General features: G+C 43.2%; 3 protein-coding genes across 12 annotated transcripts in view; all 3 read right to left on the bottom strand.

Annotated features, from left to right (window-relative positions):
• Positions 1 to 232: 232 nt before the first annotated feature.
• Positions 233 to 84955, bottom strand: LOC311226210 (MAP/microtubule affinity-regulating kinase 3-like). Of its 9 annotated transcripts, none has more exons than XM_084311588.1 (18): positions 84339 to 84955; positions 80741 to 80935; positions 75319 to 75372; positions 60169 to 60217; positions 57923 to 57988; positions 50889 to 50959; positions 47495 to 47551; positions 43880 to 44116; positions 40988 to 41128; positions 33849 to 33948; positions 27378 to 27490; positions 20853 to 20997; positions 19544 to 19761; positions 19098 to 19204; positions 15398 to 15667; positions 14540 to 14566; positions 2480 to 2524; positions 233 to 1755 (listed from the first exon to the last, which is right to left on the bottom strand). In XM_084311588.1, exons 1-18 carry the CDS (start codon positions 84387 to 84389, stop codon positions 1410 to 1412), a joined length of 2292 nt encoding a protein of 763 aa, XP_084167714.1. In that variant the 5' UTR covers positions 84390 to 84955; the 3' UTR covers positions 233 to 1409. The 9 variants fall into 9 exon arrangements, with proteins under 9 accessions (XP_084167714.1, XP_084167716.1, XP_084167715.1 ...); XM_084311590.1 differs by having other exon boundaries at positions 41009 to 41128; XM_084311589.1 differs by lacking the exon at positions 84339 to 84955 and adding an exon at positions 83641 to 83755.
• Positions 84956 to 85732: 777 nt separating this feature from the next.
• Positions 85733 to 96037, bottom strand: eif5 (eukaryotic translation initiation factor 5). 2 transcript variants are annotated; one of them, XM_084309411.1, is made up of 12 exons: positions 95972 to 96037; positions 95282 to 95515; positions 93908 to 94190; positions 93461 to 93542; positions 92704 to 92876; positions 91093 to 91204; positions 90708 to 90829; positions 89148 to 89309; positions 88612 to 88773; positions 88159 to 88323; positions 86800 to 86934; positions 85733 to 86157 (listed from the first exon to the last, which is right to left on the bottom strand). In XM_084309411.1, the coding sequence occupies exons 3-12, from the start codon at positions 93977 to 93979 to the stop codon at positions 86053 to 86055; spliced, it is 1290 nt and encodes a 429-aa protein (XP_084165537.1). In that variant the 5' UTR covers positions 93980 to 94190; positions 95282 to 95515; positions 95972 to 96037; the 3' UTR covers positions 85733 to 86052. The 2 variants fall into 2 exon arrangements, with proteins under 2 accessions (XP_084165537.1, XP_084165538.1); XM_084309412.1 differs by having other exon boundaries at positions 95977 to 96036.
• Positions 96038 to 111540: 15503 nt separating this feature from the next.
• Positions 111541 to 121896, bottom strand: part of tnfaip2b (tumor necrosis factor, alpha-induced protein 2b) — a 15286-nt gene continuing 4930 nt past the window's right edge. The window contains exons 8-12 of the mRNA XM_084310569.1: positions 116122 to 116248; positions 114440 to 114562; positions 113450 to 113605; positions 112540 to 112661; positions 111541 to 112186 (exon numbers count right to left, since the gene is read on the bottom strand). Coding sequence (XP_084166695.1) covers positions 112009 to 112186; positions 112540 to 112661; positions 113450 to 113605; positions 114440 to 114562; positions 116122 to 116248 — 706 coding nt within the window. The 3' untranslated portion in view covers positions 111541 to 112008. The remainder of the gene's footprint in view (positions 112187 to 112539; positions 112662 to 113449; positions 113606 to 114439; positions 114563 to 116121; positions 116249 to 121896) is intronic.

The following is a 121896-nucleotide window of genomic DNA, read 5'->3' as shown; positions in this document are numbered from 1 at the left end:
CCAACACAACTGTTATTATATAAATACAATTGCCATTTTACTTTGCATAGATCTACTCACGTTCACTATTAATAGGAAAAAGGAAATAAACAAGCGTTTCTTTTGTGCTTTTATAAGGTCAAATGGAATAAGCTGGAACTTGTGTGCAGACGGAGCTGTGATGATGACAGACAGACAGGTCATCGTGTCTCCTGTGGGGGAGCGGGGGGCTGCAATAATTCCTTGGGACATAGGGGAGGCCTGGGGAGGCCTGGGGAGGCCTGGGGTGCACAATGGTTGCAAATCGCTGACCTAGATGACTTTGCATTCACTAATGAATACATGCAGGCCATTGTGACTGGCCGACATACAAGTCAAACACTTAAATGTTTTTAATCAAAACTAAATATGTAAAATAGATCAAATACATTACATCTCTACACGCCAACATGTGACTACAGTCTTCTCCAGAGTCAGACAAGAAGATCGATACCAATTTCCTCCCTGTGTGTTCAGTAGAACGCTATTCAGCTGCAAGTTAGCCCATCTTAGCACAAATGAATGGACGCGGATACGGACCATCTAGCATCATTGTTGGCAAAAAAAACACCTCTCCCCGAGTTTTAAGCTAGGCTAGTGGTCCGTATCCACTTCCATTAATTTGTGCTAGGCTAGCTTGCAGACAAATAACTCTACAAAACGCACAGCGAGGAAATTGGCATCCATATTCTTGTCCGACTCTGGAGAAGACTGTAAGCGCATTTCCCATGTTGGCGTGCTCCTTTTAACCATTGCTGGCATGAATGACACCCATCACATGTGGATAACACTCGATTTCAAATCTTTGGCACCACACACTTGCAGCAATACAGAGATAATTTGAGCATAACAATAGTTTTCCATTTGAGGTCATAAATTACTAGCATGAGACAAAGCATCAAGTTTACAGACACTTTAATTGAGACATGAGTGAACCTTAACCATGTGAGCATTTACATGGACCCCCCCCAATAATCTACTTTAAAACAATACAAAAGAAAAATGGAGTATTGCAGTGAAGCTGTCTTGAAAGATACATTATTTACACTGAAAACAAACGCTACGTTAATTCTTTTCAGGAGAAAAACATGATGAAATAAATAAGACTAGAAATGCTCTTTGTCCACATTCACAGCATGACAAATCATATTCAACTCGTTAATGTTGGCCCCATATGGCCAGAATAGACTGTAGATATTAGTAAGTAATTCAGTGATTATTGCCAAAAGCCTTACTCTATACATTATAATATTCAATACATACTCTGTATTTTGTTAAAAAAAAAAAAAAAAAGAAAAAAAAAAAAAGACATTTGGAAACTGCTACTTGGATGATTGTACAGCTTAAATACTTCTAGATATATATATATATAATTTTTTTTACCCTTTTGTTCATAGCTTTAACTCATTGGCAACTTTGGAAGCAATGTTTTTGAAAGCGATGGATGATCCGGATATCCTCTTGAAGCGCACGCCGTTGAGGGAGAGCCGCGGCAGCTTGCACACCTCCATCTCCCACTGCACCAGGTTCTCCGCGTGCCCGTCCCCGTGGACGCAGAGGAGCAGGAAGCTCTCCTGCTGTTCATAGTCGCAGTTGTTGGCGTCGAGCACCTTGCGAATCTCCCGCATGATGTCACAGGGCTCCATGGAGCTGGTGGTCCTCATACTCCAAGTGAATCTGAGGGAGCGGGGCTTACTGTCTTTATTTTCCCCCTTTTGATCCACAGGTACATGGCGACTGTCGGGGAGGAGGATGAGACAAGCGGTTATAAAAGTTCTGTATACTGTCCATGTATATATGTATGCGTGTATATATGTTTAGGTTGACAATGAAGCAGAAAGGACATGCAATGGTAAGTTAATAGAGCAGCACACACAAGTACAGCACCATGCAAACTAGAAAAGACCACAGTTATGGTGAAGGCACATCACAAAGTAAAAAAGAAAAATAAGAAGAAACCTGACCCAATCTTTCACATTCAAGCATACATTTACAAAAAGAGAAGCGGACAGAAGATGGTTCTATGCTTTTTAGAACAAGGCAACGTGCGGTTGACCCCCCCCGACTGACTGGTACATGTGTTCAAATGTACTGGTAGATGTGTTCACCTTATCACCAACTTTACTCACGTTAGACACTTTATATTTAGTAGCAAAGAGATTTGCACTACAATTCATACCTCATTGCACCTTACCCTAAGTTTGTACCTCATCCCATTTCTGCATTGTACCTCACCGTTACTCTTTTTACTCTGTATTGTATATACTATGTATATTGACTGAACACTTTTTTTTTTTTTACGTACTTTAGACTTTTTCTATTTTATACTTTTTATCTATTACTGTATGGAGCACACTCCCAGGGGCTCATACAGAAAAAAGCATTTCATGATAAAGTATTCTGTATTTTACTATGAAAATTAATAGTGTCTGGAACTGCCGAGCAGCGCGGTGTTCCTCACCTTGAGCCCTCAAGTCTCCCGTTTCTCTCAAACTCGGTTGAGACTCTGGGAGCGTGAGGAAATGAGGGGACAAAAGAAGAAACAGATGTGGATTGTGCACGACAGCCATGGTTTTTATATAGAGGTACAAGTGAATAGGAATAAAACATTTAAAAAAGGGAAATTGTGTGATTATGAGTTGTAGGAACAATACGCCAACGAAAAAAAAAAAAAAAAAAAAACACCACCTCTCTAAAATAGGAGGATTTCCCTCCTTTAGGCATCAATGGTTATGAGAAAAACCAAACTCCTTGGGTGATTATTCGTCACCAATGTCCACGATTTCAAGTATTTGTGAACCAACAATCAGGAAATGGAATAAAATTGTACACAGAATAAAAATCTAAATGGAAATAAGACATGATGACATGATGCTAACTTAAAACAGTAGCATAATGACAGATTGATCAGAGCACCTCCACATGCACCGTACTGAATGTTACTGCCACGGCGTGCACACAGACGGCATATATATGAGGATGATGATGATGGTGGAGGTGCTGTGAGGGGACACATGCAGGCTACTCTGGTCTGAGGGGAAGGTGAAAGAAAGCAGTCGTGTGCCTTTAACCCTTTCACCGCCGCACTACCAAAACGGTTAACCCCATTCACTGCGACAATACACGGAAGGTTAACCCTTTCACTGCCACACGACAGCCGGCGACCGTCGGTTTGTGTGATAGCAAAGGGTTAACCTTCCGTCGTGTGGCGGTGAACGGGTTAAAAGGGGGGAACGCCACCATCGTGTGGCAGTGAAAGGGTTAAGAATTCACAAATGTTCCCCCCGTTGCCCCAGGAGTACAGTTCAGTATGTGTGAACACGCACCACTCTCTCCTAAAGCTAGAGATCAGAGAGAGAGAGAACCCTCCATTTCGGTGATGTGACGAACGGCCCATAACATGTGAGCTCTTGCACACTCGGATTAGGTTTTTAATTCTGGTTCAGACCTAGCAATGCTAGAATACAAATTGTAGCATTTGGGTGCAAGAGCTCACACAATGTAGCCTCATAATGTCAGAGCCACAAAGCCCCATTCATTGTCTATAGACCTGTTCGCCGCTTAAACATACCGCGTTCGAGCCAATCAGCAATACCAACTGAGTCACATGACTACGTTCCCCTGGACCTGCGTGAGCTGCTGCGCCAAAAGAAGTACAATGGGGCTCTATGGAGAAACCATGGCACTCCCCTGACTAAAAGTGGTTTCAAACTAAAACGTCTGGATGTCATTTTGCCAAATCAGCATGGCTGTGAGTGTGAGTCTTTCACCTTTTACATATCTAGCTTTGGCATGGAGTGATTGTTTCGATCGCTAGTATGGCTAACAAATGCAAATATAATGTAGTCTGCCCCGTTGTTCTGACCAGGATTACGTTCCTTTTTGCCTCTGTGAACAGGTCTATGGAGCAGCCCGAGATTGGAGGGTTCTCTCCGCTCTCTAGCTTTGTGCCACGAATACTGACTGAGCTGTCCTGAGGCACAGTCAGAACATTATGTGCATTTTTAAGATGGGTGGCATTCCCCTTTACGGGGCAGATTTGGCATCTTCTGTCCTCCGTTACTTCCCCCTGCTGGCACTTAGTACTAAGTTTGTTACCAACACGGTGGAGCACTTAGTACTGGGTGATATAAGGAACTAAGTTTGTTACTAACATGGCTGCTGGCACTTAGTACTGGGTGATATAAGGAACTAAGTTTGTTACTAACATGGCTGCTGGCACTTAGTACTGGGTGATATAAGGAACTAAGTTTGTTACTAACATGGTGGAGCACTTAGTACTGGGTGATATAAGGAACTAAGTTTGTTACTAACACAGTGGAGCACTTAGTACTGGGTGATATAAGGAACTAAGTTTGTTACTAACACGGCTGCTGGCACTTATTACTGAGTGATATAAGGAACTAAGTTTGTTACTAACACGGCTGCTGGCACTTATTACTGAGTGATATAAGGAACTAAGTTTGTTACTAACACGGCTGCTGGCACTTATTACTGAGTGATATAAGGAACTAAGTTTGTTACTAACACGGCTGCTGGCACTTATTACTGAGTGATATAAGGAACTAAGTTTGTTACTAACACGGCTGCTGGCACTTATTACTGAGTGATATAAGGAACTAAGTTTGTTACTAACACGGCTGCTGGCACTTATTACTGAGTGATATAAGGAACTAAGTTTGTTACTAACACGGCTGCTGGCACTTATTACTGAGTGATATAAGGAACTAAGTTTGTTACTAACACGGCTGCTGGCACTTATTACTGAGTGATATAAGGAACTAAGTTTGTTACTAACACGGCTGCTGGCACTTATTACTGAGTGATATAAGGAACTAAGTTTGTTACTAACACGGCTGCTGGCACTTATTACTGAGTGATATAAGGAACTAAGTTTGTTACTAACACGGCTGCTGGCACTTATTACTGAGTGATATAAGGAACTAAGTTTGTTACTACCAGGGTGGAGCACTTAGTACTGGGTGATATAAGGAACTAAGTTTGTTACTAACACAGTGGAGCACTTAGTACAGGGTGATAGGGCTGTCCTATCGTCAGGGTTTTTCAAACGGACGTTCGAACCTTCGTTTTTAATTTAAAAAAAATTGAAAACAAAGAAAAAATTCAATTTTTTTTTTTATTATTTATACTCCAACTAAATCCTCAATTTGAATACGAAAGTGATGGTGACGTCTTGATGGAGTGCCGAGTGCCAAGCGGATGCAGATAGGCTACATCATTTATGATAAATGTTTTATAATTTGTTTTATAACGAGTCATATACTATAATATTAATGTAGCCTAATCTTTATCTGCAACTGTGAAGAAAAACCCCATTGGTTTAAACAGAATGAATACACACAAAAATAAAATATATATAAAAAAAATTTAAACATTTATTATTATTTTTTTTAAATAAAAAATGTAAATGTTGATTTAGAATTCAAATGCCAACGTAACAAACGAAGGTCCGAACGTTTGGGCTCAGCCCTACTGGGTGATATAAGGAACTAAGTTTGTTACTAACATGGTGGAGCACTTAGTACTGGGTGATATAAGGAACTAAGTTTGTTACTAACACGGCTGCTGCCACTTAGTACTGGGTGATATCAGGAACCAAGTTTGTTACTACCAGGGTGGAGCACTATTAGTGTGTTTACATGCACATTGATATTCCGATATTATTCAGGATACTCCAGTACTCAGTCTACGAGTTGGCTACATGTACATGCCATAATATATCCTGTTAATAACAGCAAGGATAAGCTCATAACTTAACTAGAGATGCAGAGTTTTCAGTTCCGATACGCTACCTGAATTTGGATATCTGCCGATACAGATACTGAACCGATACTAGAGCTCTTTTTTCTTGAACCACAAATCAATAAGTCTCGTCCTGATTGTCGTAATTTTGGGACTACCGTCTCTGGCACAGAAAGACCCGATATACATTTTCTTTGGAAAAAGGAACAATATGTTTTAATGCCACTACAAGCGCAGCAAGGGCATACATTGAAGAGACACACACACACACTGGAGAGAGAGAGACACGCACATACACTGGAGAGAGAGACACACACACACACTGGAGAGAGAGACAGACACACGCTAGAGAGAGAGAGACACGCACATACACTGGAGAGAGAGACACACACACACTGGAGAGAGAGACAGACACACGCTAGAGAGAGAGAGAGAGAGAGAGAGAGAGACACATACTGGAGAGAGAGACACACACACACTGGAGAGAGAGACAGACACACGCTAGAGAGAGAGAGAGAGAGAGAGAGAGAGAGAGAGAGAGACACATACTGGAGAGAGAGACACGCACATACACTGGAGAGAGAGACACACACACACACTGGAGAGAGAGACAGACACACGCTAGAGAGAGAGAGACACACATACTGGAGAGAGAGACACACATACTGGAGAGAGAGACACACACACTGGAGAGAGAGACACACGCTAGAGAGAGAGAGACACACATACTGGAGAGAGAGACACACATACTGGAGAGAGAGACACACACACTGGAGAGAGAGACACACACACTGGAGAGAGAGACACACATACTGGAGAGAGAGACACACACACTGGAGAGAGAGACAGACACACGCTAGAGAGAGACACACGCTAGAGAGAGAGACACACATACTGGAGAGAGAGACACACATACTGGAGAGAGAGACAGACACACTGGAGAGAGAGACACACACACTGGAGAGAGAGACAGACACACGCTAGAGAGAGACACACATACTGGAGAGAGAGACACACACACTGGAGAGAGAGACACACATACTGGAGAGAGAGACACACATACTGGAGAGAGAGACACACACTGGAGAGAGAGACACACACTGGAGAGAGAGACACACATACTGGAGAGAGAGACAGACACACGCTAGAGAGAGAGACAGACACACGCTAGAGAGAGACACACGCTAGAGAGAGAGAGACACACATACTGGAGAGAGAGACACACACACTGGAGAGAGAGACACACACACTGGAGAGAGAGACACACATACTGGAGAGAGAGACACACACACTGGAGAGAGAGACACACACACTGGAGAGAGAGAGACACACACACTGGAGAGAGAGACACACACACTGGAGAGAGAGACACACATACTGGAGAGAGAGACAGACACACTGGAGAGAGAGACACACATACTGGAGAGAGAGACACACACACTGGAGAGAGAGACACACACACTGGAGAGAGAGACACACATACTGGAGAGAGAGACACACACACTGGAGAGAGAGACACACACACTGGAGAGAGAGACACATACTGGAGAGAGAGACAGACACACTGGAGAGAGAGACACACATACTGGAGAGAGAGACACACACACTGGAGAGAGAGAGAGAGACACACGCTAGAGAGAGACAGCGACGCACTGGACAGAGACACACACACGCTAGAGAGAGACACACGCTAGAGAGAGAGAGACACACACTGGAGAGAGAGACAGACACACTGGAGAGAGAGACAGACACACTGGAGAGAGAGACACACACACTGGAGAGAGAGACAGACACACGCTAGAGAGAGAGACACACATACTGGAGAGAGAGACACACATACTGGAGAGAGAGACAGACACACGCTAGAGAGAGAGAGACACACATACTGGAGAGAGAGACACACATACTGGAGAGAGAGACACACACACTGGAGAGAGAGACAGACACACTGGAGAGAGAGACAGACACACTGGAGAGAGACACACGCTAGAGAGAGACACACGCTAGAGAGAGAGAGACACACATACTGGAGAGAGAGACACACATACTGGAGAGAGAGACACACACACTGGAGAGAGAGACAGACACACTGGAGAGAGAGACAGACACACTGGAGAGAGACACACGCTAGAGAGAGAGACACACATACTGGAGAGAGAGACACACACTGGAGAGAGAGACAGACACACTGGAGAGAGAGACAGACACACTGGAGAGAGACACACGCTAGAGAGAGAGACACACATACTGGAGAGAGAGACACACATACTGGAGAGAGAGACACACACACTGGAGAGAGAGACAGACACACGCTAGAGAGAGAGACACACATACTGGAGAGAGAGACAGACACACGCTAGAGAGAGAGACACACATACTGGAGAGAGAGACACACATACTGGAGAGAGAGAGAGACACACGCTAGAGAGAGACAACGACGCACTGGACAGAGACACACACACACAAAGGAGAGATGCACACACTAGAGCAGGGGTGGCCAACCAGTCAGAGACTAAGAGCCACAAAAAAATGACTGTGGTACCACAAAGAGCCACACCATATACCAGCGTTTCTCAACCTTTTTTTTCAGTCACGGCACCCTTCATGTGTTTATAGGTCTCACCCTCTGGCCTCTGAAGTTGCTAATGTCTTTTTTATTTGGGCCTCACAGGGTTAAAAGTACCCTGTGAGACCCACGGTTGCAAAATTACAAAATCACTTTTAGCCATTTAAAAAAATAATGTTTATTTAAAAAATGTTAAAGGGAACTATTTTACTATTTCTTTCACTATTTGGGCACTTTCTACCTCAAGATCTTAAGCCGTTTTGAGGCTGGGCTCCAACCACTGTGTGGCCTGGTGCCAACTGCCACATCAACTGCCACATTATTATGCAGCTGAGAAATCTCTGACATCACAGATATGCACATTTTCAGATGACTCAGTTCAGTGAGGGTGAATATTGTGAGAGGAGAATTGGAAGAATTCGCCAATATGAGAATTAGAGACATATATCCTATTAATATAAGTCCACATAGCTAAGAAACAATGGTAAACACTGAAAAAAGCCATTTATAAGATAGTTCCCCTTTAAGCACATGTATAGTCAATTGGTCCTGTTGTTCAGCCTCACAATGCTATTTGATAGTAAATGTGTTTATATGTCCCACCCTCTGGCCTCTGAAGTTGCTAATTTCTTTTTAATTTGGGCCTCACAGGGTTAACCTCTTAAGCCCGAGATATACAGTAAAAGTGTATATTTTCAGCATTATGTTTGTTTACCAATTATTTTAACTGTTATTAGTGAAATATAAGATTATAGAAATCTCAGGGCATTGAGTCGGAAACCGGCGCATATTGACAGGAGGAAGTGGCACAGCCAAAAGTGAGTGGTCTTTTGAAGGAAGAGACTCAGGGCTTTCAAATTTCGAAAAACTACCCTACCCAGCTCACACCAGCCCCTGTCAATCATCTGACTTCTGGATTTACTTTTTAATTTCTCTTATTTTTTGGGATTATCTCCCACAAACCTGAACGTTATTGCCATAAAACAGAATGCAGTTAGTTTCTCTACCTTTCTGTGAACGTCTTGCAAAAAACGGTGTTGCAATATGATGAAGAATGGTGGAGAAATTTACATTATAAAAAAGATGGCAGAATTCAGTACTATCTACAAAACTTCTGTTTAATCAGCTTCCCTTTATTCATTCGCTTAGATTTTTCAGGTCTGGTCAATTTTAGCATGGTGTTATTTACAGTCAAAGATAATTTTCTTTTTAAATAGAATTGATATTCTCCTTTGGTTCATTACAATTTACTCAAGCCTAGTAACAGACACACTATTTCTGACACTGATCCATATATGTCCCTAGATTCAGATACCAAGAACATGCAAATGGACCATTTAAAAAAAATTTGTAAATGTGTATTCTACGTCCTTATGGAATGAGTAATTTTTTTTTATGGGTGGAAGAGCCGCACATTGACGGGCAAAGAGCCGCATGCGGCTCGCGAGCCGCGGGTTGGCCACCCCTGCACTAGAGAGAGAGAGACTGAGAGAGAGACACACTGGAGAGAGACACACTGGAGAGACACACACTGGAAAGAGAGAGAGAGAGAGAGAGACACACACACTGGAGAGAGAGAGAGAGAGAGAGAGAGAGAGAGAGAGAGAGAGAGGTGGAGAGACACTGGAGAGAGAGACACACACACACTAGAGAGAGAGACACACACACACTGGAGAGAGAGATAGAGAGAGAGACACTGGAGAGAGAGACACACACTGGAGAGAGAGAGAGAGAGAGAGAGACACACACACAGGAGCCCATTTACCTCTGTGTTTTAAGGTATTTTGATTCCAAATTTCCATGGACATATTACATTTGCTCATATACAGGCAGGGATTCGGAGAGAGAGAGACACACTGGAGACACACACTGGAGAGAGACACACACTGGAGAGAGAGAGAGAGAGAGAGAGACACACACACACACACACACTGGAGAGAGAGAGAGAGACACACTGGAGAGAGACACACTGACACACTGGAGAGAGACACACACTGGAGAGAGAGAGAGAGACACACACACACACTGGAGAGAGAGAGGTGGAGAGAGACACTGGCGAGAGAGACACACACACACACACTAGAGAGAGAGACACACACACACTGGAGAGAGAGATAGAGAGAGAGACACTGGAGAGAGACACACACACACACACACACACAGGAGCCCATTTACCTCTGTGTTTTAAGGTATTTTGATTCCAAATTTCCATGGAAATATTACATTTGCTCATATACAGGCAGGGATTTCCCCAAACAATGGTATAGGGGCACATCCCCACTATGACAACGCACCAGCACCACCATGTGGTTTAAAAATAAAAATAATATTATTATTTTAAGTGAAAGCTTGGGGCCAGCTTAGAAACGGACACATTATTGTCTAATATGTCCTCTATATTCCACTGTGTGCTTGTGTGAGTGTGTTCGTGTTCAATGTCAAACTATTGGTTAACCTTATACACTTATAATAACCTATGTTTGATATTTTATTGAAATTGTGTTTTCAAGTTGCAGGAAATTCCAGCCCCCTAGTTGAGACTCAGCACCATCTTGCGTTTAGAATGCCCCTTTTTCCTCCATGTTGGAGGGGACGACCGTTTGAAACTATGTTTGCCATGTGTCGATATACGTGAGAAATACACGAACAAAAATGTTATCATTTCATGTCGTCTCATCACTGGCACGCTGCAGTGGAGTGGTAATATCTTGTTTTTTTCTTTTTTGCCTTTCTACCTTTTTCTCCCATCCCCCAATTTAATCGTTATGCCAATTCTCTCCCTGGCAGTTGCGTGCACTGCCCTACCGTTGGTCTGGGGAGGGTGTGTAGACGATCACATGCCTCCTCCGCTACATCGCCAGCCGCTTCTTTTCACTCGACAGTGAGGAGTTTCACTGGACTCACACCCTCACCGGCTTCCCACCAGCTAACACTGCCAATTGGGTTCATAGGGACGACTGACCAAGCCGCTGTACCGCTGACCGCTGGATTCGAGCCCAGAGTATCTGCGGTGGTAGGAGAGTGCAAAGACCTCTATGCCACCCAGCCGCCATGCTTTTCTAATGTTTTACCATGTTTTACCATTTCTCTGCAACGAGATTAGCAATTTTCTTTCAAATGTGGTTACAGCCAGCCATGTTGAAAGAAAGACAACTACACAAACATTCTGTGCAAACCCTCCGTGGATTAGTATCCAGAATATTAATGTGCGTATAAACGGACTCACTAAGGCACTGCAGAGTGCTGCCAGGCTAGCCTGTAAACAGCCATGGATTTGCTAACCATGGCCGTTTAAATCCTTAGGGGACACCTGAGCAGGTCCCATGGTAGCCAAGAAACACCTGCACACTTGCACTCTTTTACTTGCAAGAAAAAAAATGTCTAGAATCATCGGATATGGTTTCAACTTTCTCATGACCTCAGTAAAAATCGCTAGCTTGCAAAATCTCCCAAAATGAGCAGAGCAGAGAAACGCAAACAAACTTTGTAACAAGGTTAACAATCTAAAATCGAATCTAGCGCATTGCCTGGATAACCGCGACGAATGGAGAATCGATTGAAATCTAAGCTCGACCCCCAACAGTCTAAATCTAATCGCCTCGTGAGATTCCCAAAGATTGCCACCCCGACTGACAAACACAACATCTTTCAGTCATGCAAACCTCCTCAACAACTCAACGCTCAGTTCAAGACGAGCTTGGGGCTAAGCTTCAGAGAGTCCTCGGGTCTCTGATGAGTGTGTTGAGGTCAGTTCAGGGGATCAGCATAGCGCGCATGCGGACTAGCATCGGGGGAGAAAGGAGGGGTGGGAGGAAGGGGACCGTGAAGGTTTGTGTTCTAAAGCGTTCACAACAACAGAGGGTTAAGACAAGCCCTGGGCGGGGGGGCGGAGTCTCGGGACAGGAAGGGGGACCGTGGATGTGGAAACGCTCGCACACACACACACACAGAAGGACAAAGGGTACCCAGAAGGGGCGTGTGTGTGTGGCCTGGGGGCGGAGTCCCGGGACAGGAAGGAGGACTGTGGATGCAGACACGCACATAGGAGGACAAAGGGTACTCAGAAGGGCGTGTGTGTCGTGAGGTCATTTCCTCCACTGACAGAGTTCTCCGACTCTGGGACGGGGACGGGGGGGGGGGGGGTGAAATGATCCCTTACTCTAGATCTCCATCTGCGCCTTCCTACAATTCCCTATATCTTCTGCTCTTGCATCTGGAAGAAAAGATGGATTCTGAAAACAAGCTTGTATTTTAAAAACATGATAAGAGAGCGAGAGATACAGAAAGAAAGAAAGAAAGAAACTCCAATGTAAATATATGATCGTAGGCCGTAAATGGAAGGATGACGAAGAGGAGGAGGAAGGGGTGGGGGAGAAGAGAGGAGAAGAGCGGACTGAAGACTTACTAAGAGTCTTTGCTCCCTGGACAGAAGGGACGGCAGGCCCTGATTTGGCTGTCTGCCGTTTGGCGGGGTCAATACTGACCCTGAGGAGGAGGAAGAGCAGTGAGAGGGTCAAAGGTTAAAGGGCACAGAAAGGTCAGGGGGGCACACACACACACACAGAGACACATTCACGCAGAAGAACTGAAGAGCGGAAGGAGTGGAGATGGGGAGAGTGAACCTAACTGCCTGAGAGAAGGGTAGAGACGACGGGGGGGGGGGGGGGGGGGGGGTCAGAGAGTTTCTCGGTGAGCAGACAGACTGCAGGATGTGATCACATTTAGTGGAAAGTAGAACCAACAGATGAATGGGGTGAGGGAGACTGGATGAGGGGGGGGGGGGGGGGGGTGGGGGGGGGGGGGTGAAATTTCAAAAGGTGGAAGGGATCACGGGGACGATGGCCTTACCGACGGTTGATCTAGAATTGTTGCGAGGGAACAGTTTGGACCCGTCAACTACCGCATTAGCAAACACCGCAACAGGAGGTAAAAACATGGGCCCTTTTAGAACGCCATCGTTGTCACTTTGAAAACCGACTATAGGTGGCAGCGCAGCGGCCTGCCTGGGACAGAGGACGGATGGAAGGGGTTTGTATGTCCACTCCCACATGAAGACCAGCCGGCCGAGCCGCCACTAGATGGCGACGCTGCGTGTGAAGACGAGACCTTGTAAACACCTTGTACTATAATGTCCTGTGTAAGGCCTCTCTCCCCGAGGTGAAGTTGTCCTTGAGAGCCGATTACAGATCAACCTCCCCCATTTCCTTTCATAGCATTAACCCTTCAGTGGGGAAAACGGCAAAAACAGACCACTGTGTATATGAGCGACTTCGTGTGGTCGAGCACCCACAGAGAACCGTGACCAGAGGTGTGCGTCGGCTAATTGATGAATGGTTGAGTACGATGAGGAATCATTGTAAATGATGCAATGCATATTAAAAAAAGGTTCAGGAACATGAATAGCTCCTAAAAAAAGAAAATACAAAACCCAGTAATCTAGCGCTACTACATGACAGAAAAGAAAAACAAATGTATCATGACTAGACAGGTCATTCTCAGTCTACCAAAATACATAACAGAGAACGTTTCCACTGTTAAGGCACATATTTAAGGCACATATTTTAGTGCACAATTAGAACGACAAAGTTACTTGAGTTCAATAGTAATCAACAATTATGTGGTGAATAACAAAGAACAGTCGATAGCAGCGACTGCAGAAGTGTCCCCACCCCCCAAGCATGCATTGGTGATTGATTAGTGGAAAAGCTTATTTTTTTTTGACTGTTCAAAAAAAAAGTTCAGCCGATTGTTGTTGAAGGTGCTGTATGTGGTATTTTCTTTGTTAAAATAAGTGGTCTACATGTTAATAGCTCTAGATTCTGATAGCAATCACTCATATAGTGTCAGTAACATGGGTCTCCCAGTCCCTCTGCGCTCTGCAGTAAACACAAAATAATAATAATCTTTACCGGCAGGGCGGAGGGACTGGGAGACCCATGTTATCAGGGATGGCCGTCAGAATGTAGAGCTATTTAACACTTATTTTAAAAAGAATATCACTTACATCATCTTTAAGAAGAAGGAGCCAACCCGTCTCTTCACTCAATCCGAATCATAGCCACACGGTGACACAAATCTCTGCAAAGCGGTGTGTTAGTGAAGCACCAGCAGCCCACTTTACAGTTCAGAAGAATTGAGTTAGAGGTTGTTTCTGTTATTTTATATAGAGCAGAGGGCAGTACAGAGTCCTACCTTTTGGCAAACCTGAATGACATGTTTCTACAACAGAATCAGACAAAGAAACAATGAGAATGATGAAGGGAGAGGGGGGGGGGGGGGTATTATGAGGAATCTGAACCATCAAACAAAAATGGGGTGATTGGAATCGGCAACAGTGAAGAGGGGGGAGATTCACAATTAAGAAAAGATAGTGATTTCAATTCCTCATTTCAGATCAGTCATTCCAGAAGTGGCCATCGGTAGCGTGGATGCCTGCCAAGACCTTCTATCGCTGCCAACGTCTATTTCCATATAGCGGTCCGGGACCGGGGTGATTAATACTTCATAAAGGCCACTGCATTGCTTTATAGACTCGATGCATTAATAATAACAACCATTATCTAAAAAGGGGTCATGGTAAGGTCAGAAAACACAAGTGATCGATGTTTATTTATTTCGCTGGCATCCATCCAGACTGCGACAGATCCACACTTGGGGAATGAATCATCTTCTACAGAACAGCGGGTTCCCCAGAATGTAATTAATCATGCTAGATCTACACGGCACCGGCTTGATTGGCTTCTAATTTGAACTGTCATAGGGGACTACACAGTACAGTACAGGGCACGAGTTAATTCACCCTTTATTCACTCAGTTCAGGGGTGGATCTTCTTAAAAAAGTAAAACTTTTTATTTATTATTCTTATGTTAAATATCTTTTTTTAATCCAATCTATAATGAAAATCAGAAATTAACGCTCCGTCGTTTGCAAAGAAACTAGATTTTGATTCATGTTCTGAACTGGTTGAATAAAATGTTTACCTCAAACCAACCAATGGACACGAGACGCAGTACTTAAAGACCAGGAACGGTAGCTAGCACTCCACCTACCTGCGGGTGAGTTTGGAGGTGAGTTTGGAGAAGAGGTTGCTGGTTCCGCGGCTGCGCGTCTGGGAGAGGGGCGCGGCGTCGTGCGAGAGGGTGGGAGACGCCGGGGGTCCGTTGTAGGTGGCCGTGCGCCGGTCCCTCAACTGGCCCCCGTGGAAGGTGCTGCGGCTGGCCGTGCCTCTGGGGAAGCGTAGTCTGTCGGGCGTGGTGGCGTTGGCCACGCTGTGGGTGGAGGCCACCGGGTTCCTCTCACTGCCGGGGGACACGGCCACACTGCGGGTGGGGGGGGGGGGGGACACACGGGAAGAGATCAGCCGGGGGGAGGTTACCGACAACATCGTGGGACGGGGTGAAGAGAGGGCAGGCTGTGGTCATACTGTGTGGTTATCTTAAAAAAAAAAAAAAAAAAGCCCGACAGCCATAGTTATTTTTCCACATTTCTGGCAGCTCTCGGTTCTAATGGCGACTGGCGTCTAGGTTAAATGAGCCTAGTCTGTTAGATGGTAAGCTGGTGTATTGACCAGGGTGAGTGAGGCTCCTAGTCGGTTAGAAACTACAAAAAAAGAGGCAGGATGGTCCGTTGGGAGCTCGACGGTAGGAGAACAGGGGGTGAGTGAATGACAGCCGTCGACTGCCGTCGGGGGGGGGGGGTCAAGGTTCACAGCAGGAGATGGAGAGACTGCGTGCAGAGCATGTGTGAGGTCGTCACCCCCGTCACCTCTTTGTATGATCCTACTTGTTTCTTTATTTTTCTAATATATTCAAATGTTTTAATAACTCAAAATTAAAGTTGTATTACTATTTTATATAATAGATGTGTTTTTTTTTTGTCTTTCCTGTGTGAGCAAGCACCGAGCAAAACTCATTCTCTCTGTATATTTGTACTTGGACAGAAACAGAGAGAGAAAGAGAGATGGAGAAAGAGAGAGAAAGAGAAAGGGAAACAGAGAATTTTGAGGTGTCCTACGTTTTGTTTTTATATGAAAATTCGACATTGTAATATGTTGTAAACTGCTTTGGCAATACGGTTACTTTTTTTTAGATTCATGCCAATAAAGCATCTTTGAATTGAATTGAGAGACAGAGAGGAGGTTAAAGCGAGACGTCGTCTCTATGGTAGAGTTAGCGGGTTAAAGGGATATCCGACGTTTTAAAAAATCTGTATTATTTTTCTTCACCAGACGCTTGTCAAAGGGAGGGGAACACATTTCTTTAATTAATGAACCAAAAACAATGTTGTTGTTACTTTAGGAGGCGTTCCTCTTTCGAAACAATCCTTTGCTTTTATGATGATGGTGTCACAATTCCCATCAGTATCCACTTCAAGGAAGCCGCTTGTCCCGAATCAACCATTCGGTTCAATTAAGTTGGGGACAAGCATTTGTGAAAGTAACCTATACATTTGGCTAGCCACAACCTTGCAGTTAACCGTACCCCTTGGTTACAATGAGTAATGTTAAACATTTTGCTACCTTTAAAAAAGGTAGAATCTATAATGTTGTCAAACAGCAAAGTCCAGGCAAAACAACTCCTCTTGGTATTGAGTTTGTTTAAAGGAACACGCCAACATTTTGGGAAATTAGCTCATCTTCTCCAGAGAGAGAGAGACGAGAAGATAGATACCAGTTTCCTCTCTGTGCGTTCATTAGAAAGCTATCTGGCTGCATGTTAGCCTAGCTAAGCACAATGAATGGAAGCGGACATGACCGGTTAGCCTAGCCTTGTCCAACTAACACCTATCCCGAAGGCTAACCAGTCAAGGTACGCTTCCATTCATTGTGCTAAGCTAACATGCAGCCAGATAGCTTTCTATTGAACGCACAGAGAGGAAACTGGTATCTACCTTCTTGTCTCTCTAAGCTAATTTCCCAAAATGTTAGCGCGTTCCTTTAACTTTCGTTTCGGTCTGATGTGTGGGTTGGATTTCAGTGGGTATGGGGGAGGGTTTGCTACAGCTGGCCAAACCTCAGGCTCAATACCAAGTGGGACTATTTTGCCTAAAAGGTCACTCCCACAATGTGCCAAGTGGCTGGTGAAGAAAAACAAACAACTAAAATCCTAAATGGCAAAAGTTTACCTCTTGAGAGTGTTAAGCGTGGGGGGTGGGGTGGATGTCGGGGGTTTGGCTGTGTGGGTTAGTTAGCGAGAGCCAGAGAAACGGGGTTTGGAGACACGAGAAAGGAACGAGAGACAGACGGGGGTAGGTCTTGGAGGCCCGGCCGTCTTACTTGGGCGTGTAGTAGTCCAGAGCGTAGTAGGAGCGGGGTAGAGCGGCCCAGCCTGCCTGGCAGGCGTACAAGGGGCCGGCGGTCTGATGCCTCAGCTGCACGGAGCTGGACGAGGCCCCGAGCGCGGGCTCAAAGTCAGGGCTAGCGGGCACACAAGCCATCTCAGTCATGCTGTCGACGTCACACACCGACAAGCACCCCACACGACGATGACAACAACGACGACAGGTAGAAATGAAAGGAAGTGAGCGACAAGAAAAAGAAGAGAAGAAAAGGAAACAGAAGAAGAGAAAACAAAACCACAGAAGAAGGACGCAGAGAAGAGAAGCGGATGCAACACAGGATATTTCCTTCCCAGGTGCCCCGTCTGGGGGTTTCCTTCCGGCTACCCGCTCTAAGCGAGAACACGCCGCGCTGAGTCTCTTCACTCGGGAGACGGGCGGCCACCCGGCGGCATCCGAACTCTGCGTTTGATTCACCGTCGAGGCGCTGGACGTCAAATCATTTGTGATGAAACCAGTCGAGGCAAGCGCTACCGGAGTCTCATGGCCAGTACAGAGAGACTCGGAAGGAGCTTCTATCCCCAGGCCATCAGGATGCTCAATGACAATGACACTATGTAACATCCCATCATCTACACTCAGATCCACATGTACACACTCACTTTAAACAAACACTCACTTTAAATGTATCTATTATTAAAGATATTTGCACTACATTCATACCTCATTTGCACCCTACCCTAAGTTTTGTACCTCATCCAATTTCTGCATTGTACCTCACTGTTACTAATTTTTCTCTGACTGAACATTCATTTTTTTTAATCTACTTTTTCTCCCCATTTTTCTATTTTTCTCCCATCCCAATTTCGTATTATCCAATTCTTCCCTCCCCTGTCTTGAACGTTGCTAGACCATGCCTCCCACTGGTCGGCTGCAATGTGGACGAAGCCTTGAATCACGTGTCCCCTCCGGTACACGAGGAGGCAGCCGTCGCATCTTTTCACCTGCGCAGCTCGATCTCTCAGTGGTGAGGAGTAACGCGTGGGAGGCTCACGCTGCCCCCGATACTTCCTGATTCTACTGCGCAGGCGCACCAACCGACCTGTAGGAGTCGCTGTCCACACTGTCCGATCCCCACCCACCGGCTTTCCCACCCCCTAACACTTGCCAATTGTATTAGTATGAACGACCAGCCAAGCCGGAAGCAACGGCGAGAGCTGGGCTCGAACCCAGCGTCTCCTGCGTTAGTGGCGAGTGCCTTGCCCACTGCGCCTTGACTGAACATTCCTTTACTTACTTTTTACTTACTTTTTTTTACTGTATGTAGCACACTCAGTCATACAGAAACAAGCATTTCATCATAAAGTATTCTGTATTTTATTATAACAAATAATAAACAAATTTGAATTTGAAACTCGAGGGGGAAACGAGGGGTTATTATAAAAAAATAAATAAGTGCATCCTCTTCCTCACCTGTTCTCCTTCCCTCCGTTGGGGATGACAGAGAGGCGGTCCGTGTTGTTCCTGTCGCTGCAGACGTACGTGTTCCTCCGGGTCATGCCCGCCGACGCCGTGTTATTCTGCAAGAGGGGGGGGGGTCAAGAGGAGGGAAAGCAGAGGGGAAATCACATATAAACAATGGAATGTTTCATCTCCGCTTCGTGTGCTATGCAGTGGCGCAGACCTGGCCAAAACAGCTACACAATTCATTTCCTACGACGAGTGTAAAACAACAAGAGAGCAAAGCTTCTCTTCTCATCCCCGCTTTCGCCGCAGTTTTGAGTGAGCGGTGAGTCGCTTCAATGCATTTCAAAACATTTGAAATAAATTTCTAAAATAATTTTGGTTTGTGTCTGGCTGGCTGGTTAGTGTGTATAAATCACCAACGATGAACATTCATGACAATAACTACTACTCACGCTGGGGCCAGTGGTGGCGCCTTTCTTGCGGTCGGGGATATCGGCCTTGTTGGGGTTGTTGGCGTTGCCCAGTAAGGGGCTGGCTGGGGGCACGCCGCGGCCTCCCGGGGTGCTGGGCTTGCGGAGCTGCACCCCCCCTGTTTCCTCCTTGACGTGGTTCTCCGCTGTGCCGGTCTGGCTCTTCTTGGGTTGGCCCGCGCCCGGAGCGTTCTGTCCCACTGGAGACGAGAGGAGGAGGGGAAGCGGCTCAGGGAGAGAGTATTGACCGTATTCACATGGTGGCCATTTTGCTCTTATGTCATGCTCAGGTTGGGATTCCTTTCCACCCTGTTCCCACCCGGACATGAGATGAGCAATATGGTCGATATAGGCCATTCATGGAATGTTTTCCTCCATATTGGAAAAGACAACGGTTGCCATGTGTTTATAATGGGAAATACATTAACAAAATGTGACTACATTTATGTCATATTACAGCATTTTGTAAACAAGTCAGTGGAACAGTAATATCATGATTTTCCAGCGTTTTACCTACTCTAGCACTGCGCATAAATTAGGTATTTTCTTTCAAAAGTTGTTAAACAGGAATGGTTACAGGAAGCCATGTTGGAGGAAAGAGAACTACCCAAACATTATGTGCCTCTTTTGACAAGACCAGACCACATCAAGCTGTGAAAGACACAGGAGAGAGTATCGATGCATCGTCTATTGTTAAGTGCCGATGCTATCCGCTTCACTAGTCTTGCTTCAGTAACATAACGTTACGTTATGGAACGTCTCTGCCGATTTGAACGGAGACAGGCCATTAAAAAAACATTATTGACAAACCATTACATCACCCTAGGCAGCACGGAGCTGTTCAAACAAGCCAAAGGGTCAACGAGGCTTCCGTCGATGACGGGGTTTGGACTATACCACTCTGACAGACTAAAATCAGGCTTTCTCTGGGAGCTGAGACGGGGGAACACTGGGGCCAACTGTACAGTACAACTGTAGCCTTGAGTGCAAAGGAAATATATACAACACGGGGAGAGACAGTGGCTCGGGAGGCAGAGCAGTCGTCTGGTAATCCGGAGGTTCCCGGTTAGATTCCCACTCTTCTCGGACAGCGTGACGAAGTGTCCTTGAGCAAGACACTTAACCCCTAATTGCTCCTGATGAGCAGCTTGGCACTTTGCATGGTTGCCTCCGCCGTCAGTGTGTGAATGTGTGAGTGAATTGTGAGGAACAAATTGTAAGGTGATTTGGATAAAAGCGCTATATATATAATGCAGCCATTTAACACGGAGTTAATGCGAGGCTGCCTCACCCTGCTCGCTGTAGCGCCTCTGTTTCTGGTTGGAAACACTCCGCTGGGCTTTGAGGTGGGAGGGCGACTGACCGTTGACCTCGCTGTTGGGCCGTGGCTTGGCCAGGGACACGTTACTACTGGAGGCTGACTCACTGGGCTCCAGCTGGGGGATTCAAGGACAGTCGGGGACACACACACAGACAGACACACAGACGGACACACTCCATTAGATTGATAACCAGGGGTAGTGCTTTAAAGATTTCACATACTAGCCTGATGGGGGCATTTGGCTCCAATTTCTGTATCCCAATAAGCCCCCCACGAAAACTCCAATCCGTAAGGACTATTTTACCACAAGTACATTTTCCACACTTGAAAAAACAGCAGTTACACGACACAACATTAATTTGCAGTTACTCGTTTTTTTATTTTAATTTTTCTCATTATCTTTTCCCACCCTCCTTTTTTCCGATTTTTTCTCCCATCCCACTGTTAGTCGTTATGCCAATTCCCAACCCCCTTCCTGGTTGTTGCGCACTCCCCCCTACTGTTGGTCCGAGAGGCCGGAGACTGTCACATGCTTTCCTCAGACGCATGTGCAGCCAGCCGGCAGCCAGCCTGGCAGCGCAGATTCTCACCGGGAGAGTGTAACGTGTGGAAGGTCACACTACCTCCCTCCAGATCCTACCCTCGCTGTGCAGGCGCCCCGACAGAACTGTAGGGGTCGCTGTCCACAACGCCCAGGACCCACCCATCAGCTTTCCCACCCCTAACACTGCCAATTGTGTTAGTGTGAACGACCAGCCAAGCTGATAGCAACGCAGAGAGCTGGATTCGAACCCAGCGTCTCCAGCGTTGATGGCGAGCGCCTTGCCCACTACACCACCTAGCCGCCCCTCAGTTACGCGTTAATAGGTCGGACAGCATCTTCTCCCAGGGACGGGGGTCGCTAATTAGCCTTGGCTAGAAATCCTACATGCAATACATCTGTATCTTGTGACAAAAAAATATAAGCTTTTTAACATTTGAATTTAGAAGAAAATGTAATCGAATTGTGTTGAATTGAAGGTGAACCGAGCCCAGCCCTGTAAGCCACCACGCTCTCGTGTCTCAGGCCTGACCCTCTGTATTAACAGCTACCTTCCTGTGTTGTTCCAAAGGTTCTGCTTATATAACAATGCCTTGGTCACCGTTGTGGAAGTAAACAACTACTAGAGCCCTGACTGGACCATTGTTGTTAAGGAAACATGGTCAATGTCTAGACCTTTTTTTCCCTATACACCTTGTGATGTTCTAAATAACCATGTGCGTGTCATCTATACGAGTCATCTGAATCGAGGGACCAATCCTGGAGCACACGGTCAATTTAGCTATTTTAAATCGGTGTAAAAACAGACTAACGTTTCGAATTAATGCACCCAACCTCAAGCCGACTCTGAAGAAGACAACACAATGGCAAGAACGGAGCTCAACACAATTATGATAACTAAGTGTATTATCTAACCTTGCTATTATCTAACCAGCTGTCATCATACTGCCCCCGCCCCCCCAATATAGATTTTGCTGTGGGATACCATGGCAGCGAATGAAGCTTCGAAGCAATCCGGTCAGCCCTATTGAAGCTTCGAAGAATTCCGGTCAGCCCTATTGAAGCTTCGAAGAATTCCGGTCAGCCCTGTTGAAGCTTTGAAGCATTCCAGTCAACCCTATTAAAGCTTTGAAGCATTCCAGTCAACCCTATTGAAGCTTTGAAGCATTCCAGTGAGCCCTATTGAAGCATTCCGGTCAGCCCTGTTGAAGCTTTGAAGCATTCCAGTCAACCCTATTGAAGCATTCCGGTCAGCCCTATTGAAGCTTCGACGCATTCCAGTCAGCCCTATTGAAGCATTCCGGTCAGCCCTATTGAAGCTTCGACGCATTCCAGTCAGCCCTATTGAAGCTTCGACGCATTCCAGTCAGCCCTATTGAAGCTTCGACGCATTCCAGTCAGCCCTATTGACCACTTGCACAATGTGGGGGCGTCATATCCGGTTACGTCTCTAGCCCAGCAGACTTCTTCCGGTCCCATCACAACACATTGAGTTTAGCAACTTTTCTCCCGTCAATTAATAGTCACTTTTTTCTTTTTGAATTACTTTTAAAAATGATTTAATAAGCAAACGTTTGTAGAGTGTGGGGGTATTTTGCTAAAAAGAGGAGCTAAATGCTAATGTGGCTAACTAACAGTGGAGCCACATTAGCATTTAGCTCCGTAAATCCAATACATTAATCCGTTAGATATGGGGCATGAAATGAGAAACTCAATTAGTATCGACGTGACATCTGTTAGACCCACGTTTGATATTCTGGAAAGTTGTGAATGTTTTCTGTTAAGCTGGTAAACTGTTGGTTGTATTGGATTTTGGCAGAGCTAAATGCTAATGTGGCTAACTAACAGTAAACTTTTGTACACGACATAGAGCCCAAAAACCTTAAAAGACCCTGCTGACAAACACTCTTTGAACTGCTGCCGTCAGGCAAGCGATACCGGAGTCTTATGGCGAGCACAGAAAGACTCAGAAGGAGCTTCTATCCCCAGGCCATCAGGCTGCTAAACGAACAATAATCGCTAAACGAACAATAATCACTATGCAACAACCATCAAATGCACACAGCACACACACCCACACGCACACACACACCCACTCAAACAAACAACACACTGCAGCACCCACTCTCCACACTTAGATCACACAAACACACTTACACTTTATATTTATTGATAAAGGATTTGCACTACAACTCGTACACCTACTGTGAATTGTACCTAAACTGCACCTCGTCCATTTATGCCTTGCACTATATAGTATTGTATATTAGTACACTGCACAGTATTGTATATTGTATGGTAACTACGTCTACGAACATTGTACATATGTCTAAACTGAACATTGTACATATGTCTAAACTGAACACTGTGACCTCTTTTTTTTCTTCTAATTTTTACTATGTTTTTATTTCATACTTATCTTGTCATGCACAGTCTCTGGAGCGCAACAGTAAGAAGCATTTTGTACAAAAGTATTCTGTACTTCTGTATGACAACTATTAAAGAAACTTTACAAACGTTTGCTTATTAAATAATTTTCTTAAGTAATTAAAAAAGAAAAAAAGTGACGATAAAGTTGTTTAATTGACGGGAGAAAAGTTGCTAAACTGAATGTGTTGTGATGGGACAGGAAGAAGTCTGCTGGGCTGGAGACGTAACCGGATATGATGCCTTCACATTGTGCAAGTGGTCAATTGAAGCTTCAAAGCATTACAGTCAGTCCTTTTGCTCATTCCCGGTTCTGAGAGGTACCGCTTTTGCAACGTTCCACCAGCTAAAGCACAGATATGACTTATCTTTGTTTTACAGCAGGGAGAGGCAACTGGTGGCCCACGGGCCGCATGCGGCCCTCACCGACGCTCCATACGGCACCAGGCCAATATCCGAATATTGATAAATTATTATTGTTTTCAGCTGTTAAATACACGCAACTTTCCATGGTCGCGATAAATCATTTCCTCGGAATAAACATGAAACGTGGTCGCAAATCTTCGACATATCTATTTTCCATGCTTGGATATCATGCACACGCACTAACAACCAATCAGGAATAGAGCTACGTTACGTGATGATGCGCTCACGCACCACAGCAGTCCATGTGCTACCGTTTTGTTTCGTTATCAGATTAGCTTAGTTAATGAACGGAAATTCAAGCGACAGCGAAGGAGACAACAACCCTACGGCCACCGCAAGCCTTAGCTCAAATGAAATTGTAAATAAGAAAGGTGTTTCAACGTCGGCAGTATGGACACATTTTGGGTTTCTAAAGTCGGACAAGAATCAGAGCAGCGTTCGTTGCAAAATATGTCTAATTAACTAAAATGTGATCTCATTGGATGTGCACTGACAACTAATGCTTGTATATCTTATCGTGTGTTGTCATGTTTGTTTATGTGTTTGTTTAAAAAATAATAAAATACAAAAAAAAAAGAATCAGAGCAGCATTCGTTGCAAAATATGTCGAAGACCGGTGCCAACCAAAACGGGTAACACAACAAACATGTTCCATCACCTGAAACAGCATCACCCGTTAGAGTACACTGAATGCAAGTGAATTCAGTCGGGAAGGAGTGGTGGCGTTAGCCGACAGCCAAGAAGAACCAGTGAAGCTTGTGCTGCAACTGCAATTAAGTACCTCCGTAGCGGCGCAGCGACAAACGCTAGTGTCTGCTTTTACAATCTTTTACGACAAAGAAACATTCAGACAGTGTTGGATATAACTAAAAGGATTTATATGGACACATTCATGGAGAATTCACGCCGGGACCACAAAGCGTCTCAAAGGGTCGGCTCGACACGCGACGGCTCTCCAACTCGTAGTGACGTCGAGTTCTACTTCGTTCTACCGCAGCAAAAAAGTTACGTCTATTAATAGCCCGCCGGGCATAGGAAGTTAATTAAACTTGACAGAAATAATTATTTTATGTACATCGATAATTATCGATATCGAGTGATATGAAAATTATTTTATTATTTTATCGTGATACAGTTTTTGGCCATATCGCCCCCCAGCCCTAGCGGCACGCCGGGTCTCTGACGCGTCCCGACTGCGTGTTTCCCAGCACACATGAAATGAAACGTTATTTCATCTGATGCAGATCGCATGCACAAACATTGAAGTTGACATTCCTTCTATTGTGCGCCAACAGGAGAGACCACAAGTGTCTCATTAACACTTTGAGCGCCACGCCGGGTTTTCCTTTTTACCCGCTGAATGCCACCATCGGCGCCATTGTTAACGTTAATATCGCCTAATCTATGTTTTAAATTATGGCTATGTGTCTAATCTGCCCATCGCATTATCAAAGACTATTTTCCAGTCAGTGCTGTCAAGGCAGATTGTTTTTTTATCGCATCGTTTCCGTTTCAGAGCATTTAGAAAAGAACCCGTTTTCAGATAAAAAACAGCCCATTCTGGAGCATTCTATGAAAACCGTCTTTTACTGGAATATTCCACAACGTTGATATTCGTTGGCCTTTTTATGAATCGTTTTCAAATAAACGCTAGATGATCAATATTATACGTGCACGCAAGCACATTCGAGCCGCGCACGGATAATCGCCGCGTTGATTTCCTCTCGGACTTTTACAGTGAAACCGAAAGCGGACATTTCACAAAACAGCTTATAACTTCATCAAACTTACTCTGATTATCCCAACACTGATAACATAGAGTCCTTACCTGACATCAGATGGTATCCAACTGGTATATTCCAATTCCTGATCACCATTCGAAAAAATCGATAAGTGTATGGATCCAACGCGATACAGTAGAACTCCATGATCAGCGGGGATCTGAGGTTCCAGAATGAACTGTGGTAACCCCGGCTGGATCAGTGGACTGGAAAATGTGGAGTACCGGATTTATTTCCCCATTCATTTTCATTGAGTCCATTCCAAAATCACTTATGTCATCTGGGAGACGACAGGGGGCGCTTTTTTCCACAATGATCGCCGGCGCCGCTCGGCTATACTCGGGTAGGCTCGGGTGATGCAATATGATTTCAGATCGCTAAAAAAAAAAAAAAAAAAAAAAAATCCGAGAAATCTCGTGAGTGGCTTTCAACCACCTATAAAAAAACACGAGATAGTGGCACGGAAAGTGTTAAAGACAGAACCATCATTGACCCACTGTGGGGGAGGGTGAATGTCATGCCAGTTTGATAAAGGGTCAATGGGAGGCATGTAGAATTGCACAAAAAAGAATTCATTATTCTAATGAGTATTGCACTTGGCTACTTGTTTACTTTTGTAGTGTTCAGATAACACTAATAACACTGAAATGCATGTTATGGATATGAAGCACTCAGGAATGTTTTGTTTAGTAGCAGGATAAAAGTTTACACATTTAACAAAATCATTTATTATTGCACTTTTGATTTACTGTTGTAGTGAAATGCAACAGGAATTCTGCTTTGCGTTTGTTGAGCAGTGGGCTTTAAGTTCATACATTTATTTTAATAGAAGCCTTAATTATAATTTGTCATTTTTGTATATATTTGGGTTACAGCAATACTTTCAAATTCAGCTGTATTTATAAATTCATAAAGTTGAAATGAAGCATTACTAAATGCGTTTGAAATGGAATAAAAACAAAGTTACAACAAATTATAATTGTTTATATGCCTTATTTATCACATGGGCTATTTGAGTGATTGGGTACTACTGGCGGGACTGCCGATAAACAATGCGGCCCCCCAGATTGAGTGTGGAAATTTAGTGGCTCTCACCATATACAAAGTTGCCCACCCCTGTTTTACATCTATGTGTACCTCAGAGGCCTTCCTGGAAAGCAGCAGATATTCATTCTCTTTGTTTTACATCCATGTGTACCTCAGAGGCCTTCCTGGAAAGCAGCAGATATTCATTCTCTTTGTTTTACATCTATGTGTACCTCAGAGGCCTTCCTGGAAAGCAGCAGATATTCATTCTCTTTGTTTTACAGCCATGTGTACCTCAGAGGCCTTCCTGGAAAGCAGCAGGTATGTAGCCGTGATCTCATCATACTTCATCTTGGCTAGAGACTCTTGGATCTGGTCCAGGTTGTAGCCCATTCCCACCATCACATCTGTGGAAAAAGCAAAAAGGACATGTACAGCTTGAGAGAAGCCCGTCTGTGCCGCAGTTATTCAAATCCCATATGATCAAGGACCAGTGGAGTGTAAAAAACCCAACCTAAACTCAGTTTACCCACCTTTTTGCTTGTGAAATAAGAGTTAACCCACCTTTTTAAGAAGATATGTAAATCTTTGTAGTATAATAGTGCTGATTATAGTTATTAGTAGTACCATCAATTTAATTCAAGTTCTACATGAAACTAGGATCTTTACAAAAGAAAATATTGTGAAAAATACCTATATTGATGATTGGTTATTGTTCATAGTATTCAAATGCAGATGTCTTGGTCACAAACAGGTGATTGTAATCCAATAGCGGGCAATTATCATTAAATGACAAGATTGGCCAATGAGCTGTGTTCATATAAAGCAACAGTTGTGATTGGAGAATCAAGAAAAGAGGGAGGGGTTTGACCACTACTTAAGCGCTTTGAGATAACTTATGTAAGGCACTATATAAAATAAATGTATTATTATTACTGTGATCACACACCACACTGTACAAACATTTATCTATATACATATCCAAATCCATACATACTCATATTAGTTCAACCACTGCCTAGGATGGTTTAATACCAGTGTATTCATACTTGTACCACTGTATATAATAATACTGTACACTAGCTTAGCATATTTGCTACGAAGCTTCATCATTCATCCGCATATATACCCATCCTATACCCGTCTGTACCTTCACATAGTCCTTTACTTACTATACATCTGTACATAGCCTACTCTTACTAGCAACGCTGTTGGACAGTATGACTATGCCTACTACCATACTGTCCTTATACCTATATCACTGTACATATTATATTACAACTCTATACATACATTCGATTAGCACTATAATCCTGTACATTGCACTTTACTGTTACATTTGCACTCTGGTTGGATGCCAAACTTATTTGCATTGTACTGTATAATGACAATACTTTTGAATCTAATCTAATCATACATACTCCACATATTCACATGTTACACTTCTTTTCATTGTACTGTACTTGTGCTGTATAATGACAATAAATTTGAATCTAACCATAATATACTCCACATGTTCACATGTTAACCCTTTCACTGCCGCACTACCAAACGGTTAACCCCTCCACTGCGACAATACAGATTCAGGTTAACCCTTTCACTGCCACATGACAGCAGGTTAACCCTTTCACTACCACACTACAGGTTAACCCTTTACCATCACACTACAGACGGTTCTGTAGTGCGATAGTAAAGGGTTAACCTTCTGTAGTGTGGTAGTGAAAGGGTTAAACGGTATACGGCAATGCACTTTACTGCCACTTTGCACTCTGGTTCGATGCCAACTTCATTACGTTAAAGTCTGTACTTGTACTGTGTGTACATTCAATCCAATCCACCATCCATAATTTACCTGCCTTTTATGTGACCACAGCGTCACGGCATAGCATGCATTAGCCACGACCGTAAAGAGTTTAACTTGCCCGATTACAAGAGTGCTTATTCATTTTCTGACCACAGAGCGGATTCACATCACCATCATTCAGCGGTTTAATTGAACAGGGAGCGGCCAGGGGCTGAGACCTGGGGGCTGCAGCAACATTATGCAGTATAAAAAAAGAAATATTTACTCAGTATGAAAATCAAATGTGATCTGAATAGTGAGATCTTTTCTTTTCTTTTTTTTCTCTTTTTCTTTTATTCTTTATTCTTTATTATTATTAAGATTATTTAATTTTTTCCTTGTTTAACTGTGAATTTCTTGTATAATGGTATAAATTATTATTTGTATAAATTAGGTTGTACGCCGACCATTAAGAAAATACTTCTTTAGTTTAGGAATAAGGGGCAGGTAACTATAAGATTTATTCTTCTTCCTGCTCCTTTTGTCCATGGAATGTTATTTATGATTGTGTAATGAAGAAACTCTGATTGTATGATTCCATGTGGCAAATAAAAACTCTGAATCTGAATCAGTCCTATTAACTTTACTGTAGAAAAGTCACGACTGGGGCTCCCCCTGTGTTCTGTAACAACCAGAGAGGGGGTGCCGGTGTGCGATCTGTCCTGGTTTAAACGAGGGGGGATTGCAGGGCGGCTGGTTTCCCTTCACTTTCCGTACAAAAGCCCTTTCCGTCACCTTTTCCCCCTCACCGTTTAAACCTTAGTGTCGACTGCGCTGCATCCTCTCACCAGGCTCCGACACGGCGCAGCCGGGCCAAGTGTTTTAGCCTTCAAAACAACCATGATACATGTCCCCTTTTCCAAAACAGGAAGCTCACACAGTATAAATCAGACATTTCTTCATGTGCCGCCGAGGACATCGTTGCAAACCGCGCACATCATATCAAGTTTCATAGGCTAGTTACTATGAAAGTCCTGGGTTAATAAGATATAATAATAATAATAATAATATTTTATTATAGATAATAAAAGAGTGAATAGATAATAGTAACCCCTCACCCCTGTCAATATCATTCTGTAAACAACCATGTCTCTGCACGTATGGCTGACGATATACACCTTGCATATTTAAATCAGCTGGAACGGAATGTCACTGATCCATTTCATAATGTATTTGAGTGAATTATGTAAATTATGTCAACTACAATCACAGGGCAGGCGGGGGGGGGGGGGGGGGGGGGGGTTATTAAATGCGGCAAACTCTTCATGCGAGAGTGAGTGAGTCAGTCAGCAAGCACTGGAGCTCAGGTGATACCCCCCCCCACACACACACCCCCTGCCCCTAGCTCTATCACTCAGCAGAAGACAGGTGCTGAGGCTGAGTGGAGAGAGGGGTGTGCGCACGTGCACACACACAAAAAGGCACTGACGTCTATTCACTGCCCCCCCCCCCCCCCCCCCCCCCCTACACACAGCCAGGATCACGTTGAGAGTAGCATGCCAGGTGGAGAGGCTCTCCCTCATGTCCTCGCTTCAAACATTTATCTATGTGCTCCACATTCTTTGTCCGTCTCTCTCTCTCTCTCTCTCTCTCTCTCCCACTCTCTCTTCCCCCACTAGGATGCAATATGCTTTCAACACACGACGGAGCGCTGTGGTAAAGCCTTTACGGTGGGGAGCTCCTTGAAACATGCCCTTGCTCTCCGAATAGACAGAACATGAGACAGCGTTCTCCCTCGATACCTCCGCTCCCCGTCTCTCTCTCTCTCTCTCCGTTTCTCAACCCGTTCGTCTGCTAGGATGTAATATGGCACTCCCTCCAGGAAATCATAATTAATGCAAATTCAACCAATCTCTGCAATATTTGCGGGGGCTTGCGATTTGACAAAAAACGCCTGTGATTTATCCGCATTAAAAGAGCCATATATATATGCACACATAAACAAAATGGTTCTCCGGGGGCTGTGGTCATAAAGAAATGCATGACAAAATGGTTAGGGAAAGTAATCATAAGTACTTATCGAGTCTTCGATAAGGTTGAATGTTGATCCATTTTGTGAATACATTTGTTCTCCGATGAAACGATAGCTTTTGTTGGAACACGGCTCCTTCTGGAAAATCTCTGTTATCAACACTGCTATAAAACACACTTGGCGAGCAATAGCGTAGCTTGACCGGTGTGACGTTACTTGTTGCTCCGCTGGGAAAGACTCTCATCACTGCATCATTTACACAACTTAATCCATTTAAGACATTCAGGGGACGTCTGGTCACTGTACTATTATTCTCCCAACAACACCTTGGGTGACGAAACCAACCTATTAATAGACTAATGGACTTTCTCGCCATCTCTATGAATTTATTTCCCTCTCTCTCTCTCTCTCTCTCTCTCCCCATCTCTCATTGTCCTTCCCTTTCCACTAGGATGTGCTCCCACTACACACAGAAGTGCTCTCTACTAGGATGTAATACGCTTTTTTAACAAATATGTAAAAGTGCTCCAGTGCGTCATCCTCTCCGGTGGTGCATCATCCTTTATGAGAACAACAGACACGGGGTCACTCTCAAAAAACAGATAGAGAACCATCAGGTCTCTCTATACAGACGTTTCCCGGGGCCTCTGTGCAAGAACCTTGACACGACAAGGGGATCCTAGCCTCATGAATGTAGTCATAACATCAGATATACGTGTCCATACACAGACTTGGCGGACAGAAGGAGCACGTTCAGTGCTAGGCTAACTTAAGACTCCCAAGATGTAGCACTGAACGGCACAGGAAGTCCTTCATTCCGACAGCCATCGGACTTTACAACGCATCACTGTGCCTCACTGCATCACTGAGCACAGGGTGACGGTACCATCTTCCTGGACTTTTAAAACAACATTGTTCAATATTACACACACTGTACACTTGATGTAGATTTCTGTATATTTTATATTAGAACGTATATACATAACAAATGTATATCGCGGACCGTACTTTATTCTTAGGCTCATTTTATTCTTTATTCTTAGGCTTATTTTCATTCTTATTCGTTTTTTTTTATCCACTTTTTCTCCCATTTTCAATTTTTCTCCCATCCCAATTTCGTATCATCCAATTCAACCCTCCCCTGTCTCGAACGCTGTTTCTTGCCTCCCACAAGCCGGCTGCAATGTGGACTAAGTCATACATAGCACGAGTCCCCTCCGATACTCGAGGTAACAGCAGTCGCATCTTTTCACCTGCGCAGCTCGATCTCTCAGCGTCGGGGTCTGCGCTTTGGAGGGGCGCCGCCCCCGTCGCTTCCTGATTCTACTGCGCAGGCGCACCAACCGACCTGTAGGAGTCGCTGTCCACAACGCCCGATCCCCACCCATCAGTTTCCCACCCTCTAATACTGCCAATGTGTATTAGTGCGGAACGACCAGCTAAACTGAAAGCAATGTGGAGCGCTGGGCTCGAACAGGCGAACCCAGCGTCTCCAGTATTCGTGGTGAGCGCCTTGCCCACTGCACCACGTAGCCGCCAAACTGCCCTCGGGATGAATAAAGTATTTCTATTCCATCAACGGCTTTAGGAACAACGTGACACGCCTGTATGTAAAGGCCGTCGCTGAACAGCAGCACGGTGTCTTTTTCCTGCATTGCATTTTTCTTAACCCTTTCACTGCCACACGACAGAAGGTTAACCCTTTACTATCACACAACCGACAACCGGCTGTTGTGTGGGAGTGAAAGGGTTAACCTTCTGTGTATTGTCGCCGTGAAAGGGTTAACCGTTTGGTAGCGCGGCAGTGAAAGGGTTAAGTCAATTGACCGGTCTTAGTCGAGTCAAGGGTTTTCTTCACGGATTAGTACAATTGTATGCTTTCCCCGGCTAACCCCCAATGCTGAACGAGATGTTTCCGGAAAAATACATCTCTGGTATGCATGAGATTTAAAAGGAGCTCTTTCTGCCCGACAACATGTGGGGAAATGTAATTTTACAGGACAGCCCTAGAAGAAAATCGAAGGTTTGTGGGACTCCAATATGGGCTCAGCAGAGAAGGGTTGGAACCCATGTCACGCTAGGATATATTACACTTACAGTATGTTCTTGCATAATATAGCATCAGAGCACATGGGAACACCAGTGTCCGGCTTCTATCTCTCTCTCTCTCTCTCTCCCCTCACAATAGGTTATCTGCAACATCGTAGAAGTGTTCTAGTGGATTTGGTTTTATACACCCAGCCGAGAGGTCATTTGCACAAAAGGGGGGAGAGAGGGATAGGGAGAGAGAGAGAGAGAGATGGGGAGCTCCCTGGAACGTGCTCTGCCTCTCAGATTAGATGGAACATGTGAGAGCCATCTCTCCTCATCTCACTCCCTCTCCTCTCTCCGCCCCCCCCCCCCTACTTGCTCTCTTCCACTCTCTCCCTCCCTTTATCTCTCCTTCAAGTCTCCTACTTGCTCTCTTTTTCTCTCCCCATCCACCTCCCTCTCTCTCTCTCAATCCATCTCCCTCCCCCATCTATATTCCTTCTCTTTCACTCCCTCCCCTCTCTCCTCTCTTTCTGCAGTGAGTCTATACTGATGTGACTGGGGTCTGGCTCCAGCACATGTGCTCTGACAGACATCCCAGCTGCCGTTATGCAACACCCCTGCACTCTCTAGAGGACAGCTCTCGCAGCACTGTGCATACATACAGCCACCCCCCTCTCTCCCTCCCGGATCTCCCCCTTCATCCTGGACACGATGAGGGGGATCCGCGCCTTCTCAGCATCACCAGTTTCTCTTCTCCCCCCCTGCCCCCCACCCTCTCATTTATTTATGGCCATGTTTCATCCGTTTCCAATGCTCTTTGGCTGTGAAATAACGAGAGCGGCTGTATGTTTAAGGCTGCAGCCCCGCGTTGGGGTTTTGATGCTCAGCGATGAAGACCGCCGTCTGACTAAAGTACCTATTCTCTTCTGATCCGTGATGTCCAGTTCTGGTTCCGTGAAAGGCTTGAGCTCGTCCTCGTCGAACCCTGCGTTTATCCAGCGATCCTTCATGATTTGCTGGGGAGAGAAAGAGAGAGACTATGAAAATGGGGGCGCGATCATAGGGCGATTCATCAATACACATTGTGTGAAGTACTAACCCCTCGTGACATTGTGTAGTATTAAACCATCATGACGTTGTGTAGTACTAAACCATCATGACATTGTGTAATACTAAACCATCATGACATTGTGTAGTACTAAACCATCGTGACATTGTGTAGTACTAACCCCTCATGACATTGTGTAGTACTAAACCATCATGACATTGTGTAGTACTAAACCATCATGACATTGTGTAGTACTAAACCACTATGACATTGTGTAGTACTAACCATCATGACATTGTGTAGTACTAACCCCTCATGACATTGTGTAGTACTAAACCACTATGACATTGTGTAGTACTAACCATCATGACATTGTGTAGTACTAAACCATCATGACATTGTGTAGTACTAAACCATCATGACGTTGTGTAGTACTAACCATCATGACATTGTGTAGTACTAACCCCTCATGACATTGTGTAGTACTAAACCACCATGACGTTGTGTAGTACTAAACCACCATGACGTTGTGTAGTACTAAACCACTGTGACATTGTGTAGTACTAAACCACCATGACATTGTGTAGTACTAAACCATCATGACATTGTGTAGTACTAAACCATCATGACATTGTGTAGTACTAACCCCTCATGACATTGTGTAGTACTAAACCACCATGACGTTGTGTAGTACTAAACCATCATGACATTGTGTAGTACTAAACCATCATGACGTTGTGTAGTACTAAACCATCATGACGTTGTGTAGTACTAAACCACCATGACATTGTGTAGTACTAAACCATCATGACATTGTGTAGTACTAAACCACTATGACATTGTGTAGTACTAAACCATCATGACATTGTGTAGTACTAAACCATCATGACGTTGTGTAGTACTAAACCATCATGACATTGTGTAGTACTAAACCATCATGACGTTGTGTAGTACTAAACCACTGTGACATTGTGTAGTACTAAACCATCATGACATTGTGTAGTACTAAACCATCATGACATTGTGTAGTACTAAACCATCATGACATTGTGTAGTACTAAACCATCATGACATTGTGTAGTACTAAACCATCATGACATTGTGTAGTACTAAACCACCATGACATTGTGTAGTACTAAACCACCGTGACGTTGTGAAGTACTAAACCCTAAGAAAAGGCTTTTTCTATTGTCATTATATTGCAACACAACAAAAGAATATAAATAATATTGACAGCCCTATAAGAGAAGAACAAAAGAAAGTCTAAATAAAAGCAGTACTGAAAGTGCTCCAGTGAGAAAATAAACTAATAACAATTAGCAGCATATGATCTAGCAGCAACATAAGATGCAAACAAGTATCGATAATCAAGGATCAATAAACAAGTAAACATGTATGGCACATGTCGGACGGTCAGTGGGGAGAATGTATATGCATATATATGTGTGGGTGTGTGCGTTGTGTGTGTTTTAGTGGGTGTGGGTATATGGTATGTGTGTATGCGTGTGTGTGTGGGTGCGTGTGTGTGTGTGTGCGCGTGTGTGTGTGTGTGTGTGAGAACGCTCTCCATGTGTGTGTTGTAATGAGTGTGTGGATGAGGGGGGTGTCAGGCCATGTTCAACAGTTTTACAGCTTTGGGGAAGAAGCCGTTTTTCAGTCTTGTGGAAGGAAGATCATGTGACAACAGCTGCTGTTGTTGTTTCATTCCCTGCAAGGACACACGTGCCCCTTTAAAAAATATTGTGAAAAGCGTTCAGTGCTTGGGCACATATTTCAGGGCTAACACTCAAAGTGGGAAATAAGACCACCCAGTAAGATTTTGCACCCAGCCCGTATTCAAAAGCTTGTACCTTTAAAACTAGTCGTTTGAAATTCCGTCTTTATGCGATGTCACGCGAAAAAAGCTAAGTCCTTGACGTGTGTGTGCATGGCATGTACGTGCCATAGAGGAAATAGTGACATCCTCGTCAACGTTCCCTTTTCTACCTAAAGGCTGAACCCAATATGTTTGACAACATTTTCAGCTGTAAGTTTGATATGACATTGCTGGATCTAGAGTGAAGTTTGATCTGCAACGCCTAGTTTGACAGCTTGATCTCAATTTAATTTGATCGTTCACATGCAGCGCAGGGGAGCAGGAGAAACGGCCAGTTGAGAACAGGACTGAAACAGCGGGGTATAGAGGCTGCTAGAATGAGAACAGGACAAACAGAGGGGTATAGAGGCTGCTAGAATGAGAACAGGGAGGTATAGAGGCTGCTAGAATGAGAACAGGACTGAAACAGAGAGGTATAGAGGCTGCTAGAATGAGAACAGGACTGAAACAGAGAGGTATAGAGGCTGCTAGAATGAGAACAGGACTGAAACAGAGAGGTATAGAGGCTGCTAGAATGAGAACAGGACTGAAACAGAGGGGTATAGAGGCTGCTAGAATGAGAACAGGACTGAAACAGAGAGGTATAGAGGCTGCTAGAATGAGAACAGGACTGAAACAGAGGGGTATAGAGGCTGCTAGAATGAGACCAGGACTGAAACAGAGGGGTATAGAGGCTGCTAGAATGAGAACAGGACTGAAACAGAGGTATATAGGCTGCTAGAATGAAAACAGGACTGAAACAGAGGTATAGAGGCTGCTAGAATGAAAACAGGACAAACAGAGGGGTATAGAGGCTGCTAGAATGAGAACAGGGAGGTATAGAGGCTGCTAGAATGAGAACAGGACTGAAACAGAGAGGTATAGAGGCTGCTAGAATGAGAACAGGACTGAAACAGAGAGGTATAGAGGCTGCTAGAATGAGAACAGGACTGAAACAGAGAGGTATAGAGGCTGCTAGAATGAGAACAGGACTGAAACAGAGGGGTATAGAGGCTGCTAGAATGAGAACAGGACTGAAACAGAGAGGTATAGAGGCTGCTAGAATGAGAACAGGACTGAAACAGAGGGGTATAGAGGCTGCTAGAATGAGACCAGGACTGAAACAGAGGGGTATAGAGGCTGCTAGAATGAGAACAGGACTGAAACAGAGGTATATAGGCTGCTAGAATGAAAACAGGACTGAAACAGAGGTATAGAGGCTGCTAGAATGAAAACAGGACTGAAACAGCGAGGTATAGAGGCTGCTAGAATGAAAACAGGACTGAAACAGAGGTATAGAGGCTGCTAGAATGAGAACAGGACTGAAACAGAGGTATAGAGGCTGCTAGAATGAGAACAGGACTGAAACAGAGGGGTATAGAGGCTGCTGGAATGAGAACAGGACTGAAACAGAGGTATAGAGGCTGCTAGAATGAAAACAGGACTGAAACAGAGGTAGAGGCTGCTGGAATGAGAACAGGACTGAAACAGAGAGGTATAGAGGCTGCTGGAATGAGAACAGGACTGAAACAGAGGGGTATAGAGGCTGCTAGAATGAGAACAGGACTGAAACAGAGGTATAGAGGCTGCTGGAATGAGAACAGGACTGAAACAGAGCGGTATAGAGGCTGCTGGAATGAAAACAGGACTGAAACAGAGGTATAGAGGCTGCTAGAATGAGAACAGGACTGAAACAGAGAGGTATAGAGGCTGCTAGAATGAGAACAGGACTGAAACAGAGAGGTATAGAGGCTGCTAGAATGAGAACAGGACTGAAACAGATGGGTATAGAGGCTGCTAGAATGAGAACAGGACTGAAACAGAGGGGTATAGAGGCTGCTAGAATGAGAACAGGACTGAAACAGAGGTATAGAGGCTGCTAGAATGAAAACAGGACTGAAACGGAGGTATAGAGGCTGCTAGAATGAAAACAGGACTGAAACAGCGAGGTATAGAGGCTGCTAGACTGAAAACAGGACTGAAACAGAGGTATAGAGGCTGCTGGAATGAGAACAGGACTGAAACAGAGAGGTATAGAGGCTGCTGGAATGAGAACAGGACTGAAACAGAGGGGTATAGAGGCTGCTAGAATGAGAACAGGACTGAAACAGAGGTATAGAGGCTGCTAGAATGAGAACAGGACTGAAACAGAGGTATAGAGGCTGCTAGAATGAGAACAGGACTGAAACAGAAGTATAGAGGCTGCTGGAATGAGAACAGGACTGAAACAGAGAGGTATAGAGGCTGCTGGAATGAGAACAGGACTGAAACAGAGGGGTATAGAGGCTGCTAGAATGAGAACAGGACTGAAACAGAGGTATAGAGGCTGCTGGAATGAGAACAGGACTGAAACAGAGAGGTATAGAGGCTGCTAGAATGAGAACAGGACTGAAACAGAGGTATAGAGGCTGCTGGAATGAGAACAGGACTGAAACAGAGAGGTATAGAGGCTGCTGGAATGAGAACAGGACTGAAACAGAGGGGTATAGAGGCTGCTAGAATGAGAACAGGACTGAAACAGAGGTATAGAGGCTGCTAGAATGAGAACAGGACTGAAACAGAGGTATAGAGGCTGCTAGAATGAGAACAGGACTGAAACAGAGGTATAGAGGCTGCTAGAATGAGAACAGGACTGAAACAGAGGTATAGAGGCTGCTAGAATGAGAACAGGACTGAAACAGAGGGGTATAGAGGCTGCTGGAATGAGAACAGGACTGAAACAGAGAGGTATAGAGGCTGCTAGAATGAGAACAGGACTGAAACAGAGGTATAGAGGCTGCTGGAATGAGAACAGGACTGAAACAGAGAGGTATAGAGGCTGCTAGAATGAGAACAGGACTGAAACAGAGGTATAGAGGCTGCTAGAATGAGAACAGGACTGAAACAGAGAGGTATAGAGGCTGCTAGAATGAGAACAGGACTGAAACAGAGGTATAGAGGCTGCTAGAATGAAAACAGGACTGAAACAGAGGTATAGAGGCTGCTAGAATGAGAACAGGACTGAAACAGAGGGGTATAGAGGCTGCTGGAATGAGAACAGGACTGAAACAGAGGGGTATAGAGGCTGCTAGAATGAGAACAGGACTGAAACAGAGGGGTATAGAGGCTGCTGGAATGAGAACAGGACTGAAACAGAGGGGTATAGAGGCTGCTGGAATGAGAACAGGACTGAAACAGAGGGGTATAGAGGCTGCTGGAATGAGAACAGGACTGAAACAGAGGTATAGAGGCTGCTAGAATGAGAACAGGACTGAAACAGAGGGGTATAGAGGCTGCTGGAATGAGAACAGGACTGAAACAGAGGGGTAGAGAGGCTGCTGGAATGAGAACAGGACTAAAACAGAGAGGCTGCTAGAATGCATAATCATAATTTCAAAGATGTTTAAGACCCATTTAACTTGTTGAAAAGGACTAAAAATGGGGCGCCCCAGTGGCGCACCGCATACTGCCTCGCAGACCTACGCGGCCGCTCTGGGCTCGCCTCCCGCTCCCGGGCTGATCTGTCGCATGTCCTGCCCACATCTTCTCCCGTTCTCCCTCTCCTCTGTCGGTCTTGTATGACCAATAAAAGCTGTAAAAATGCTAAAATAAATCTTTAAAAAAAAGAAAAGGACTAAAATATGAAATACAATTAATTCACATAGATGTATTCAATCTCCATTTTTCTTATAATGGAATGAATGGGATGACAAGTATCTCTTATGATACATGCAGTGGCTCTGGTATTTAAAAAAAAGGTTTATGAACCTAAGCGAAAACATGCCCTTTCTTGGAAGATATAGATACTCGTACACGTCGTCATAACCCTGGTATAAATTGTTAAAGGGACACGCCAACGTTATGGCAAATGTGCTTGTCTTCTCCAGAGTCAAACTAAAAGATAAAATACCAATTTCCCCCCTGTGCATTCAGTAGAAAGCTATCTGGCTGCAAGCTAACCTAGTTTAGCACAAATGAATGCAAGTGGATACAGACCACTAGCGTAGCTTAGAACTCTGGGAGAGGTGTTTTTGGCAGCTAGGCTAGTGTGGTCTGTATTCACTTCTATTAATTTGTGTTGAGCTAGGTTAGCTTCCAACTACTGAACGCACAGGGAGGAAATTGGTATGTACATTCTTGTCTGACTCTGGAGAAGACGGTAAGTGCATTTCCCAAAATGTTGGTGTGTTCCTTTAACACATTTCCCCCTTAGCATCACGTTTGGCAACAGGAGCGAAGAGACCATGTGGCACTCAGCGGGAAAAGCTGGAAAACTCCTGTCTCTCTCTGCCTAAATGACTCCAAACAAGAGAGACAAAAAAAACGACTGTTGATGCATAATTCATAACCAGGACAGAGGGAAGGAAAATTAGAGTGTGGGCTCAGAACAAACAAAAAAACAAAACAAAGGATGGTTTTGAAGTGTTGAGGAGATGCAGGATGGATGCAGGCACTGGGTGGTGGATGGAGGAGTGGATGATTGGCTGGCGTGCTGGGAGGTAGAGGGGCATACTCCTGGATCATTGGCTGGTGTGCTGGGAGGTAGAGGGGCATACTCCTGGATCATTGGCTGGTGTGCTGGGAGGTAGAGGGGCATACTCCTGGATCATTGGCTGGTGTGCTGGGAGGTAGAGGGGCATACTCCTGGATCATTGGCTGGCGTGCTGGGAGGTAGAGGGGAATACTCCTGGATCATTGGCTGGCGTGCTGGGAGGTAAAGGGGCATACTCCTGGATCATTGGCTGGTGTGCTGGGAGGTAGAGGGGCATACTCCTGGATGATTGACTGATGTGCTGGGAGGTAGAGGGGCATACTCCTGGATGATTGGCTGGTGTGCTGGGAGGTAGAGGGGCATATTCCTGGATGATTGACTGATGTGCTGGGAGGTAGAGGGGCATACTCCTGGATGATTGGCTGGCGTGCTGGGAGGTAGAGGGGCATACTCCTGGATGATTGGCTGGCGTGCTGGGAGGTAGAGGGGCATATTCCTGGATGATTGACTGATGTGCTGGGAGGTAGATGGGCATATTCCTGGATGATTGACTGATGTGCTGGGAGGTAGATGGGCATATTCCTGGATGATTGACTGATGTGCTGGGAGATGGAGGAGCATACTCCTGGGTGGTTTGGCTGGCGTGCTGGGATATGAAAAATTAAGAAGAGACATATTTACGTTTTCTCTGTCCTCCCTCACCTCGAGAGTGCCCCGCTTGGCCGGGTTGAGCACCAGGAAACGCTTGAGGAGGTTCTCGCAGTCCGTGGACATGTAGAACGGGATGCGGTACTTCCCTCTCAGGACGCGCTCCCTCAGCTCCTACGGAGGAGGGTACATGGGAAGTTAGTGAAATACTGAAAGATGTTATATAGGATGTTTTCAAAGCCGAAAGATTTGTCGTGTGGATATCGCAATCCTTGAAACTTTAAATAAAAAATAAAGTATAAATGTATTAATAAATAATTATTTGTGATCACCACCGTTACAAAACAGCCCCAGTTTACCTTCACTGGTCCAGTGTGGAAAATCTATTACTTTAAAAGTAAAATATGTGACGGAAGCCCTTCCTGCTCTAAAAAAAGGAGACTTCCTAAGGCCCTGTTCCCACCGGGCATCAAGATCCGATTTGGGTGATCCAAGTAAGTCTGTTCACACCCGGTATCAGAATGTGTCTCCACATGCGCCTCGAGTGACCACTTGTGATCGGATCTCACTTCACCAGCTCAATATGCAAACAGGAATATTACCGTCAGGACGACTCTTTTGAAAATATAGGCCATAACGCAATTAGAAGAGCCGCCTGCGGAGCAACAGTTTGGATAGGACACTGGATAACCTTCAGGAGAGTTGAACCAGGGCAGCACACAGAAGGCACGTGGCTGGAGTTTTAATGACGGTAGGGAAATGCTTGGAAGCGGAATATAGCGGAATAATAAAGTCTGCTGAAGGGGCGCGACAAGCCCACATTCTGATAACAAAGATATTCTATTATACTTAGGATTCATTCAACATGATTAGGCAGCCCTGATATAGCCTATAAGGCCTCTCAAAAGATTCAGACATTGTGGATGAAGCCAGCACATGCAATTTCAGAACCAACTAGAGATGAGAAAACGGATGAAAGAGAGAGAGCCAATATTTGTTCACCATAAGGATTAGAAGAAGGTTCATATCCAGGACTCCAGAAGACATGACACATTTGACTAGGCGGTCTTTCGATGAGTCCCAGGTCGAATTTGCGTGCACACTGCTAACAGAATGTGGTCCGAGGGATCGGATCTCAATGTGTCCTCAATGCGTCTTGGGTGCGTTCCCACCCGTACTTCGAGCTGTGTGCTTGGATCACCCAGATCAGATCTTAATACCAGGAGGAAACAGGCCTGTAGTCAAAACTCAACTTCCTAACCGTTCGACAACGGTACATAGAAAGACTACAATGTTTGCTTGTTTTTTCAGAGACATGGTAACAGACGCCATCGACTTCCACTCACATCGATAAATGCTAACAATTGCTACTTCCAATATATATAAAATATCATCTTTTTGGATAGATGGCATTAGGCTTCCTAATAAAAGTGACCTACATGGGTAATAAGTAGGGATGTCCGATATTATCGGCCGATATTGGCATTAAAATGTAATATCGGAAATTATCGGTATTCAAAATGTTTTATTTAACCTTTATTTAAAGGCAAGCAAGTAAGAACAAATTCTTATTTAATGTATTGTCAAAAGTATGCATAATGTTGTTAATTCCACGACAAGAGATATGTAATGTTAATTACCTGAAATTATTCCGTTTTTTGGGGGAGGAAACCCTGCATATATATCGGTATCGGAAATTAAGAGTTGGACAATATCGGATATCGGTAAAAAAGCCAATATCGAACATCCCTAGTAATAAGGTTTAAAAGTCTCCCATCACTCCATAGTAGGGCCCTGTCTGGCATCGTGTCACCAGGAGACTGGAGGAGGCCGTCATGTTTGGACATGTCTCATAACTCCAACGACAGCGTATTTAGATATCACGGTACACAGGCGGTCGGACAGGGAGACAGACCTCGTCTGTCAAAGGGCGGCGATCCGCTGACTGATAATAATGTAGTACAATATGACCCCAAAGCTGCAGCCAGTCACCTTGATGCATACCGATAGTGCCAGCCTCTCTGAGCCACCTTAGCTGTGGGGGCTGGGCAATATGGTCCAAAATATTACATCACCATATTCGTCTCAAGAAGAAAATGTCATGGTGCTTTTTCCTTCCAAAGGGTATATTTTAGTCAAATTCTTACAATACTGCTGCAAGAAATTATTTTTAGATGAACTATTAACTTAAAACAACATGTATCATTTTGTGTTGCTATATATTGTTGATGCTATGGTAAATGTCCATGCCTTCATTGCCTTAGGATGGCTTCATGAAGGTACACCTTAATATTCGGTGTACCTCCCAGCCCTACTTGGCTGCATTAAATTCTGACAATTATGTTCCCTTTTGATATGCTTCGAGGGAGGAGTCCTAGAATATCTGGACGTTAAGTGACGGAGGCTAGCCGAGGGCGGCTCAGTTCCAAATGAACCCGAGTGAAGGGTAGATCTTCACTCCCTCCATCCCTCCTGTCTGGGCTACAAAACAACATCCCTTCTGGCCCAAGGGTTCACTTGCATCGACGTCACTGACCCAACAGATGGACGTGCTCACTTAATAAAAAGGGAAAATCCACCCTAAAACTGAATGCACCTCGTGCCGTTCCAATGATGTCAGACAGTTAATTCAATATCTATAATACACAGGACAACAGTCTCCCTCGGGTGGAAATCAGAGCATCGAGATGAATCAAGTGAGACTTTTTGGAACTGGTTCATTGACAATGAATTAAGCGACCGATTTTTTGGGCTCATAGAATTCTTGTTTTGGACGACTTGTTATTTTCTTAGAACATAAAAAAAAATTGTGTATCTCACAATTCATGAAGAAAAAAAGAAAATCCACGATACGATATATCACAAGACAATATTCGAGATATAGCGCAGCTCTACTATCCCGGTACATAAGACGCGCCGACCCACCTTTAAGTTCTGCCCGTCGAAGGGCAGCGACCCGCTGACCAGCGTGTAGAGGATGACCCCCAGGCTCCAGACGTCCACCTCTGGGCCGTCGTACTTCTTCCCCTGGAAGAGCTCCGGGGCGGCGTAGGGCGGGGAGCCGCAGAACGTGTCCAGCTTGTTGCCCATGGTGAACTCGTTACTGAAGCCAAAGTCGGCTATTTTGATGTTCATATCTGCGTCCAACAGCAGGTTCTCCGCCTGGAGACAAAAAAGGGAGGATGAGGGAGAAATTAATAAGTGATAAATGTTTTCCAGTTGAATCGTGAAAAGTTAAGATTTATTCGACCGCTGTCCAAAAGTATGCGTTTTATAATGTTAAAATTGAATTCTGATGATAACTGGTCAAATATCCTACAGACTGAGACCTTCCAGGAAGCAGGATTACACAGTTTGCTAGAACAGTCTAAAAATCTGTTTGAAACAATGTTTGAATCTTTTCTTATGAATTGACATTTTTGTATTTTAGACACGTCAAAAGAACCGGTATTCATGTGGCGTTTTATGGAATCAATTAAAACATCACAATTACATTGAACTATTTCAATTTATATATATTTATTATATCTGGCTAACTGGGCAATCCTGCTTTCTGGAATAGCCCCCACCCCTCCTCCTCCTCTCACACTTTAAGTACTTGCCCTTGTTCAAATTCTAAAATGGCTTCGACAAACGCAGTCGATGTGGCATTTAAAAACATTTAGAATTAAAAAAAAAGATTAAAAAATCAACTCTAATCCCAGTGAAGGAAAAGAAAAGGAGAGATGACTTCCATTACGTAACAACAATGTATGTCTGCCGTTTGGTTTCATCCAAAGCCCTCAGACGGCACTGTGACTGCACCATTTCCCTTGTATGGGGTTACCCTGGTGGGAATTGAAAGCTTAATCCTGGCAGTGTTGGTGCCACACTCCACTCACGACGCTACACAGGACCACGCAGCCATAGGATTTGACCGCCGCCCCCAGAGGGCTTTGCCCCCCCTCCCCCCAAGCGACGCCTCACAGCCCCCAGCCTGCTAAGAGACCATGCTCTTCCCAATTAGGGACACCACACCCAGGGATAGCACCATTTCACCCCACCGATACCGATTCAGAGTTTGTGAGCTTTCAGTATCAGCCGATACCGGTGTAGTTTGGCACCGAGGTGTGTGGCAAACCCATGCTGCTATGACGGCCGAATTTACCAAAGGGGATCAAAAAAAGTATATATATATTATCTTACTTTACTGCATAACGGTATAGCCTTAGACCAAATGATAATATTTTTTCTCCACATTTAGATGGGTTTTTTTTTTTTTTAGACACAATACAGAAAATCAAGTCACTTTGCTTCGATTTCGGAAGTGATGCACACAGCTCTCGGTATTGGGAAGATTCTCCCCTGTCCAGGTTGAGCTTATCGGCCCTCTCTCCCTTACCGGCATTGGTAAAAAAAAAACGAATACCGAACGATGGAATAAAAGTACTTAGGCATCAGCCGAGGTCTCTAGTCTAGAGAGACATCACTGTTGTACAGAGAAGCTGCATGGGAGGAACAAAGTGCCCTACAAGTCTGAGATGAGGTGTAGTGTTTAAAGTTTAACCATGCCCCCCCCCCCTATACCCTGGCCTAGGTACACACACACAACCAAAGAGTTCTATTATACATGCAGCACAGATCACACATACAGACTCTGTTTAACAGTACTGTATATTTGCATATCTTGTATGTCACAAATGTAACAGTACATGTCAGAAATGTCATGATATATATCTGTATGTTGCGTATGTCATAATAATGTCATTATGAATTGAAAATGGGGGTCCCTGATGTAAACAAGACGAAAGTCTTTCTCTGGTCTGCATCCCCTTAACAATTGTGTGTATTGAGCCGTACTGTATTGTACCCATTCTGCAATTTTTTTTTTTTACTATCTTTTTTCCCCCTCCTCTTTTTCTGATTGTTCTCCCATCCCACTGTTAGTCGTTATGCCAATTCCCAACTCCCTTCCTGGTTGTTGCGCACCCCCCCTACTGTTGGTCCGAAAGGCCGGCGACTGTCACATGCTTTCCTCCGACACATGTGCAGCCTGCCGGCAGCCAGCCTGGCAGCGCAGATTCTCACTGGGAGAGTGTAACGTGTGGAAGGTCACACTACCTCCCTCCAGATCCTTCCTTCGCTGAGCAGGCGCCCCGACCGAACTGTAGGAGTATTTTTCTGTTTAAAACGCCCAGGACCCACCCATCAGCTTTCCCACCCTCTAATACTGCCAATTGTATTAGTACGGACGACCAGCCAAACTGAAAACAATGTGGAGAGCTGGGATCGAACACGCGAACCCAGCGTCTCCAGCATTGGTGGTGAGTGCCTTGCCCACTGCACCACCTGGCCTCCCTCTGCAATCTGTTAATAAAGTTTTCAATCAATCAATCAAACACAACCAAAGAGTTCTATTATACATGCAACTCAGATCACACACACACAGAACCAAATAGTTCTATTATACATGCAGCTCAGATCACACACAAAAACAGGCACACACACACATGGCCTACAGAACATACACACAGAAGATGTTTATTATATAGTACCACACACACACACAGTTCTCGGCTCATTTCCCCTCTCATGCATCATTCATGAGGCTGTAGATGGGAACAGAGTCTGGACAAACAGCAGTAGAAGCAGCAGTCGCAGGCTCTCAGACCCAGTTACTCCCACTGATGGAGAGAGGGAGGGGGGGGGGGGGGCAACGCTAGCCGAGATAAAAAGACGAGAGCATCAATATGTATACGGGAGGAAGCGCACCACCCGCCTGCCCCGGCCAGCTAAATGGGGCAGCAGCGTTTACTGTTTTGGTACAGTAGGTGGTGTGGTGGAGGACACGTGAGATGCAGGCCCCACCTACCTCCGACCGCATGACACATGCGTGTAGAGAACACCCCCCCCTCCTCCTCCTCCCTCTACTAGGAACAGCAATCGACATACTAATGTCGGTATGAGCAATTCACACCCATTCATCCTGTATGAGGGATGGATTCACGCTTATTGTGTCCACGACATCTGTGGATCCGTTTGGGGAGATCTAAAAAATTTTTTTATCTTGTTGTGTTGTTGGCAACACTGAAAAACATGAGACGCAGATCTTACAGCAGCGCATGGCTCGTGGTGTCAGATCTTAGTGGGGACATTTCCTGACATCCTATTTTAGCCCGTTATCAACCTGATATCAGATAACAGTGTCCATATCAGTATCAGTATCGGTATCCAGTATGAACAGTAGTAAACAGTATGAGCTTGCAGCGCAGGGCTGCCCAACATTTTTATTTGGCCCTCCATAACATTTTTATTTGGCCCTCCATAACATTTTCATTTGGCCCTCCACAACATTTTAATTTGGCCTTCCACAACATTTTCATTTGTTCATGTGCTCGCTTTTATCCCAAGGCAAGTTGAACCTCTATATACAATCAATACCATGTCACATTGGGGTCCACAAACCAATATAACATTTCTCAGCCCTGCCTTGGGGGCATCCATGACGGAAGAGTTTGGGGACCCCCATCTTAAGTGGAGGCCACAGGGGTCTTTACTCACCTTAAGGTCTCTGTGAACAATGTGCTTCTGATGACAGTACTGCACCGCTGATACGATCTGTACAAGACAAACAACAACACAGATTAGATTAGATTGTACTTCATTATCATTATATTTGCACACAACGAGATTTGGGACTCAAATTTAAGGTGCAGTAGTGGAATATAAAATCACACAGGTAATAAAAGAGAAACCTAAAATACTATACAGAAACATAATATACAAGAAACATTAAATACTATACAAGAAACCTAAAATACTGTACAGAAACATGAGATACTATACAATGAACAATGTTACAATACAATGTACAAAATAACAATCACAGTGTCAGACGGTAGTGGGTGGGTATTGCACTGTGTATATTGCACTTGGGGGGTAGGATGTTGCACAGTGTGGGAGTAGGGGGAAGGGGTGCGCTATTGGTGCATATTGGAGTTCAGGGGTGTAAAGTACTTGAGTAATTGAACTTCGTTACAATACTTAAGTACTGTTTTTGGGGATTTGTACTTTACTCAAGTATTATTAGGTTTGTATACTTGTACTTTTACTCAATTACATTTCAGACTAGAGAAAAAAAAACACATACTTTTTACTCCTTACATTTAAAATGCAGACCTACAAAGTACAAATCTCACAGGTCCAACCATTTTAATTAGTATATTTGTTTCTCTGGCCGAACTAACGTTAACATTATTAATCCTGCAGCCGCGCTTTATTTAAAAACAGCCAATCAAATCCCCATCGATGGAAAATGAACCTGCCCATACCCATGCTGATTGGTCCTTGTGCAAGACTAGAAAGCAGGGATATTTGATTAAACACCTGCTACCAGAAGAATAGACAGTCAGAAAAAAGTTTTTACTTTTACTTTTTAGTACTTACGGTAAGTACATTTAAAAGTAGAAACTTTTTTACTTTTACTCAAGTGTGTTTTAGCCAGATACTCTGACTTTTACTCGAGTACGATTTTGAGACGGTACCCATACTTTCAATTAAGTATCATTTCTGGGTACTTTTTACACCCCTGTAAATGGAGTTCAAGATGGCGATGGCTCCGATACTGCTCCGTTTACCAGCTCACGCTCACGGTTCACAGACAGAAGGAAGGATGTGGTCGGAAGATGTGGTCGAGCCGGGGAGGGGGAGATCAGGGGCTGCAGAAGCCCCGCTCAGCAGCAGCTCTCTGGGTTGACATCAGATCGTGTCACAGCGAGTTGTGGAGGATAAACCGAGCTCGTCTCCTCCCTCTGAAGTTCCCTCTACTCAACCCCCCCAGTTTTATTGTTCCCCTCTCCTGGGTATAAATAAGGTCCCCTCCTGTGCATCGGGCTCTTCTCTTCAGGTGTCACAGCTGGTCCCGTGGGTGAGGGCCATCCGAGCCATTATTCTCCGACTTTGTATTTGATACTTTCATTCAGAGTTAATAAATTGTATTAACCGGATCTCCATTGACGGAGTAAGTTATTATGTAATCCACAGAGTGCACACAGCCGGTATCTTGATCCAGGGGTGGTTCTGGTCCGATATATTGCGGGCGGCGCGAGAGGCTCCGGGTTCTCATCTTCGTAGCATTCTCCCGGAGGCTGCAGAGTTTTGACAGAGGACGTTTATTTCCGTATCGAACAGAAAGTCATTGACTTCCGGGGGAAACTTTTAAACTATTTCCCTTTCATTTTTAGAGACTTATCGTTGGAGCCCCTTTGGTCACAGAGGGCCGGAGTGTTTATTGGCCGTAACCGTTGTCGCGGCCGGTAAGGGGAAAAACAAGGAAGCGCAGAGATCTGATCCGCAGAGCGTGTGCGATGACCGCAAATGGCTCGTTGACATCGGAACCAAATGTAGTTGAGGTTCAGCAAGAAACACGTTCTCATTTCAACCTCCCCACAAATAGCAGCGCTCAGATGGCACGTGTCGCTAACTGCTGGATATAAGCCGTAATACTTGGGGAGGGCGTCGATTGCTGTGATTACGAGTACTGGGGTGATGCAGAAGTGCCCATAATTACAGTAGAAGAACGTCCTGCTCTCCAGAAGCCCTTTCTCGCCGTCACGTTGCCATATAAACAAAACGCTCCATGGTGAGGGGGGGGGGGGGGGGGTTGGCTAGTTAAGATAAAATGGGGAATTTAGCCATTTCTAGCTACTGCTATTACTGCAAAATTTTAAGAAAATTGTTAAACACCACATTTATCAATTGACGTGATTTTCTTTTTATATAATTAAATAAGAATCATATTGAGTGACATCATATATTATACAAAATGTCAAGTTAATATTATGTGCCTTGTACCATGTGTTGGAGAATAATGTATGTAAAATGTCAGGACGCAGGACAGAAGGATGTACAGTACTATAGGGTCAGGACGAGGGTTGGGTACCGTTCACATTTGAACCGATACCTGTGGATCTATACCGGTACCAAACGGTACCTTTTTTTCGGTACTTAAGTCTCTAAAAATGTCTACCTACCTCAGTTGTAAAAAGAAAAAAATTCCAAACTTCTAATTATTTATTTAGAACAATTTGTTAATATATATATATATATACCGTATATAATATATTTTTTTTATCCACTTTTTCTCCCATTTTCTATATTTTCTCCCATCCCAATTTCGTATCATCCAATTCAACCCTCCCCTGTCACGGACGCTGTTTCTTGCCTCCCACAAGCCGGCTGCAATGTGGACTAAGTCATACATAGCACAAGTCCCCTCCGGTACTTGAGGTAACAGCAGTCGCATCTTTTCACCTGCGCAGCTCGATCTCTCAGTGGCGAGGAGTAACGCGTGGGAGGCTCACGCTGCCCCCGACACTTCCTGATTCTACTGCGCAGGCGCACCAACCGACCTGTAGGAGTCGCTGTCCACAACGCCCGATCCCCACCCATCAGTTTCCCACCCCCTAATACGGCCAATGTGTATTACTGCGGACGACCAGCTAAACTGAAAGCAAATGTGGAGCGGTGGGCTCGAACTGACGAGCCCAGCGTCTCCAGCATTTCGTGGCGAGCGCCTTGCCCACTACGCCACGTAGCCGCCCACTATATATATATAATATATAATATTGCAGCGAGCGTCGTCTGCATCTAGCTTTGTAAAGTGTAACAACACTTGCAACCGTTTTCAGCTCGCCATTGCCCCGACTGCTTTGTTGTTGAATCAAGTCAAATCCCTAGGTAAGCATGTATTGTGTGTGTGAACGTTGCCGTGAACGTGCGGAACATGTTTTTTTTTTGTTTGTTTTTTACAGTACCGAAATGTGGCACGGGCGGATCTCACGTGAATTACAGTACTATAGGGTCAGGACGCAGGACAGAAGGAAGTGTGATGTACAGGACTGTGGGGCCTAAAGCTAGGTGTGAAACCAGAACACTGCGGGGGAAAGCTCTGTACCTGTCTAAATTTAGCCCTGGCCTCTTTTTCCTTCATTCTGCCATGTGCAACCAGGTAGTCGAAGACCTCTCCTGCAAAACGGAGAGAGAGAGAGAAGAGGGAGGGAGGGGTGGGACGGGACAAAAGAGAACAAAGTGAAAATTTGCACGTACATACCGGTACACGCAAATATGAAGAGAGAGAGAAAGATACATTTTGTGGACCAACCAACCAAGTGACCTAGAGCTGCTGGTCACAGCTAATACAAATATCTGCAAGCAGAACCTGAGGCAATTTGAGAAAACCTCATGACAAAGACACGGCCAGAGGAAGCAAAATAATCCGAATTCATGAATCCACATAAACACTCAAGTGAGTAGATATCGACAAACTATAAAATAACTTGCAATGAAACAATAATCACATTTTCAAAGTAGCTGGTCCATCACCCCATGTACAGGGATCAGGGGTGTTTTATTGACCTGACTGAGGAATGGTTCAATGGTAATGTCTAGATCCCATCTAGACATTTTAATGAGATCACTTTTCAGCAAAGCTCCAGTCATAATTTTCACCAGAAATTTTTAGAAACTTCAGAAATCAGAAAGGTCTTTATTGCCAAGTATACTTTTCTCATTCAAGGAATTTGCTTTGGCTGTTACTGGTGCGACATTAGCGGACAGACATCAACAGACAGATAATACAATAAAGTGGTGGAGTAAAGTTAAATGAAATATGGCTTAATAGAATAATATATTTATGAAATAAAATCTAGGCCAGGGCTGTACAACTGGGCAGATGTGGTCAATTATACAATTGTATACACTAATTAGAATGAAGTAACAATACAGTGGGCAATAGGGGTGGAACGGTATGCATTGGAACAGTGTACCGAACAATACATACCGTAATTTTCTGACTATAAGCCGCGCCTTCCCCCCCCCCCCCATTTTTGACCCTGCGGCTTATATAACGGTGTGGCTTATATGTGACTCGACGTGACCAAACACGAAAATGTAAAAATCGAAATATTGCTTTTTTGACTGCATGGAAATGTTATTTATCTGTTCCCTTATTTGCTAAACTTAATACAACTTGTAAATGAGTTAATTCTTGTTATTTGTCAGACAGTATTGTGTCCCAATGCTAATTACATATGGTAATTAAACATTAAAACACCTGCGGCTTATAGTCCAGTGCGGCTTATATATGTACACATCATTCAATTTAGCTGCTGCGGCTTATATTCAGGTGTGGCTTATAGTGCGAAAATTACAGTACATGCACCAAACCGTGGAGGTCGTACCGAACGGTACGCATTCGAACCATACACCGTTCGGTACAACCTCCACGGTTCGGGGGATGCGTGTATTGTTTGGTTATATAACGTTAGCCTCAAGCTAGGCTAACGTTACGTTAGCTACGAGCTAACTAACTTTAGCCGCGAGCTAATTAATGTCAGCCGCAAGCTAACCGTGGAAACGCTCACAGAGAAGTGACTCCACGACACCAGTTCAATTAGTGGGGAAGGGGGGTATATTGACGAGGCTTGACAACAGAGGTTCAAAGATAACCGTGTTCAATAACGAGCCAGGAGACTAGAGCGTGTGTGTCAACTGTGTCTGCAACCCATAACATCCTGGTCCCTGCTTGGACGTACCAACTCCACACACCACCATTCCCTTGTAACATCTCATTTTTTTTTTTTTTTTAAGATAACAGTTGCAACATTCCTTAGTGCAAATTATTATTAATACAAAAAACCCCATAAACGTCCTTATTTAAAACCCTAATCATCTTTTCTGTGACTTTTACTTTTTGATGAGAAAGTCTAGTGCTGGTTGAGCATTATGCATACTTTATGTTGGCCTTTGTCTATAATGCGGCCACAAAAATGGAAAGGTTTAATAATTTTTTGTTTGCACTAAGTTAATACTTTGACAAATGTTGCCTATATTTTTCAGTCAGTTCGGTCTTTGTGTGCCAAACATTATTAAAAAGGTAAACCTTTTTTTTTTACCAAATAAATGAGAAGCATGTTTAAATCAACAATGCCTCCCCTCTTGCTGTACCAAAATCTCTCCTAGCTCTAACCGTCACTGTCAAAATAATGTGCCTGATGTCAAATGGCCTCATTCTTTCAGTGTTTGCATGACTACGTCCTTGAGAATAACTGAAAAGTTGGATTATTTTTAGGCTATACATCTTATGTTGATGTATGGTATTTTTGGAGTGTTAAATAAAAATAAAATAAAAAAACAACGTATACCGAACCAAAAACCGTGAACCTAAAACCGTGATACGAACCGAACCGTCGATTTTGTGAACCGTTCCACCCGTAGTGGGCAAGTATATAGTCCAGTAGGGTGTGTTAATGTAACACAGTAGGGGGGATGTCAGTGAGGGTCCCGAGCCTTGTTGATGAGGCTCACTGCAGAGGGGAAGAAACTGTTCTTGTGGCGTGAGGTTTTGGCCCTGATGTACCGCAGCCTCCTGCCAGAGGGGAGTGGCTCAAACAGGTTGTGACCGGGGTGGTAGGGGTCGGCCACAATCTTACCTGCACGCCTCCGGGTTCTGGAGGCGTACAGGTCCTGGAGGGATGGCAGATTGCAGCCAATAACCTTCTCAGCAGAGTGGATGACACGCTGCAGCCTGCCTTTGTCCTTTGTCCAAAACTTGTTCATAAACCCGTTTCTTTACCTTAACAGCCCAACCACTCCCACTACATAGGAAAAAAAAAGATAGGTATAAACATCCTCCCCGGATATGAGATCTAGATAGTACTTCTGTACTAGAGCAGTCCTGTACCAGGGCAGTGGTTCAGCGAACCCCCAAATTGACATGTAAATAGGTCAGGGACCCCCCTTTTTTTTTAATAACATGTTGCCTCAGTGACCCCCATCCGAGAAGATATGTCGTCAAATGCGATTCAGAGAATTTTACAGAATTCCATCACTATTCATGAAGTATGTAGGTGGGAAGATAACAGTGAGTGCAAACTGTGATCATAACAGTCACTTATTCACTAAAGTTTGGTGAATAAAATATTAGCGAAATGAAACTATAACTTGTGTTGCTGGGGACCACCTGAAGGAACCCCCCCTCAAGGACCCCTGGGGCTTTGGAGGACCACTGTCCTAGAGGCACATGCTGCTACCGAGCACGGCTCCACCTAACATCCGACACGTCTCTCTCCTTCCTGCATGTTTCATTTCACACACACTTCCGGCCAAAACGTGACCACACTCCCTCGTGTGCTAAGGCATAATAAAAAATATTGTTGGTTTCCTGTTGGTTGTCAGTTAAGGCCATGGGTAGGTAGGGAATTTATTTTATTTTATTTTTTTATTTTATTCTTTCCCACGGCGACTATGGATAGGGAATTTCTTTATTTAATTAAAATGTTCACAACAACATGGATGCATGTACTCTGCCAGCATGTTTAATATCCATAATACTAAATGTTTGACTAAGATTTCTAAGAAACTTTATTCTATAAAAAAAAAAAAAAAAAAAAAAAAAAAATCTGATTTATTTTTTTCTCTTTTTTTTAAAAACTCATAAAATATATTGGGTCGCACCTAAATCGGCAGGGTCGGTCGGCAACCGGAAACCAACCATTATTTTTGTTAGGCCTAAGTACAAGATGAGCGTCTGGGGTGTGAGTGTGTGTGTGTGTGTGTGTCTGTGTGTGTGTGTGTATTAAGGCTGCACGATTCTTGCTAAAATGTGAATCACGATTTTTATCTAAGAATTGAGATCACAATTCTCTCACGCGATTCTTATTTTTTCAATAAAATAATTTATTGCACTCTCTTAAACAGACAACATAACATATATCAAAGTGCTCGACTTAAACATAAGCAAGTGCTTGACTTGACTTCTCTTGTAACATACAAAATAACTCAAGTCAGAATAGTCACCATTTAAAAAAGTTGTAAGTAAAAAGTATATTAAAAGAAAAAGAAAAATAGATTTTTTTTATTCGCATACCGTAATTTAGAAACGAGATCGCATAGGTCTATGAATCAAGATCGCGTTGTTTTTTTTTATTATTAATCGTGCAGCCCTCGTTTGTATATCTGTGCACGTTTCGGTCTGTGTGTGTCAGAGGATGTGTGTTTATGTGTGTATGTGCAGGCAGGCAGGCGTGTGTGTGAGTGTATGTGTGTTTATATGTGTGCGTGTCCAGGCATGCATATGTGTGTGCGTGCGTCTGTGTGTGTGTGTGTGGAGGGGTGATATAAGCAAGGCTCGCACCAAAACGCCTCCTCCTCCTCCCTGGGCCCCTCGACACCATCCCACACACCCGTGTTGACCTGCAGAGGCGCTGGGTTCGCCGCTCTGCGCTTCCGAAGAGGAGAGCATCAGAGAGTCATCACCGCTCCTCCCGACTCCAGTGCTCAAGACAGAAGCGCTCGTACCAGCCGACGTCTCGCGGCGGTTCCGGTCTAAAGGGCACCCGGTGCACCGTACGGGAAAGTATTTCTTTTACGGAAGACTCTAGAGCAGTGGGTTTTCAAAGTGTGGGCGGGGACCCGCGCACGGGTCTCGGGGAGATTAAAATGGGTCAACAAGATGGTTATTCCCTTGAAATGATCAGAGGAAGCTAAAGACCTCCTGTAAAAATAGACATGCTGAATGAGAACACTGTGGGGCGTAGGCAGATAGATAGTGCAGGACTCTTAAGTCTAAATGCAGGATAGATTTATATTTGTTTAGATTTTATATAATTATGTATGGGTCATGAGAATATTTATTCTGAAATTGTGAGTCTCAGTGGGAAGTTTGAAAACCACTACTCTAGAGAGTAAAGCTTCCCAGATACTAATTCTTCACTGCCAAATCCGAAAGTTTAGTCTAGATTACATCTAGATTACAGTCTACATTTCCACGCTAGACCCCATTTCTGTATCATCTGGCATCATACTGAATAATTCCAACCAAAATCTCAATTGGACAAAGAATGAGTGGGTTAAAAAGTCCCCTCCACTCAAAAACATGTTTTTTTTTTCTACAGTTAACTCCTCTTGGAGGCATGACTAACTATATTGTTATTTGTGCAGAACTCGTCACGAGAGCACCCTTTTCACAATATTCCATTGGAGGGAGGGGAGGCTTCTCTGTACTTCCTCAAATGCGTAGCCACCTGTGTGACGCAACAAAACCCATCATGGTCGCTATTGCCCAACTTGGCCACACGGTCATCCAGGATACATCTAGTGATCTATGCATCAGTTGTTTTTTTCCCAACAAATCTCTTAGTATATAGTGCTTTTATCCAAAGAGCTTTACAATTTGTTCCTCACACTTTATCCATTCACTCACACATTCACACGACGGGAGAGACAACCATGCGAGGTGCCAACCTGCTCATCAGGAGCAGTTAGGGGTTAAATGTCTTGCTCAAGGACACTTTGACACGCTGCCCGGGAGGAGCAAGAATCGAACCAGGGACCTTCCGATTACCAGCCGACTGCTCTACCTCTGAGCCAATGTCACCCCCCAGGGGCCAAGACATCTTCAGTAGTAGTTCAGTAGTTTATTATAAATAAAAAAAAATTGTGGAAAAACCATACCAAACAAGTTTTTATTCAATATACAACATTCTTAGTTTGTGTTAAAAACACGTGTGGATGGGGATGTTCAAGACATTTTTGACAAGATTTTTGTCTGAAACAATTATGATGAATGAGGATAACAAATGATACTTTAGGTACAGCGTTACACAGAGTACTGATCTGAGCCGGTACTTTTACCCAACGCAATAGATTTAGAAAATTAGTTTGTAGTCACTGGGCAAAAATGAAGGTGATAAAAGCATGATTCTTCCTTCAGAAATCGGACATACAGTATTTATATGTGCGATTAAAGAAACAAACCAATTACTAGGCTTTGATTGGTGACATGTTATACAGGGCTGTTGGCAACACACTAGTAAGCTGTAGAGAAAGCTCAGGCTGAGCCTCCGGGATAAGGTGCCTTTAGAAACTTGGGAAAAAAAAAAATTAACGCTGCAGTAGGCAACTTCCTCTAATTAACATTTTGTTTGAATTGGGACATAAAGAAAATCATTAAACGTTTGTCACTGAAACGGTAGCGTTACGTGAACTACATGAGCACCACCGCTGAGTGACGCCTTCAGACAGGTTGAGCATCGCTTTGGCTTCCGGCCAATCAGGGAAGTCGTCAGGGAGAGGCCCGGGCTGCTGTCGCCAATCACATTCATCCGAGAGCAGAGAAACACGGCGGGATGCAAACAATGCAGAACAGCACCAATAAAGGCATTAAAACTATGAAATAATTTTTCTCTCTGGCTGTAATGAGTCATATATAAGTAAAATGTACGACTGAGAAAGTGTCAGTGTCAAAAAGGACTTGCGTTGCATTAGACTTTGATCCGGGACGTACCCACAGCCGCTTTGATTAAAGTCCAATTAAACCAGCCCGTAGTCGTACTTTTCTCCAACTCCAAAATTAATGCAATTTGGCCCTCATGCCGGGAGGTCTTTCTATTCCATTATCTCCTCCTGGTTCAACGGGCTTAAATGAGACATTTGCGAGCAAATCGGCGATTAGATGTGCCTTGGGATTCTTGAGTCTTGCGTAAGTGTCTTGCGGCATTAAAAAGGCTTCAGAGCTTCAGTTTGAAGAGGTGCCAGACCAGCTGGTGGTGTATTATCAAGTAGTCCGATCAAGTTGGTTTTCAGGGGTTGTTCCATTAGAGAGATCCGAGATGCGTTCATGTGCCAGTCTCTTTTTGTTTTGTTCTCTACCACATCACGCACAGCTCTTGGCATCGGATTTCAGTTATTTGGGAAATTCTCAGATACCGACGGTCCGTTTTATCGCCCGGTTTCATAGACATTGGTCCAATATCGGACACCGGCGTCTGTACATGCTTAGCGGCAGATGGGACCGGTGACATTGACCGTGAACAAATGGTGGAATTATTTTTGAAGTTCATCTCGAGTCGAGTCAAAACGTATTCTGTACAGCCCCCGATATCACAAATACATGTCTGAACGGGCTCAGGGAGAGATGGTCAGACTCACCTCCGCTGGCGTACTCCATCACCAGGTACAATGTTCTCTCCGTTTCAATCACTTCAAACAGCTTGACTGAGGAGGGAGGGAGGGAGGGAGGGGAGGGAGATAAAAGAAAGAAAGATGGAGAGAGAAAAGATTACTGATGGTCAGGTTTGAGACCCGATGTCCATGTTCCATAACGCCGCCCCCTATATGATGTCCATGTTCCATAATAATAAATTAAATGAACTAGTGCCCCCTTTGAGCATCTCAACGCCCCCCTTTAAACAATTCTGCACCCAGTGCCCCCAGACACTCTCTGAACACCCCCGGACTTGCCCATAACCAAGTCTTTTTCCAGTGTTTGTTATTAAGAGTGTAATATGTAGCGTGTAAATATCAAAGGACAGGCTATATTAAAATGCAGGGCACGGAACAAACGTATTAGTCATACGTCATTCAACAACGCACACATTTCTTAGTGATTAAAGCAGTTTTTGAGAATGAAACTGACTGAAAACTAGTTGGATCCATGTAAACCTCACAGTCTTAGTCTAGCAGCCGGTGTTAAATTAAAGAGCTGTTAATATGTACCATTGAAATGTTTGTGGATTGTGAATGTAAGAGCGTGTTGTGTACTTGGGCTGACCTGAAAGCTTTGAAGCTTTAATTGCTGCAGGGTATTCAATGCCAAAACAAGATTCACATTTTTCTTTTTGTTGCTTTTTGTTCAGTTTTTTTGTTTGATTTTTACTACTCTAAAAATAGTCTCAGTGGAACAAATAGCTAGCTCTTCTCAGACAAGGACATTTAAGTCACGAGAAACTTCAGAAAACCAAACTACCCCATGGCTCTCAAACACAACCCACCGTATTGAAACTTTGTGGGAAGAATGAAGCATTGATTATTTGCCGATATGATTACTGCCGAAACCTCAAAGTTCAAAATATAGTATCCAGGACAGCCCTAGTGTGTACATATATGTATGCTTGTGCATCCAGGACAGCCCTAGTGTGTACATGCATGTATGCTTGTGTATCCAGGACAGCCCTAGTGTGTACATGCATGTATGCTTGTGTATCCAGGACAGCCCTAGTGTGTACATGCATGTATGCTTGTGTATCCAGGACAGCCCTAGTGTGTACATGTATGTATGCTTGTGCATCCAGGACAGCCCTAGTGTGTACATGTATGTATGCTTGTGTATCCAGGACAGCCCTAGTGTGTACACGACACGTATGTACGCTTGCGTGTCCAATCAGCCGGAGCAGAGCAGTGCTTATTATGTAGCGCGTCCAGAAGCTGCTCCCTCCCCACAGCGTGTTCAGAGAGCCGATATAAAAGTCTCAATGTGATGAGTGGCTGAGTGCTAAATATAGATGAGGTGGGATGGGAGAGAGGGAGAGAGAAAGAGACTCTCTTTCCGTCTTCAAGAGAAGAGAAAAAGAGGAGCAAGAGAGAGATAAGAGAGTGAGAGTGAGAGAGAGGGAAGAGAGAAAGAGAGAGAGAGTGTAAGAAAGAGAGCTAGAAAAGAGCAAGAGATAGGGATAGGAGAGAGAGAGAGAGAGACCGTGCTGGTGGCTGGTATATGCTTATTGTTGCCCCAGTAATTATAATCACATTTCTGCAGAGGAAATCATGGTGTGTGTGTGGGAAAGGAAATTAAAAGTAATTAGCGGGGAATCCCCTCTCCCTGAACCAACCGTGCCTGGCGTCTGCAGGAAGGGTGATAGAGGCTCTGGCTGCTGCATATACCAGCTGCATGGTCTGTACACTGTATGTGTGTGTTTCTTAAGTGTCCCATTATCTGAACGGTTGCTATGTTTACAGATTATCAAAATCTGTCAAGACAGACATATGACTAAAAACAGTTATAATAATAATAATAATAATAATAATAATAATAATAATAATAATAATAATAACTATTTGTATAGCACTTTTCATACAGAGGGTGCAGTTCAAAGTGCTTCACAACAGTAAAAAATACAGGCATGAGCGAGCATAGCAAGGTATGGTAAATCACAGTGTTTCACATTAGGATCTAGCATCCTAATAGGCTCTCCGTTTACAGTTTCATTCAGTAATACAAATAATAAAATAGTTTAAAATGATTAAGTTTAAAAATCGTCTAAAAATTATAAAATAGAACGGACATACAACAGTAAAAAATACAGGCATAAGCGAGCATAAAAATTTAAAATGTAAATACAGTTGATTTGATATCTAAAAGACATTGCATGCGTGTGTGTGTGTGTGTGTCATTCACTTACCTATATTGGGGTGGTTCACGATCTTCATTATTCTAACTTCTCTGAAAAGCTGGGGGGGGAGAGAGAGAGAGAGAGAGATAAGATGATAAGAAAACACTCCAGATGTCACTAGTTATGCGTTTTTCCACATTGTGGGCAGAAATACACAATGGCTATGTTCACACTGCAGGCAACTTGCTCATAATGTGACTCAGATCTGATTCTTTCATGACAGTGTGAACAGCACAAATCACATGGAATCTGATCCGTTCAATTCTGACTTGGGCCACTTTCATATGTGGTCCTAAATCACAATCAGGTCGGATTTTTGTGTGACCTCAGTCTGAATAGTCATGAGTCAGAATTCATGTGACTTTTACGTCACTCTAGAATTGACATTCATCACAATACTGCACTCGGTGAATACAAACATGGAAGACAGCTGTGATGGAGGTGGTCAGTGGAGGGACAGCGAGGCGATTCCTCTGTACAAGCAAACCTTGAGGGGACGCATCATAATAACCGGCCTGTGTTTGAAAGCATATTGAAAGACGAAATGGTTCTTTCACCTCCTCCTCGCCCCCAATATCATCTGCTCCCGGATTAGCCTCCACTGCACATAAACTTATAAATCAAACCATAAACTGTTACTTCAGTGTCTAAATCCATCTTCGTTATCGTTCATTTGCGCATGTGGGTCAATTCAGGAGAGTGACCGGTTCACACCGGAATCTGATCCTGGCCACGTTTAAAAGAAATTATGTGAACAGCCAAACAAAAAAGCAATAAATCAAGATTGAGCACTAAGGCTTGCAGGATGAACGTAGCCAATGGGTGAGTGCACAAAGTACTTCCCTTCTGTTCTGTTCCAGCGTTGGTGCTTCAAAGCCCTTATGCATAAATCTCTGAATAGTAGCACTGATTTAGGACTGCCGTCAGGTCACTTTATTCCTTTATTTATTAAATGTTGTTTAACTAGGACGAATGCACAATAAATAGCCTATATTGCACCAGACATGCAAAGTATGGTGATGACGTGCTTTGCCATACAGTATGGCGCCAGGGCACCGCTCACTGGCCATGGTTGTCCTTTAATGGTGATGGCCTGCTATTTGATTACAATCAGCTGTTGTCTGCGACCAAGACGACGGCTACTGAATAAGAATAGCTACAAGCTCATCCGTCGGTCCCTTAGCGGTATAGAGGTATACAGCTTTGTACAATATCAACGTAGTAAAAATGAGGTGCATTTAAAAAAGCAACACAGTTCATAAGTCATCGTAAAATATAAGAATATAAGCGCCTTCTTAAGCAGATTAATTAGTTTGGTCTTCAAGACATTGTTAGTCGAATAGGCACCTGTAAAATTATAACTCAGGTAAGCACTACATTTAAAGAGGGCCTTGTGTGCGATTGCATGTTGGAAAACACCATTTTTAAGATTGGTTGATTTATCGATCAGACAACCAAGTCCTTTGAGTATTAGTTGACTAAGACTTTATTTTATTTTAAAAAAATGTATTGCAATTCGGGGGTTACAACATTGTTGCATCTTTCCATTTGGTGTGCTTACATTGTAAACAAATAGTCACATGGTCGAATCGGTCGCTCGTCCATTAGAATGAGAGTCGCCAGGTTGATGCTGTCATGGGGTTTCTGCTTTTGACGTACGTTTACTCTGGGATGGCAGGATTAATTAAGTGTAGTGTATGAAGAGGATAAAACTGTTAATCTGGCAACACATATCCCCCATACAAAAGCCCAGATTTCATTCACGTCACTATACATAATTAAAATGAGAGATTATATATATGTGGACAAATCCACCTTGGATTGTTGCACAAATGTTAGGAAATACTACGTTTTCCAATTCACTCTGTAATTAATTATGCGTCACTGTCTAGGCTACGGTCACCTGCATCATGTATGGGAGGTATTGGTTTAGTATCACAACATTATTTGATCATTTTGAACTTATCAGCTGCGTTAACATTATGATGAAAAATCACACATTTGGAAATATATGGCAAATGTTAACAAACTGCTTGATAAGCTTCATTAAATGTGCAATTTCTTTGGTCTTTCCTGCTTTTGCGGTGGTTGCCTTCACAACTCAAACGAACCGAACCAGAGTTAGTTTGAGAATCAGTACCGTACCAGAGTTCAGTTCAGTTATTTTTTATTTCGGGTTTTGGACACATAACAATGGTCATTCCATAAATCGCCAACGTTTTACCAGCTGCTATTGCCGCATTGTCCAACTGTCCGAAAGGGGCTAGGGAGAAGCACTAGCACTACTTGTCGGGCCCTACCCCTGAAGACTTACGTTTTGTTTTTTTATTAAAAACATTTTTTACATACCGTACATACATAGTACACATTACAGTACACACATATAGTACACATTACAGTATACCTGCAGTATATAATAGTATATAGTACATAGTGTAAACAACACATATATAATGTGATATGAGATATATAGTACATGATATATACAATATAATACCATAATATAATAGTATAAATATAGTTTAATATAATATATAAATTAATTATAATATGATTATATAATGTAATATGATATAACGTACAATACAGTATCATGTTTTTTTTTTATTAATATGCAATTAAAGCTCTTCTTCCCTTCTGTACCTATCGAAAATAGATTTTTTTGTCTAGATTTGAATTGATTTATGTTTTAAGTGCTGTCAGGTGATTAAAAAAAATTAATCTAATTAATTACAGGATTTGTAATTAATTAATCTAATTAATCGCATTACCATTTTATGCCTCATATTCTATATTCTATAATCATATTTCAAATTGCATGTGTCCGGATGGCAGAATTCAGTACTGTATCTACAAAACCTTCTGTTTAATCATCTTCCATCTATTAATTTGCTTAGATTTTTCAGGTCTGGTCAATTTGAGCATGGTGTTATTCACAGTCAAAGATAATAAAAAAAATGTATTGATATTCTCATTTGGTTCATTACAATTTACTCAAAATAAAATGTTCATTCAATCAATCACCGTGCAGATTGATTGATTGAATGAAAATGTTATTAACAGATTGCAGAATGGGTACAATACAGTACGGCTCAATACACACAATTGTTAAGGGAATGCAGACCAGAGAAAGACTTTCGTCTTGTTTACATCAGGGTCCCCCATTTTCAATTCATAATGAATTGTAAGTAAGGGTGCAACTTGCACCGTACAATCCATTCTTTGTGGATCTAGCCCACAGTATTTCTGACACTGGGAATACATTCCCTGAGATTCATAGATGTCCCTAGAATCAGATACCAAGAACATGCAAATGGACCATATTCAAAAAAAATCTGTAAATGTGTATTCTACATGCTTATGGAATGAATGATAAAAAAAAAATTCATAAAAAAAAAAAAAAAAACGGTTGTAATAAATGTTGAGTTAATTTTCATAACGCGATTATTTGCTGTGTAATTAATTAATCTAATTAACGCGATAAACTGACAGCCATAGTTTTCACAATATTTTAGTTCATCCTTTAGCCAATTCCACAGGGTGGCTCCGTAAGAGGAGATACACATTATTTTCAGGTTGGTTTTCATCACAGGTTTTTTGAAGTTCAATGGTCCTCTGGGGTTGTATGTATCCCTCCTCTTTATCCAGAAATGTGCTTCTTACATTTACCGGTAATTGATTATTTCTTGTTTTGTACATAACTTGCAGAGTTTTAAAGTTTACCATATCAATGAACTTCAAAATGTGTGATTGTAGAAAAAGTGTGTGTGTGGTCCCGATATCCTGCATTGTTTATTACTCGTATTGCTCTTTTTTGTAGGATAGTCAATGTATTTATGGTTGTTTTGTATGCGTTATCCCATACCCCTGTGCAGTAATGCAGGTAAGGCAAGATCATTGCACAGTACAGAGTGTGCAATGAGTTGGGATTGAGTACATGTCTCACCAGACTCACCTTAATAATAATTGAGATGCTCTTTGCCATCTTAGCCCTCACATATTCTATATGGTTTCCAGCAGAGTTTATAGTCTAAAATCACTCCCAGAAATGTATTTTCATATATTCTTTATTTTTATTTTTTATTTTTTTTATCTTTTTCCCCCTCCATTTTCCTCCGATTTTCTCCCATCCCAATGTTAGTCGTTATGCCAATTCCCAATCCCCTTCCTGGTCGCTGCGCACTTACCCCCCACAGTCGGTCTGGGAGAGTGGAGGCTATCACGTGCTTCCTCCGACACACGTCCAGCCAATCAACCGCTTCTTTTCATCTGGCAGCGCGGATTCTCATTGAGAGGGCGTAGCGTGTGGAAGGATCACACTATCCCACTCAAGTCCTATCCGCGCTTAGCAGGCGCCCCGACCGAACTGTAGGAGTCGCTGTTTACAACGACCCGGACCCACCCCGCCAGCTTCTCCCACCCTCTAATACTGCCAATTGTATTAGTGTGAACGGCCAGCCAAGCTGATATTCTTTCTATTCTATTATTATCTATTATCAACTGAATGTCTGTTTTTATCTGGCGGTTTCCAAACACCATACATTGTTTTATTTAGATTTAAAGATAATTTATTTATATCAAACCAGAGTTTGTATTTATTCATTTCTATTGTTAAGACAGTCATAAGCTGCTGGATGTCCTCACCTGTACAGAACATGTTTGTATCATCAGCAAATAGTACACACTTAAATACATTTGACACAGAGCACAAATCATTAATATATAGATTAAACAGTTTGGGTCCCAGAACCGAGCCTTGAGGTACTCCACACATTATTTTCATAGATCTAGATTTGCAATCTCCAAGTTGTACAATTTGTTCTGTCTTTTATGTAGCTTTCAAGCCAATCTGACACAACCCCTCTGAAGCCATATTTGACCATTTTCCTTATAAGGATTTTGTGATCTATTGTGTCAAAGGCGTTCTTTAAATCTACAAAGACTCCAACTGTGTGTGTACAACTTTTTATCCATGTTTGTTATTATTTCTTCAGTTAATTCAATCAATGCCATTGAGTTAGTTTGAGAATCAGTACCGAACCAGAGTTAGTTTGAGAATCAGTACCGTACCAGAGTTAGTTTGATAATCAGTACCGTACCAGAGTTAGTTTGAGAATCAGTATCGTACCAGAGTTAGTTTGATAATCAGTACCGTACCAGAGTTAGTTTGATAATCAGTACCGTACCAGAGTTAGTTTGAGAGTTAGAACCGAACCAGAGTTAGTTTGTAACCGGACAGAGACCACCATTTCAACAAGGTCTCGGTCCAGTCATTCCGGTGTCACACCAGAGTGCGATTGTTGTTCACACTTGCCCAAATGAACTGCACCAGGAGGGCAAACAAACCAGGGTTCGATTCAACCAAAAAGGCAGGTGTGAAAGCGCCTTTATTTTTAGCTAGTTGGTCTAATGCAATGGTTGTCAATGTGGGGGTCCTTGAGGGGGGTCTAATGCAGTGGTTGTCTATGTGGGGGTCCTTGAGGGGGTCTAATGCAGTGGTTGTCTATGTGGGGGTCCTTGAGGGGGTCTAATGCAGTGGTTGTCAATGTGGGGGTCCTTGAGGGGGTCTAATGCAGTGGTTGTCTATGTGGGGGTCCTTGAGGAGGAATAGTTTAATTTCACCATTTCATTCAAGACCAATGACATATATAACAGAACAGACTATTCTGATCACACAGTAGGTTTCACCCTCCACTCACCTACAGTGTAAACAGGTATATGGAATAATTTCATACCCAATGACCAGAATCTAAGCGGAGACAGAATCGTATCAAATAAGGGTCCACAATTTGGGGGTCCTTAACAAATAAAGTTGAGGACTATTGGTCTAATTGACCATATTTACATGACGGCCATTTTGCTCATTATGTCATGCTCAGGTTGGGATTTCTTTCCACTCTGTTCCCACCAAAGAAATCCCAACCGGAGCATGACAAAAGAGCAAAATGGCCACCGTGTGGAATATGATCAATGAATGCAAGTCCTGTTCAGCAAACCGGTCTCACAGTCTGTCAAAACATCCACACAGTCGTCAAGGAAACCACGAGTGTGTTTTTGTGCATCATAATCTTGACCTTTTTCAAGCCTTGAGTGACAATATCAAGAACACACACACACACACCCTCCTCGGTCACGCAGCAGTACATCAGGTTCAACATGCTAAAGCACAATGACGAGAGAGAATTCCTCCACGGCCATGTTGTATTACATCACCAGTTTTAATGCGTTTGAAAGATGCATACATACATACACATCGATGTCGCATTTCAACTAGAACACTAACAGTCCGGGACTCTGCGGGCAAATACTATGTTGTTCCCATTAGCAGTCAGAGTGACCAGATTAAGCAGATTTGTAAGAGCCAAAAATGCTTTTTAGTCTTCCATCAGACTGGGAATGAAAGGAACAAGATCCATCCATTATTGATCTTGTTAACTACAGCCATCCCTCTCTCTCCCCCTCTCTGTGTACCCTACCATCCCCCCTTTCCATACAAATATAAAAAAGGCATCAATCTTTCATAGAGCAGGGGCAGCGGGCGACGGTTGCCATGATTGTGCTAGCAGCTAGCTCGCAGACGAGGCCAAACATATGGTTCTTCTGCGCCCACAGAACACACACACAGAGATCCACATACAACCTCTCATCATGCAGAGAACACGACGGCCCATTCATATCTAGCAGGATCTCACATGCACGGATTTTGGTGGATATGAAAGTGATTTCTTTTTAATAAAGACTATATTTCCATCTACTTTATTAGGGTGCCTGGAAGGACCACCTCCATGACCACTGTTCATACATGCGTCTCTCGTATAGTCATTTCATCACAGCACCAGTGGAAAGCGCCAAACATATATATATATATATACACACACAGTATATATAGTATAAAGTACTGGTGGTGTCGTCAGACAAGACTAGTACAGGGCAAAGACAAGATTGTAGACGCACACTTCAATGTGTATTTCAATGACAACACCAGAGGGGGGATGACGAGCGGAGCAACAAAAGGCTAGCCTACAAGCCGGACTTGGCTGCATGGAACATGAGCCAGCCAGCCCACAGCCGCGTCACCCCATGAAACAGCTCTGTGCAGCAGCCTCTCTCTATTCCTGGTCCCACTCCCTGCCTGTAGAGCCAAGCAGACAGATGGTGTCAAGGAGGGGGCGATTTGCTAGCATTCAGTAAGATGATGAGCGAGTGCCGTTATGCTGCTCTCCATTCATTTTCCTCCTAATTAGTTTATTAAAAAAAAAGGGGGCGATATTGCATTGTTTTCGCTAACAAGGGGGTGGGGGTCATATCTCTTCCATCTCCCCGATACCGCTAGCTGGAGACGATCCAGAGTTCTCGTGGACCATGTGGGCTGCTGATGAGGCAGAGGGGATCAAGGCCCGGTGTTCAAAAAGCATGTTCGTACTGCGATCAGCCTTTTACCAAGGATGATAGTGGGTTTGGGGAACACAGTGGCTCAGGAGGCAGAGCGGTCGTTTGGTAACCAGGTTCCCGGTTCGATTCACGCTCCTCCCAGGGCAGCGTGTCGAAGTGTCCTTGAGCAAGACACACTTAACCCCTAATTGCTCCCAATGAGCAGGTTGGCACCTTGCATGGTTGCGTCCGCCGTCTGTGCGTGAATGGGTAAATGCAAGGAACAAATTTGTAAAGCGCTTTGGATAAAAGTGCTATATAAATGATTTACAGAGGTGCTCATTCGAAGGTGCAGGTCATTGCTTGATTTCTTCTCAAACAGGACTGAAGCAGGGCTCGACGCTTACTTTTTTAAATGTAGGCAGCACACAAAGAAATTTAGGAGTAAGGTGAAACATGTTCATATACCGATACCTTCTTCAGTAGGCTTGGGTATAGTTTGGATTTTACAGATTCCAGTTCTGGGTCCACTCACGGAAACCGGTCATTATCGAATCTCTGTTCTGATTTCTAATATACTTGGTGGTTGGAGAAAATTAAATATCAAGAACCAAAACTACACTCGAGTGTCTCGCATTAGCCAGACCTCTCTCCCAACACAGGAGATAGTATAACCCGAGTGCAGCCAACGTTGCCGACACAGACAGAAGACCACAGCGGCGCACGGAGGGGTTGAAACAAATGCTTTGTCATATTGGATGTGCTTCCTTGCTCACACGAAAGACTCCCACCGCAGGTATCGCGTTTCGCTGTGGAGGAGGAAGAGGAGCCGCTCGATGGCCCACGACTCACCAACTTATTAACTGGCCACACTTGGGAGGAATCCCCCAATGTAAGACGTTGACAGTAAACCTTACCGGACACTAGTTGTGCTCTTGACCGGCGGTTCTCAACCTTTCTGACCATTGCTTCAGCCAGAGCCCTCCTTGACCAATTAATTTGACAATTAATTAATTTGTGAAACCAAGGAAACTATAAAAAGGAGGACGAGTCATCACGTCAGAAGAACACCAGCGTTCTATGCTCCGCTTGATGTCAGACTGGTGCCGGTTCTATTGTTGAAGCCAGTGTGTTCAAATAAAAAAATATACCAGCTATCCGAATAAATATACATCAAGCAATATACCAAACGTCAGAGTGTTAACAATGCAACAAATTGATTCTGACATCCGAGGTAATAATCTTTTATTTAGATATGTTTTACATTTACGTTTTTTAGGGCATTTGCGCTTTATTGTGGATAGGACAGTTTGGAAATTTGGGGAGAGAGAGAGAGAGATGGGGGGGGAATACATGCAGCACATGTCCTGGGCCGGTTTCGAACCCAGGACGCTGCGGTTTACGCTGAGCGTATGACTGTACGTGGTGCGGGACCGGGGCGGCCGGTAATAATCTGTTTAAATGACATAAACAAAGACATGGTTGATCCCATTCAACTCAATGTTGGCTAGGGATGGGTACCGAATTCGGTACTTTTGAGGTACCGAACCGAAACACGTCGGTACTACCGAGTAACGATTCAAGTGAGATACCAATAATTTATATATTATATATATATATATATATATATTTTTTAACCCTTTATTTATTTATTTATTTTTACCTTTTTTCTTTTCGTGTCAACGTTCACACGCACAATATATGCTTACCTAGGATTCGACTTGATTCAACAACAAAGCAGTCGGAGCAATGGCAAGCCGAAAACGGTCGAAATTGTAGTTATTTGAAGTTTGGATATTTTTTTTTACGACTGAGGTAGGTAAATCAAATTTCTTGAGACTAAAGTACCGAAAAAGGTACCGTTGGGTACCGGTATCGATTCACAGGTACCGGTACAAATGTGAAAGGTACCCATCCCTAATGTTGGCAGAACTGAAAGTATTCACACTTGGCACCAATGTGCGTACACACAGTGATGAATGTTTCATCCATTTGCCTTTGTGACTTTTCCCACCTTTCTAAGTGGATCTAAATCTTTCGGATTGAAATTCATAGCAAGTAGTGCCAAACTGATGAAGGTTACATTTTGAAATATCACCTTTAAGTGATGGTTGGCTGTGATCGGCATCTGGAGGTCATAGTTCACCTCACCCATCTTTTATTTTAGCTCCGACGCTAAGCTCCATCCCCCCTCTTAGCTTGAGGTAAGAAACAGTTGTGATTAGAGGGTCAAGAAAAGAGGGCAGAACTTGAGAGATCAGTCAGTTACAAAGAGTTCTACATAGGTCAATGGTCCTTGAGGTCCCCAGAGTTTGCTCTGAACAGGGTGAATCTGCATTTCGCCATGATGCCCCTTAGCTCATGGAATGAATTCCAACAGTCCTTAAAGCTTGAGATTCTCCCCTCTGTTGTAGAGTTTAATACCTTGATCTCCAAACTTTATCAATAAAGTTGTACATGTTATAATTGATGTTATCCTTGCTTGCGTCTACCCTCGTCTTGTGATTTTATACGCTTTATTTATGCTTATTTTTGTATGTACACTTGACATGACTGTAAATGAGGGACACCTCAATCGCCTTTAGAGTCTAAATAAAGGATTTGAAAGACATTTGTGTGTGTGTGTGTGTGTGTGTGTGTGGGGGGGGGTTAGGGGTGTGGCATGGTGGATACATATTCCAGGGACAGCTAAAGCCAGAGGTTGACTGTTCAAAGATAAACGTTGAGGGCGAGCACGATGGATAATACAATTAAAAACCCAGCACCGGGTGGTACAGAGGGGAGGATAGGGTTAATCTCTCTTCATCCCAGTCACAGAGACAATAAATCTCATTTGATTTCCTACCTAAAAAAAAAAATAAGAAACTCAACGAAGGGTTAACTACGAAGAAAACAGCATCAGTGGCCTTCCGGATGAAGAATGAGACGCACCATTTATGGGAACTATAGTAACAACAAGCAAACAGAGCCAGGAGGAGGAGGAGGACTCTGGCTGGCTGGCTCTTGAGGAGAGGAGCAGTCATCCTAGACTGAGCCTAAGGTCTGCCTCTGTCATTAAACTCTTGAATATTATACTTCTCCGCCCGTCATTATACTGAAAATACCCCCGGAGTGAAGAAAGTATAGAGATAGAAATGTGAGCTTCTCTTTGTGATGGGGGGGGGGTTTAGCTTTCGGGCTATTGGTAAAAAAATTAAATAAACCGTCTCATCCTAGTATGCACTTTGCTACTAAGGAATCTACCTTGCCTTTATTACTACTATGTCTATACTACTATGCACTCAAGACTGTAGCACTCAAGTTCAACACTGTTTGATGAACAATGCTACCAGAGTTGTATAATTCCTGCCGACTTGTTGTACAGAACGAGTAAGACCTCACCATTCCTGTATGCCCAAATTGCCCACGTTGCGGTGAAAACTAACGTTAGCTACTAACAAGCTAAGCGAAGCTAACCCTGGAAGCGTTCACAGGCAGTGGAGAAATCAGTTTTGTTTTGGCGGAGTTCCAATAGTGAGGAAAGGGAGGGGCTGAGCCCCCCCTGCTGCCCCCTCCCTCTCTACGTTCAATGATTTTAAGTAGCCAAACGTTATACTATAAAAACGAACTGGATAGTTGATGATAAACATTAACTTCATTAGTTGAAATATTCTAAAGTCTCCTATAAGCCATTCTCCCTTTCTGTGTGTGTGTGTGTGTGTGTGTGTGTGTGTGTGTGTGTGTGTGTGTGTGTGTGCATGTGAGGTAGGGAGGGGTTTTAGTTTGTGTGTTGTGTGGTGTGATAACAATGTTGAAATTGAGAAGTTTAGACTTACCCTGTGGTGGATACACAGTGTTACTGAGATCACTGGAAACCATATTCTACGACTATTGTTATTACCATTATCTTTTTTTCCTGCCTGTACCTCCCCTGCCCCCTCCCCCATGCTGCTATGACACCTGAATTTCCCCAAGGAGATTAATAAAAGGAACACTTGACTTGTCTCGACTGTAGTGGATAACAGTAGAGTAGGACTGGGATAATGGGAAACCCTGTAGTAAAACAAAAACAGTGGGACTGCAAATTGTTCGCTACTCATCAGTTATGATGACCTATTACATCAAAACTCAAAACCGTTTCTAAAACAAAAGCGTTTTTAATACCTTTCTTCTGAGACAGAACTCAGCGACAGCGAGTGAGATCGGTTTAGACGATCGGCGAAAATAAAGCATTATCACCGATCGCATATTTATACTGATTATCGGCCGATAACGATCGGGGCATCCCTAACTGAAACCACGTCACCACATGTCACAATAATGCCAAGCACCACATTCTATGAGCGGCTCTGAACCGGAACCAGACCGTACCGATTCCTCATAGCAATGGCCCATAAACTAGCAACTGGAAACCTGAGAAACCTAAGAATCAAGCATTTTTCATGCCTCTAAAATAGCTCTCAACACGATGCCTTAAAACTGATCGGTATAGTACCGAGAGGCTGTGTTTTTTCCAACACCCAGCCCCCAATAACAGTGACTATATCCGTTATCTCAGTGGGAGCTATAAGGCGCGACAGCGGAAAGAATTGGTAAATTACACCCTGGTTAAAACAACCACACAGGAGCAAGTGATTGACCGCACAAAACACAACCTGCTCTAGACCTACGCACGGCCTCCTAGACCTCACCGTATCAAGTGAGCGACACAAGGCGCTCATTAATTTAACCTTTATTTAACAAGTTAATTACAATTGACCATATTCACACGGCGGCCAAATGGCTCTTGTGTCATTGCTCAGGATGGGATCCCGGTGTGAATATGGCCCAATTGCGACTCAATATCTCCTTTCCGAGAGAGAGAGACCTGGCCAAGGCGGCAGTGGCCGTAAATAGCAGAAAGAGTACAATTCAAACAATTTACAACGCAATAAAACAAGAATGCATACAAACAACACAACGCGCGCACAGGAGCCGTGTTTGTGTGGCGGGTTCCACTCTGCATTCTCCGCGGTTTCCTCCCACACCGTAAAAGACATGCATGCTGGCCGGGTACATACTCCTGCCATTGCCCTTGACGAAGGTGCCGGCAGTGCGACTGGAGTCGGTTCCCCCGGGCGCCGGGGGCTGCTGCCCCGCGGCTCCCAAGTAGCTAGGACGCCTCAAACGCAGAGGAATCATTTCCTCCCACGGGGACAAGGAAGTAGAACTCAACTTAACCCTTTTCACTGCCACAATACAGAAGGTTAAGCCTCGTCGCGTGGCGGTGAAAGGGTTAACCTTCTGTATGGTCACAGTGAAAGGGTTAACCATTGTAGTAGTGAAAGGGTTAAAGCAACACACCGACATTATGGGAAATGCCCTTACCGACAAGAAGATAGAGAATACATTTCCTCTCGGAGCATTCAGTCAGAGAGGCCAAAAAAAATACCTTTCGCTGAATTTTAATCTAGGCTAGTGGTCCATATCCGCTTCCATTAATTTGTGCTAAGCTAGGCTAGCTTGCAGCCGGATAGCCTTCTACTGAGCGCACAGAGGGGGAAATTGGTATTGATCTTCTTGTCCGACTTTGGAGAAGGGGCATTTCCCATAATGTTGACTTTAAGTTAACTCATTGGCACAATCAAACGAGGTTAGAACTAGAGAGGCACCACTAACACTTTTTCACTGCCGCTAGAGAACAGAAGAGTTCTGTAGAGTTCTGTTCTGAACAGAAAGAAGAGAGCTTAGAGTCATCAGACAAAAACAATTATAGATAGAATCCATTTATCACCATTAGAGAGATCTAACATATTTATATTTGTCAAAGAAAATGCATAAAGTAGAGTTTCTTTCGAGCACGGGGGAATTTCCCCGTGTACAGATACCCTGTTTTAGCCTAGTATGGGACCCAATACCCCACACCAGTATCCACATCACTGCATTTCTTGTACTGCCACATATCAGGCCCGATTGCCATTCCAACGACACACACCTCAACACTAAATCACGGTTAGCTTTAATAACCATTCTGCTAGGCTAATGAACAGGAAATAGTTTAGCGGAGGGAGCAGAGGTTATTCCAGACTCCAAAGCACGCTGGATTGTTTACATTTAATCACTGCTTTCAGTGTCCCTCACAGTATCCTTTCCATAACCTTTGACCTGGTCAAGACAACAAGAAGTATAGCCCTGTGGCTGCTGGTCAACGGAGGAGGGGGGAGAGAGAAAGAAGGAAGGCGATAAGAGAGAGGAGGACGGAGGGAAAGAGAAAGAAGGAATGAGAGAGAGAAAGAGTGAGAAGGAATGAAAGAGAGAAAGAAAGAAAGAAGGCAGAAGTAAGAGGGAGAGAGAGAGAGGATGGAAAGAAAGAGAGATAAGGAAGGAGGGAGAGATAAGGAAGGAGGGGGAGATAAAGAGAGAGAGATAAGGAAGGAGGGAGAGAAGAGGTAAAAGAAGATTACAAAGACAGAGCATGCGACAGATGTGAACTCCCCGACTCCACTCTTCAAAATCCTTAAGAACGGAATCTGACAATAAACATTTAGGCTTTAGAGGCAGCATCCCTGCAATCACAATCTCACCAATCCTTCAAATTATGTAACGGGTCAAGACACTCTGGTGTCAGCTGGGGTGCAGGTAGCCTCTTGTTATTGGAGCGCCGGCTTAGCAACCAGACAGACCGGAAAAACAAACACAGAGGCAGAGATGCTTTCAAACGGATCTATGCCCCAAAGACACAACAACGACGAGTTGACAATGACGGGGCAGGCCCTTCTAGCCAAGACCAGTCGAAAATGTGATCCATATCTGAAGTGCCTTCGTTTCTGTGTCTCCACTTAACCAATCGGCAAAGGGACCAAATGGCTAGCCTAAATATAGAAGAAAATCAGGACGGGGACTAGACATTTAAGATATCAAAACCTCTTTGTACAAGATCAAGGAAAGAGAGTGTGGCAAACACCTAGAAAATTGCCTTTTTTTTCTTGGGGGGGGGCGGCGGGGGGTCGTGACAAAGTAGTAACGTCAGACAACAAAGACTGCCGACAAAAACCCTGGCGCTTTGTGTTTTCATGAACAGACCTGTCATGACTCAGTGTTTTTCTGTCAGCTTAGCGACACAGGCCCAAGCCAAAAGGGCCAGGCCTCTGAGATACAAAGAACAGAATCAATGGCGCTTTGGAAAAACTGATGGAAACTGTGGCTGGCTGGCCGGCCGGCTGGCTGGCTGGCTGAGCGAATGGGAGACGGCTGCTCGCTGGGAGACCGGTAACAGACAGAGAAACGAGAGCGTCGACACAGTCAACACCAACGCCAGGTTCAGCACATCCTGGCGTGGTCATCAGCCCACTGACCAAAAAAAACAACATCCTCCAGCACAGCGAAGGCCGAGTCAAACGAGAGCTGCTCTCCGACTCCCCTGAAACCACATCCAGCGCAGGGTGCAGAGCCCGAGGACACGGCGGTCAGGGGTCAGACCGTCACTCACAACAACCCACAAGCGTTTCCCTTTTTGTCCTTGCAGACACTACTCACACACACACACATATACAAAGTATATTTCAGTTTACTGACAATTAAAATTCTATTAATCAGTTAAAGTTCAACATTTCTTTTATAGTATAAATATCTTCACGAGTGTCACCCATCATTTTGAGTCATGTATGGACCCGATTATTAGTGGTAGACAGGACAGATTGGATATAAAATAAATAACTATACATTTAAATCATAATACTGTACGAGTGCTCCGTTTGTAGTGGCTCACACATTGGTATGTTAGTTTTTCCACAGCATGAAGGGGTAACAGAATGGAGAGGTGATCGTTACCTTTTGAAGGCTGTTGGGGTTCAGCTGCGTCTTGTCTATAATCTTAATTGCCACCTGTGGAGAGAGAGAAAGGGAACACTGTAATACGAGTAAATGAGAATAGAATAGAATAGGCATGCAATGATACCAGTATACTGGCAGGTACCAAGCTAAATGTAAGAATGTTTGTTTCTAGAACTGTGAGAAGAGGATGAGTCAACATGCTGCTCACAGAAGTTATTAAGCACAGAGAGACACCATTTTGCCTCCCCGTGGTAACGGGCGAAACCATTTCCATGACGACACTGAAGCATCCTCTTCTTAAAATTCTAGTTTTGTATCATAGAATTTCCCACAACAACAAAATCCATATGTCAAAACATCTAAGCCAGTCAATTTGATTACCCGCCTTTTACATTAGTATAGTAAGATCTTACTTATGTTGAAAAATAGATTATATCCCAATATTTTTTGTCTAATGACCATGAAACTAATGGTCTAGGTAGTAGGTACATGCTGTTCATTAAAAGTCTCATTATCTACCGATACTTAAAGGGGTACTTCACCAAAAAACAATGCATTTATTTTACACACACATCAAAGACTCTAAACCGTTTTGCATGCATTGATTTAGTTTGACAGTTATTGAGAGTAAGAGAGTTTGAATATGGCCACCAGTGATGTCATCACAGACACTGAATTCATGTGTTGTGTTAATTACAGCTCCATGAAATTATGTAAATGAAAGAATAGCAATACCTCGTCTTACTGCTACCTTATCATTTAATTGAGCTGTAATTAACACAACACAAGGATTGAATGTCCCTGATGACATCACTGGTGGCCATATTCAAACTTGTTTACTCTCGATAACTGTCAAATTAAATGAATGTGTGCAAAACTGTTTTAGAGTTTTTGGATGTGTGTGAGATTATGTGCAAAGAAAAAATAAGCCTAGTTTTTTCTGGTGAAGTGCCCATTTTTGTATCCACTTTTTCTCCCATTTTCTATATTTTCTTCCCATCCCAATTTCGTATCATCCAATTCAACCCTCCCCTGTCACGAACGCTGTTTCTTGCCTCCCACAAGCCGGCTGCAATGTGGACTAAGTCATACATAGCACAAGTCCCCTCCGGTACTTGAGGTAACAGCAGTCGCATCTTTTCACCTGCGCAGCTCGATCTCTCAGTGGCGAGGAGTAACGCGTGGGAGGCTCACGCTGCCCCCGACACTTCCTGATTCTACTGCGCAGGCGCACCAACCGACCTGTAGGAGTCGCTGTCCACAACGCCCGATCCCCACCCATCAGTTTCCCACCCCCTAATACGGCCAATGTGTATTAGTATGAACGACCAGCTAAACTGAAAGCAATGTGGAGCACTGGGCTCGAACAGGCAAGCCCAGCGTCTCCGTCATTCATGGAGAGCGCCTTGCCCACTATGCCACGTAGCCGCCCCTGAAGTGCCCATTTAAAGTGAAGTATGCAGTACTGGTATCAGCAGTGGGGAAAGTGCCATCAGTATTTCCCTTAGAATAGAATAGCATGGCACAGAAAACCTTTTGCAGGGAAAACAAGTAAACCATCCCCCCCTGGATTAAGATTTCAGTGAAACACAAACCGTGAACGTCAGACCCATGGAAGCCTACGCACGCATGCAAGAGCAGAGGGTCATTTAAAGGATAATACCTCTTGTTGTTGTTTTTTTGTTTGCTTGTTTACTTGTCTAGGTTGCCCCTCTCCATCGCATTATTCCTGGCAGTGGTTTGGGAGACATCAGGATTTGTTGTCCTACCGAAGAAGCCATTTGCTGACATTCATCACAGTAAAACACAAAGCCTTCATCTGGTTTAGTCAAAGATTGAATTGAATCTTTTTTTAAGATCTTTATTAAATACATTGTGATCTTAGTCGCTCTTTCGCCAGTTGAATAATGATTAGATTAGACATGATTTAGTCCAGTCTATAATGTACGTAGGTGGAGATATAACAGTGGAGAGAGTGTAACCTATGATAGGGTTAGTCATTCTTGTATTCCCTCATTGGGCTCAACTTCTAGTGAAAATATTAGATATTAGTGGAATTAAACTAATTTAGCTGGGGGCCGCCGGGAAGCCTCTCAAGGACCCCTGGGGGTCCCCGGACCCCACATTGAGAACCATTGCTCTAAAGCCCCCCCCGACACACCCATCTTCTTTCAAGAACTACATACAAGTAACTATAGGGCACGATCGTCTTTTAATAAATCACTGGTAAAAATAAAAAGGCACAGGGACTAGAGGAGAGGGTCGCTGTGAGAGTCCTGCATCTGCAACTCTCCAGGGGGAGAGCTACCGGTTTTGCAAGAGAAAATGGGGTTTGTGTCTGATGAAGATCTTTGTCTATGCAGTTATTTTACTGCCATGACAGAACTGGGGCGGGAAATAAGAACGCATGCCCCGCTGTGAGGGGGAGTCTTCATTCAAAGTGATGCGGCACGGTGGTGTAGTGGTTAACACTGTCGCCTCACAGCTAGAAGGTCCTGGTTCGATTCCCACTTGGGGACCAGGTTGCGTGTTGCCATGGTACCCAGGTGGGGTATCTCCCGGGCGTTTCTGTGTGGAGTTTGCATGTTCTCCCCGTGCTCGCAAGGGTTTCCCCTCCCGATAAGATAAACCCAATGGAAAAACATGCACAACAGATCGCTAACGCCGTCACGTCCCTGACGAAGACAGACAGGAGCACTTGGATTGGTCCCCGGGGGCAGCGCACGCTGCAGCCCTCGTCTTCTCCCGGCTGCCCTTGGGGGGGGGTGGACGACGGGAGGGGAGGTGCAGAGAACATTTCTTCAGCGACTCAGCGCATGTGTGTGTGTGTTCCTGTGGGTCACCCATCGCATATGTGTGTGTGTTATTTGTGTTAATCTGATGACAAATAAAGACTTCTACTTCTACGGTCGTACGTACCATCATCCTCACTATATTTCTTTATCGGCCATTTCTCAGTTCCGGCAGTTAACTCATTAGCCGCCAAACCCGACTTTACTCGGGTTTCGTCGCAAACCGCTGAGCACCAAAACGGACTTTTCTCGGGTTTTGATCCTTTGACATTTTTCCTTTGATCCCCGTTCTAAACACTCACTCGGAGCTGCCCGTTTCCCTGGCACAGCTGCCTATGTTGGAATTGCAATGACGATCGAATCCCACCAGGTGGCAGTATCGCCTACCTTTTGAACTGGGGATATCAGTTGTCTTCCAGTACTGAGTTACCTCCAGCTGCTTCCGCCTCAAAGTGGCTCAGGACATAGCAATCGGTAGAAGATTTGGTGCCTCAGACCTATTCTTTCCTGTATGATAGCCATGCCCAATATACACGAGTAATTGCGATCACCATGGACTGGGATTTATTCATTTGGGAGTACATTCTGACTGAGGTAAGGTCTATTTTAGGTAACCTGCTGGTATTTTTTTAACCTAAAACATGCTTTTGTACCGATCACAGTGTCGTAATTTACCGGACTTGATGATTTTGTGAAGACATATGTATATGGTATATACCTTTGATTTGGAAGTATTTGGGGTTTCAGGCGAGCAACCTGAACAATTTGGGCATAATGCATATAACGCGTCATATCTTGCGATCTATGAAAAAAGACTGGATTATTTTGGAAAGGGGCGATGTTTAGCATGGAATAGCGCACAAACTAAAGTATGTAGAGATTAACTGGTTAGTCAGTGTTGGACTATGAACAATGCCTGTCAAATGAGCCTTGCTATTGTCTCCATAGCTATAATACAGAACACACGATGGGTCCGCAAACATCTCTAAAATGGTCAATAACGCTGGCGCCATTGAGTAGAGATGGGAAAAACAGCGTGGCGGTCAATGAGTTAAGGATCAGATTAATAAACCTAGTGAAAGAATTAAAGAATCTGGATTGTGTCTGGTTTTATCTGTCCGATTCAACATTGCTCAGTCTGCCATTTTGAGCCGCTCTTGATCCATATATGGGCGTAGACTTCGGGTAGGTAATTCCCCCCCAAAAATAACTGGCACAAATTGGCATAAAATGGGGAATACCTTGACGACACAGCGCAGTTTATGGCCATATATGGATCAAGAACGCTCTCTCCGAACTCTCTCCTGGCCGGCTACTTCCAACAAATACACTGCCGATTCGACATGCGGAAACCCACCGAGGGCGGCCGACTTCCACCGTGAAAACTATGGGAGGAGTATTGTTGTTACACTTCACGGTTAAAAACCTGAGTCAACAGAATTTACTTCAGTTACTAACTGTTACGAGAGTTCAAATCGGCATGTGACTCCGGGAAAGAAAAATCTCCTGTTGAAATTTGCTCATCGATATATATATATATATATTAGGGGTGTAAAGGTACAGGTATCCGTACCGAACCGTTTCAGTACTGGACCTTAGGTTCAGTACGGCTGTGTGTACCGAACAAATACAACGGTATGTTAACCACTAACGACCGCCCACCAGGGGCTGTTTTTTCCCCCACAATCTAATATAATATATATGTTTTTTTTAACAAGTCGATTATTAATTCATTGACAGCCCTACAAGTACAATTAGTTACTGCGCACTACATCACCCCTGAGTGGAACATGGAAAGCCAAACTTTCCCACCACTGTACCGAAAACCCGTACCGAACTGTGACTTCAAAACCGGCGAGGTACGTACCGAACCGTAGTTTGTGTGTACCGTTACACCCCTAATATATATATATATATTTATTCTCACCGCATATACTGTATCTATCCACACCGGTCTGTATTTACCTGCACATAGTCAGCCCCCCCCCCCACAACGCTCTCTTAGTTAGATATGAAGTGAGCAGTGGGCGGCTACGTGGTGCAGTGGGCAAGGCGCTCACCACGAATACTGGAGACTGGGCTCGAACAGGAATCATCTCCCTGTTCGAGCCCAGCGCTCCACATTGCTTTCAGTTTAGCTGGTCGTCCGCACTAATACACATTGGCAGTATTAGGGGGAGGGAAACTGATGGGCAGGGATCGGACGTTGTGGACAGCGACTCCTACAGGTCGGTTGGTGCGCCTGCGCAGTAGAATCAGGAAGAGACGGGGGCGGGGCCCCTCCAAAGCCCAGACCCCCGACGCCGAAAGATCGAGCCGTGCAGGTGGAAAGATGAGTTTTGCGACTGCCGTTACCTCGAGTATCGGAGGGGACTCGTGCTATGTATGACTTAGTCCACATTGCAGCCGGCTTGTGGGAGGCATGAAACAGCGTTCAAAGACAGGGGAGGGTTGAATTGGATGATACAAAAAATTGGGATGGGAGAAAAAGTGGATAAAAAAAAAGATATGAAGTGAGCAGATAGCCCACTGAGACGACCCCTCCTCACACCCGACACCCACTGAGACGACCCCTCCTCACACCCGACACAGCACAGCACACACGCCAACCTCTCCTCCTTGCTCACCTCTCTGCCGGTGAGGATGTGGCGGGCCAGTTTGACCTTGGCAAAGTTGCCCTTTCCGATGGTCTTGAGCAGCCGGTAGTTGCCCACGTGGGGCTGCTGCTGCTGCTGCTCGTCGGCCCCCGAGCTCCGGGAGCGGACGCCGGAGCGGACGGACCGCGTGGTGATCTCCTGACGTCCATTACTGTGGGACGTGTGCTGCGCGGGCAGACAAATTACAAATAAACATGTCAATAATATTATATAAATTCATATTTCAATAAACAGGGGCCTGTCCGCGACTGAAGACATTCTTAGTTGATTAATAGATTTTGACCATGTTGTTTAGTTGATTTAATTTAAAATTGTATTTCCCCACATGCAATCATGTAGAAGGACCTCTTTACATGTAATGCCTAACAGAGATGTGATTAACATTTTTCACGGACAGGTATGCAGGGCAGAAGAGTATTCTAGGAGCGGATAATGGTGGAGCTACGGAGCTAACAGCTAACAATAAAGACACTCACAAATACAGAGGACTCACGTGTATACTTAAATTAAACACTTGGAACGGAGTATGCAGAGTATATACGTGCAAAGAATGCCAAGAGGACAGGTTTTGCCACAACTAATGTCGCTGGAAAACATTCAGAAGTGCGAGAAACTCTCTGCAGACGGTAACAAAGCAAAGCTGATAACTGTAACAGAAAATAACCGAAATTATTGTGCAGGACGACCAGCCCCTTTCTGTTGTTGAAAATGTAGGTTTCCGACACTTACCCTCGATTCATGTTGCCAAACCGGCATTTTATCTCCGACACGGCTATCCCAAATAAGTACAATGTTGCGTTTCTTTTTCAAATGTAGAGACATTAACCCTATCAAAACAACAGTCAAAAGTGTATATTTTCAGCACCATGTTTGTTTACCAATGATTTTAAAATCTCCGCACATTGCACCGGAAACGGGGGCGAGGACAGGAAGCAGTCATGACATCGCTGTAGTCATCAACTAAAAGATTTGAACAAAATAAAAGGCAGCCGCACTATTGCATAATTGAGTAATGTATGAGTGTATTTATTCTTTTAGGAGAGTAGGATTTGTTTCACAATTTTAGCATGTTTTATAGATGGCTAGGAACCGTTAAACACAGGTTTTTGTTTTTAGGGGGGGGGATGTAGGATCGGTATCGGCCGATACTCAAGCCAGGCTTTGATATCATAAATGAAAAACATTTACACACATTAGTGGTGATGATGGCGCGTGGTGATGCACCGCTACACTCCTTTGTATTTCAGTCAACTAATTAAAAGTTACTGACTTGGCAGTTGGCAGCTGATCAGACTGGTGTGAAACATTTACATACGTCAAAAAGATGACTCATATCGAGACACGAGTGCATAGTGCAATTGTACTGTTTGGTATGGTATTACATCATCATTTGGATTGTATATACACAATACAAACAAACTTATGCATTGTATATATAAATATAAACATCTATATTATATATTGAAATGTATTGTATATCGTAACATCCTTTGTTGAATCATTATACAAATCCATTCAGTTAAAATAAAGATGGTATTTACATTATATTGTACAAAAAAAACGCACAAAAAAAACACCTCAATTCAGACATGTCTGGAAGGATACAAAACCCACACAGTACGCTTGCTTAGTTCAATTAGAGGTATTACACCCTCACTTTTATACTGTGTTCCCTTGGGTTTTACCACCAGCTCCCGCACGTCCACTCCACATTCAATTACAGAGAAACTACCTAATTACCCGTTTCAAATAACCCCCCCTAGCAATTCAGTTCTGCAACTAGCAGTAGCACAGATATAGTTCTGCAAACAGAGGGAGAGAGAAAGGCTCTTCCTCGAAGAGAGAAGAGAGAAAGGCTCTTCCTCAAGGTTAATCTGCAGTGGAGAGGTGCCTGGCCACTGTACAGAGTGGTAGTGATGTAGGCGAACACCAGTTGAGGTGGTGGGTATATATTATGGTCCAACAATTCCCATTTATTTCAAAGGGTAACTATATATCCCGATAGGAGAGTAGTAGTATACTTTAAAATACCCAGAAAGAAAAGGTGGCTAGTCTGTGTGTAACATTGTGGTTATATTGTGGTCCCACCTTCCTATATTGTATATTTCAAAAGGTAATTAGCCTGATAGGAGAGTAGACTTGAATACCAAGAAAGGGACGTGGCTATATAATCTGTGTATACATCACTGGCAGGGGGATTGATTCTCTTTGCACTGTTAGAAAGCTTGAGTACCCCCACCATTAAATCAGATAGATGTGTGTATTGGCTGTGTATTGACTCGCCTGTACCCACCCTCATTAGGGGGGATTCTCTGTTACACCCTGTTACACGACACACCCTCCTCTTATTCCTTACCTACTGCCACCTATAGAGCCCAGGCACTGGGCACAGTTTCATAACTGTGAAGGTAAGGGTATGGAATATTGATAGAATGTTAAAACTAACTAGACTTTGGATATCCTGTGAATTAATGAAAACTTAACAGATTGCAGAATGGGTACAATACAGTACGGCTCAATACATACAATTGTTAAGGGGATGCAGACCAGAGAAAGACGTTTGTCTTGTTTACATCAGGGTCCCCCATTTTCAATTCATAGTGAATTGTTTTTCAACTGCGATTTATGTGACTCCGAATTAGTACTTTTATGCCACGACTTCGTCCACTTCAAACGTGTTCTCAACGATTTTCTGTATAAACCAGCAGAGTCCTCTACTACTACTACTAGTACTACACAAAAAAAACATCTCTAGTCGAGGAGCCACTTCTGGAGCTCCATAAATCACATCCACATTGTCCCCCGAGCCCGGCTTCCGTCCACCGGACCACTTCCTCCGAAAACTCCCTGTCTCGTTTTTTTTTACTCACAAACTGCACAAAGCTGCGACGTTTCCTCGTTGACTGGGAGCCCGTCATGTTATTATTATCGTTGACAACTCCAGATTGAAACCAAGCGAATTATGTCCCTTTTGTGTAAACGACTCGTCGATATGATGATTCCCATGGGTGTCTCGCCTGATACTGCGAGCGAGAAGTGAAGTGTCTGTCAGGGGGTTCTTATGGCCGGGGCCCCGGGGGAGGAGGGGGGAGAGGGGGACAAGCCCAGGCCCTTATTTGGAGGAAGGCGAGCGATTGAAACTCTCGACTGACACTTTGGAAAAACCAGTAGCGAGGTTGAATAGAACAAGTACCGTTGCCTTTGCACTGTATTATTACTGTAACCCCGCAGTATCGTAACGTTACGTGATAATGGTTTTACTTTACTACTGCCTGGCAACAACGTCCAACATTTGGACTCAGAAAGTTAATAATAAAGGCCACATCGACTTCTTCGCCATGCATTCAACACAGAAGATTACAGGGCGTGTTGACGTAGAGAGAGAGAGAGGATATGATTGTTTACGAGTTGGCCACAATGTTTCACCCCCGGACCCGTCTGAAACCAGAACCATAACGATACAGAAAATACACAACGTATCGGTGGATATTTGGGCAGCGCCTGTTGTTTAGCAACTATCTAGCAAGTTGCTGCATCAACCCAAATAATCAATAACCTTCATACTTACGCTTTCCGTCGCCTTCTCGTTGACTGTCGGCAGGGGAGTTTTTGTTGACATTTTCAGTCCTTAGACGAGTTGTTGCCTTATTTCCAAATAATTCCGCAGCACCGCCTTCAGTTCGACAGCCAGGATACAACCGTGTACTCGCTGCTTGTGGCTCCGGATCATGTAGCCTCTTGTCGGGGAAACACTCTTAACACTTATCGTGACCAAATTTCAAACAAGGCAGACGACGTGTACAGGCCCCCGAGCGCCTGCACTTATTGTTACAGGGAATCCCCCACTAAAGAGCATCAAAATCATATGCTCAATATTTACATCGCGCAGAGACATACCATACATGGCCCGCTGTCTGAGCTCCAACCGGGCAGAGCAGACCGTGTCCGTGTGGTTCTCCGGTCAATGAGGAACACGGCGCTGTCTGTCGCCGCCTTTTCCAACGGTCCCCCTACTAGCTTCAAAAACTCTCTAGTGACCTTCCATGGTGTTCGGTGTCATCCGTCGATTTCTTTTTGACATCATTTCAAAAGCTTTTTGGGACCCAGAAAGACTCGCTGTCGTCGGCTCCGTTTCCCCACCATCTCCGGCCCAAAGTGAAGCTGGTGTTTTTTAGGTGGGACCAAAATGGCTACTCAGCTCGGGTTGGATTAGTGAGCGGGCGGCGGAGGAAGTGAGCCAACAGGGCTGCTCAACACTCATTGGAGCACAATGCGAACCACGGCACACAGGACTGCTGTCACCTTTTCGTGGGGTTGGGGAAACACGTCAATGAATGGCTCCATTATAAAAGATTAAAGTCGACCATTTAGACGAGTATATAAAGTTTAGTCAAAAGTGAAAAAAAAAAAAAAACAGGGAAATACATTTTCAGTGATCAGGGCCGGCGTCTTCATTTCTGGACACTTCATCGATACTCAAGTTAAATAGCACACAAATAAAACATGGTTGAAAATTGGACCACATTCCAAATTGGGTCAGATAATTGTATCAATAGCTGGTATTTCTATCATAGTTTTTTCTCTCCATTATGCATCACCGACTTCCGAGGTACAACCGGCCCCTCATAACGTATAGCAAACTGATCAAACCAGTGGTTCTCAAGGATCCAGAGGGTCCCCAGGGAAATTGAGAACAGTTTGTTCCATTCACTACAAATGAACCCAATTAAGGAATCAATTAGTGACTACTCAATCTTGGGTTTCAATTGTCATCTTATATCTATGGAATTCTGGACTAAACCATATGTAACAAACATCTCGTCAGGTCGGAGTCAGACAAGACCTTATCAAATGGGGGTCGAGGGTCCAATGTAAGAGTCATTGACATGGAAAAAAGGATGAGAACCACTGCATAATATATAATGCATAATACTGTTGGATCAATAAAACAGTTGAGCGTGGTGGATAGCAAAACATTCTTTATTGACTGGAAAAATAGACAAAAACAGAAACAAGAAATGTGCACTCAAAATGATCCCCAAAAGCCCATGATTAAAACCCCCTAAGCAACTTTTGTTTCATCGGTTGAATACATAATTTTATAATTACAGCAGCAAGTAAAGCGCTATGTTAAATCATGCCACAAAGCAGGGAGGGGTGTGGGGGGGGCAAGGGGGGAATGAAGGGGGAGCAAAGGCCAGCCACAGGATGGGCCACTGTGTGAGTTGAGTGAAAGCCACAACACAAGGAAGCATCTCAAAGTCATTCTTTTTTTTATTTCATTAAATTGCATCAATATCAAGTTCATCTAGTTCCTCCTCTTTCCCAGGTTTCTCCGGCTTCACAGTCTCCACTTTGAGCTCGCGGGCAGAGGAAGAGTAGACGACCTGGGGGGAGAGGAGACACACCAAGGTTAATACCTACCCATGTCTTTTATTTATACCACAGATAGTGATTGGAACAAAGAACTTTAGTCTTATCCACTTCAGACGGCTGTCTTTGGGTAGGGGTGGGAATCTGGAAGCTCAAGATAAAATGTTTCGATTCTTTAAAAATCAATTGATGAATGATTAATCACAATTTTCTAGGCAATATGATCAGATCAGTCACTAGAATGCATTTAACCTTCTTGGTTACAAAGCTTGAGAGAGTCTTCCTGCATGGCTAATCTTGGCAATATGTAGGATTTTGAAAGCTAATGATCTATAGTACTACCATTGTGGAAAAAGTCTAAACTATATCCCAAGACTTTATAAATAAAAATAAAATAATTTTTGTTGATATTTTTTATATTAGATGGAATCTGGATTTATACTTATTCACAGTATTCTCATGACGCGTCATGCCAAAACAATACGCCGCAATGGCACAACTCAATGGCCACGGCTATCATTTAACCATAATAACCGGTATTCTATTACAAATCACCAGTGTGCGCCGACCGAGACGTCTGCGATGGAATACTATGAACACATGGCATTCTGGGAATATCGAGCAACATCAGTTATCGGGGTCAAGGGCGTTTATACCTCCACACTCTCATCTTCCTCCTCCTCTTCACTGCCCTCACTCTCTTCCTCCGCTTCTTTTAGCCACTTGACGAATGGGGCAGCCTTGGCATGGATCTCTTTGGCGAGCTCCTTGGAGACGTACTTCTTAGAAACCTGGGAGTTGAGAAAACAAAGGTTAACAGACGCCGACACACAAAGGCATAATAAGATTCTAGGGACACAGCAGCCCCGAAAAGTGAACAACGATGCCAACATAATTCACATTACAGAATTTGCTAACATAATTTTGGTATATTGTCGTCATGATGGAAATGAGCATTGTTTCATGTGTTACGGTCATACATCAGAAAGATTTGTTTGGAATGTAAAGTTCAAACTAAGTCAAGTTTTATGGAATAAGCACATCAGTTAATGGTCAGTCTAAAAAGGTTGTCAACATTACGGTCCATAATAGTGAGGATTGCCTTCACTCTACCATTAAATTACAAACTTATTCCACAAAATGTAACTTTGTTTGAAGTCTATACGATTCTCATACCAATCTAAATATCTTACAGATGTGACCTATAATGGAATGTTCACAATACAACAGCCACTGGAATGTTCATCCAAATGATGCCTTTGCTGGGTTAAGGGCACCAAACAAACACCGACTTCCATTACAGCATGATGAAACAACCATCAGCCATGTGCAGTTGCGTCGGCAGAGCTATTCTATCAGTTTGGTTTCTTTTTTTTTGTATAGTTTCTTTTTAAAGATTTTTCACGTACAGTTACTTGCATTACAAAAACACATTGGGACGGGGGGGGGGGGGGGGTCCTCCAGTTCATCCATGCCATCATCCACAAAACATAAGCAAGTAAAAAGAAAAAGCAAAAAGGAAAGCAAACCAAGACAGGCACTGTACAGTATTGCACTTGCCTCGAGCCCATTCACATGTCAACATGCATATATATATTTTTTTCTTTCCTAGGTCTGTCCATACAATATGGCATTGGGCCTTTAGAAGGAGTTTGGTTTCTATGATCTCGCCACACTCGTTTCTAGCAGCGGAAGGGACTTGGTTCACAGACACTATTCTAGACAAAGTCAAATATCACAGGAATAAAGTAAATCATTTAAAGGGTGGACTTTCATTTTTGTGTTTATAAGCGGAGCAGGGAACTTAATGAAATTTGCATCCACCGACTACAGCATCCATTTATAAAATGTACTTTATAAAAAAAATCTTAAGACTAATATAAGACCGAAAATAGGATTGGTTTACATGCCAAAAGCGCCAAACTTAAAACCAGCCCGATCAGCATTGGTCTGGTGTTCCATTTCCCACCCCGCTTACAAGTATAGAATGTTATGTCAGTCACACACAAACACACCTTCTCTGCCCAAGCGAATATGACATCCTCCTCCAGCAAGTCTGCGTCGTACAGGTCTTTGAGTATGATGGGCACTCGGGGCAGCAGCTGCGTCTGGTAGAGCTTCACCAGACACTCAATGCCACCCAACAGATACTTCTGGGCCTTCTTGTTGTTGTGACAGAACTGTAGGGAAGAGACGAGAAACGATGTTCCAAGTGTTTGTGACCGGCTTGGTAAAAAAGCACGTTTAACAATACTTGAAAGTCGGGTGCAAAAGTTATGTGAAATCAAAAGTACATGTTAGTCAAAACACATTTGAGATTTTATAAAACTGCAATAAACTTTTAAAATTATATATGATTTTCTTTCCAAGGAGCACACTTTTTCCTGAAGCAGTATGACCGTTGAAAATCTCAACCGGCACATGTAGCATTGCAGAAGAACCCTGGCGTATCTGTGAGAGGTTCTTACCCTCAGGAAGTGGCGTTTGTATTTCTTAATCTGGTCGCGGATGTTCTCGTCGAACAGCAGCTCGCTGAGGATGAGGGGTCCCATGGCCATCACGTCTAGACGCTCCGCCTCCGCCAAGATGTCCTTATCGGCCGCATCAATGGATTTGCTCTCCTTCTTTTGCTAAAGACGCGAGCGGAGATAAACAGTTCAAGGGTCAACGCACTGAAGAAAGATTCCTTGTAAGTGTAGTGAGCATTTGCGTTACCCAGATAAACCCGAGGTTTCTCGGGTTCTGGCGCTGAACCGCTAAGAGAGTGGCAGCTTTTGCAAACAGTTGACAGGAAATAAACTTGGGTCCAAACTATTCCCTAGCAACGCAACTACAATTAAAAGGTCTATAGACCTTTTCAGACGTATTGTTGCCATTTCCGTCGCTAGGGGAACAGCTTTGGCCCCCGTTTATTTCCCGTCAGCAGCTGCATTGACAAACAATGCAACACAAAATACAAAAGGGGGCCCATTTAGAATTGTGTATGTCGTCAAGTATTCCTTACCTTCACAAAGTTGTAGAACAAGTTAACCCTCTCCTCCAGCGGTTTCTCCAGCTCCTCAGTGAGGGTGAGGTTCTTGGCGTGGTCACTGATCTCCTCCATTCGTCGTCTCTGCGCCTCCTCCGTGGTCTCCTCAGCCCAGTCCTCGTCGTCATCATCTCTATCCTGTTGGACAATCGGGTCAGTCGAATAAAACCAGCAGAGGTCAGACACGGAACATCTCTGAAGACTTTGTATTCCACCGCCTGCCATCATCGTTGTGATGCTTTGCTGGCTGCCACAGAAATGGCACATTTGAAAATGGTAAAGAGACTACCAACTCCTACGACTCCTCAAAAATCAAGGATAGTGAAATATTCCATTCTACAGTCAATGGTAAAGAACCGCCAAAGCTCAGTCCTTTCAGTGTCCCAAAAGTACTTTAATCATTATAACATTTGTTGCAACCATTTTGTTTAATTTACTGAGATTTATTTTGTGAATACTCTGATCCAATGGCAAACCGGCCTGCAAGTATTCACTAAGGTTAGACAGAGAGCAGGGACATATATGAACTACAAATTAATAACGAGATGGGATATTCAGGACAACATGAAGTTTTAATGGGGAAATCTGAAAATGTGTGGGAGTGAATGTATTGTATCCAAATGGCAGGAATTTCAGATAAATTAAGAGACATACATGCATGGAAGATTTTTGGACTAGAAGCTACAACGATTCTACTTTAAATTTCAGTCAACAGTCCTCTAGTTACACAACAGTTGGGGCCAATCAAATGGCAAGTTGTCAAAAGAAAATGTAATCAAAAGATGACTCAACAGGCCATGATGGTTTTAGAGTTTTAGACCATTTGAAACCAAAAACTTACAACAGCAAGAAACTGTACTGAACAGTGTCCCCGTCTTAGAACAGGAGTACCAGTCTGTCCTATGGACCGTTAAAAACCATGATCTCAAACCACTGTATTTTTAATGACACGTTAACCATTTTGACTTGTCCCGTGACTCTAAATGAGGGCAACCTCCATGAACCTTAAATAAATAAAGTTGAGATGTAGAGCTTCAGTTTCTGGGCTCGAGTGAAGCACATTTTTTTTATATAAGTAAAAGTATATTCTATATTGTAATATACTAAATTATGTTATATCTAGTAAAATTAATGGAAGAACAAATATAAATGTAAGGGGGTAGGGATCAATAAGCTTAGCTTCCCTCTACTCCTTTTTTGGACATGTCTGCTAACCAAACACATTGCTCTCGTTTATAATTCCTTTTTTTTAACGTTTTTTTAATTTGTTGTTCCGATTGTTTGGTCCGACGGAACAAGATACCGTGATTTGTTGGGAGGAAATGGAGAATTACAAACTTCATTCATTCACATCTGTCATTATTACTAATTTGTTAAGCCCATACAGCAACCATTACAATGTAGACATTCCATCCCTTCATGCTCACGATACCAATACGAGTTGCATCCATTTTTCAGCACATGGATCATGAGTTTGTTGTTTTGATAACACAGGGGCGTCCATATCATTATGGTTCCCTGAATGAGGATACCCACCACAGCATCTGGGGCGTCTATGTCGTTATCATTTTCTTGTTCTCCGCTGCCAGAGCCGTCTTTGTCCTTCTTGCGATTCTTCTTCTCCTTCTTGACGGTCACGGCTCCACTATCAGTGGCCTCTGTCATTAGGAGACAAGGCAAGCGCTGTTGTCAACATCTCATTTGTCTAGATGGGATAAATCTGGTCTCAAGACAGACGTGCGCACAGTGTATTCATATTCCAATATCTGGTGTTCAGTCTGGTGGCAGCTAAGAAATACAATTTGTAGTCCACCAGACACTACAGCTGATTGAACATGAAAGTTTCACACTGGCGACCACCAGTACCAATGGGTCACTCGTCCCGTTTCACTGACATTACTAGGTAATCCGATGATCTCACCTGGTGGGTTTTTGAGGATGAAGGTGCAGAGTTTGTGTCTCATGTCTAGCATGCCGCGGAATCCACAGGCCTTACAGGAGTTGCCGATGGTTTGTTTCTTGGGATTGACATGCTGTGGGGGAGGCGAAACCAAATTAATACAAATTCTGACAACAGTAGTTTGACGTTCCAAGTTACACAACGGTTTATCTCGCCTTTTGAGTGACGTGGGTGCAGCAATAAAATAAAGACGAGAAAGCAGATAAGCGCCATCGTACAAAATTTCAGATTAACATTTTCTTTATTTCTATAAAGAAATACTTTGTGTTCCACAAACCATGCTATTTTCATGTATGTTGCATCAACCCGACACTCAATATGAACTATACTATGAATCTCAATCATGAGATTTAGGTTTGCTTCTAAAAAAGGTGTGCAAACCATTTCCTCCAAATAAACAGGTGTGTAAAGTGGGCTTAAATTAGTTTACTCCCCCACTACATCCGCGCTTGGGTGGTTAACTCTTTCAGTGCCACTCACGAGATTTCTCGTGTTTTTTTTTAGGTGGTTGCTAGCCACTCACGAGATTTCTGATTATTTTTTATTTTATTTTTTTTGTGATCTGAAAAATTATTGCATCACCCGAGCCTACCCGAGTATAGCCGAGGGGCGCCGACGATCACTGGAAAAAAGCGCCCCCTGTCGTCTCCCAGATGACATAAGTGATTTTGGAATGTGGGGAAAAAAATCCGGTACTCACATTTTCCAGTTCACTGATCCAGCCGGGGTTACCAGAGTTCATTCTGGAGCCTCAGATCCCCGCGGATCATAGAGATCTACTGTGTCGCGTTGGATCCATACACGTATCGATTTTTTCGAATGGTGATCAGGAATTGGAATATACCAGTTGGATACCATCTGATGTCAGGTAAGGACTCTATGTTATCAGTGGTAGGATAATCGGAGTAAGTTTGATGAAGTTATAAGCTGTTTTGTGAAATGTCTTTCGGTTTCACTGTAAAACTCCGTGAGGTAATCAACGGAGCGATTATCAGTGCGCGGCCGTAATGTGCTTGCGTGCACGTATAATATTGATCATCTAGCGTTTATTTGAAAACGATTCATAAAAAGGCCGACGAATATCAACGTTGTGGAATATTCCACTAAAAGACGATTTTCATAGAATGCTCCAGAATGAGCTGTTTTTTATATCAAAACGGGGGCTTTTCTAACTGCTCTGAAATGGAAACGACGCGATAAAAAAACAATCTGTCTTCACAGCACTGACTGGAAAATAGTCTTTGATAATGCGATGGGCAGATTAGACACATAGCCATAATTTAAAACATAGATTAGGCGATATTAACGTTAACATTGGCGCCGATGGTGGCATTCAAGCGGTAAAACGGAAAACCAGGCGTGGCACTGAAAGAGTTAACATAACAAGTTTGGTGGGTTGTGCTGAGAGATGGATGCAAGCTTCCAAGAAGAAGCTTCCAATAGTCGCTACTGGAACCCATTCAGAATGCCCAAGGCAAAGAAATGTATAATGTAATTAAAACAAGATTATGTAAAAGAACTAGAAGTGCTTTACTTAGTAGGGCTATTCCAGAGTTTAGAAGAAATATTCACCAAATCAGTTTCAGGGTTGTCACACTCGGGACACAGCACAAATTTTTTGATGAACCCATCAAGCATGTCTTGCAACTTGTTGGCCTCGTGGGATCCATTGACGATGTAGCGGTCATTCTTGACATCAAACTGGGTCTGGGCACCAAGTTCACACCCAAAAAACTTGGTTGGGTCTGCGGGGAGATTAAAAGATCCCATGAAATTAAATGTTGCATTTCCCCCATATCATCCATCATGATATGTGCAAAATAATTCATTAATCATTTTCATCAAGAAATCCATTATTTTCTGTTCCTGGTCAAAAGTACCCAATTTGTGAGTGGATTTCAGGACAAACACCCAAAAGAGTGACCAATACAATTAGATTGAGTAACGCATCCTTCCCCAATCTTAATAAAAAACAAAACGATTGTACTGCACAGGTACTTTAGGATGTCAAGTCAGTTTGATCCGACCACCCCACGCAAAATGCGTTTTACATGCCCATGGATTTAAATATGGTCTTTACCATATACAAGGCAATATTTTCCCCAGTGCTGCTGAATAGACAAGGAAACAATTATTTTTTATAAAAAACTAAACCAAAACAAACATTTACACCACCCAAGTACAAAACGGCTACTGGTGCATTTATAAATATACCATATTCCCCACTCTGTAACAGTAAAGGATTTTTTTGTCAAGCAAATTAAGAGTATTTGAATGATATTGCTGTAAAAACACAATGCTCAACAGGGGGGAAATCTTAGGTTCTTACATGTTGGAGGCCTGTTCAATGACTTCGCAACATCACCCATGTTGACAATGACCGTCTTGATTCCATTCCCTTTGCCTTCAACCTGAGAGGACGACAGATAAACCACATACAGAATGTAACTACCACGTGGACCAATGGATCGACAAAACCAAATATAACTCAAGCACATTTTATACAGTCAGGGGTCTGCAGCAGTGACATTTTCCATAGCACACAACATGCATTCCTAAATGGATCACATGATGCAAGCATGATTTGTAGCTTAACATAATCTGTGAAATTGAACACACATCCCTACTCTGAATCTCAAAATAACAAATGTGCTCCCTTTTAAAAAGGCAGCATGAATCTATTAATTTATTGAGTCTATTCATAGCATGAGCACACACAAATTAGCTAAACATTTTTATGAAAAACAATGTGCCAATGTGTGACCAAGAGCAGTACCTTGGCAATCACACGGGGCATTTTGTAGCGATAGAACTGGTCTGACACGCTGCGGTTGACGTTGACAGACATCTTGGCTGGATATTAGCAGTATTATCAGTAAAATAAAAAAATCTTGAATGGGGATTTTTGGGGATCTTCTGCCTGGAAAAGAGGGGATGACATAAACAAGTGCAGGCGTGCTCGGTCTCTGACATGAAAAACTTTGTGCCGCTGTGGCCGCGAGATCCTTGCTTGAAGGCTAGAGTTCCACCACACAGGTTCCGACAGCTGCGCAACAGCTCTGAAAAGGGAAGAGGGACAACCTGGTTAGCGGCACGCCGGGTCTCCACGAGGACCAGTCACATTTAAACCCTTTCACCGCCACACACTACCAAAGGGTTAACCCTTTCACTGTGACAATACAGAAGGGTTAACCCCTTCACTGCCACGCTACCAAAGCGTTAACCCTTTCACCACGACAATACAGAAGGTGAACGCCTTTCACTGCGGACAATACAGAAGGTTAACCCCTTCACTACCAAAGGGTTAACCCTTTAACTGCGACAATACAGAAGGTTAACCCTTTCACTACCACACTACAGAAGGTTCTGTAGTGTGTGTGGTAGTGAAAGGGTTAAGCGGAAGCCAAGAAACGTTACAGCTATTGATTTTTATTTACTTAACTCAGAGGGGATGGAAAATGTGAATTTTTTTTTAGTTCCCGAGGCCAACACCACCATTTAGACAGAAGTTTATAATATTACACCTCTACTCCCGAGCTGTGATCTTGCAATAGTGGATTAAGTTACAAAGACCATCTGGCAACAACCATGTACTAAAATTGGCCTTGTGTTAAGAGTTCTTTTATCTAAAATAAAAGCCACAGCTTTAGCTCAGGCCTGCTGCTACTGTTACTAGGTCACACACACGGGGCCTAGTTGTTGACCAAGCATTCTCTCTCCCTCTCCACTGTTAGCCCACATTGCACAATGTTGAGAGACTCCGACTGGGAGATAGTCACGGTAATAATTAAATACACGGGCAAAGTGACTCACACGGCTCCTCTCAATGACTCATTTATCTCCACAGTGAAGAGGTGCTGCTTCAGAAGGGCAGAGGTCACAAGCCTATTTGCAGAGTAGGCTGCTAGCATGCTGGCTGTTTTGGTGCAGAGTGCGTCATGAGGAGGGTGTTACACCGTGCAGGCAGTGATCACACGAGTGATGGAGCTGGGAGACGCCATTTTGATCATACACTGCCTCGGAAACGTAGCATATTGTGCGACAGAACTAATAGTTTTTTTTATCATCATTATTAAATACCTCTCCCGCCCCGTCAACTCTAAAAAATACACAGGTAATAATACACGGGGGGACAGTCAATTTTTCTTACCGTTTTCGCAAAACAAAGACATAAACACAACGCTGATCGTCCAAGAGGCGCAGTGAAGGGTTTTGGATGACTGGGTTGTTTTTGATGTAGATTTTTTTTTTTTTAGCAAGATTGCCTTTTCTTTTCCTCGTTATCCCAAGATTAAGTCCCGAAAGGCTGGATGGCGACAGGTCGAACTGGTCTTCTGTCGAACAGGAGGAGTTCTATGGAGAGCGTCCTCGGGGATCTGGGGACCTTGTTGGAAGAAGAGGACGCCAACGTTAGAGGGGGGTTTAGGTTCGGAACACGTTAAATAGGCAACGTTAGCGTAACGTGTCTCTAAAAAAGGCCGACGACGCCAGAGTTTGAGCGTATCTCGTGTTGTAAAACGGTACGAATCAATCGCCCAAAGAAGCAGCGATTCATCAACTCTGTACGTAACAAGCTAGAGATCGATCTCGCTAACGCAAGCGAAACTGGTTACACGTGACCACAATTGAAAACCAACATACGTAGCGTTAGCCTACGTGCTAACATTAGCTCAGAGCATAGTGTCGAGTATTGTCGACGCTGTTAGTCAAGACATTGGTCGAAATTCGTCAAACTAACGACCTAACTAACATGTGATGTTACGTCTTGAAATACAACCACAAATTATGTTCGTCGTCGACTTCGTAATCGTGTGAAGAATAGTGAATAGAAAGTCCGCACCTTACCACTACCACCTCGAATGTTCTCCGAAACCGAAATACTGCTCGTTAGCTTTTAGCGTTTGCGTCAGCTTCCACATAACACGTCACTTCCGCTCTGCGTGACTGACTGGCGCCTTCAGAGTGGACTTTGATTGGTAAACCATGAAGATAATATATAACATAATAAGTTGGAAATTGGTTATTAAATTTTTTTTTCATGTTGAAAGAGTGAATAATAATAATAAGAAGAAGAAGAAGAAGAAGAAGAAGAAGAAGAAGAAGAAGAAGAAGAAGAAGAAGAAGAAGAAGAAGAAGAAGAAGAAGAAGAAGAAGACAAGTAAATCTCAGTTATCATTATGAATTGAAAATGGGGGACCCTGATGTAAACAAGACGAAAGTCTTTCTCTGGTCTGCATCCCCTTAACAATTGTGTGTACTGTATTGTACCCATTCTACAATCTGTCTGAACAATAACGTTTTCAATCAATCAATCAATCAATCAATCAAACCTTCACGACTATAACAAAATGGGCGGTGTCGAATGATGATTTCATTTGAAGTAGAGCTAAATCAATAACACATCACTCATCTTTTAACCTTGCCTCTGCTTGGCTCCACAGACAAAATGCACGATTGAGGGCCATACCACTGACTTACTAGGAGCCTGGGCGCAAGTATTTCTATACCCTCCTCCACCCCTCACAAGACAAGTATCATGGTAGTTTGATGGTAATTTCAGTTTTACAATGGTGCAGCCACTGTATAAATAATTTACCATGACCCTGCCATGATAAATGTTATGTAGTATCGGGGCGTAGCTGGGGGGGGGGTAGCTTAGGATGATTCCAAGGGCCCAGCACTCAGACATCACTCAGGTGTATTATTGATGCTCTCATTGATACTATGTGTGTGTGTGTGTGTGTGTGTGTGTGTGTGTGTGTGTGTGTGTGTGTGTGTGTGTGTGTGTGTGTGTGTGTGTGTGTGTGTGTGTGTGTGTGTGTGTGTGTGTGTGTGTGTGTGTGAGATATATAGAGAGAGTCAGGGCGGCTACGTGGCGTAGTGGGCAAGGCGCTCGCCACGAAATGCTGGAAACGCTGGGCTCGTCAGTTCGAGCCCAGCGCTCCACATTTGCTTTCAGTTTAGCTGGTCGTCCGTACTAATACACATTGGCCGTATTAGGGGGTGGGAAACTGATGGGTGGGGATCGGGCGTTGTGGACAGCGACTCCTACAGGTCGGTTGGTGCGCCTGCGCAGTAGAATCAGGAAGTGTCGGGGGCAGCATGAGCCTCCCACGCGCTACTCCTCGCCACTGAGAGATCGAGCTGCGCAGGTGAAAAGATGCGACTGCTGTTACCTCAAGTACCGGAGGGGACTTGTGCTATGTATGACTTAGTCCACATTGCAGCCGGCTTGTGGGAGGCAAGAAACAGCGTCCGTGACAGGGGAGGGTTGAATTGGATGATACGAAATTGGGATGGGAGAAAATATAGAAAATGGGAGAAAAAGTGGATAAAAAAAAAGAGATATATAGAGAGAGAGGGGGGGCTTTGGTAGACTATTGCATTGGTCCATTCATTGAAGATGAACGCAATGCGACATCCTTTACTAGGCTCACCCACCAACAGTGCAGGTGCTGAACTGCTGATCCGAATGTATAGGTAAAAACCATATTATGCGTTTTTCATCAATAAAAAAATGGCCAAAAAAATGTCCGCTTACGGGCGCTCGCATTCACTGGGGGCCTACAAATACATTCTTTCATGGGGCCCAGAATCTGGAGCTACACCCCTGAGTATCACCATGGGACAACACTTGTACTTGGTAAAATCCGATGTAAACCATGATAATTATGGTAATATCATGGTATTTCCATGATACCTTTTTGGAAATATCTTAATGTCTTTTTGTAAAGGTTACCCTTTCATATCTATCTATCTATCTATCTATCTATCTATCTATCTATCTATCTATCTATCTATCTATCTATCTATCTATCTATCTATCTATCTATCTATCTATCTATCTATCTATCTATCTATCTATCATTCTCAGTATGGGGCCTTTCTTTGGGGCTCTCAGTCCCCACAGATCTCCCTATCTGTATGCCCCTTGGGGCATGTCTTTAGATGTCTCCTTACGTAAAACAACACATTACCTACTCAAGCAGTGTCAAGGCTCCATTTGCCACATTACAGGGTTAGTTCACAATTTTTTAACCATATATAGCCCTATTTCTGAAGTTGCCAGTCGGTAGAGTACTTTCGCAGCACAGTCCATTCTGTTCTTCATACTGGATACCCACCGCGGCTCAAGCACTGCAGCTAGCTATCCACCAAAGTCAGTGGGGTCACTCTTCTGTCCATACAAGCCCCTGAAAACAATGCTGAAATGTACTTTGATTTACTTATGGAATAGGTTTATTTACCTTCACGTGGGGTATGTTTGACATTTGTCTAGATGGGATAAATCTGGTCTCAAGACAGACGTGCGCACAGTGTATTCATATTCCAATATCTGGTGTTCAGTCTGGTGGCAGCTAAGAAATACAATTTGTAGTCCACCAGACACTACAGCTGATTGAACATGAAAGTTTCACACTGGCGACCACCAGTACCAATGGGTCACTCGTCCCGTTTCACTGACATTACTAGGTAATCCGATGATCTCACCTGGTGGGTTTTTGAGGATGAAGGTGCAGAGTTTGTGTCTCATGTCTAGCATGCCGCGGAATCCACAGGCCTTACAGGAGTTGCCGATGGTTTGTTTCTTGGGATTGACATGCTGTGGGGGAGGCGAAACCAAATTAATACAAATTCTGACAACAGTAGTTTGACGTTCCAAGTTACACAACGGTTTATCTCGCCTTTTGAGTGACGTGGGTGCAGCAATAAAATAAAGACGAGAAAGCAGATAAGCGCCATCGTACAAAATTTCAGATTAACATTTTCTTTATTTCTATAAAGAAATACTTTGTGTTCCACAAACCATGCTATTTTCATGTATGTTGCATCAACCCGACACTCAATATGAACTATACTATGAATCTCAATCATGAGATTTAGGTTTGCTTCTAAAAAAGGTGTGCAAACCATTTCCTCCAAATAAACAGGTGTGTAAAGTGGGCTTAAATTAGTTTACTCCCCCACTACATCCGCGCTTGGGTGGTTAACTCTTTCAGTGCCACTCACGAGATTTCTCGTGTTTTTTTTTAGGTGGTTGCTAGCCACTCACGAGATTTCTCTGATTATTTTTTATTTTATTTTTTTTGTGATCTGAACAATTATTGCATCACCCGAGCCTACCCGAGTATAGCCGAGGGGCGCCGACGATCACTGGAAAAAAGCGCCCCCTGTCGTCTCCCAGATGACATAAGTGATTTTGGAATGTGGGGAAAAAAATCCGGTACTCCACATTTTCCAGTTCACTGATCCAGCCGGGGTTACCAGAGTTCATTCTGGAGCCTCAGATCCCCGCGGATCATAGAGATCTACTGTGTCGCGTTGGATCCATACACGTATCGATTTTTTCGAATGGTGATCAGGAATTGGAATATACCAGTTGGATACCATCTGATGTCAGGTAAGGACTCTATGTTATCAGTGGTAGGATAATCGGAGTAAGTTTGATGAAGTTATAAGCTGTTTTGTGAAATGTCTTTCGGTTTCACTGTAAAACTCCGTGAGGTAATCAACGGAGCGATTATCAGTGCGCGGCCGTAATGTGCTTGCGTGCACGTATAATATTGATCATCTAGCGTTTATTTGAAAACGATTCATAAAAAGGCCGACGAATATCAACGTTGTGGAATATTCCACTAAAAGAAAATGGGAGAAAAAGTGGATAAAAAAAAAAGAGATATATAGAGAGAGAGGGGGGGCTTTGGTAGACTATTGCATTGGTCCATTCATTGAAGATGAACGCAATGCGACATCCTTTACTAGGCTCACCCACCAACAGTGCAGGTGCTGAACTGCTGATCCGAATGTATAGGTAAAAACCATATTATGCGTTTTTCATCAATAAAAAAATGGCCAAAAAAATGTCCGCTTACGGGCGCTCGCATTCACTGGGGGCCTACAAATACATTCTTTCATGGGGCCCAGAATCTGGAGCTACACCCCTGAGTATCACCATGGGACAACACTTGTACTTGGTAAAATCCGATGTAAACCATGATAATTATGGTAATATCATGGTATTTCCATGATACCTTTTTGGAAATATCTTAATGTCTTTTTGTAAAGGTTACCCTTTCATATCTATCTATCTATCTATCTATCTATCTATCTATCTATCTATCTATCTATCTATCTATCTATCTATCTATCTATCTATCTATCTATCTATCTATCTATCTATCTATCTATCTATCATTCTCAGTATGGGGCCTTTCTTTGGGGCTCTCAGTCCCCACAGATCTCCCTATCTGTATGCCCCTTGGGGCATGTCTTTAGATGTCTCCTTACGTAAAACAACACATTACCTACTCAAGCAGTGTCAAGGCTCCATTTGCCACATTACAGGGTTAGTTCACAATTTTTTAACCATATATAGCCCTATTTCTGAAGTTGCCAGTCGGTAGAGTACTTTCGCAGCACAGTCCATTCTGTTCTTCATACTGGATACCCACCGCGGCTCAAGCACTGCAGCTAGCTATCCACCAAAGTCAGTGGGGTCACTCTTCTGTCCATACAAGCCCCTGAAAACAATGCTGAAATGTACTTTGATTTACTTATGGAATAGGTTTATTTACCTTCACGTGGGGTATGTCTGGGAGTGTTGCATTAATTTATTTTATTTATTTATTAAAAAAAATGTGGACTTCATGGTGTTTTTGTTTTGTTCTTGATTTATTGTGATGTTTCTTCTTGACTTGTTTAAAGAAGACATGTCCGGCCCATGGGGACATTAACGTGTGTTTTTTCGGGCCTTACAAATACATTTTATTTGATTTGATTTGATTTAGGTTTCCCCATTGTTTTCAGAGCTTGTACAGACAGGAGTGTAACCCCATTGACTTAATAGACCAAGAAGAATATATTTTCACTCTCCAGAAGAACCATTTGGAGGGCCAAAACACAACATTGTGGACAGCCAAATTTGGCCCACGCTGTCAGCCCAGGGTGAGAGGCTAATGTCTGACATTCTAATTAGGATGTGTCATACCTTTATGCGCCTTTAGAGGGAGCTATATGGCACGTTTTCAGGGTTTCTGGCTCTTCCTGATTGATTGATTGATTGATTGAAAACTTTATTAACAGATTGCAGAATGGGTACAGTACAGCTCAATACATACAATTGTTAAGGGGATGCAGACCAGAGAAAAACTTTCGTCTTGTTTACATCAGGGTCCCCCATTTTCAATTCATCATAACATATATGACATACACGACATACAGATAGACAGTACTGCTACATGGGCGTAGCTGGGGGGGGGGGGGCAGAAATGTTTTTTTTTTTTTTTTTTTTTTTTACTAGACATCACTCAGGTGTATTATTGATGCTCTCATTGATACTATGTTTGTTTCTGAAGTGTGTGTGTGTGTGTGTGTGTGTGTGTGTGTGTGTGTGTGTGTGTGTGTGTGTGTGTGTGTGTGTGTGTGAGATATATAGAGAGAGAGGGGGGGCTTTGGTAGACTATTGCATTGGTCCATTCATTGAAGATGAACGCAATGCGACATCCTTTACTAGGCTCACCCACCAACAGTGCAGGTGCTGAACTGCTGATCCGAATGTATAGGTAAAAACCATATTATGCGTTTTCATCAATAAATAAATGGCAATTTTTTTTTAAAGAAGACATGTCCGGCCCATATAAAACCACTATTTTATACTTTGTTTTACTGAGTATTCTCATCATATTTCATCATGTGTTTTATGTAATAGTTTTTAATGTGCAAATAGAATAAAAACAGGCAGTATTACAACATTTCGTTTCATGAAACTAGATTGTGTTCAGGATAACCCAAGTACACACACACGCACACATTGATTGATTGATTGATTGATTGATTGATTGATTGAAAACTTTATTAACAGATTGCAGAATGGGTATACAGTACGGCTCAATGCAAACAACTATTAAGAGGATGCAGACCAGAAAAATACTTTTGTCTTGTTTACATCAGGGTCCCCCACAAATTTTTTTTGCTTCTGATACCGATCACCAATTGTCTATGAGCCATTTATTATCTGCTTATACGCTGCCGATACCGTTTGGTTATAGCAGCTGGTGCTGTATATCATAGCAGTCAGAGTAAACACGCACATCTCTTTTGTAGGTGCTGAGTGGAAAAAGTGAATCTGTATGGATAGTCCTGTGGCTTTTAGTCCTGTGGCTCTTAGTCCTGTCTGTGGCTCTTAGTCCTGTCTGTGGCTCTTAGTCCTGTAGCTTTTAGTCCTGTGGCTCTTAGTCCTGTCTGTGGCTTTTAGTCCTGTGGCTCTTAGTCCTGTCTGTGGCTCTTAGTCCTGTGGCTCTTAGTCCTGTGGCTCTTAGTCCTGTCTGTGGCTTTTAGTCCTGTGGCTCTTAGTCCTGTCTGTGGCTCTTAGTCCTGTGGCTCTTAGTCCTGTGGCTCTTAGTCCTGTCTGTGGCTCTTAGTCCTGTGGCTCTTAGTCCTGTGGCTCTTAGTCCTGTCTGTGGCTCTTAGTCCTGTGGCTCTTAGTCCTGTGGCTCTTAGTCCTGTCTGTGGCTCTTAGTCCTGTGGCTCTTAGTCCTGTGGCTCTTAGTCCTGTGGCTCTTAGTCCTGTCTGTGGCTCTTAGTCCTGTCTGTGGCTCTTAGTCCTGTGGTTCTTAGTCCTGTCTGTGGCTCTTAGTCCTGTGGCTCTTAGTCCTGTCTGTAGCTTTTAGTCCTGTAGCTTTGAGTCCTGTAGCTTTTATTCCTGTAGCTTTTAGTCCTGTCTGTGGCTCTTAGTCCTGTAGCTTTGAGTCCTGTGGCTCTTAGTCCTGTCTGTGGCTCTTAGTCCTGTCTGTGGCTCTTAGTCCTGTAGCTTTTAGTCCTGTAGCTTTGAGTCCTGTGGCTCTTAGTCCTGTCTGTGGCTCTTAGTCCTGTCTGTGGCTCTTAGTCCTGTCTGTGGCTCTTAGTCCTGTAGCTTTTAGTCCTGTGGCTTTTAGTCCTGTGGCTCTTAGTCCTGTCTGTGGCTCTTAGTCCTGTCTGTGGCTCTTAGTCCTGTCTGTGGCTCTTAGTCCTGTGGCTCTTAGTCCTGTAGCTTTTAGTCCTGTGACTCTTAGTCCTGTGATTCTTAGTCCTGTGACCCTTAGTCCTGTGACTCTTAGTCCTGTGACTCTTAGTCCTGTGACTCTTAGTCCTGTGACTCTTAGTCCTGTGACAGCCAAGTATTGCTTCATAACACAAATCAGTGACTGCAGACCTGCACCTCCAGTAGGAGATCCTTATACAGCAGTGTAAAAGCCAACAAAAGATGAATTACTGCGCACATCTAGGAGAATCTCATTCCAGTTTACTGTACCACTATAAAAGAAAGATCAATATCCATCATTATTTGTATATCTTGGCAGAGGATTTTCACAGTTTGTGATGGTGCAAGTGCCCAGTCCCATGTCCCTGTCTAATTTACATCATACATAGAGCTACCACACGGTGGAGTAGTTGGGGAATACACAGATTGAAGAAAAATAAATGAAGGCATGGAAGGCAATAAGGCATGGACGAGCAGTTGAATGGTGGTGTCATGGGAATGTCCCTTCTATCCCTCCAATGGCTGTATTGCATAATTTTTCTGGATCAGGGGAGTTTGTGTATTCTGCTCCATCATTAGCCCTTTCACTACCATACTACCAGGGTTAACCCTTTCACTGTGACAATACAGAAGGTTAACCCTTTCACTACCACACTGCATACGGTTAACCCTTTCACTACCACACTACAGATGGTTAACCCTTTCACTACCACACTACAGAAGGTTAACCCTTTCACTGCCACATGACAAAAACCCTTTCACAACCACACTACAGGTTAACGATTTCACTACCACGTTAACCGTCTGTAGTGTGGCAGTGAAAGGGTTAAATGTCTTTTTCCACCATGTATGTAAATGTAATAATAATAATGACTTGGATTTATATAGCACTCTTCATGGCACCCAGAGCGCTTCACAGAGTCCATTATTCGTTCATACACAGTCATACCGGTGGTGGTAAGCTACAATTGCAGCCAGAGCTGCCCTGAGGCAGACTCACGGAAGCGTGGCGAATAATCATCGCCTACGGCCCCTCCGACCACCACCAACATTCATTCACATGCATACACATTCATACGAGGCAAGTAGGTTAAGTGTCTTGCCCAAGGACACAACGGCAATGGGATGGACATGGGCTTGAGCGGGATTCAAACCACCAACCCTTCGATCATTGGACGACCCGCTCTACCCCTGAGCCAAAGCCGCCCCATGTATGAGTACATTCTCATACTGTATATTTCTAGAATAATTATTGGTCTGTATTTTGACTGTATTTATTTACTGTATATTTGATTAAATGTTTATTCTATTTTATTCTATTCTTATCCTAGGCTATTTGATTTGTTTTGTTATTCTTATTCGTGACCTGTTCTGTCTAAATGTTTAATGTTGAGCGATTTGCAGTGTAAAATTTCTATTCTATTCTATTCTATTCTATTCTATTCTATTCTATTCTATTCTATTCTATTCTATTCTATTCTATTCTATTCTATTCTAGAGAGAAAATAAGCTTTTGGGAACATTCTTGACCCATAAATCAGAACATAGAGTATTAGGTCTGTTTACCGTTTTATCACCTTGTTAACAAACCTTTAAAAGCCACAATCTAACTCAGTCAGTCAACTCCATTGCTGTATTCTATGTATGTATGTTTAAAGTGAGTGTGTGCGTGTGGATGTGTGTGCTGTGAGTGCATTTGATGGTTGTTACATAGTGTTATTGGTCGTTGAGCATCCGGATGGCCTGGGGATAGAAGCTTCTTCTGAGTCTTTCTGTGCTTGCCATGAGACTCCTGTATCGCTTGCCTGACCGCAGCAGTTCAAAGAGGCAGTTGTTTGGGTGGCTCAAGTCTTTGATAATTCTCTTAGCCTTGCCCATGCACCGCTTGTTGTAAATGCCCTGGAGAGTGGGAAGCCCCCCTCCAATTGTGCGTTCGGCTGAGCGGGCCACTCTCTGTATAGTCTGCTACGGTCTTGTGCGGTGCTATTCCCAAACCAGGAGGTGATATTGCCAGTCAGTATGCTCTCTATTGTGCATGAGTAGAAGTTCTTAAGGATCTTCTGACTGACTTGGAACTTCCTTAGGCGTCTGAGGAAGTAGAGGCGTTGCCGTGCCTTCTTCACAACACTGTCAATGTGTGAGGTCCATGTCAAGTCCTCGGATATGTGGACTCCGAGGTACTTAAAACTGTTCACTCTCTCAACCGGTGCCCCGTCGATGCTGAGGGGGCTGTAGTCCCTGACCCCCGACCTCCTAAGATATATATCCTATACAGTTATATATACTGTATTTCTCCCCATGCATTTGTTTTCATAGTCATACTCATAACATTAATGGCTGTATGAGAAAATTGTGTTTAAAAAAAAAGAAAAAAGGAAATTTGATTTATGATTTGGGTGACAAACCACTCATCAAGAAAATATGAACACATTATGAATACATTATACATCAATGCATTGTTGTTTTAAAATGTTCAGAACCCTGAAGTTAAACAGTGTAACCTGCAACTGTTGAAAGTGGGGGAGCTGCTGGGGTTGAGAGACATCGACTCACTCAAGATAACAGTAGCAGAGATGCTGATGGCTTGCTTCAAAGCAAGGTACACTGTTTATTGTTTATGTGCTGGTTTCCCATTAGTTATTATTAGTATGGTAACAGGTGCTCTTCCTGGAAAAGTCACAAGTGAACACATATAGAACACAGCACAGTTTTCCTAGAAACATCCATACGATTGTCTTCATAAAATGGTCGGTAACACTTTAGCAATTTAACAATAACCACCCTTACAAATCATTCATATATCATTCATCAACTGTTATTAATGCCTTGTTAAATAGTTTGTTAATTATTTAAAACTATGCCTTATAAATAGTTAATACATAATGAACAAGCTATTAGTAAACTACTTTATAATGACTTGTTAAGTATTTGTTAATAGTTTGTTACAAGTAAACCCTCTCTGCTGCCAACTCCTCCTACTAGATATGTTACCCAACATCCAACACATTGTTAGTAAATGAGGAATAGTTGCAACTTTAGAATAATGTCCCATAAAGGCCTCATAAACATGGTATTATCAAATATATTAACTGACCTTTTTCAAATAAGTTGATAATAATTAGTTACCAATTTACTAATACAAAATAACCTAATGTAAACATTAGTAAATGAGGAATAGTTGCGACTTTAGAATGAGCAGGGAGGGTGCTGGGTGGCTATAGTAGGTGGCTGACTAGAGAAAAGGGCTCTGGTTCTGGGTGGCAGGTGTCTGACTAGATAAGAGGGCTCTGGTGTTGCCTTTTCCAGTACTGATAATGTTAGAATCGTAGGAGGAGTTGGCAGCAGAAAGGGTTTACTTGTACTGAACATTGTTAATCAACTATTAACAAATACTTAACACGTTTACTAATAGCTTGTTAATGATCTATTAACTATTTATAAGGGAGTTATTCTAAAGTTACCAAATAGTCTTCTAATGTTGATCTAAAGATCTTAGCACTAATGTCCCTTACAAAAAAGTTGGAAAACGTGGTTCCAAGTTCAATTTTATGAAAATAACATCAATATCATGGTTGAATCGGAGTATACCTGATTTTTATTTATTTTCTATTTTTATGTTAAATTTACAATTTATTTTATTTACCCATATTATTTAAGTACAAAAATGGTACCATGGCAATACATAACGTTTACCATGACAGTACCATGGTCAATTATGGTATGGTAAAACTGAAATTACCACAAGTCTTTCTTAAAGCCTTAAAGCAACAAATGTGTAAGATTTCTTTATCACAGATAAAATTATATATTTTAAAATGTTCCTACCTAAACATATTCTAACATGACCATACTGACTCAGTCTACTGTGAGTATGTTTCATTGACCAGTGTGTAGCAGCAGTGCAGAGATACCTCACCCTTCTAACCAATCAGAGGAGCTCAAAGGGAATTTTGTTGGAATAAGCACTTTCAGTGGTTGAATGTTCGGTCATTTATCACAGTCTGTTAATGAGCACCATGTAGACTAGGGATTCTCAAAGTTGATGACTGAGGGCCAATTCAGGGACTCAACATTGGATTGAGGGAAGAGAAGAGAAAATGAAGAGAAAATGGAACACAAAAATGATTTGTAATCTGTCTCGTGAATCATACATTCAGTAACTAACTATATGTACTGATTCCTACTGTGTTTTAATTATTGTACTATGTTTTAATTATTGTTGTGCTCATGTCACCTGCCCCAGAGACTACAGTTGAAAATTAGCCAACTTGGCTAAACTGGCATATTTACAGTCAAATGTTCCTTAATATGCACTCTCTGTATTTTAAACCAATAAATACAAATACAAATACTGAAGACACTGTTGGACTGTAACAATTCCATGTACAAATAAATTAAAATGATGATGATGATGATGATGATGATGAAAAGTATTGGTGCAATGAGCGTCATAAATCTTTTGTATAGTTTTATTTTTATTTATTTATTTTGCATATAGATTATAGTTTACCGTCAGTTTACTGGACTTGATGGCTAAGAGAGGTGATGCAGAATTGAGACTTACAGTGCGGTGCTCCTGGGGTAAGTTTGGGAAGGTATGGGGTCAATTTTTATTTTTTTTTGTCTACTTTTTCTCCCCATTTTTCTATTTTTCTCTCATCCCCAATTTCATATTGTCCAATTCTACCCTCCCCTGTCTCGAACGTTGTTAGGCCATGCCTCCCACAAGCCGGCTGCAATGTGGACGAAGCCTTGCATCACGTGTCCCCTCCGGTACTCGAGGAGGCAGCCATCGCATCTTTTCACCTGCACAGCGCGATCTCTCAGCGGCGAGGGTCTGCGTGGGAGGGACACGCTGCCCTCGTCGCTTCCTGATTCTACTGCGCAGGCGCACCAACCGACCTGTAGGAGTCGCTGTCCACAACATCCGATCCCCACCCACCAGCTTCCCTCCCCCTAATACTGCCAATTGTATTAGTATGAACGACCAGCCAAGCTGGTAGCAACGCAGAGAGCTGGGCTCGAACCCAGCATCTCCTGCGTTGGTGGCGAGCGCCTTGCCCACTGCGCCAGTGCAGTGTAATGTCAACAGTACTAAGCCATTTAGACCTGAAACACCTGTTAATAATGCATTATATAGCCTGCATATACACACGTTTCCCGGTTTCTTAAATGAACATTATTTTGAAAGCAAGCACTTTTGTCATCATTGTAGCAAAAAAGACAGGACCGGAAAAGTCTTTATCGTATGTAGGGGTGCCCTAGAATATTTTATTGAATACAGGGGTGCCTTGGCAGCAGAAAGGTTGAGAACCCCTGGCAAGATACACTATACGACTAAGGTACCCATGTACATGTCAAAATACTTCCCAAAGGTCAGTGAATACCACGACCACAACACCAGAGGAAGCTCAACTAATCATGTTAAACCCAGATTCGGCTCAAACAAGGGACTAAACACGTTTCGCAATTATGCAACATCAATGTGGAACGCCCTACCCAAAGCTGTAAAGGAATGTGAATCCCTACCCACATTCAAAACCGCTCTAAAAGAGCACCTACGGGAGGCTGCAATTCGAAACTGGCCACCGTAAATGTCCAAACCCCCCCACCCCCTCCTAATAGACAGTCTCCTCCCCTCCGTATGTATATATTCTCTCCCCACTGTTGTATATTTCTCTCCCACCCACCCACCCCCTCCTAATGTACAGTCTCCTCCCCACCGTATGTATATATTCTCTCGCCACCGTATGTATATTTCTCTTGTATGTATTGAGCCGTACTGTATTGTACCCATTCTGCAATCTGTTAAAGTTTTCATTCATTCATCCATCCATCCATTCATTCATCCATTCATTCATTCATTCATCCAGTTGATCCACCACTTTATACAATTCTTATTAATATATTTCTAATATCAACACATAGCAACTGTTGTTTCTTCCAACATGGAGGGAAACCGTTCCTGTGAAAGGCCTCTATTGGGATAGGGGTTCTGGGTTTTTCTATGCTTTTTCAACCGAAAGCTATGAAAAGGCCTACTATAAACACTACGACCTGTACAGGTAGTTTACCATCAGGCTGTGAAAGTTCTGGACAGGAAAACAAACAGCCACCACCATTGTTATAGCATAGCAAACCAGAACCTACTGAGCTGGGACAATCTTGTCAAATTCAAAGATGCCTGCCTTACCTATAAAATCCTACATGGCTTGGCTCCTCCCCCCCCTCTGTACTTTCATAAAACAGAAAGCATCTGCTGACAGATATACCAGGTCTGTAGTCAGAGGGGACTGTGTAGTCCCAAACAGGAGGTCTGCTTTTAGTCAGACAGCCTTTTCCGTGAGAGCAGCCCACACCTGGAACAGTCTGCCAACACGGCTCAGGGAGTATCAAAGTTACATTTCATTTAAAACTAACTTAAAATCATGGTTGAGAGATGGTCAAGTGTGGGACCATTTTAACTGAGGGGTTGTATTGTAATGTATTTATTTGTATGTATTTTAGTGTATTGTAACCTATACTGATTCCTACTGTGTTTTTAATTATTGTACTATGTTTTTTTTTTTTTTTTTTATATCTTTTTCCCCCTCCATTTTCCTCCGATTTTCTCCCATCCCAATGTTAGTCGTTATGCCAATTCCCAATCCCCTTCCTGGTCGCTGCGCACTTACCCCCCAGTCGGTCTGGGAGAGTGGAGGCTACCACGTGCTTCCTCCGACACACGTCCAGCCAATCAACCGCTTCTTTTCACCTGGCAGCGCGGATTCTCACTGAGAGGGCGTAGCGTGTGGAAGGATCACACTATTCCACTTAGATCCTATCCGCGCTTAGCAGGCGCCCCGACCGAACTGTAGGAGTCGCTGTTTACAACGACCCGGACCCACCCCGCCAGCTTCTCCCACCCTCTAATACTGCCAATTGTATTAGTGTGAACGGCCAGCCAAGCTGGTGACAACCCCGGAGCTGTGAGCTGGATTCGAACAGGCGAATCCAGCCGCTCCGGGGTTGGTGATGAACGCAATCTCCGTTACGCCACCTGACCGCCCTACCATGGTATGTTTTAACATGTATCTCTGTAGTGTACTTCTTGTATTGTGCTGTTTACCATGGTATGTTTTAACATGTATCTCTGTACTACTTCTTGTATTGTGCTGTATACCATGGTATGTTTTAACATGTATCTCTGTAGTGTACTTCTTGTATTGTGCTGTATACCATGGTATGTTTTAACATGTATCTCTGTACTACTTCTTGTATTGTGCTGTATACCATGGTATGTTTTAACATGTATCTCTGTACTACTTCTTGTATTGTGCTGTATACCATGGTATGTTTTTGTGCCACACTGGCCTTTTATTGACCTGTACAGCACTTCGGTCAACTGCGATTGTTTTAAATGTGCTTTATAATTTATTTTATTTATTTGTTAATTATTTAAAAAAAATTATAAAAGAAAAAGGATAATAAAAATAAAATCAGATGTATAGTCCCGCTACAGATAAGAGAGACACTACAGTAAGCCAGTTGGCTTATCTTTTACAAAGCAGAGACTATCTTGATTGTGCAGTTCCCCCTCAGCTTCCAACAGGAAACTATAATTAAGGTCACGTTTTCGTCCTGAACATCCTCCTGCTGTGGAAATACTCAACTCACCTTCCAGGGAATTCCCCGCAGTCTCTCATCATTAGCTCTAAAGGTCATCGGCCTTCATCCTCCTGGCTTCAACCGTGACCTTTAACTGGAACTCTATATGCGCTCAGAAGTCGAATAAACAGTCGGGGAAATGACCTAGTTTTCACAAACACCTTCCATTCCTGGATGGAAGTGGCAACAATTCCCAAGAACTCTCTGGGAAACAATGTGGAGGATTGCTGCCAATTCGGACATGAAACACAACACCGCTAGTCCTTACTGATCGTAAGCTAACTTGGTCACCGATTGGACATTCATTGTCAATGGAGCAGTTCCAGATTCACATACTTGATGACAACACAGGTTTGAGTGTATTTATCGTTAGTTTTTTCCGTCATGTGTTGGATATGATTTTTTTTTCATTGCAAGGTGAGAGGGGTTGAGGGAGGTTTATGACTATTCTTGTTTTTAGTATTATTTGTACCTTTTCTGTATGACTGTATTGTACCCATTAGTTTACTGTCAAGGACTACAAATGGAAATTAGCGTCTTGCTTAACCTGGTGCACCCATCTCCTTGTTCACCACAAATGATTCATGTATTTGCATGCTGTCCGTTTCATAAACCAAATAAACTAAACTAACATGGGTGATGTTTCCCTTTAAACTCATTCTAGCACTGCCCTTCCTGTGGACTATGCTTATAATAGAGAAATTAAGAGATCGTAATGGACACACACATGGAGGTTTTATCAGATTTATTTGAAGCGTAGACATCATCAGTATCTAATATCATAAAATTCTGTAACAATAAACATTCTATGAACCAATACTTTGAGCTTCAGCACCTCCCTATGCTGCACATAGGCATAATATACATAATGTCTATACAAAATACAAATAATTATACTTTCAATAAGGCAAACATATTTACATGAATGTTTTACACATGTATACTGCACATCTCACACACACTCGCTCTCTCTCTTTCACACACACACACACACACACACACACACACACACACACACACACACACACATATATATGTCCCGCTACGCTACATAATATACAGTAATAACAACCTTTTGCTACAATCTTATTTAATTTACAGCATGGGTACGCACACACACCTCATCAGACACAGCACCTAAACCATAGCAGGACTAGATACAGCAAAAGGAAATGTGATAACACCGACATTCTTACCACTATAGAAAACACTCAAACAACTCGACTAAACCCTCCTTTGACCTGCACTCTGGAGAAAAAGGCCTGCGCCGCCTCGTCGTCGGTGTTGGTCTCTGTCGTCTTGAAGTCTGCGAGAGCCGCTTTCACCTTCTTCCGGTCCGCGCTGGAGAGGTTGGTCTTGAGCTTGAGCAGGGCAGAGACGTGTTTTTCACTGTGGGTAGAAAAAACAAAAACAGGAAAAGGTTGATTTAATCGTCGCAAAAATCAATGATCATCTCATTTGCATCTCATTTGTAATCGACGGATCACACGGGTCCGTCTCCTGAGAAGGTCTAACAGTTTGCGTTTATAATTTTCGAGCAAAACCTCTTTCAGTCGAGTCAAATGTTTGAAATGTAAAAAGTCTTAAAAAAAAGGAAAACACATCAATTTCCAAATTTAAAAAGGTCAATAATAAAGCTCTCAATTCATTCATTTATCATTTGGGCAAATCCCCTGATTAGTATACATTACTAATAGTGCAGTGCCAGAGTAGGAGCATCTGAGAGGAAAGAGAAAGGTTACCTAAGGTCAGGGTAAGCCGTGCCCAGAGATACTATTTCCATCTGCATGGAAGGAGTGTCCTGCAGTGTCAGCACTTCTGCAATCTTGGGCAGGATGTCACTCAACCAGGCTTCCCGCGACCCCTGTGAAAACAACATCTTTACACTTAAACACCCTGCTTTTCTTAAAGGCCCTGAAAACTAAGGGTGATACACTGCGACCAATCTGGCTATAGGAAACCCCCCCCATTCCAATGGCTACTTGCTTTGATATGCGCTTCGACCCGAGCACTGTGCAAAGTTCTAGACCAAGGATAACTGGAAACGTGTACAAACTCGCGTTATGTCTTGTGAAAGTTGTACATTCTGTGTGATAGTTGTTGTGAAGAATGGGCACACCGATATGTATCAGTGTGGCAAATTTCAAGTCTATATCCTGTGATTTTTGTGCCTAGCACCACCATGTGCCCGAATGACATGATCAAGTTTGTTGAAAATTGGACAAAGTGTTCACATGTCATTTCCTGTTTGGGTATGACGGTCATAGAGCTAGCAACTTTCTGAATGACACATGTAAAGACATTGGTCCCTAGATACCACAATGTAAATGATGACAGTGCTAGCAGCCTCGAATCAGAGCTTGTGTTTATCCAACTAGCTCCGTCTAAATCTCAGTCTCAGAGTGTCACATTTCAGAGTGTCATATTTCCCAGTGTTCCCCTCCCATTGAAAATCCTGCCTTCCTACCGAGTAGGACGTTTACTTTCATCTATTTCAAGATTTGAGATTTCTTTTGTGGTAAAAGTGGTATACGTGTTGTAAATGTTGTGTAAATGTTGTAAATGGTGTAAATGTTGTGTAAATGCCGTTTCAAAACACATCACCACCCCACCCCAGACACGTCATTAGTGGATTACTGGATAATGTCTCACCGCTTTGACAAACAGACAGTGCAATCTCTGTCCGTCCTCAGACACAGTCCTGGCAGCTTTATCCTGCACCTCCTTGTCCTTTAGTTTGACTTTCCCCTTCAGAAGCCTCTTCACGTACTCTGCAGTCACATCCAGATGGAGCTGACTCATCAACCCCTGTAACAACAATGAATCAATCAATCAAGCAATCAATTATAACAGTTAATCCATAGGTCTATCTATTGATATATCTATATATATCTATCAATCTATTTGATTGCAGTGCACTATTTTACTCTGTCTTTTCTATGCTCATTTATATCTATTTTATGGCACTGCTCTTAATCCGTCTATTTTTATACTCATTCTATGTCACACTTTATGCATTGCTTTTATTTTTGCACGATTCCCAATACAATGGGGCGTCAGACCCTGCAGGTGGGTGGGACCTGTGCAGGAACCTCTCTTGGGATTGGACATTTTAACACAGAAACCATATCACAATCATTTTTATAGATGACAGAAATCTATTACAATCTTTTCTTAATTGAATTTGTATTATTTTTCATATATTTTAATTAAAAGATTTCAGGGAGGTTTTAATGTGAATTCTCTGCTCATTTTGTGCCCGTCTATAATTATGCCAACTTTATGCTCATTTTTACTATTCACTATTCTGTGTCTACATTACTGTTGTGAAGCAGTAAGTCTGAAAAGTGCTATATAAATAAAGTTTATTATTATATTGTTATTATTATTATTAGTATTATCAATCAATCAACCAATCAATCAACTAGTTAGCCATTAGTGTAAAATAATCATTGTTCCAACTGCAAATCACAAATCGGGATTTCAAATCTAGACAAATTACCATTTTCAGTGACGAGAAAGTTTGATAGATGTATCATGATTTGACTTATATGGCTTAGGACTTATTTGGCTTAAGAATACCCCAAGACGACTGGACAACGTATGTGGAAACATAATTACAGTGAACGTCCTTCGGTTTACCTGATGGCAGGCATCACTCAAACCCCGGAGGTCCTGCATGTGTCCTTCAATACTGTCACACAGCTCCTTAAACAGTGGCTTCTTATTCAGCCAGTCGCTCGTCCCCAGGTTAGAATACTGTGGCTGCGTGTGAAGGGAGGGATTAGAGGAAGACATTAGAGAAATAATGCAAACAAACAAACAAAAAAGCAAGCAAACAAACAACCACATTGTCAGCAGCACATGTTTTTATACGTTGAAACAAATAAACAGTGAGTGATAACAGGAACTTATTCAAGTCAGTATAGTACGTTATGTGACAACTTGCAGGAGGAGTGAAGTAGGAGTGAAGCAAACCTAACATTTCTGATTCACTCGACCAAGTTTCTAGCTAACTCAAAGCAGAAAGATGTCAGGAGAACAGGAGGGTTAAATAAACTGTTCCCGCCTGTAAGAGTTGAAAGAGTTTCCTAAAGAGGCATGGTCACTACCAGAGAAAAAAAACATCAGTTTGTTTGTTTATTTTTTTGTCATATCAATTCTTATACGACTAAATGTCATATAAGAAGCCCCACGACACTGTGGATGTCACTGACTGGAATGGAAAAACAAGAAAGCTATTCTCTCTAGGGCCCCCCCTCTGTACGTATGATATATTAATGAGGCTGCATCAATTGTACCGTGGTGATTTAGGGGTTTTTAATAGGCTACTGCTGAGAGGAGGAGGAGGAGGAGGAGGGTATACCGCCTGTGACTGTAATCTGAGGTGAGGATATTCAATTCCCCCCCCCCCCCCCCCTTCTTTTTCCGTTTTTTCTCCCCTCCCAATGTTAGTCGTTATGCCAATTCCCAATCCCCTTCCTGGTCGTTGCGCACTCTACCCCCTACCGTCGGTCTGGGAGGGCGGAGAGTATCACAGGGCGGGCCATACTTTTTTTTTTTTGGAAAATCAATCGAGTGGGGTGTCTAAAATATGTGTTTTTTTGTGGGGAATTCAAATATGGGATTATTTTTCTAATCGGATAACTCCTACCTACATTGTTTTGGATTTCAAAATGTCCGATTTGACAATTTTTCACCCCTTGGCCATACATGGATGCCAACATGAATCTGAAGGAAATCCTAACATGCAAGGTGTCTAAATGATGTGTTTCTTAATGGGGAATTCAAATATGAGGTCATTTTTGGGATAGGATAAATATAACCTGCATAATTTTGGATTTCAAAATGGCTGATTTTACCATTTGAACCCATTGGTATTGTATTACAAAATTGCAAAGATAAAAAATATATGGGAAATCATTTATAATGACAAAGCCATCAAATGTATTAACAAGTGAACTGTATATAACTGGATACAACTCCAAAGATCAATAATAATAATACTAACAATAATAAATTGTATTTGTAATGCACACAAACACCTAAGTGCTAAATCTCTAAATAAAAAATTGTTACTTGTTAAAAACAGAAAGTGTGGGTTTGAAATGTTATGGTTCAGTTGTGATAGATTGAGCTTTTAGGTTTTCACCTCCCAAAGAGCAAAACAAATAGAAACATTTATAATTAGTATATTTCTTACACTACCTAAATAAAGTGTTTAAGAAATCACTTCATCCACATGTAAATACTGTACCTCTTTGTTGACCTATACACTTGATGAAAAACTCATTAAAAATAAATAAATAAATAATAAACAATACCTTTAGTTTCTTGTGCAGGGCACTTAACAGGTGAGTGTTGCCTGACTGTTTCATGTCACTCAGAACAGACAAACATCTTTCCTTCACATCCTCTGGGAAGAAATCAGCCTTCTTAACAATGTGGTCCCTGTATAGAGATAGGGATGACGTTAGTTCACCATTTGCAATTTCTTATTGTGATATTATCAGTTCAACAGAATCAGTGTATTAAGCGCTATAATGTCTTATTGTGATATTATCAGTTCAACAGTATCAATGTATTAAGTGCTATACTCTTATATGTCTGTATATGTGTACTGTACTTGTGCTGTATAATGACAATACATTTGAATCTAATCTAATGGTCTACTTCTTCAAGGACAGATACAATCACAATGAAGTATTGCAAGCTAACGGCCTGTTGTGTTGTACCAGTATAGTATTTAGCTAATGCCGCTCTAGTTTTCAATACCCGTCCTTGGGGGCAGTCATTACTCACACTGTGTACTGTACATGGGGGTTAGTTGCCCATGCTCAGGGGCAAATGGGCTGTCTTAAAGTGCTGTCAGTGCATGGGGATCAAACCAGCAACCCATCAGCTACTAGGCAGCCTCCCTAAACAGGCTACCAACCTGTTAGTCTATAGGTTTGCTGTAGCTGTAACAGCATCCGAAACAACATCCAAACTTACAGTAGTAATAATGCTAATAATAAACTTTATTTGTATAGCACCTTTCATACAAGAATTACAGCCCAAAGTGGTTCACATCAGTGATGTAGACACAAAATAGACATAGGCATAAAATGAGCATAGAATATGCATAATTATAGAATTTATATTATAGAAGTTGATATTAAAACCTCCCGGAAATATTTTAATATATTTCCGTCATTAAAGTCTATAAAAAAAGAAAATATATATAAAAAGATGATAAAAAAAAGCAAGTTGAGGCACCAATACCAAGGAAAACTGCTAAACCCATCTAATTTATTTTTTAAAGAAACTTCCTGTCTGGAAGAGTTGAAACAGTTTCCTAAGAGGTATGGTTACCACCAAAGAGTTTACAAAGAGGTATGGTCACCACCAAAGAGTTTACAAAGAGGTATGGTCACCACCAAAGACTTTACAAAGAGGTATGGTCACCACCAAAGAGTTTCCTTTAAGAGGTATGGTCACCACCAAAGAGTTTACAAAGAGGTATGGTCACCACCAAAGAGTTTACAAAGAGGTATGGTCACCACCAAAGAGTTTCCTAAGAGGTATGGTCACCACCAAAGAGTTTCCTAAGAGGTATGGTCACCACCAAAGAGTCTCCCAAGAGGTATGGTCACCACCAAAGAGTTTCCTAAGAGTGTGACGTAGGTAGGTTGGTCACCATCATTATTATTGTATTTATAATACCATGTAAACATCAGGTAAGTTATTTTGTATTTGTATATTTTGTGTTCACTTGATAATAATCCCCCTATCTGTTTCCCCTTCTCAGGTACTGCCCGCTCATTCCTGTAGGGACTTGTGCTACATGCACTTACTGAACAACAACCCGGTTCAGGTAGTTACATTTGAACTGATACACCTGTAATATATCTATACCATAAGTAACGTTCTATGTAACATGGGGGTTCGTCTAGGTAGGATATTGCGTTTTCTATTGTATTTTGTTTGTATTGTCACCCCGTTCTGTGCACAATTTCTTTTGTAAGAGTTGGTAGTTCGTTCCTACGTTAAGATATGCAGTTTGGATGTCGGCATAGATAAAGGGTGGATTGCCTGGTTGGTTGTGGGGGGGGGGGGGGGGGGCAACACGCCATAATAATAATAATAATAATAATAATAATTAATTTGATTTATATAGCGCTTCTCAATGACCCAAAGTCGCTGACAGTAGTTAGGAACATAGTAAAAACAAAGAAACAAAAACAAGAGGAACATGAGACCATGGGGGGAACAGGGGAAGACAGCATGAGATAGCACAAAAAGACAGAGCGACAGGAGACAGACATCAATCGGGTTGGAGGGGGGGGGGGGGGGGGGTTTGGGTGGGGGGGGGGGGGGGGGGTTGAAGGCAAGGGAGAACAGGTGGGTTTTGAGGCGAGCTTTGAAGGTGGAGAGTGTAGGGGAGTCTCTGATGGACTGAGGGAGGGAGGGAGTTCCAGAGTCGGGGTGCAGTGCGAGAGAAGGCCCGATCACCAAGTTTGGATGTCGGGACAGTGAGGGAGGCAGTGGAGGAGGACCGGAGGGAACGGGTGGGGCGGTAGGGAAGAAAAAGATCAGTCAGGTAGGGGGGGGGCCAGGCTGTGGAGGGCTTGAAGGTGAGGAGTAGTGTTTTGAAGTTTATGCTGTGTTTGATCGGGAGCCAGTGGAGAGAGTGGAGGACAGGAGTGATGTGTTCACGGGACCGGGTGTTAGTGAGGAGGCGGGCGGCTGAGTTTTGGACCATTTGCAGTTTATGGAGGGAGCGGGAGGTGATGCCAGTGAGGAGGGAGTTGCAATAGTCCAGGCGGGAGGAGATGAAGGCGTGTATGAGGGATTCAGCAGCAGGGGGGGAGAGGCAGTGACGGATTTGAGCAATGTAGCAGAGGTGAAAGTATGATGTTTTTACAATGGAGCGGACGTGGGGGTCAAATGAGAGGGTGGGGTCGAGGAGGACACCAAGGTTTCGGACTAGGGGGGAGGGAGTGATGGTGGAGTCATTGATGGTGAGTGTGATGGGACCGGATCTGGTGAGGGTGGTTTTGGTGCCAATGATGAGAAGTTCCGTCTTGTCACGGTTTAATTTGAGAAAGTTGTGAGTCATCCAGGTTTGGAGTTCAGTAATGCAGGATTCGATGTGACTGCCATGTATGTATGTGCCATGTATCCCGATGGAGTGTGCAATGAAATCGGTAAGCGGTTGAAGATGGGAGTAGTCCTCATCCCGTTAGGGGAGTAGCTAGTTACAATCTAGGAAGATCAGCATAACCGGGTGGTTCTAATTAGTTGGTTAGGAACCGGGAACGTGTCTATCAGATTCTTGTTGTCGCGTTTGAATTATGATTGTTGTCACAGAATGTTTGGTTGGTAAGTAGGCTGTTTTCCTTGGCTTATTTAAGCCTAGTGTCCACTTTGTTTGGTAACGTCTGTTACTGTGGGTACATTGTGGTATGGTTATATTCTGTCGTGACTCGTGGTGTATATAGCTATGTTAACTTTTGATATGGATGCTTTTGTGGCGGAACCTACGTGGATTCAGTTTGAAGGCTGCACAAAAGATGATTTATGTGTGATCGCTGGGCATTATAATATTGCTGTCCCAAGTTCTTTAGGTAAATCTGAGTACAAGGCAGCTGTGCTGGCTGGTTTGTTGGAACAACAGGTATTCAGCTTACCTACGTCCTACAGGTGGTTTTCCGACAGGTGGTTCTGACAGGTGACGTCTCACTCGACGATGGTGCTGGTGTGGGAAGTGAGGCTACAGGCGACGCTGATGGTATGTATTCCACAGTTAGTCTTGACCCAAAGGGTGGTGCCATTGTTAAAAATGTTGTCACTGCCAGGGTTGAAGATGTTGTTGATCCTGATAGTGATGACTCTGTGGGTTCAGGGGGTGGTTCTACTACTCCGTCTAGTCCTAAATTAGAAGCCTGCTTCAAGCTGTGCTTGGCCCGTCTTCAGCTAGAGGAGACGGCGGCTATCCGTAGGGAGGTGAAGGAAGAGAGGGAGAAGGACAGAGAATTCCAGTTGTCATTGAAGAGGTTGGAAGCAGAATCTGCCTTTAGAATGCGCCAGCTGGAGTTACAGAATAGTAACGCAGTGGGTAACGTTACTTCATCTTCTGGTAGATTACCTTCCGACTCCACTGCAGCGTTCAACGTTAGTAAACATGTCTCATTATAGTTCCCGTTTTTCGTGAGTCTGAAGTAGAGGCGTATTTTGCTGCCTTTGAAAGAATAGCACATGCCCTGCATTGGCCAGTTGAGATGTGGGCTATTTTATTGCAATGAAAGCTCACGGGTAAGGCACAGGAGGTGTGTGCCTCTCTTTCCATTGACGAGAGCTTGGTTTATGAAAATGTGAAAAACGCTGTCTTGTGTGTGTACGAACTTGTCCCAGAAGCGTACAGACAACGTTTTCGTAACTTGAAGAGAACTCCTACCCAGACATGTGTTGATTTCTCCAGGGAGGAGGGGGTTCAGCATGTAAAGTTGGTGCTAAACGAGCAATTTAAAACTTGCATACCCGAACGCACCGTGATTTATTTAAATTAGCAGAAGGTGTCTCCCCCTGTAGGTGACAGGGCGAGTGTTCCAGACACGCCCACTGCCGCCTAAGGTGGGCGGGGTGTGTCACTATTGTAAAAGACTTGGCCACGTCATGAGCCAATGACGCGTTAAGACATACGCAGGAGGCGGAAAACGGCGGCCCAGAAACCCAAAGGGGTTGATTGAGACTGTCTTTTCATGACCAAAATTACTCTCTGAGGAAGCCAGATAGTTTATGATGGGTATGTGTCCCTCTCGGGGAAAGTTTCTGATCAACGCCCAATTAAAATACTTTGTGATACAGGGGCTTATATGCCACCGTTGTGTGGGACTGTGTGTGCGTTTGGTTCACACTGCTACTCTTAGTAGCTGTATTGTGTTCTTACTGGTGTTTCTACCTTGTAAGGTTGATTGTGTCTTGTGGCACTCATGTTATTAGTAGTAGCCTTGCTTTGTCTTGCTGGTGTTGATTACCATGTAAGTTTGCTTGTGTCCTGTGACACTTGGGTCACGCGTGTTTGCCTAGTGTCGTTTGTCTTATTGTATATTCCTGTTTTGTTATCCCTTACCCTATGCCTTGTGTGTGTGTTTACGGGTTCCATTCCCCTCTATTTGAATAAATATAATTTACTTTGGAAAACGTTTTATTCTTTCCTCCTGCCGGGACTTGTGCTACATGCAATTATTATTATTATTATTATTATTATTATTATTATTATTATTATTATTATTATTATTATTATTATTATTATTATTATTATTATTATTATTATTATTATTATTACCATAAGAGGTATGGTCACCACCAAAGAAAAAATAACTGTTTTTTTTGTTTGTTCATCTCTTGCCACTAAATGTCATATAAGAAGCCCCACAACACTGGATTTCCTCTTGGGCAACATTAAGACTTCTATGACTTAAAGGAACACGCCAGCATTATGGGAAATGTGCTTACCATCTTCTCCAGAGTCAGACAAGAAGATGGATACCAATTTCCTCTCTGTGCATTCAGTAGAAAGCTATCTGGCTAGCTGATCCGTATCCGCTTCCATTAATTTGTGCTAAGCTAGTGTGGAAGAATTTACCACTATTGAGGTTGAAATGAAATGTTCAAACTAAAATGTTTCTTTACCTAATTTTACTGAGAATATTGCAATATCAATGATACAATAGTACAAAGGATTTCACAAGTTTCTTCAGTGAAAAATCGATACTAAGCTGATGCATCAGAAAGTCTTTCAGTGAACAGGTTGGAGGTTTTCACCTTAAATAACCTGCGTTGGATAAACAACTTGTATAGGATATTCCTTAGGGACTCATAGGAATGCTTGTGTGTATTGTCGTGCACTCTACTTTGCACGTTGCGTGTGCGTTCTTGTCATTTCAGTGTGTCCGTATTTTGGGATCATATTCTAGAATTACATCTAAATGTCTATGTATGTGCATGTTATAATGTGCTCGTTCTTCCTGTGAGTCCCTGTGATTGGTAAATCGCTAAAGCATGTGCATTCGCTTCTTGTGTTAATTTGTGACTACTCTTTAATGGGGATGTGG

This window comes from Notolepis coatsorum (assembly GCF_963971535.1).
Source record: "Notolepis coatsorum genome assembly, chromosome: 3".
Taxonomy (NCBI): domain Eukaryota; kingdom Metazoa; phylum Chordata; class Actinopteri; order Aulopiformes; family Paralepididae; genus Notolepis; species Notolepis coatsorum.
This window is presented reverse-complemented; position numbering and strand designations above follow the sequence as displayed.

What these genes read in the sequence shown, in the direction of transcription:
- LOC311226210 (XM_084311588.1), bottom strand. Translation starts at nt 84,389, where the DNA reads ATGTCAACAAAAACTCCCCTGCCGACAGTCAACGAGAAGGCGACGGAA. An exon ending in ACCTCCAAACTCACCCGCAG is followed by an intron (nt 14,567 to 15,397) that starts GTAGGTGGAGTG and finishes ATTCTGTTGTAG; the next exon opens with AAACATGTCATTCAGGTTTG. An exon ending in GGGAGACTTGAGGGCTCAAG is followed by an intron (nt 1,756 to 2,479) that starts GTGAGGAACACC and finishes CCTCCCCGACAG; the next exon opens with TCGCCATGTACCTGTGGATC.
- eif5 (XM_084309411.1), bottom strand. Translation starts at nt 93,979, where the DNA reads ATGTCTGTCAACGTCAACCGCAGCGTGTCAGACCAGTTCTATCGCTAC. An exon ending in TAGACGCCCCAGATGCTGTG is followed by an intron (nt 89,310 to 90,707) that starts GTGGGTATCCTC and finishes ATTGTCCAACAG; the next exon opens with GATAGAGATGATGACGACGA. An exon ending in ACAAACGCCACTTCCTGAGG is followed by an intron (nt 88,324 to 88,611) that starts GTAAGAACCTCT and finishes TCTTCCCTACAG; the next exon opens with TTCTGTCACAACAACAAGAA.